This window comes from Callospermophilus lateralis, unplaced genomic scaffold (genome assembly GCF_048772815.1).
Source record: "Callospermophilus lateralis isolate mCalLat2 unplaced genomic scaffold, mCalLat2.hap1 Scaffold_44, whole genome shotgun sequence".
NCBI classification, from domain to species: Eukaryota; Metazoa; Chordata; class Mammalia; order Rodentia; family Sciuridae; genus Callospermophilus; species Callospermophilus lateralis.
Window position 1 is genome coordinate 819,713 of NW_027514389.1, and position 144,179 is coordinate 963,891.

General features: G+C 37.1%; 2 protein-coding genes and 1 pseudogene across 2 annotated transcripts; 1 reads left to right on the plus strand and 2 right to left on the minus strand.

The window, feature by feature from the left end:
• Positions 1–5,455: 5,455 nt before the first annotated feature.
• On the minus strand, positions 5,456–21,107 carry LOC143389193 (transport and Golgi organization protein 1 homolog). Its single transcript, XM_077108306.1, has 18 exons — positions 21,042–21,107; positions 20,732–20,809; positions 20,535–20,645; positions 19,244–19,315; positions 18,959–19,063; positions 17,988–18,096; positions 16,897–16,952; positions 16,718–16,808; positions 16,408–16,546; positions 11,748–11,849; positions 10,837–10,897; positions 10,687–10,722; positions 10,543–10,610; positions 10,332–10,432; positions 10,011–10,148; positions 8,987–9,063; positions 7,213–7,378; positions 5,456–6,203 (listed from the first exon to the last, which is right to left on the minus strand). Exons 1-18 carry the CDS (start codon positions 21,090–21,092, stop codon positions 5,878–5,880), a joined length of 1,887 nt encoding a protein of 628 aa, XP_076964421.1. The 5' UTR covers positions 21,093–21,107; the 3' UTR covers positions 5,456–5,877.
• A 673-nt stretch (positions 21,108–21,780) lies between these two features.
• On the minus strand, positions 21,781–56,149 carry LOC143640654 (transport and Golgi organization protein 1 homolog). The gene is made up of 6 exons (XM_077108309.1): positions 56,069–56,149; positions 39,577–39,780; positions 37,029–37,177; positions 24,260–24,391; positions 22,050–22,061; positions 21,781–21,909 (listed from the first exon to the last, which is right to left on the minus strand). Exons 2-6 carry the CDS (start codon positions 39,776–39,778, stop codon positions 21,781–21,783), a joined length of 624 nt encoding a protein of 207 aa, XP_076964424.1. The 5' UTR covers positions 39,779–39,780; positions 56,069–56,149.
• A 14,194-nt stretch (positions 56,150–70,343) lies between these two features.
• On the plus strand, positions 70,344–92,180 carry LOC143389192 (HHIP-like protein 2; annotated as a pseudogene).
• Positions 92,181–144,179: the final 51,999 nt, after the last annotated feature.

Consider the following 144,179-nt stretch of genomic DNA (forward strand, 5'->3'; position numbering starts at 1 on the left):
ACAGACTAGAAAGTATGGAAATACTCATGAAGCTATAAAGGACTGTTCAAAGTTGGTGACAGGTAGAGATTCAAAAATGTCTGCCAGGTTTTGCTACTGTGAGTAAAAGATGACAATATATTTTTCCATCTGAGTCAGAGAAGTCTGTTCAGTTTTACTGCCCACCATATTCTGTTGAGATAGGTGCAGAATCTCACACTCATTATTCATGAATATAAATCAAGGCTTCTGAGCATGGGAGGAGCTTATCCAAATTCCCACAGCTCCTCTGTAATGGAAATGATGGCACATTGCACTCTGCCATTGGGGATCTTGTAGGATTTGGTACAAAGTCCTCTCTAAAGAGTCAGATTGACAAAGCTGGGTTAGGAGCAGTCTGGGTGTGATGTCACATGCCAAGAGCCTTGGCTTTAAGTGGATTATTTCCAGTTTCTGAGAGTTGAGTGTCTCCTTTTCCCTTTCCTGTTTACCTGAGATTTACTTGTGTCTTCAGAGCAACATTCTGTGCTCTGCCTTCTCTGCTATTTGGCAATGCTGTCCTTGAATCAGGAATTTCCTCCAGGAAGAAGCCAGGTGGTTTCATGATGCAAAAGATAAACTCTGAGTTTAGGGCCAAACAGATGCAGTTGGATTCCCAGCTTCACCTTTTATTAATATGGGAGATTGCACAAGCCATGGTTTCTGAGCCTCAGTTTCCTCATCTGAACTGACTCCTTTGAGGCTCTGAGATGCTTTAAAATTTAATGAATTAACAAACCCAAATGAAAGAGCCCAGCCTGGGGTCCAAAACTGAGCCAATGCTCAAATAGAGGGGGCACCTTTGTCTTTCCCCCACCACGGAAGAAGTTTCTTGGGAATATAAGATCAGTGTGTCCCAGGGAGCAGATAGGCAAGACCTTACTAGCTCTGGCCACCAGGGACCTAAAAAAAAGCAAAGATTCAGTGAGACGAGTCCAGAGAAGGTGGTGTGGAAAAGTTCAGAAACATGTGACTAAGATTTACCTGGGAGAAGAAGGAAAAGTTGCTTATTGAAAAAAATCTATGTCAAGAAAAAAATCCAGGGAATCTTAGGAACAAACACTATTATGTGCAGAGTTGATAGGGCCTTGAAGATCATCTTATCCAGCTCCTTTGACCCATGTGGAAATTGAGGCACAAAAAGAAGAGGTTAGTATTGGGGTCACAGAAGGCATTCATGGAAAACTTCCAACTCCGTCTAGTGTTCATGACACCTCCCATGCAGCCTGGGTGGGACTGGAAGAGGGCCTACCTGTGTCATGGAAAGGGACATCAACCCTGTTCCTATCTTTTGGTGGTCAGAAGAAGAACAGGAAAGAAGGTGGGTCCATTGGCAGCATCCAAAGCTTGGACCCCAACTTTTCTGTCCATGCCTGGTGGCCTTGCAACAACTCTGATCTGCCAGTGGAAGATGGCTGGCCAGCCCTACCTGTCTAGAATTCTTCCTGGCCCATCCTGCCAAGAAAGAAGTAATTCTGCACTCAAAGTGGGTGCTGGGGCAGGCAGGATGTCCTTGGAGGTCCTCAACACCTCTGGAAGTCTTCACACAGGGTCTCTGGAAAAAATAAGAGGTCATGTGCCTGCAGAAGAACCATTAGAAACTTCTGTGTGATGGTGACACAAACCATTTCTTCTTCCATAATCATCCTTGCTATAGCCCTGGCTCAGGTCAGACAGCCTGAAATGCATGTACTCTATTTTAAAATACCTCTTGCTTTATCTATATCTATATTTATATATCAATCTCTCTATCTATCTATCCATCTATATATATATATATCATCTATCTATATCTATATATCTGTATATCTATGTATCATCTATCTATCCCTGTGAATTCCTGAACTCCCCGTCAGAAGAAAGCACTCAATTCTCTCTTTGAGTGTGCTGATGGTGATGTGATTTCTCAGACAGAACCCTGTGAGCTCTGCAGCACAAACAAGCCCCCTCCTGATGTAATTTAAAAGAATAGCCTCCCAATTTTCTCATCTCTTTGCTGGATACACCTTATCCAAGGACAGGATAAGACAATGTTTGGTTAAATAGTTCAGAAGTTAATTCTCAAGAGATTTGAGAATTTTTTCTTACATTCCTCCACTCTTAGAGAGAATCTGGTCAGCTCTTCTTGCTGGATTCACAAGGCTACCTTTGGCCCACATTTGCCCCACTCTTCAGGCCTTCCCACCTTCATTCCATCACTGAAAGATAACATAACAAAGGACAGGAACACTGACATAAATGCAGGAAAGCTAAAAGAAAACCTTAGCTATAAAAAGAGGAAGAAATCGCCCTTCCATGGATACCATCTCTTGGGACCCCTTCTTCCTCCGGGAGAAGTCTTTTCTGTTGTCCTTTACTAAACTTCTACTTTCCACTCTGCCCTTGCCTCGGCGTGCATCTCTGGTGTTATACTTCAACATTGGAGAATCAAGGACTTATCACTGGTAAACAACGATAACACTGGTGTCCGAAGAAGTGAGGATTTCTGTCTTTTTTTGTTTTCTAGGCTTCCTTTGTTTTTTTGTCTTTTCTTCTTATTTTTCTCCTTCCTGAATCCTTGACTAGACCCAGAACTAGGCCAATAAATTCTTGGTGGGGTGGCCAAAAGGTGGAACACAGGTGAGCTGAAGGGGGAAGGGCAGTGCAGAGAGCCAAAGACAAATGAACCACCTTAAAGCTTCCTGTAAAGAGGGGCAATTCTTGGGACAGATTACCTTGGTTACAGGTGGAGGTGTGAGGTTCTTGAAAAGGGTCAAAGAAGCACTCTGAGTTAAAATTCTTCTCTTATGGGACAGTCTCCAAATGGTTGGAATCAGTCAAAAGAGATTTTCTTGATCTTGCCTGACTCAAGTTATGTATCTGTACTGACTGCCTGTCTAATTCTGGCTTCATGAACACATTTGCTTTTCAATTTTCAGTATTTTTTCTATAATATTCAAAAGATTCCTTGTGCCCATTTGCAACCACTCCCACTATCTATATTTTCTCTATATAGATTTGTTTTTTCTAGACATTTCATATGATTTGAAGCATCTAATATGTGATCTTGTGCATATAGTTTCTTTCAGTTAGCATATTTTCTTGTCATAGCATGTATTATGATTTTATTCCTTTTTATTGGTGAATTTACAGTATTACATTGTATGGCTGTCTCATGTTTTATGTGCCTATTCACTCATTAGTTGGTTGACATTTGAATTTTGGTTATTATTAATAAAACTGCACTGAACAATCGAACAATCATGTGCAATATTTTATGTGGACATATTCTTCATTTCTCTTGAATAGATACCTATAAGTAGAATTGCTGAGTCATATGTTAAGTAGGTAACTTTTTACAGTAGCTGTCAAATTTTCCAAATTGGGTGTACCATTTTATATCTCTACTAGCAGTATGAAGGGGTTTTCTGTTTCTCTGCATAGCAGCATTTATTGTCTTTTTGATTGTAGCCATTATCAGTATACTTAACTATAGGTTTAATTTACATTTTTCTAATGACTAATAATGTTGAATGTCTTTTCATATGCTTATTTTTCCCTCTGTAAATCTTGTTTGTGAAATGTCTGTTCAAATCTTTTACCTATTTTTAAATTGAATCATCTCTTACCTATTGAGTTGTAGGTGTTCTTTATGTACTACAAATAAAAGTTCTTTATTTTTACAACATTTTCTCCCAATCTGTTGCCTAATTTTTGAAAACAGGATTATTTTAATTTAGTCTCCTTTATTCTGATTATTAGTATTTATTTATTTTAAAATATTTATTCTTAAGTTTTAGATAAACACAATATCTTTATTTTACACTTATGTGGTGCTGAGGATCGAACCCAGTGCCTTGTGCATGCTAGGCGAGCACTCTACCACTGAGCCACAACCCCAGCCCTGATTATTAGAAACTCAAACACAATTTGCTGGAGAGGACTTCTAAAACTTTTGAGATACAAAAGTATAATTGAATCAAGGGACAGTATTCTCTCACAACCGGTATATGGGCAACTACCTTGGGCTTTGCTACAGAAGTGGTACAATCAGATGGATGTAAGGAGAGGCAACTATGGGTGGCTTCAGAACTGCTCAGATAAACTACGTAGAACGCATTATAGCTTACTAATAGAATAAATACAAAAAAGGCTTTAGAGGGAAAACTACTGTTGATTTGAATAAAAAAATAAATCTGCCTTTCCTTGAAAATCTATCTTCCTAGCTGACATCACCTTTATTTAAATGCTATTTTAAAATTAGAAGTTATAGTAACTTCAGCATTGCCTTGTGTCCTGTAGAGGTTGAAAGATAAACTTGTGACTTAAATTTTATTTTACATGGTTAAAAATGGCATAAGCTATTATATGGTTTTCCTCTTACACACAGCTGCTGCTTCTGATATTAAATGGAGGCTATGTAGATTGAATTCTTCCTAACGGACTCAAATTCTTTTTGATTCTGAGTCATCTTCAGTAGTTTAGAGATTTTGTTTCACAGAGATTTTGTTTCACACTGAAGCTTTTGCCCCTATTTTGAGAATACTTAGGGGACATAAAAAGAACAATGATATGTTCTAGGTTTCAACAATCTTATTACTTTCTAGAACTTTAAAGAATGGAAGAATATGGTCTAGCAGTAAACATAAGTACCAGGCTTTTATAATTTTATTTAAATCTTAAAACTCTTAAAATGTACTGTTAAAATTGCTGTAATTAAAATTACAGCTCTGGAGAGCTAGTTCTTAGAAACATTGTTTTAAAGACAGTAGTTACAGATTCAGGACTTGCTTTAATTGATTTTTAAATAAAATATATTTGAGTATCTGTAAAAAAAAGAATTTAATTCAGCCCATAGTTGCTGATTAAAGACATTATAAGCCTTAGAGTTTCATTCATTCTTAGAGGATTATAGTTTTCTAATTTTTTTATCATATTTCTTGAAAATCAGTGGCAAGGTATGGGAAAGAGAAGAGTGTGTGTGTACATTTTTTAAAAGAAATTTCCTTATTTTTTATAAACACAACATATCACCCTATATTTTACCATTATAATGCAGTAATGGCAAAAGCAGTAGAACTTCAGGTCAAACAACTCTTGCTACTAATGTAAACTCATTCTCAGAAAACCATTCTCACATGGACAGTGGTTAGAAAAAAGTACATGAATGTGCTACAAAAATAGAGCCACAAGACTTCTCACAAGTAAAAGAAATTCCTCTGTATAAGTTCACAGTTGACCAAGGTCCAGCCTCCTTAACAGTGAGCAACAGGAAAGATGCTGCCAAGTCACCATCTTCAGTTCTGAGAGTGAGTTTACATGCTTCCCCAAAGGCACAAAGTCTCATGACGATCCAATGAATCAACAGACACTTGGGAAATATTAATAAACAATTTTTTATGAACTATTACAACAAAGAACTTCAGCAAGAAGGAAAATGAAGTTTATGATCTTTGAGTAAACATTTTTAGTGTAACAGTCTCTGCGACCAGATATTTAAAGAGGAAAATCAAGCTTATAAAACACCATTTCTCTGTTATCAACTGGAATACACTAAAAATAGGATAATGGAAACACATGTTCTTAAAGCATTTCCACAGGAAATGTCCAAAATTATGACATTCTAAATCATTTAGCAATTGTATATGCTACATTAACTAAAACAAAGGTATTCCTTATTGCACATTTTAAAGTTGGAAGGATACTCTAGTTTAAGTGGGGGATATTTAGGGGGAAAATATTTTGGCTCCAAATGTATACTGCACCAAGGCAGCTTCATTCTAAAAACATAAACCATTTAAAATAAACTTTTATATTTTGAAGCCAATAATCCTTCAACACAATGAATAAATAGTTCATAGTCCACTTTCTGACTAAGTGTCAGAGGTTAATTTTATGGGCCTGTTTTAAGGCCTGTGAACAGCCCTCACTACTCTGAGAATCGGGTGTAGATGGAGGTTCATCTTTAAAGCCTGAAGACATTAAGTCTTTTGCAGCAGGTGGTGGCCCATAGTCTTGGGGACCATGAGTTGGAGGTGGTAATGGGGCACCAGGAATGAAGTACTCTCTTGGGCCAAATGAGCCTAAAGGTCTAAATGGTGGAGGTCCTGGAAAAAAATCACGAGGGTCAAAAGGCAAATCCCGTTGTCCAGGTGGAATACCTGGTGGATATTCTCTGAAGCCTATTGGCGGATGCATACCAGGACCTGGAAAATAAAAAGGAAGTTATGTAAATACCCAGAAATTTCTGAACTTGGGTGATTTCAAGTATGTTAATATAGTCTTTAATTTCTCCCAAGCCTAGAACATCAACTGGTGAACATCCTGACTTGCCAGATGAGGCAAACTGAAATGGAACAAGTTTAGGTTATAGCCTGGCCAACCACCCATGAAGCAACATATTAAGGATTTAAACATGGCTCTACCTAGCTCCAGGCTTATCTTTTTCTTTCCCTACTATATAATTGCAGAATTATTTCTATCTCACAAGAGCTCCATTTATATTTGGAAGTACTATATTACCATGACAAGATGATAGATTATGAAATAAGAACTTTACTACATCAAAGAAATTTTGATAAAAGGAAATCTTACTATTTATTACTGTATCCATTAAAAATTCATAAAGTATTTCAGCATGGACTTTACACATGTCATCAGAATCAAGGTGCATGCCCTCCTGGAAAAGGCCTTCCACAGCCACCTAATTAAATCAGCAACATTTATTAGGTCACTGTTAAATCCTCCTCTTTAACACTTCCCTCTGACTTTTCTCAAGGTAAAGAGGGTTTGACTTTTCCTTTTCTATATTCTATAACCTACTGCTTATGCTTCCATTATGGGTGATTACAAACTTTATGCTATAGGATTTTCATATCTGTGACAAAATTTTAAGTTATGGCATGTGTCTCATCCACCTTTCCATCTATTGCAGTGCATATCAACATATTTTCAACAAACATCTGCAGAAGTAATATTTCTGGCTTTTCTCTATATAGCCCCTTATCCTTGTCTATGAGATAGCTATTGCCTATCTCAGTATAAGATTATGTAGTGTCCCATATGTCCCAGAAAACTGGAGGAAAAGTTAAAATGTACTCAGCTGTATCCTTTCATTGTTAAGACCTGAGATAGCAACCAACTGTTTTAGCAAGCAATAGAAATGAAAGATGAATGTGATTTATAAGTCAATCACTACTGTTCAGATCATCATACCAAATGGTGGTGGAGGAATTGGCCGAGGCCCAAAAGGCCCACCGAGCTGAAATGGAGGTCCATACCAAAAGGGAGGTGGTGGAGGCCGTCCCATCGGGGGTCCCATAGGGGGGCCCATGAAGGGTACCCCTGAGAAAGGAGGGGGCCCTTTCATAGCCATATTAACCTGCAATTTAAGATTTTAAAGCAGTTAAAAGTTTTAAAATTCCTATGTATTAAGACAAAGTACCAACACCGATAAAAGCTAAAACCCAAAACCGGCACCTGTCCAGAGAACACCATCAGTGCAACAAAACTCTACCCACCCCTCCTGTGTATTCCCACTGACAGCTTACAGAAGTTAGAAGGATTCCACAAGAGGGAGCAGTTTGTTACTGATTATATCTGCACAGGAAAGGGAAAGGGGCAAGAGGAATGACAGAGGTTATTAACAGAGGTGATTTCTGACCAGTATGTCATGCTGTATTCACTACAACCTATTTCAAAGGGATCCCCCCCTTCCCCATCACTTCCCTTTCATCACAATAGCTCATTACTTCCATATTAAGAATGAACAGAATAAAATGAAAAATCCATTCCCTACCCATGTAATAATAGCTACTATTCAGAGTATCTTCAGTAAGTCTTTCATATATTATTCAACCTCTGAGATCTTTAAGTAGACTGTCTTGTTTTAAATAAGAGGGAACAAAAGCAAATGGATTATCATAATTTGTTGAAGGCCACACTGCATATTAAAGGGTCTCAATCCCAGGTTTGCCTCCAAGCCATGCTTTTCCCACCTCTACTCCTCTCTAACAACGGGTCTTTGCTCTCTTTTAAGTCTTCTACTACAAAGGGGTTTGGGGGTCTTATCTAAGCTGCCCTTAGATTGCTCCAGAGATGTATATTCCTGGAATATGTATACACTGGAACTTGAGAAGTATTTTCCAACACAATGCTATATACACAAATTAGGAAGACAAGGCTTTAATATTTACTTTCATTTACTGTACACCATTTGAGATATTGATTTATCATTTCCTATGAGTAGTGGGTTTGAGACTAAACAATTAAAAATTTATTTTATTATAGAGCTGCAGAAGACCTACCAGATATAATAGCAACAGTTACAAGAAAATGCACTTATGTGAACAAATGAGAACATTGCTTGGGACTGGCTCAAGAGGTCATTTCAGATTATCATTGTTGCACTGAAACAGTATTTCACTTTCAGAAAATCTGATACCAATCTAATTCAAATCACCCAAAATAGGGTTTGCACAAATGGAGGAATTCTTAAATAGCATTCTTCCAAATAAAAGTAAAAATGATGAATTATATAATTTATAATGAATTTACTTTGCCTTAGAACATTCAACACAAAACACCATATAAAGTTAGAGTGATAACTTTTCACATTCTGTAGTTCATTATAGTTATACACACTTAAGCCACATTTCCAAGTTAAGGAGAAAAGTAAGCTCAATATTGCATGCCGTTTAAACCAAACAAGATCAGTGCCATGCTCTGAATAGCCTTCCCAAAAATGCACAGAATAAAACCCAATTCAGTTCTCAACCTCTAAGTACTTACTCCAACTGGATGCTCAAAGAAGTAATGGTAGAAACTGAGAGGGTCTCAGGTTCTTGGGGAACAGTTTGCTTTTGCTTTTTAAAAAACAAATGGGATAGTACAAATAGAACACAAAGAAGGATAAAGCAAAGAGCAAGTACTGTAGGAAAGCTACATGTTCTTGCACGAGCACGTGATTCACAGTAACTACAGAACTTACCTTGCCCTCATCCGTCACCTTAGCTGGAGAAGAACTTCTGGAGCTGCTGTTCATGTGAGTTGGACCACATCCTGGGTCTGTTAGAGATCAAAGAATGGATTCAGACTTATTCTAACATGAAAAGAATAAAAATCCTGCATCCACAATTACAGATTCTTTGAAATTACTTGGTCTCTTTACCAGAGGCAACGGGTTTCCCAGATGCCTCAGAAGACCATTGAGTACGAGGTAAAGGTCCATCCATTGACCCTTGGGAAAGAAAGATCAGAGCCCTTGTATGTATTTTTCAGAAGAAATAAACCACTGGTGGACAGGTCAGGGTTCAAAAATAACTAGAAAGCAACATTAAAAATGGGTTGCCCAGGGGTTGGTGTCATAGCTCAGTTGTAGAGTGTTTGCCTAGCATGCGTGAGGCACTGGGTTTGATTCTCAGCACCACACCATCTACAATTAAAAATATTTTTTTTAAAAAATGGGTTGCCCAATACGTAAATCACAATTTATGAAGAGACTTAAGTAAAATAAAGAACTGCCTTGGGTTGATAGAACAGCAAATTAATACGTACTGGTCCTAAACTTTAAGCTATAGACTTGAAGTATGTGTAGTTGGCTTTTCTTTAGTCTGTATAACCTGACTTCCAATCTTACCAAGACTACAGTCCTATTTAGAATTTGAAATAAGACTCAGTATTTCATATTGGAAATATGTATGCCACATAAAGTTTAAGGCTACTTTTATAATATTTGGGAAAGGAACACCATAGAGATTTAATTTAAAGATAAAGGTTTACACTTCACAGTGTAAAATTTAAAAGAAAAAAACAATACAGGGACCTCCAGGAAAAAAAAAAAATGTTTTCTATTCTAGAACAGATTTTACAGAAAACATTCACTAAGATAAAGTAAGAAATCATCTTCTATATATTGTACAGGCCCAAATTCTATGTTTTCATTAGAATATTCAAAAGGGAAAAAAACCAAAACCTTGAAGCAGTTTACTATAAAGCAACATGTGAATGCTCACCAAATCCATTTCTAGGCATATCTCTTGGATTAAGAGTAGCAGAAGGAGGTCTCCCAGCTGGCTCTGCTGTCAGTGGAGGGGAACATTCTCCACCACTCATGGGGGATGGACCAAAAGAGCCATTATGGCTCAGTGGACCTAAAGATAACAATGCCGTGTTACTACTTTAAGGCAGCCTTCTCCCTGACACCAACCCCGACACCTCCCGCTTTAGCAAATCATTCAGATTATTTCATAACCATTACACACAGAAATAAAAAGTAATTTACATACATTCTGCACCAAGAAATAAAATAGCTCCTTTTACAAAGTGCCCCCTACCTCTCCCAGGAGGATTTTGTAAATTTGGTCTCCCCGGCATTGGTTTTACAATCACAGGTTCATATTGCCGCATTGCCATCTTTTGGGTCATTTCCAGTAGTCTTGAATATTGAGAAAGAATGGGCTGAATTATGAAACAGCAATCATAGATAATATCTAGCATAACCTTAAAACACTATAAAACATACAGTAAGATATAAAAATTACATACTTCTGTCTCAAATTAGCAGCTTCCCTTCTCTCTTCAGCTATGGCTCTTTCTGCAGAACGAGCTTTGAGCTATTAAAGAGAAAATATTCAAATTCAGTTGCGGTAGGCTATGCAAAAAATAAAGAAAAGGGGGAAAAAATCTTACCCAATTATCATGAGCTTTCTTCTCATGCATTGCAATCTGAAAAAGACAACACATTAAAAAAATGTTTTTAGGGACTCATTATAATAGCCTATAATTGTCTGTATTAGATATCAAAGAATTCTGCAACTACAGGACAGTATTAATTACTACCTGGTTTTTAAATGAGCGCTTGGTTTTCTGTAATTCTTCTTCCATCTCTTCAATTCTCCGCCTAAGAATTACAACAATTGAATAAAATTTGGAACATTCTGACCATTCCATCAGCTATACTTTTAAAGACTTTTATCATACATAAGAAAAACATTTCATAGTTATATGAATCCAGTGTGATCAAAACTAATACTACAGGCCAGGTGCAATGCCACATGCCAGTAATCCCAATGATTGGGAAGCTGAGACAGCAGGATCACAAGTTAGAGGTCAGTCTCAGCAATTAAGTGGGAACCTATGCAACTGAGACCCTGTCTCAAAGTAAAAAAAAAAAAAGGTCTAAGGATGTAGCTTAGTAGTAAAGCACCATAAATAAATAAATAAATAAATAAATAAAATAAAAACCTAATACTAATAACTTTTTTATCATTTAATTGCTAGAGATTCTGAATTGATAAATTATAATTTCCTTAACTGTTCATCAGTGTGTTCTCAAGTAATTCTGCTAGAAATATCTTCCTCCTTAAAACTTTTTTTCTTTTTTTCAAATTATATCCATAGAAGATTTCCAAGGTCTATCAAATGCCACACTTTTGTGGGTCTTGATATAACACACAGCAAACTGATTTCTTAAAGAATTACTACAACATACAAAACCCCCAGAACTGTTTGCATTGACCAAGTTCCCTATGGTCTTGCCCATTGGGTACAAGTAAATTTTTGTTAACATTTTTCATTTGTTAAGTTGAAATTTATTTTTTCTCCTGTGTGAATTGAATGTGTTCATATTCTCTTGTTATTTATACTTCCATGCTATTTTCTTCTATCTACATAATGTAAAAAAATGATTAAAAAGAAAGCTAACACTAATTCATTAGACATTGACACCCTCCTTTAGAAACTGAACTCACTTGTAATTTTTAATTTCCTGTACAGCGGAAACCACCTTTTCATCTGCAGCTGACAGCTGCTGCTCTTTTTCTAGTCTCTCACATTCTTCTTGACTCAGTTTCCTAAAATAAAGCCAGTTATCAAATCAAAAGTTTCTCTTTGTGAATATCACTTCCCACAATTCTATAAAATGCTTAGGCACATAAAATAGGAATTCAAACCTGCAATTTCATAAATCAAACTCTGGCAAATCACTTACATTTTCTAACTTCTCCTCTTAATTCTCTACTTACCAGTAAATAAAATAAATGTGAAAACAACATGTGCCCCAAGGGCAAGTCTCCTGTGTGTAAGATAATAAAAACTCACTTTACTTCAATGTGGAAGATCAGGACTGATAAACCTAACATAATTAAACATATTAGGATAAAGCAGGGGATAATTCTTTTCTCGTTTCTGCCATGGGTAGGACACTAAGTATATCTTTGTCATGGAGGAACTCTTTTCTCAATCCAAGACTGGTACCATAATAAAGATATAGTCAAAGAAAAAATCTTCTAGAATATGTCTTTTAGCTATGCAATTAACCACAGAACATTTTTCACACTTTAGATATCTATTTCAAAAGAAATGTAAATTAAGCAAAAAGACAAATCTGAGTTTTGATAATGTCTATCAACCAGAAAAAGAAGCCAAACTGACCCACTATCAGAGTATTATCTACTGACAAGTTTTAACTCTGATCATAAAACTCAAGATGTTCATCTACTGACACAAAGGTAGCCACAATTAATGATTTAAAAAATACTATTTCCTGCTATCCTTGTACTACTTTAGCCATAGTTCCAATTCAAAAGATAATTAACTTGAAACTTAATCTTCCATAAATCAGAAGAACTGCAGTAAAAAAGGATTACTGATACCAAATAAAAAAAGGGGATTATATATTCTTATATAGCTTCTAATTTAATTCTTCAGCAAGTATTTCATGAGTGGCTATAATATACTAGTTACCTTGTAAGATGCTAAAGAATAAAAGAGCTCACTGTTTCAGGTATAAATGATGCCTAAAGGAATATAATAATTTTCCCCACTGGCTAAAGAAGGAATATGGAGAAAACTGAATCTTGAAGGACAGAGAGAATTTTGTTTCCAATTATCAAAGAGTTAGTCTGAGAGCACTAAGAACAATCAAACATCTTTATAAGAATATAAAATTGTGTTTGAAGGGATCCAAGCTAAAAAGTCAGTGAAGATATATGTATGTGGCCAAGATCCATTAGAAAAAGGAATCTCAGAATTACAAGTAAGGCTGGCACTTTAAGGTACTTTTCTCCTACTAAAGATAACACAAAGATATGAGTCTGAACCAAGCCTTCATTAAATTCCTGGGCTTAGAGGAAAAAAGAGGCTACCAATAAAGGGACCCTAAATAAAAGCCCTAGTCTTTGAGTTTAGATTAGAAAGTACTGCACACTTAAGTGATGAACAGGCAAAAAATCCAAAAGGAACAATACTGAAACATTGAAAAGACAAGTCATTTTTGAATTATCTTAATTGCTGACTAAGTTTAAAGTGACAATCTTACTCAAGTAACCTCAACACTTTTCTATAAGAAGATAACTTCGTCTTAGTCCTCAAATTTCATCTATAATTATCACAACAATGTTGGCCAATCAAAACTGACCAGGCACTCCATAAGACAAAATTCTGTGAGAAAAAATCCCACAGAAAAGGAAACCACCGAATGGGGTTATCCGCACATGTTTTAAAATCACTGTGCTTTATATAGTCAAAAAAGTAAAGTCAAGATTATGAATTTCAGGGCTGGGAATATAGTTTAGTTGGTAAAGTGCTGCCTTGCACGCACAAGGCTCTGGGTTCAAACATCAGCACCACAAAAGAGGAAAAAAAAAAGATCATGAATTTTGTCAAAGGATTAGAAACTATAAAACCAAGAAATAGTTGGGTGTGGTGACCTACCTACAGTCGAAGATACTCAGGAGGCAGAGGCAGAATTATGAGATTAAAGATAGCTTGGAAAGCACTAAGACCCTATTCCCTTATGAGAAAGAGCAAGGAGTCTGGGGAGGTAGCTCAATAGTAGAGCACATGGCTCAAGGTCCTGGGTTTGAGCTGTAGTACTGAAATAGGACTGGGGTTGTGGCTCAGTGGTGAAGCACGAGCCCCAGATGTGTGGGGCACTGGGATCAGTCCACAACACCACATAAAATAAATAAAATATTGTGTCGAGCTGGGGATGTGGCTCAAGCGGTAGCATGCTCGCCTGGCATGCGTGCGGCCAAGGTTCAATCCTCAGCACCCCATGCAAACAAAGATGTGGTGTCTGCCAAAAACTAAAAAATAAATTTAAATTCTCTTTCTCTCTCTCTTAAAAAAAATCCTATAAAAAATAAAATATTGTGTCTATCTACAACTAAAATAATATTTTAAACCCTGAATTTTTTAAAATCCTAAACTCAATGAATGATTTTAGCAGCAGATTTGGGAAGTAAAATAAATCCTAGTGCTTTTAAGACAGGTCAGAAGAAAATATCCAGAAGAAGTAAATCCAGAATGTAGGAGGCAGGGGAAATCAAATTCTAATATGCATTATTATAATCAGAAGAGAGAATGAGGTAAAATCAACATTTAGAAAAAGACTCGAAAATTCAAGAAGTGTTTAATGGTTCCAAGCAACATAACTGCAAGAGGAAAAGTGGGTGGGGTGGGGAAAACTACACCTAGGCACTTCCCAATACAACTGTTATAAAAACAGAGAAAGGACTACAGAAACTAGGGGAGGGATAAGACCAAACAACAATGATAATGGACTCCTTAAAGAAAAATTAATTGAATATTTTTAAATTGCTAAAACTAAGTAACAGTCAAAATTCAGTAGCCAAAAGAAAGATCCTTTAAAAATGGAAACTGGTTTTAACTCTAATCATGAAGTTCATGTCAACCTAATACAGATTATAAAGGTAGCAATATTTAGTGGATAAAATACTATTCTCGGTTTATCCTTGTACTACCTTTGATACACTAATCAAATCTATCATTAAAGGACAATGTTCAAATAGAATGAAAATAATTTCAAATAAGAAACCAACAGTGTAGAATGCAGAACCACAGAAACTTTAAATATGTGTATAAATTGAATGAATGTCTTGTGGAGTTCACAGTATATGAAGTACTAACATACGATGCCACAACAGTTATCTGATTCAGGAGCTACTTAAAGCCCATAAAAAGAAAATAATAAACCTATTAATCTATGTCAGGTTTTTATTAAATCCAGAATATATACCATGGCCTTTAAATTATGAGAAGATGAATAAAATTATAATTATATAATTATAATTCCATTATAATTTATGATTACAATGAGCTTATACAGGGGATGAGGAAAATAATTAAAAATATTTAAACTATTAAAAAGATACAAGGAAGAAAAAAAGAACAGGTCATCAAATAGAAAGCAAATTCTTCATAAACCTCAGGCACATATTGACATGGACAGACTTATATTTTAGAAAGTCCACTCAAGCGGGTATAGAGAAAACTACTAAGAATTTGAAAAAAGTTATATACAAATATAAAAAATGGAGAATGAAGACAGATGATCTAGGTTAGAAACAGAAAAGATGACACAGGCATGAACTGACATAGTACCTGGGGATGAGTAAAAAGAGTACAAACCACAGATGATGACTGAATGAATTTTGGAGGAGTTGAAAAAAATAGTGCTACAATTTAATTGCATTACAAAGAAAATTAATTGCCATTTAGGTCATTCAGATTACTAGTAGGGACAGAGAAAACAAGTGTTCTTTTTAAAAAAAGTGATAAAATGAGAAATGCTTCTTTGAAACAGGCCAGGAATTTAGAACTGGCCTGAACAAAAATTTGAGATTCTTAAAAGGTCGCTTGGAGATCACAGAATTTTAGAAAAGTTAATGGAAAGGTTTCAATATTTAATGCATTAATTAGGCAACAGAAGTCAAAATACCTAAAAATAGTTAGGTCTGCAAGAAGGTAAGTCTTTGCTTTACAAAAAATAACTAGCTCCACACTAAGAAGATTAATATATAAATATATACTACAAACAAGTACTTCTGTAATCATAACTCCTAAGGTCCTTGCCACAGTTCCATTTTGTGTGAACATCTGAGATATTCAAGTCCAAAACTTGTACCATCAATAAGTAAATATTATTCCTTTTTGAAGTTTTTATTCTACTAAAACATGTCATTCCAAATCACTCAGTATTTTTAAAGATCCAGAGTTAGAGATATAAGTTCAAAACATTAGAATTACATAACTGATCACAATAAAAGGTACTTAAAATAAATAGGGGGATCATAGAAAGGGTCTAGAACTTTGAGAGGTATTTCCACATCAGTGACTGTTAATACCATTTTACCACTTCCTGCCTTCATATGAATTTGACAATTGATTACGATGTCCTCACAGCCTTAGTTTATGGTTCCAACTACATCAGGACTCTTAAGACTGATGGTGGAAAGAAAAATGCAACTTATAGGAAACAAAACACAAAGGAAAAAAGACAAATCTCTACTTATTAAAACTAGAAGAAATTGTAAATAATCTTAAGAAAAGATAAAATTATCTATTAGTTCACACAGTGATAACAATAACAAACAATGAAAATCTTACTTTTGTAGTGCCATCTCATCTTTCTGGTAGAGTTCATTTAAAATCTCCACTTTCTGCCTTAGAGTTTTGCATTCCTCTTCCAGTCCAACTTTAGAAGACTGTAGTGAATTGCAGTCACCTTCTAATTTCTTTATTTGGTCTGTAAAGGATAAAACAGCTTATCTCTATATGTGTACAAGGACTTAAGAACTTGTTTGAAGGAGTAGTGCCAAGAAAAGTAAGAAGCATGAAAGCAAGAAGCCATTCTTTATCTTTCCAATAAAATTTTAAGTCTTTCCAACATGGCAATTTCTTCTCAAGAAGAACCCACCTTCTAGATTACATTTTGTGGACATCGAGGCTCTTAGCTTAGGTTGTAAAAGTTTTAGATCCTCTTCAACTACTGATATTGTAGTTTGTGTCTAAAAATTGCAGAAAAGAGAGGTATTCTTAAAAGTGAGGCACAGGAAGAATTCACAGGCACTATGGGACTCTTACAAAGAACTATACCTGAGAGACATCAATCATCTGGTTAATTTGATCTTTGATCTTCTCATTTCGATCACCTAAAAAACAAAAGACTTTAGCTTTTTCTTTCCTTACTTTTAACTCTATATTCTCCTAACTTCCCCCAACAAAATAATGATTGTGTTCAAACACCAGAAGAAAAAAAAATCAATTAAATAACTAAACTGATTAGACTAATGACTTTTAAGAGAATTGCAAGCTTAGATTTAAAAAAAAAAGAGAGAGAGGTGAATTTCAGGCTGGGGTTGTGGCTCAGTGGTAGAGTGCTCACCTAGTATGTGTGAGGCACTGAGTTTGATCCTCAGCATAAAAATAAATAAAAGTACTGTGTCTGTCTTAAAAACAAAACAAAAAAAAGGTGAATTTCTAGTTTGTACAACTAAAATGTTATCTATGCTATTCTTGTAAGATAAAAGCTTTTCTTCTCTCTCAGATCTATCTTCACATGGGCAAGTAAGTGTCTTATTTAGAAAGATTCAATCCTCTGTTTTCTCCCTGAATCTACTACCAGGTGTGGTTTGAAATACTTGCTATGTAAGCAATATCCAACTTGGGAGAAAACATCTGGAAATATTTTCCTCATCAGTAAACACTGTTACACTCCCTCTCTCTAGCTTTCTGATAGTCTCTAGCCTCTGTTCTCACAGCCTTAGTTTATGGTTCCAACTACCTCCGGAATTTTAAGACTGACTGTGGACCTTAAAACCACAGAGCCATAGAGATGATGAGTATCAAAATCAACTATCATCTGCATAAGTTAAGAAACAAATTTCTCTTACTGTACAATGTTCAATACTTAGAGGTATAGGATCTGACTATTGTAGCTGCAGTGTACTTACTAGTTTTCAATGGGATAGAAAAAGTCAGTGTTCTTCACATGCCTATTGCTACATTATACCCCAGCAACCCACCTCTGCCAATGCAACAGACATATCTATAGATCCAGTGATATGTGTCTACAACCCTGAAGCTTAAGAAGAAAATCAGCCAGCTGAAAAGTGGCATCTGTATAAATACTTAATTAAAGACAGGAAAGCAAAAAAAGGATTCAACCTCCCTGAGACTGATCTTACCTGCTACCTCTCCGTTGGTGAATTCATCTGACTCATCTTCTCTATTTTGATCCTCAGATTCAGATTCACATTGTAACCGATTCAACTGTGTGATATAATTAGTCAAAGCCTAGAAAAGAAGCAAAAGGTTGGAAGACTCTCGATTTTAATTCAGAAGATTTCAGGAGAATTCATGAGATGAAACATGTATTTGGAGTATAAATTTACATTAATAGTATCATCTTTGTGATTAAGAGCTACAAGTAAATCTTTCTGGGTCTTCTCAAATGATTTGATTTGTTCACTGAGCTCAGCGTGTGATGTACTCCAGTCTTTGACTTCCTGCTGCAACTGAAAAGTCAAAACACATGAATTCCTATGGGTTAGGGAGGGGTTTCTGCACTGGATACATCAGGACTACAAGACTTAGACAAAGAAATAGAGAACCATACTCCTTGGTGGCCTGCCTCAATCGAGGGGGTTGAGACCTTGGTTAAGGAAGAGGGCAGAGTGGCCCCAACTCTCACAGCTGGAGTAAGAACATCAGAGCTCTCAGGAAGTTGACCCTGTTTATTGCATTCCCCAGAAAATTGCTGCCAATTCAAATAATTTACCTCCAGCAGGAATGGCTGGGCACATATGACTGTCTCCTAAATTTAGACTCCTTATCATGTAATCTTCCCTTGGCCGGTGAATCAGTAACTACTCAAAAGAGGATCATAAAATACTTAATTTTCTGGTTTAAAAGTTTCTTTGAGGCTATGCAAGTTAATAACTGATTGACATTTGATAAGAAAAGCAATAATCCAAAGATCCAAAACAGATGGAGAACATATAGATGCACTCAATTTAGGGAGCATGTTTAAACTTTGCATATCTAGAAAAGGTCCTACATGAATATTCCTTACCTCAGAAACAGATCCAAGAAAGATACAAGATAATGATATTCACTTCTCTAGTTTACATTATGTATGACATCAAATTTTTTTTACCTGCTCTTTCGTCTTCTTAAGCACGGTATTTTCTTTCTGAAGCTGACAGCATTCCAACTTCACCTTCTCTTCACGAAGCTTAGCTTCATTAAAGACAATTTGAAGCTAATGCAAAACACTACAGTTAGTGAATTAATTCCAAAGAAAAAACAAAGTTATACTTTCCCAAACCAGACATCATATAGTTCTCATTTTTTGCACATTTTAGCACACTTCAAATTTTTGGTCCGCAACAAAACTAAGATGTAGTATTAATATCCCGTTAGCAAGAGTTGGCAGCTTTACCTCTGAAAGTTCAGAAGTGTTCACTGAAATGACATCTTTAAGCTTCTCTATAGATTTCTTATTTTCCATTATCTGCCAGGTGAAAACAGAACACAAAATATGCATTAGGATTTCAGTAGAAATAGTGATATGTGTGTGTGTGTGTGTGTGTGTGTGTGTGTGTGTACACACATATATATACTAAAAAAGATAAACACAACAAAATATTTGTCAAGCCATCCCATTACATTTCAGATAAATGCAGGGGATCCAGCTTTGGACTAAGCAAAAAATCAAGAACTGAAAGAGATGAGGGAAAATGAAGTCATAAATATTTCATGGCATCCACAACCTTACTGTTTATGAGATAACCAGAAAAAAAGGTCAAAGTATAGAAAATCATAATGCAATTATAAAATGCTTTAAAGCATAGAAAATTAATTAATTACTGTTTCAAATAAACCAGTTCAAATTACTAATTTTTTTCTAGTGATAGAGAAAAAAATTTCCCAAGATAATTTTTAAAATTTTCTTATCTGAAGTAAAAAATGATAAAATTTAAGGGAGAATAGACTAATCTCACATACAGAAGAATTCCCAAAAATTTATAAATATATTTGCTCCTTAAGGAAGTGGACATAACTCTGCAATCTTTGTTTGCAATGCCTGGGATTGAATCCTGACACTCATGCATGCTAGGCAAGTGCTCTACCATGAGCTGCATCCTGAGCTCGTAACTCTTCATACTTTAACTGTGGGCTGTGCATGGTAACTTCCAAAGAATATAATATGAAAAGGATTGGAAAGAATTTTTACAGTGGAGAAATCTGATAAATACTACCTCAGCTAGGTGATCAAGCTTACTTTGGGGTAGGATATTTCAGAACACACTCTCTACTATCTTTTGCAACTTTTATGTAATTACAGAAACTTATAGAAATTGAAAATGAAATATGTAAGTAAAATTTTTTTAAGTACAGAAAATTGATTAATTCATTACTCTTTCAAGTAAAAAGTAAACAAATACTGTTCAATTGGACAATAGTTTTTTAGTTGATCTGCATGTTTCCAAAGGTAGAGCAAAGCAATATGAAAATTATCCAAGGTTGAGAATAAAAATATTTCCTAGGCCCATAAAAATAATTTGTTGTATCAGTACTTAAAAGTTCCACAAAATGGGCACAGAAGTGGGTTCAACTTCCTTGACTCCTAATCTTACTTTAGTTAACAGCTGGACTAAGTTCAACTTAACCAATTTTACAAAATATTTCAAAGGCCAAATTACAGCAACACTTAGCAGCAAAACTCTTACCAAGTCGTGATTCTTAGCATTCTGTTCTCTTTCAGATTCTAACATAACATGAAGACTTTTAGCTCTCTCATCCAGAAATTCTTTAGCTTTTTCAAGAAGCTTTATTTTATCCTGGGAAAAAAGGTGTCAAGATTACTCACTCATTACATTTACTTTTGAGTTTGGAATGTAATTCCCCCCTAAGAAGGGATTTTTACCTTATATTTAGTTGCTTCATCAGAAAGAATCATATTTTGTTTCATAATTTCTTGGATCTGTTTCTTTGATTCCTTCATCTATGTAAATAAAGCATTCAGAATTAAGATACACAAATTATAGTGCTACTATACAAGTTACTTCCAGACAAGTGACCCTTTCCAGAAGAATGTATACATATGACTGCTTAGAATTTGGATGATTTGTAGGAAATAATGAAATAAAAATTGTAAAATACGATTTTTAAATTAAAACAGGTAGAAATGATTCAAGCTAGAACCAAGGGAGAAAGAAACAAAAAAATAATTATACCTTCTGTTCATACTTTGAAAATTTCTGTATCAGTTCTTGATCTTCTTTCATGAAATTGATTATCTTTTGGGCAATTTGCTGTTCAGTGACTAAAGGGGGGAAATACACAAGATTATTACAATCACTAAATGAAATTCAATTACTCAATCTACTAAAAGCAAAGACATGTTATATGGTACTATGAGGAAATACTTCTTAGCATAACTATTATGCTTTTAAAAAGCAATCTATGCTTATTAGCAATAAGAGTATAAAATTATTAAAATTTAAGAAAAATATAAGAACAATGATATTTTGCTGGGCGCGGTGGTGCACACCTGTAATCCCAGTGGCTCAGGAGGCTGAGCTAGAGGGATCCCAAGTTCAAGGCCAGGCTCAGCAACAGTAAGACAATAAGCAACTAAGTGAGACTTGGTCTCTAAATATAGGGGGTTGGGGATGTGGCTCAGTAGAGTGTCCCAGAGTTCAATCCCAGGTACCCCTCCCATCCAAAATGATATTTCAATTTAAGCTTATTTCACAGATGGGAAATACAGTAAAGTGTTGTAGCTTGATATTCCTCCCTTCTCAAAACACTTTCTTTTCAGAAAATGGAATCATTTAATTCTTTGCAAAAAAAAACAGAAATGAAAGCATACTATACACATTACCATTCTTTAAATTATCTACTCAATTACTTAATGCATGATTAAATCATTAGCATAGAAATACTCTTCAAATGTAACACATCTGCATTACATCAATATTCAAAGTTAATCTGCCCCAAATTAAAACTTATCATCTCCCTATCCACAATTTGTTCCTCCTCTTTATCTCCTATCTCAGAGTTGGAACCATCATCATCTACTCTATTATCCATGCTAGCAACCTAGGAATAGTAAAATTTTCAGGAGTTAAAAAAGTAACAGACATTAAAAGTCACTGTATCTACTTCTAACATACATAAAACACACATCAAACACCAATACAATACAAGTTTAAAAAACCTAAAAATTTACCTTGATATACTCTATCTTTTACCTGGAAGAGAGGAAAAAAGATTAAATTTGATGTCAAACATCTGCTCAATAGAAACAGCATTCCTAAAACAACAGTCAGAATCATAACCAAGTGACAATTTAATAACATTCTGGTTCAGGATAATAAATTTATAGAATTAAAAATAAGTAAAGGTTAACAAGCATTTTAAATTTAATTGGTAGTGATATTTCATAAATAGGCTCTGACATAAAAACACTAAGATATGTACCTTATTTCACAGTAAAGATGTGTGTGTGTGTGTGTGTACTCAAAATCATTTACTTGAGAATTCTAAATAACCAGGGTAAAGTCTAGAAACAATGACTATTCAAAAGGAATCTGAGGAAACAATATTAAAGGCATAATCTTTGTACTAAGATATGCCACTTTCACTCACCAGAAAACATCTTAGAACTCCAATTTAAATTTGGCTATTGGCTGAATTTAGAAACTAAGAGGCTACATCATCTTATTTCTACAAACCACTAAATATATAGCAAGAAATCTGAAATGGAAGACTGCTAGAAGAAAATGCACAAGCAACAAGAGAAATGACAATTAACATATTCTGGAAAGGACAAAAACAATCATTTCCTAAAGACAGCAATAAACTGCCTGATAATAAAACCTAAGCAGAAATTTTTAAAAAACATCACTAAATTTCTTTGTAACTTTGCATATACTTGTCCTTTCAAATGCTATAAATGGTGATGGGATACTCAGATGTGTCCAGGGATCATCCATGGGATCTTCGTAATAGGAAATTGCATTCAGAAAACTCCAACACAGAAAGAAATGGCATTTTTGTAATGTCATAGCCTTGCAAACCTTTTACTCAAAATGACAACAGAGGAAAATGGGAAGTAGCATAAAAGCAGTCATCTAAGGAAGAGACTAAAGCTTCAAAGTCAAATGCTGAAACTGAGGAGCAACAGCTAGGAACCAGATCCCACATAACCTAGTGAAAAGAGAAACAGATACCGGGGTTCTTGAAATGAAAGAAACAAGAAAGAAATATAAAGTGTTTTCATGTTTTTCCCTTCTCTTTATCCTTCTATTTCCTTTTTCCTTTTAGCTGAGAAAAAGTTCAATGAGATTAGAAAATTCCTCACAGGAATCCAGGCAAACGATTCTTCTATTTAAGAAGGGAATACTTTTTAAGAGATTTAACACTCAATTGTACGAGGAGAGGAAACTTATCTTAACAATGATATGTCTGATATAATTAAGAAATCAGAAAAAGAACACTCAGATTTGAAAAGATTTCTATCCAATGCTTTTGGCCTCTTTAACTATTAGGCTTTTCATATGCAAAGTCCATTTACCTAAAATAATTTTCTTCCTATTATGTTAAATAACTATGAAACAGAATGACCTACAGTACAAACATAAGTATGTATAAGCGTATTTATATACGCTTATACATATATATACACACATACACAGAGATAGACTAATTCTGCTCAGAAAAAAAAGACTTAATGAACAAAACATTTAATGGATTTTTGGACAACACATAATCTATACTTCCAAAAAAAAGGTATTTTCTGAACATATGATCAAATCATAAAATCTGGGAAAAATATATATGAAAGACTGGAAAAATTATCTCATCTCCTTTTTCTCATTTTACTGTATTTCTTTGTAGCATTTCCCCATTTATATGTGTTTATATTAACATACAGTTCATCAACATTTAAATCTAAGTTTCTGCTTTTTTTTCCACTTCACATTTAATTGTGAGCATTTTCTGTACCTCAAAGCTTTGAAATAGATAAATCTGCCTACTATTCCATTAAGCGAACATACAATAACCCCTAAATGAATTATGTTGTGCTAAGTCTTCAATCTAATACACTGTTCCACTGAAAAACATTGCCAAAATCTTCAAAGCATAGTTATTTCTTTAATATAGATTACTAGACATATATGCTACATAAAATGATATTTATCTAACCTATCCCATCTTTTATCCCACTTTTAAGACTTCTGATACATATGAAACTACTGGTCAGGATGGCTGTAAGAATTACCAGTTCTACCAACTGCACCCACACTAAATTATTTTATAAGGTTAGTTTGACTTAAACCAGTAATTTGTGTTTTAGCAATTGAAAAGGAAAAAAGGGGGGGGCAGTGACTATATAAAATAATCCTTGTGCTTATGTGCTAAGGTATAAGTAAGTTAATTTACTCACAACAAGAACAGTTCTCCAAAAGAAAATGACAAAGGATACCAATCCAAAGAAAACAGTGAAAACTATAGGCTCCCATGGTAGTCCATAAAAATCAGGCCCAGGTTGATACTCATCAGGCAATGTAGTAAACAGCTGAAACACAAATTAGAAGAAATGGGAAACCTTAAATTTATAACAAAACAGTCACAAAGAATCATGGCAATTCTAAACCAACCTCCTCATCAGAAATCCACCTCCTCAATATTTTCCAATAGCTTCTTCAAGAGAGAGGATACTGGCAGTCTCATATTTTTTGTTCACTTGCAGTGTTTTCAAGTATAATGAATCTAAAAACTTTTTTAAAAATTTATTTATGTATCTTTAATTTCAGGTGGACACATTATTTTGTTTTTATATGGTGCTAAGGATCGAACCCCTAACCCTAACCCTAACCCTGACCATAACTCTAAACCTAACCCTAACCCTAACCCTAACCCTAACCCTGTGCCTCATGCATGCTAGGCAAGCGCTCTACCACTGAACCACAACCCCAGCCTGAATCTAAATACTTTAAATTGAGCATACATTTCCAGTTTGTAACAGGCCCTATATCATCACATTGTCTAACACCTGGCTAGAATCCCTCTGGATCATTCTTTTCTCTTAGACAACCTGTTTTTTAAAATTTAAAAAATTCATTTAAGACAAAAACTTAAATATATAAAAGAACTAATTAATTTTATGGCAACAAATAAAAACAATGATGATATACGTATAAGATTTTAAATCTTACTTCCATTCCACTCTTCCATTCCACTCTTATATAAACAGATAAGTGACATGTAATTTCAGACAACTCTTGAGAACTGGCTTAGATAAACTTCTCTGAATTTAACATCCTTCTATAAAATTCAAAGCCTAATTTTAAACGGTTGCTCAAAGGCAGTGCATTAAACACCTGCCTACTCTTTCCTGTTTTCACCGCCCTCTACAGGTAATACGAGATAACTGTCATTTGGGCCCAATTCCCCAGCAGTCTCCTTAGGGAAAAGACCTGTAGTAACGTTAGCTGTTTCAATTGTTGGCTGCATTTCGGAACATAACATGAGGTTGTCACCTCTATTCCGTCAAAAAAAAAAAGTGCAAGTGGGGAAAGCTCAAGTACACTCTCACCGGCCTCGCTTAACAATACAGTCATGTCCTGCCTGCCTTGGGCCTGACACACTCCATTTCTCCGTCGCCACGACAGTCAGTGCACCCACACCTCCAGAACTCAGCCACCCGCCTGCCAGAGTTGGGGTCCCTCCCTGGGAATGGGACCGTCACCTCCAGTAGCTTGGCTATGAGGGCTGCGTAGAGCACTGACAGGGGTCCCAGGAGCTCCGGGTCCCCCGGGGAAGTAGTGACAGAAGGCACAGTGGCAGGTACTGAGTCCATGGTGTAGGGACAGCTGAGCGGAAGCGACGCTTCCCTGCAGAACAGCACAGGACCCTCTCTTTCAACATTTCCTACTTCGGGAGGACCCAGCTCAGGGGGCGGGTAGTGGAAGTGAACTTTGCCTTCCTCCACCGCAGGCGCTTTCTGCCCAAAGCACATAAAATGCGTCATCAGAGGAAGCCGCTGGACGGACTGCAGTGAGCAGACCCAGGATGCCAAGGGGCGGGAGGGAGCGGGAAGAACCAACTGCGGAGCCCAGCGGGGGACAAAGTGAGGAGAGCCCAGCGGAAGAGTCCAAATGAAAGGACTCCAGGAGGAAAGAGGCTCACCTGTCCCAGGAACTGGGATAGGACAATTTAGAAGGCCCTGGAGGAAGCCAGGGAACTAGAAGAAGGGGATTATACACAGAGACTAGAAAAAAGGAGAAAAACAGGCCTCCCAGCCCTTCCCAGAACAAAACCCTGTTTTCAACGTGTGGAGACACCAGGTACCTGCCCCAAAAGTGCAGACAGAAGAAGAGATGCTTCTCCTGCTCCCTTCTAAAGGACTACTGCTCGGACTGGGCTTTCCTTCCCTACTCACTCCAGTCCTATGTTACTTTATCCACTTGTGGATGACACTCTTTTTAAAAAGCGTTACCCTAAGGAATCATGTCATTAACACCCCATGCCGGTGGCTTCATTTCTGGATACCACATTTTAAGGATGCATGACTTGTGGGAAAGAACAGAATCATGAATAGCCCGAAAAGCATGTGCTAAAAATTGAAGAAACTGGGGACGTTTAACTTGGGGAGGGAATGAACATATGTGGATCTTTAAAAATCTGTCGTCAAGTTGAATATAGTCAATTCAAAAGAACAAGAATAAGCAGGAAAGCACTGAAAAAGAAGAGCAATGAAGGGTACAGGGAGGGCAGACTATATAATCAAATCATGTACCCTCGTCCAAGCCCAAGAATACATAGAGTTTGTAGGACAGAATAGAGACTCCAGAAATATAGCCAACTGCACTGGACATTTGGGGTACAATAAAAGTTAGTCTGGGGAAAATAGACTTTCTAATAAGTAGCGTTTGCAAATACCACATGGAAAATTATAAAATTGGATTTTTCTCTAATTATTCAAAAGATAAACTACAAATGGATAAGAAACCTGAATGTAAAAATAGAAAATAAACAAGTACTAGAAAATATTGGGTGAAATTTTCTATGTATTATGAGTGGTCAAAACCTGCCTCATTGAAAAAATCTTTCCTGGCTGTATATAAACCTGCTACACATACACACACACACACACACACACACACACACACACACACCCATGCAGTTTGACAATGACAACCTGAGAAAAAATATTTGCAACATATTATTGTCCAAAGAATCATGTTCCTGAAATATAAAGAACATTATAAATAAAATGGCCAGCAAACCTATACAAAAATGGGCTGAAGAAATAAACAGATCTCAGGAAAAGAAATGCAAATACCTATAACATATGGAAACATGTTCTGCTTAGCTCATAATGAACAAAATACAAATTAAACCACACCAAGATACCATTTCTCACTTGCATTGGCAAGATCCAAACGTTTGACAACATACTCAGTAGGTGAGAGAATGTGGGGGAATACAAATTCTCAGACACTGCTGATAAGTATACAAAATGATACAACCCTTATGGATGAGATTTGGCAACATCTCCCAAAACTGCTTATATATTTACCTATTAACTCAACAATCCCACTTTTTTTTTTTTTTTTTTTTTACTTTTTCAGTGCTGGGAAGGGTACCTAGGGCAAGTGCTCTACTGCGGAGCTATAGTCCCCCAGCCCTAACTTCTAAATATACTGGGAATACAAGAACAAATGTTTAAAACTTGTATTTACAAAACTATGTTATTCAAGCATTAATTATAATAACACAAGATAGTCACAAAAGGCTGAAACAACCGTCATCAATAAAAGTTGTTGAATAAACCAAAGAAGAAAGAAAATAATTTTAAATACTGCTAAGAGCTGGTTTCCAGAATACATTTTTTTAAAATGAAGTAGAGAAAAGTATTTATAGAACACTATTTGTATCTTAGAAAGTGAAAAAAGATGAATATATTTCTTATAGCTTTGAGGTAAAATTGACATGCAATAAATTGCATGTATTTAAAGTGTGTAATTTGATAAATTTGATAAACATGAAATTATGAAATCACCATTATAATCAAGATAATATACACATCCTTTACTTCCAAAAATATTATCATTCTCTAGGAAATTCTGCCCTTTGTCACCCTTCCTTCTTGCCCCCCACATTCCCACTCCTCCAGCAAAATGTCTATCTTAATAGATTGCTTTGTATTCCTCAAGTTTTATGTGTATGGGATAATATATTGTATTTTCTATGGCTTCTCTTATTCAGCATAATTTGAGATTCATCTACATCAGTTAATCTATCATCTATTTTTATTGCTGAGTAGCATTTCATTATATGTACGTACCACAATTTGTCTATCATCTATTGATAGACATTTGGATTTTTTTCCAGTTTGGGGCTTTTACAACTAAAATAGCCAAGAACACTGATATAAAATTCCTTCTATTACTATATAACTTATCTTTTCTTTGGAAAAGAATGGTTGGATATGACTGGTGTATGTTTACCTTTTTAAGAAGGTGATTCTACCTCTTTATATCCCCACCAGCTGTGTACCCATCCAGTTCCTCCATCTCTTCTCCAACCACTCAGCACAATTATCTTTAATATTAGCTACTTAATAAGTGTGTAGTGGTAACTCTTATGCTTTAAAATTGCATTTCCCTGATAATTATGTCAAGCATTTTTAATGTCTTTATTTACTATATGTTTATCTTCTTTGATTAAGTGTTATTTTACAGGACTATATTTTTTCTTTCTAATGAGTTCTAAGAGTTCTTCATATATTCGTGATGCAAGTCTTTTATCAGATAAATGCTTTCCACTAATTTCCTCCCATCTTGTGTTTTGTGTATTTCATTCACTTCAAAGTGTATTTTGAATTACAGAGGTTTTAGTTTGATGAATCCCAAATTGTGAAATCCTTTTTAATGCTTTTGTTGTCAAATTTAAGAAATCTTTGCCGAACCTAAGTTCAACAAAAATTTTTCTCTTATTTTTTTCCTAGAGGTTTTGTAGTTTTGAGTTTAATATTTAAGTCTGTGAGTTAATTCAGGTGTCTAATGCAAGGCATGGATCAATATTTTGCGTATAAATATGCAGTAATTTCAGTACCATTTGCTGAAAAAACTTTCCATTCTCTACTTGTCTTTCCATCTTTGTCAATGACTGTTGCCATATATATGTGTATCTATCTCTGAATTCTTGGCTCTGTTCCAATGTTTTGTCTGCGATCCTAATTACTGTAGCTTTAGAATAATTTTTTTTTCTTTTTCCCTCTTTGTATGGTACTAGGGATTGAACACATGAACTTGCATATGCTAGGCAAGTGCTCTACCACTGAGCTACATCCCCAGCCCTAGCTTAAGTCTTGAAGCTACGTATTCTAGGTCTGTTGCAATCAGCTTGTCATTTTCTACAAAACTCTGCTGGGATTTTGATTGGAATAATGTTGACTCTGGTGATTAAACTGGGATGAATGGAAACCTTAGTCTTCTGACTCATAAATTAGGTATCTCTTTCCATTTAGGTTCTCTTTAATTTCTATCAGCAATATTTTATAGTTTTTAATATATACATTTTAGTTTTTGCCATGTTTATGTTTAAATACTTCATATTTTTATTCTATTGTACATGGAAATCTTTAAAATTTCAATTTCTAATTATTCATTGTTAATATATAGAAAATATAATTGCTTTTAGATGTAAACTTTACAATAGCTTTTTTCTAGATCATACCAGATTTTGTCTATATATGTTCATGTTATCTGAAAATAAAGAGAATTTTATTTCTTCCTTTCCAATCTGAGTCCATTTTATTTCTTTTTCTTGCCTTAGTATACTAGCTATTTCCTTACTGCACCCCAGTACAATGCTGAATAGATGTAATGTGAGTAGACATCTCTGTTTGGTTTCTGATCTTGGGGAAAAGTATTCAATTATCAATCATTAAGTATGAGGTTAGCTGCATTTTTTTCAGAGGATGTTTTAAGCTCCCTTCTATTCCTAGTTTGTTGTTTGTTTTTTCTACATCAATAATCAATGCTGAGGGGCTGGGGTTGATACTCAGTAGTAGAGCACTTGCCTAGCATGTGTGAGGCAATGGGTTCGATTCTCAGCACCACATATAAATAAGTGAATAAAATAAAATCAATCAACATCTAAAAAAATTTTTTTAAATAATAATCAGGGCTGTTTTTTTTTTTTTTTTACATGTCGATGGGATTTATTGTCACCTACTTGTACATGCACACAAAATAACAATATAATTTGGCCAATATTACTCCCCAACATTTTCCACCTCTGCTATATTTTTTTTAAAGAGTGAGAGAGAGGGGGGGAGAGAGAGAGAGAGAGAATTTTTTAATATTTATTTTTTAGTATTTGGCAGACACAGCATCTTTGTACGTGGTGCTGAGAATCGAACCCGGGCAGCACGCATGCCAGGCGAGCGCGCTACCACTTGAGCCACATCCCCAGCCCTCTGCTATATTTTTTAAATGCTTGTTTTGTATCTCTTGAGCTGAACACAAAGATTGTGCTTTTAGGTACATCAATGTGGTAAATTTCATTGATTTTCAAATGTTAAATAAATTTTGGATTCTTGACATAAATCCCCATCATCAGTCTAGTTTTTGTCTATGATGTATTTTCCTTTTACATATTGTTGTATTTGACTTAAATTTTTGTTTAGAATTACTGTACAGGTTCATTGGAGATCCCGTGAGAGGTCTGTGGTTTTCTTTTCTTGTTATATCTTTGTCTTGGTTTAGTGTAGTGATAACACTGGCTTCATAAGAGAAATATTTCCTTGCTTTAATATTCTACAAGGGTTTAGTATTACTAATACTATTAGGAATTAGTATCATTTCTTCCTTACAGGTTTAATTGGATCACCAATAAAGCTATCTGTGTCTTATTTTTTTTTCTTTGTAGAAAGGTCTTTACCTATACCTTCAATTTCTTTAATAGTCAACAAGGTTTATGAAGATGTCTGTTTTTCTTGAGTCAACTTTTGCAACTGGTGGCTTAAATGGAATTTCTTCATTTCAACTAAATTGTCAAGTTAATTAACATAAACTGTTCATAATATCCCCATTATCAGTCTAGTATCTGTGGAATCTGTAGTTATATCCCTTCTCTGATTTTGGATATTGGTAATCTGTGTCTCCTCTTTTATTTCCCTTGCTAGATGTTGATCAATTTTATTCATCTTAAAGAACTAGCTGTGGGTTTCATGGATTTTCTCTTATTTTCCTTTTTTAAAATTTCACTGACTTATGGTCTTTATTATATCTTTTTTTTCTTGCTTACTTAGAGATTAACTTATTTTTCCTTTTCAAGTTTCTCATAGTAGGAACTAAAGTCAATGACTGGAGACTTCTTTTTTAATAAAGCTATCTGGGCCTGGTAGTGCTATAAATTTTCCAATAACGCTTTAGTGACATTGCACAAATGGATATGTTGTTTTCAGTTTTATTCAACTCAAAATATGAATTTCTTCTCTGATTTATTTGACTCAAAAAATATTTAGCAGTGGGGGCTAAGGTTGTAGCTCAGTGGTAAAGTGCTTGCCTCACATGTGTGAGGCACTGGATTCGATCCCCAGCACCACATGAAAATAAATGTACTGTGTGTTCATCTACATATATATATATATATATATATATATATATATATATATATATATATATATATATATATATATCAGCCTGGCACTTAAGTTTCCAAATATTTGGGAATTTTCCATTATTGATTTCTCATTTTATTGTGTTCAGAAAAAAAGCTTTGCCTGTCTTTGAATACTTTTATATTTACTGATAATTTTTTTTTTAAGATCCAGAATATGGTTTATCTTGGTAAATGTTACAAGTGCACTAAGAAGAATAGGTATTCAGCTCTTTGGGCGTTTTCTATAAATGTCAATTAATTTCAAATGGATGGATTGATTATGTCACTCATACTTTCTACAACCTTACTTTTATTTTTCGTTTTCTGCCAATTGCTGAGGAGAGGATATTGAAATCTCTAAATGTAATCCTATATTCATCATTTTCCTCTTAATTCTATCAATTTTTATACTTCATGTATTTTGAAGGTCTAATATTAAAAGTACAAGCACTTAGGTTTATTATATAATCTTGACTGACTCCTTTATCATTAGGAAATAACTTTCTTTAGTCCTGATGATATATTTTTTGCCCCACAACCTCATTTGGTTTAATGTAGCTACTCCAGATTTCCTTGACTAGTTTTTAACATGAGATACCTTTCTCAATCATTTTAATTTTGACTTCTCTGTGTCTTTCTATTTACAGTGTTATTCCCATAGACCTCTATTTGGGTCTTGCTTCTTTAGGCAATATGACAATCTCTGTTTTTAACTGATGTATTTAGATACTTTCCACTTAATAGGATTACTGCTGTGCATAGGTGTAAGCTTAATATAATCTTCTATTTGTTCCTTCTGTTCTTTGTTCTTTTTCTTTTCTTTCTGTCTTCTTTTGCAGAAATACCACTATTGGTATTTTTAGTGACTCCTCTATTGGCTTATTAAGCTATATCTCTGTTTTCTAATCTTAGTGCTTCAGGGTTTAGAATATACATCTTTAATTTGTCACAATCTACCTTCAGATGATACTATAGTACTTCACATATTCAATAAGAATGTTACAATAGTTACTACCCTTCTGAGATTTATACTGTTGTCATGTATTTTACTTTACATGTTTTCTAAGTCCCATACTACACTGATATTTGTCTTTAAACAGTCAATGACTTTTTAAAATGTTCAAATAAGAAAAATTATTTTGAATATTTATGCACACAGTCACCATTTTCAGTGCTCTTTACTCCTTTTTCCATTATTTCCATCTGCTGTATGGTGCAAGTGTAGGGTGAATTCTTTCAGCTTGTATGTCAGTACAAGTCTTCATTTTAGAAAGATATTTCACTGGGCATGATATTATTGGCCAACATTATTGCTCTTCAAATATATTAAAGGTATCACCCACTATATTCTCTTATGCCTAATTTCTGACAAGAAATCTGATGTCATCCTTAGTTCTTTTCTACATAAAAGTGTTCTCTAACTGCTAAGATTGCTCTTTATCACTGGTTTTGAGCAATTTATTTATGATATAATATACCCTGATATAGCTTTATTCATGCTTTTTGTACTCTAGTTCCATTTAATATCTTGGATCTGCAGATTTACAGGTTTTTTTATTTTTTTTATTGGTTATTCAAAACATTACAAAGATTGCAGAATCACATCGGTTACACATCCACATTTTTACATAATGCCATAATAGTAACTGTTGTATTCTGCTACATTTCCTATCCTCTACTATCCCCCCTCCCCTCCCCTCCCATCTTCTCTCTCTACCCCATCTACTGTAATTCATTTCTCTTCTTATTTTTTTCCCATTCCCCTCACAACCTCTTATATGTAATTTTGTATAACAATGAGGGTCTCCTTCCATTTCCATGCAATTTCCCTTTTCTCTCCCTTTCCCTCCAACCTCATGACTCTGTTTAATGTTAAACTTTTCCTCCTGTTCTTCCTCCCTGCTCTGTTCTTAGTTGCTCTCATTATATCAAAGAAGACATTTGGCATTTGTTTTTTAGGGGTTGGCTAGCTTCACTTAGCATAATCTGCTCTAATGTCATCCATTTCCCTGCAAATTCAATGATTTTTGTCATTTCTTAGTGCTGCGTAGTACTCCATTGTGTATAAATGCCACATTTATTTTTATCCATTCATCTATTGAAGGGCATCAAAGTTGGTTCCACAATCTAGCTATTTTGAATTGTGCTGCTATGAACATCGATGTGGCAGTATCCCTGTAGTACACTATTTTAAGGTCTTCAGGGAATAGTCCGAGAAGGGCAATAGCTGGGTCAAATGGTGGTTCCATTCCCAGCTTTCCCAGAAATCTCCATACTGCTTTCCATATTGGCCGCACCAATTTGCAGTCCCACCAGCAATGTACAAGAGTACCCTTTTCCCCACATCCTCGCCAGCACTTGTTGTTGTTTGACTTCATAATGGCTGCCAATCTTATTGGAGTGAGATGGTATCTTAGGGTGGTTTTGATTTGCATTTCTCTGACTGCTAGAGATGGTGAGCATTTTTCCATGTACTTGTTGATTGATTGTTATGTCCTCTTCTGAGAAGTGTCTGTTCAGGTCTTTGGCCCATTTGTTGATTGGGTTATTTGTTTTCTTATTGTTTAATTTTTTGAGTTCTTTGTATACTCTGGATATTAGGGCTCTATCTGAAGTGTGAGGAGTAAAAATTTGTTCCCATGATGTAGGCTCCCTGTTTACCTCTCTTATTGTTTCTCTTGCTGAGAAAAAACTTTTTAGTTTAAGTAAGTCCCATTTGTTGATTCTTGTTTTTAACTCTTGTGATATGGGTGTCCTATTAAGGAATTTGGAGCCCAACCCCACAATATGTAGATCGGAGCCAACTTTTTCTTCTATCAGATGCAGAGTCTCTGATTTGATATTAAGCTCCTTGATCCATTTTGAGTTAACTTTTGTGCATGGCGAGAGGAGGGGATTCAGTTTCATTTTGTTGCATATGGATTTCCAGTTTTCCCAACACCATTTGTTGAAGATGCTATCCTTCCTCCATTGCATGCTTTTACCCCTTTATCGAATATAAGATAATTGTAATTTTGTGGATTGGTTTCTGTGTCCTCTATTCTATACCATTGGTCCACCTGCCTGTTTTGGTACCAGTACCATGCTGTTTTTGTTACTATTGCTTTGTAGTACAGTTGATGCATGTATACACTATGTAACATTTAAATCAGGTTAAATATATCTACCTCCTCAAACATCATTTATGGTAAAACTTTCACAATCTTTTCTTCTAGTACTCTGAAATGTACAGTATGTTATGGTTACCTATAGTCCCCTACTATTCTCTCTGCTCTTATTTGAAAGTTTCCATGATAAAAATACTAAAAATAATTTTTAAATTAAGATATAACTTCAAATATTTAAAGGATTTCTATGTAGAAAAGAATTCAATTTTATAGAGGAAATCATGTGGAGGAAAATTTGGAGTCAATACAAGGATGAACTAGACAACAGAAGAACAAGTAGCCTTGTAAGAGAGTGATTCATGCTAGGAAATACTGGTGTACAGGCCTCATAACTATTCGTCAGGGCCACAGTAAAAAAATTACAGCAATGAGTGAGAAACTAGACTAACAGCCTTCCAAGGTTTCTTCTAACACTAAGATTCTACTAAGATTCCATTGATCAATGAATCTGATTGGTGCACATTCCCAAACACATCAGAGCCTATTACTCTCCAGTCCTATCAGATATCATACTACTTGTTTAAGATTTTACATTGACTTGTTCATAATTTTTGCATATATTTGTTAAGTCCTTTTCTTAAGGCTTTCAAAAATCACAATCATGCCTTACACCTGTTAGACTCTTTTAGTACTCGCACAATGTCCTGTACATACTGGGCCATCAAAATGCCTTTTTGAAGGCTCCTTTCAAATCAGTCTCGTAACATTGTGCCTCTTCTTTGCCACTCACGTCAATGTCTTACCTATCACCGCAAAATCACTGACCATACCTGCACCACATTTGTGTACCCCGACCTAGACCTAGAGGAGGGCTCTGTGCATACCTAAAAATATGAATAAAGAAATCCTTCCCATATCGTGAGGCTGTAAACTTTCCAAGTGATGTTGATTCATTCTGATAATCAAATTATGACTGTGGAAGACTGGGCTTTAATCAATGGAAATATCATTATTCTACCTGCCTGGCTTATACATACTCCTTACCCAGGTGGCTGCCACCACCATGAACAAACATGGAGCCAACTGAAAAATGATTCATTTCTCCCCATCACATCTTTTCCACCCTGGTGGTCTTTCCTCCCCAGGTATTCATTGTCTTTATACCACCTCTGACTGCCTACATGAGAATTAGGGGGTGCGTGGGGGTAAAACCCTACAAAATGCCAGACACCTCACCAGACACTTTACCTTGTCAAATCATTTAATTCTTATGATTGGTGTAAGCATTATCTACATTTTTCAGATGGGGAATCTGATATTCAAAAGTTTAGTTATTTGCCCAAACTTCTAAATGATAACCTTGGGATTTGAAACCAGATCTACCTGGCTTCAAAATCTATACATTTTACAAGAAAAACAACAACATCACTTTTTTTACACAAGTCTTGAAATAACACAACCTACAGGAAACAACTTCAGTTGAGAAGGATTCCTGTCACAATGGCCCTAGGACCATCTTATCTTCCAATCTCTAAAAGCTTTCTCATTCCTATAATTAAACTCTAAAAGTCCAATATCAACAAATACCATGAGGGGGAGGTAAGTCCTAAAATGCTTAGATAAGCTTCTAGACAGATTAAATGTCTTGTTTGGATCATGATTTTCTTTAGAAAGGTCAGCCTTAAGTGACTCTTTCTAAGAAACAGATCTAACCTAATTCCTTTCATTCTTAAAACTTTCTAAGGATCCCCACTATTAATGGTCTAATGCTACTTTGGCTCATGACTTCCTTTAAGATTTGCTGGCCTCTCCAACAGACCATTCCCCTCCAACTTCACACTTTATACAACACCAACTATTCACATTCTCCTGTCCTCCCCAAATATCCTTTTCTTCATGTTTCCATTTCTCTGAACACATTTCTTCTGACTGCCAGATTCCCCCACCATCCTCCACCCCAGCCTGTCTAATCAACAACAAACCACATGTCACACTCCTGTTTGCCCTTTGCCTGTGCTTCAAACACATCTCAACTACTTTCTGACCTTATTGATCACCCTTCCAACCATAATAAATGCATTTATGGACAATAATGTTCTACCATCAAATAAATACCTCTCTTTCTGCCATTATCTTACTGTGTTTCAAGTGAATGCTATTATCTCCCTGCCAGAATGAAAGGTTCTGAGGGGAAGAACCAAGTTTTTACAGGTGTACAAATGTCCAGCCTTGGTAGACAGCAAATCTTCCTCATATGCTAAACTAAGTAGCCATTAAGCCACACCCTTATGGCTTTTGTTTTAGGAGCTATCTACTCAAAGGGTCAGGAGTCATTTTCATAAAGACATTTTAAGTTCTTCACTTCATGACCAGAAACCACTTAAAAACTAATAATCAACATTCTAATTGAAGAAACTATGTCAAACTTACCATCTTAGTGAAATAAAGCAAGAATGAATATAACAAGGAAAGCATGTTGTCCAAAAGGGTGGCATCTGCTGGCTCTTCCACCATTATCTCCTCTACTTGGTTTTCTGTATCAGCATCATCAACAGGAGTACCTTCTGTTATAAGTAGCTCTAAAATTGAAAGGGGAAATGGCTATTTTATTTTATGCTATAGAATAAGAATTGCCTCTCTTCAGTTTCAATATTCATCGAGTGTTTCACTAAATATATGAGTCACAGTGCCTGGAATATGTGGCTTTCCTAAAGACAATTAACACAGAGAAGAAAACTTCAAAATCCTAATTAGAGCAGTCAGACCCTTCAATTATAAAATGAACAATCTCCAGTCTACTCTCCACTACTTCCATGGCCATACAACTGCTATCAGAACAATATTTACTAAAGGAAAATTTTTAAAACCAGAGATATATAGACATGGTCACAATCAACAAACATGAATTTAGTGCTGGTGAAACTTTGTGTTAAAAATTTTCGGAAAGCTGAAAGAGAGGGAGGGAGTCTTGGTTTGCAGATTTACAGGTGGAATGAGCCAAGGCTTAACACAGCATCTGGCACCTGGCAGAGATACTCAACAACTATTTATTGAGTGGACAGATGACAGCTATTTAAAAAGAACACAGTAATACCAAGAGAGACTAAAGGGAATTGGGTACAGACCTGCATTGAGGCTCTGTGAATGAGGTAGAATTCCAGTTAGATCTGAGAACTTGTAGGGGTGGAATTTCAGTATGAGTTACATAAGACTGGGGTACGTTTGATTAAACAGCTAGGAGTCCAACATGCAGTTATTAAGAAGTTGGACCAGTTGGGCTGGGGATGTGGCTCAAGCGGTAGTGCGCTCGTCTGGCCGTGCGGCCAGGGTTCGATCCTCAGCACCACATACCAAAAAAAAAAAAAAAAAAAAATGTTGTGTCCTCCGATAACTAAAAAATAAATATTAAAACTAACTAACTAACTAACACTCTCTCTCTCTCTCTCTCTCTCTCTCTCTCTCTCTCTCTCTCAAAAAAAAAGGAAGTTGGACCAGTTGCCTCTAAGGTCTTTCTCAACCCTGAGATTCTATTCACTACTATTTTTTTAAGCTTTTGCCTAATTTTTAATTTTTTTTTTTTTTAGTTTTTGATGGACCTTTATTTTATTTATTTGTACGCAGTGCTGAGAATCAAACCCAGTGCCTCACATGTTAGACAAGCACTCTACCACTGAGCTACAACCCCAGGCCCTCCATTCACTATTAGTCTATGAATTTGACTGCTGGTGAAGTCTGCCCATTGGCTCAGCATCTCAGCACCTGAGACACATTAAATGACATTTGGGAAGATTTTACCTATAAAGGTGATTGACATCATTTTGTGGTAGAACCTAAAAGGCCAGGGAAATAATTCATGCTTAATTTTGTAAGCCAAGTTTTCCCTAATCTTGAAAGTTTTGGAGCATGAAAATAACAAATCTTAATGGTGCGTGATTCATTTTCAGAACCTTATGGAGTTAAAGACAGTTCAGAAGTCAGTAGTGTTCATATATGGATGCAATGTCTTCTGGAAAATGGGAGAACTGATATGTTATTCCTTCTCAAATTAACTGAATCCCCCCTGCTATGAGTTCTCCTACACTCTGTGTGTGCAGATGGGGGGGGGGTCAGGATCAGTGCTGCCAAGCCCTGCACTGGTGCAGGATAATGCTATAGCTATGCTTACAGACCAGAACCTTTAAAAACACAAAATACAGTAATTATGGCTTCATAGCACCATACTGGATGGATAAAATAAAACAATTAGTTATCATCTAATTTACTGATAAAATGAGAGTGAACAACACAAAAGTAGAATGCTGTTGATGCCATTATTGGGGATTTTTTTGAAAAATTGTTTCTCATCTCCCACTGGATACTGTGCACTATGATGAAGTATTCATAAGTGTCAGTCTAAAATGGATTGCAGTTCTGTACTGTTTCCTGTAAGTATATAGTATAAAGATCTGGACCATTGACTGCATTTGAAAAAGTTTAATTACCATGTCCAGGAAGCAAGTCAAAACAGGACTTGAGCTATATTACATTCCATTTAGAAGAAAAGGGAAAAAACACAGAATTTATGAGACTATGAACAGTGATTCTCAAGCTAACTTGTACCAGGCCAGACTTTCCTGGAAGGCCTGCTAAACACAGATTGTGGGTCCCACCCCTAGAGTTTCTGGTGCTGTTGGTCTGGTTGAAAATTACAGTTTTAGAGCATAAGGCCTTTGAAGAATAATATTTTAGTTGTAAATGGTTTACACAAGCTAGTCATAGCTAAACATTTTCTTTTAGGTGAGTTACAGTCTCTGGCCTATTTTTGATTTCTAGTCATCTTTATTCTTGATTTTCTCTCACTTAAGAGATTTTTTTTTTTTGAACTCACATGTACCTATATCACTCTCTGCTCTATTTTGTAGCTTTGGCAACAAATATCCTTGAAAGCCTTCATTATGATAATGCCTCTACTTTGTAGAGAAAAATTGGCAAGCTTTACCTGGGTCTACTTTCTCAGTATTTGGGATCTGAGACACTTCTGAGACACCCATGTCCTCAGTCACATGTTGACTCAAGAGGCTGGGCTCTTCAGGATGGTTCATATTTAAATGATGACTCAGGAGGCGAGGCTCTTCATGAAGATTTCTATTAAGATGATTTGTGTTCTCTTTAGGAAAATCATCTTCATGGGGTGGCTGCATCTCTACAGGGGAAAAGAATGCACTGAACCAGCTGGATGACACTATCTAACCCCACTTAAGCCCAATGATCAGCACTCCCCCTCAGCACACAGCTCCAGATACCTCAACACTGCCTTCCATGTCCTGGCATGCGCCCATGAGAACAACTGGGCAAGGATACGGGAGGGTTAATTGTTTTCATCCCATTTAAAGGATGACTGAACTATACAGTCAAATTTATAAAGAAGCCTTTAATCCAAAGTATTTCATAAACAAATACATTTATGATAGAGGCTTCAATAACTTACCTTCCCTTGGCAAACCAACATACACCCACATGAATAAATGTGCAGAGGAGAATTCTGGTCCAGATCAAAAATGTGAAATGTCTATTCTGCTCAGAAATAACAGGAACTCTTTCATCTACAAGTGTGCTGGTCTCACCGAGCCAGTATAGAGAAGGGAATTCCGTAAGTCTAGCTTGCTAATGTGTCTTTCAAATATGTTCAAAGTAACCTAGGAGCCAAATGGTGGACCTATCTCCTTCCTGAGCTCAGGACATAGACCAATAGGATCCAGAGCAAAGATTATCTCTTCACAGCTTCATATTCTACGCTGAACATTCACTTGTACTTTGCATTCTTATCCAAAATATATCTGCTTTGATTAAATGTACAACTGTTTTCTTCCACAAATTATCAGGTAAAATTAGCATTCTTGGGAAGTAAATTTTTCCAATGGCTTTATGTCCTTCTGGAATTCTTATCATATACTCTCAGTTGAAATATTTCATTTTGAAAAACAATGGATAGAGATGATCAAATATGAAACCAGGAAACAGAAAGCTTTTATCAGGATATTGGCTCATTGTCAGTTTGACGAATATTTAATTGAAAGGCTTCTATGTGTCAAGCACTACATTATAAGGCTTGTCATCCTGGTTCCATCTTTGATTAATATGAATGCAAGGACCTTAGAACCCAGTGGAGTAAAACCAGAATAAGTGACCTCTCCCCCAAGAGACTGGAAATAGCATGGTATCCACAAAAGATAAATGCTGGGGAGGGGAATTCAGGCAAGCTATCCATTAAAAGTTATTCTAGGGCTAGGGTTGAGTGACAGAGCACTTGCCTAGTGCAGGTGAGGCACTGAGTTTGATCCTCAGCACCACATAAAAAGAGATTAAATTCTAAAAAAAAAAAAAGTTATGCTAGTCACTCCACACCCACATGATCTAGTACAGATATTTTATGATTAAGAAATTATGTTTAATAAAGCCCTTTTATAATTTTAATATAAAATCTGTACTGTTAACAGGTCTACTTTGTGCATTAGTTTCTCATTTATATCTTTCTCTTTAGCTTTTTATAAAATTTCTCTTTGAACATGCTAACCAATCCCAACTGTCCTAAAGGAAAAAAAAGAATAAGCAATGTCCTTTCATGCTCTAGCCCAAAAGAATGAATAAAGGAACATATGGGGCTCCTGAGTCAGCCTTCTTTCTCCTTTAGGCACATGGAAACTGAGCAGAACTTTACAATAATACACAAAAACACCTGGATGGAACAACTCCTTTTCTCCAGCTCAAGCCGCAGGCAGGTATTTACCTTCAGCTTTAGCCCAGATTTCCTCTAGAGAAGGCGCTGTTATCAATGGAGCAGTCTCCTCCACTGTGGAGTGCTTGTACCTCACAAAATAGATCAAGTATTGGATATCATCAAGCACTGCAGCCTCTTCAAATATGTTACTTTCCTTTATTCCTATGTCTCTAATATCATTCACAGGATTATCAAGCATTTGCTCTGCTACGCTCAAAATGTGTGACTCAGAGGCACGGAAGACCTTATCTAGAACTTTTTCCATGTTATAGGGCAGGCTCTCCTGCTGTGCCGACTTGTTTCAAAACATCCTCATTCGTATTTTTTTTTTAATAAACAAAATCAAAAGTGGGTATCCTATCTGACAAGGAACAAGTTTAACCATGAAAAAAGGTCAGGCAATACCTTCATGCTTAAAATGCAGGACTAGAATCACAATTGATCTAGAAACTGGTAGAAGCAACATTTTTCTTTTGGTTGACCAAATACACAGTTTCTGATTTAAGATGAAATGGACAATAGATGTATGTAAAAAGCACAAAGAAGAAATGGAAATAACACTTTTTCTAAAAGCCAGTTAGCAGTAAAATACACAAGAATGTGTGTTTTATAAAAATATATGTCTGAGGAACAAACACAGATTTGGAGAGGGTAACTTGTTTTTCTGAAGCTAAAATAGGACTATTTTCAAAACTGTCAGCATCCTAATTCATATATAATTAAGAGGCCAAGTTGAAGGTGAAAGACACTTTAAGGTGGGGAATTCTCATCACAAGTGGAAATGGCAATGTTTCTCTTGTTCCCCCTTAGGTCATAGAGGATTTACAAATCAGTAATATATTAGGTGACAACATAATGCATACTATGGAGCACCTAATTAGTTTTTTTTTTTTTGAGCACTTATTTGGAAGGCACACAAGGACACCTGACATACACACCTCACTACTTCCTACAACACAACACAGACCCACCTGTTGTGTTTGGTCACATCTGTTTGGACACAGGCCATTTCTCAAGTTATGTTACCCCACTGAACCTTACCAACACCATGTCTTAGTACTGAGGAAGCATCAGTGATGAGATTGTCCAGGTAGCCCACGTAGGATAGTGCTTGATAGCAAAGAATAGCAAACATTCTACCATGCTGGAAGCCTGATTTTGTTCACCCAAAACTGAAAGGAAATATCATGGCAGCTGCTTTGCTTTTCTGAGTGTTTATTTACTCCAGCCTTAGGGTTACCTCTAGGAACTGCTTAACATATATTGGAGACATCTTTTTTCTTTATTGGAGTGGAACAAACAATTCAAATTATAAAATTTGTTTTTGGTAACACCAATTTAGGCATAAAGAGCTCAAGGGTAAACTTCTTGGCCTTTTTAGCATGAATATTTTAAAATATGTACTGCTTACAATTTATGGACAACACGGGCATCAAGTTACAAGGTTACTAGAAACCAAGTGGGAGGCCATAAGAAGTATTCTGGGCCAGTAAATATATAGAGGAAAGAGGTTCCAACAACACTAGCGACTGAGTCTAAAACTGAATTGGCTTATAAAAATCTTGGAGTATTTATTATTGTTATTGCAACAAACTTCTTCATCTGAATCTGAATGGCTACATCCTCCCCACCGCCCACCTCCAATCCAGGACTGGGAAGCAATTCTGTCCGCTTTCTGCACACAGAAGAGGCTGCAGTTCCCAGGTGGCCAGTGCAGATCCTTGGCCTCTTTCAAAAGCAAAAGATTACTGGCCCACCTGCTACCCTACCTCAAATATGAAGGGAGGCTTCTATGCACAGAAATGACAGGATTGAAGCAGAGTCGGGGCCGACATCGGAACACATTGCATGCCTGGACTAGGTGCTCTTCCCAAGCCTAAACTCTAGTCCCTGTTAAAAGGGAAAACCAGCCCAATCCCCAGTGCAGCAAAAGGTCGAAGGGGCCAGTGAGCCTTTCCCAAGGAGCCCCACTATCAACCTGCCACCGGGATTAGGGCCACCGAGCCCTGGAGAACATCTGCCCTGATACCACACTGGCCCAGGTCCCTGTGGCGGGGGCAGAAAAGCACTCTGCTACAGCGTGGGGAGCCCTGGGCGCGCAGCGCACAAGCCCATCACCCACTGAGATCCTAGGCGAATCCTGGAAGGGAATAAACTGAGAGCTGTCCCTGGGGAATCATGTTTCCCAACCCCCACCTCAGTCAGTAGAGAAAAATAAAACGCTGCCAACAAAAGCTGCAAACCGAGCGGGCTGGCTGGGGCGCCAGCAGAGCTGGAGGGGACACACGCAGGGTCCCAAGGCTCTTCGTCACTCCTGCACCCCACCCGTTGTCCTGCGACACCCTAGCCCAGCCCACGGGGGCTGGGGACCAGGGGATCGGAGCCCCATGCAGCCCCGAAGAGCCACCGGAGAGCCCAGGCTGCCCGCCCACCCACCCGCCTGCACACTCACTGCTACATTTGTCGTCTGCACAGAGTTTGTGCTTCCAGAAGCGCCGGCCGGTGCTCGGGTCCGGTTGGCCCAGCACTCGCCAGGTCAGACAGAGCACGAACAGCCATAAGAGCAGCCCCAGCGCCGCAGCCATGTTGTGGTCACCTCGGGGAGCCGGTGACGCGGTGGAGTAGGCTGCGGCGGGCGTAGTTGGCAGGCGTCGTCGGGCAGTGCGGGAGGCGGGGCTCAGGGAGCGGGTGGGTAGGGAGGCGTGGAGGGCGGCACCCGGGAAGGCTTAAGCCTTTCCCGGTTGACACATCAGCAGGGATATATGGGGGTCGATGCACTGGCTCTACTGGGGAACGCAGGGAGCCAGAGCTCCCCGTCCTTCTCTAGTGGAGACCTTCTCCTCAACTGAAGACCTTCTCCTCTAGTCGCTGCCGTGGCAACTAGGACTCTCTTTCTCGTCCAATCACCTGCCTTTGCTTCTGTGCCCTCACAAGCCACCCTCCGCGTGATTCCATTAGTCACCCACCCATCCCCCGCCACTCCGCCAACCGGTCCTTTCTGGCTTTCCTCAACAGTCTCATTTCTGGTCCATCCTGAACTAGCCTACTCCACTTCACCATCACTCCCATCCCCCATTCCTGGACTGGTACCTCCTTTTCTGAACTACCAAATCCCACCCATGACTTGTGACAGCTAGTCTATGGTTTCAAGCTCCCTCCCCTTCAAACTCCTAGAGGTTCCTTGAAGCCCCACCCCAAGATCCCTCTGATTAGGAAAGGGGAAAGTGGGAAAGTGAATGGAACTGTGAGTGAGGGTGTAAACTGGAGACTATGGCCTGCTTTTTTTAAGGCGGGGACAAGTGAGGGCAGAGAGATGGACAGTAGTCTTCGGGCTAAGATCTTGAGATTCTTATCTTTATCCATAAGGGAAGAAATCATTTAATTCAACAGCATATTTTTAACTTTCATTTTGTGTTACCATTCATGCCAGACGCTGGACAAAGCCCTAGCATGGTGTGGGAGTGGTTGAAAATCAAAAGACAAGATATCTGGTCGTGGTCCGAAAAAGTCCACAACTTAGTGGGAACCAACTGTCAAAATCGACTGTCAGAGAAGAAAGCTATTAGCTAACATTTCTTGAACACTTTCTTTATGTCCAGTTGTTATTCTGAAGGTTTTATACATATCAACTCATTTAATCTTCATAACAATAGTAACTTACAGTAGTAGTAGGTCCTATTCCAATCCTTATTTTAGAGTAAATTGAGGCAGTCACACATCCAGTGAGTAATGGAGCTATGTTTCAAACCCAAGGAGCAGACTCCTTTTCATCACAATCCATCAACTATCAAGCAAATGTTGTACTTTCTGACAAGAGGAGCAAAATCTGATTTAAATCATAATATAGCTGAATTACTGATATGTACAGTTAAGGGGGGGGGGGGGAAGGCACAAGCAAGCCAGCCCAAGGAAGAGTGTCTGCAATGCTCCCATCCTTGGTGGAGCCACTCTCATTTGTCTGTGACCAAGGGCTTGTTACTATAGTCTCTGCTAAAGTTATTCATCAACCTTCAACAATGAACCCATCGGTTGTTTCCCCAAATTAACTGAATCTTTAAAACTTAGAGAAAAGAATGTAGTCCACCATGTTCATAATGTTAAATAAAGAAAACAATGTAAAAAAGGTGTGCACAAACATTTGTCTACAGGGGCCATGAGAGGTCCCCGTTGGTCCAGTGTACTTCTGCGCTTTCTGGAGAACCAGTGGATCATAGAGAGAAACTGAGTCATTCTTCATTTCTTTTCTACCATGTATTTATTATGTTATAAAATGTATCTAGTAGGCATCTCTAACAACATGTTAAAAACTGAACTCATTTCACTCTCAAAATCTGCTCCTTTCAGTCTTCCCTATCTCAGAAATAAGAATGACAATTTAATTCCCATTATCCAGGTGCTCAAAGCCCAAAACTTACAAACCATCTTTGATCTCTTTTCTCTCACATTCCAACTCCAGTCCATTAGACAATATTATGTCTTTATTTTTATAATTTTATTGAGATATAGTTGACCTACAATAAATTGCAAATGTTTAAGGTGTACAATTTCATAAGTTTTGACATGAATATACCCATGAGACTATGACCAGAATCAAAAGAGTCTTTCATCCTTCTTTGTAATCCCTCCCCTCACCTTTTCTGGCTGTCTCCAAACATCTCCTGTCATTATAGATTGTTTTGCATTTTCTAGAATTTGATATAAATTATACAGCATTTTATTTATTTATTTTTCTGACTTCCTTCTTTCCAAGTAAGCATTTGAAACAGGCCCAGAATCTGACCACTCCTCTGCATCTGCTAAGCCAATATACAGGCCAAACCCACATCATAAGTCACCTGAATGATTTCCATAGCCTTCTTCTGTCCTTGCTTCTGCCCTCATTTTCCGCAATATCTATTGTCCTGATGGCAACTAGACTGATATTTTTAAATATAAATTTGATTGTGTCTCTCTGTTCAAAATCTTCCTATAGCTTCCCATTTCCAAATAAAAAGCAATGACTTTAACCAGGCCTGGTCATACTCATCTGTAATCCCAGAAGCTCGGGAGGCTGTCAGGAGGATCCTGAGTTCAAAGCCAGCCTCAGAAATGTAGTGAGTCCCTAAGCAACTCAGTGAGACCCTATCTCTAAATAAAATATTTTAAAAAGGACTGTGGGTGTTGCTCAGTGTTTAAGTGCCCCTGGAGGTTCAATCTCTGGTATCAGGAAAAAGAAAAAAGGAAAAAAAGCCATGACTTTATTATGGACTGCCCTGCCTTATTATGGACTGCTCTTAATCAATGTGACTCCCCTCATCCTTTTCTCCCCATTTCCTAACATTCTTCTCTTGCTCTGTTAGTTCCATTTAAATACACCAAGCCCACCCCTGCTTCAGAGCATTTACACTTGCAACTTTGCCTCAACCTTAACTCCCCAAATCATCTGACTAGCTAACTACCCCCTCACTTTATCATGTCTTTGTAACAGTGGCATTTCATGTGATAAAGGCCTTCCCTGGCCACCCTACACAAAATAGAGCCTCTTGCCATGACTATCAAGCCCATCACCCTGCCTTTCTTTCTCTTCAGACTTGCCTTACCACTTTAGACTTCTCTTACTACTTGCCTTACATTTGTTTATCTACTTGACTGCTCCAACCCAACCTCAAACACAATTTCCAACATGAGCAGGAAATTAGTTGTTTTGTTCGCTACTGTTACATCAGTGACTAGGGAAATGCCTAGAATGTATGAGAGAGTTAACAAATGATTTGTTGGATAAACTCATGGTTCCAATGATATTATAAATATACTACACTATTAACCTAAACACATATATTAACTATTAAGCCCCCATATATAAATAGTACTGAGAGGAAATAAGCTATGGGAACAAGGCATTTAAGGTCCACCTCTCAGCAGCATGCATCCTCAACTCCAGGAATGTACCCCTGAATGTTTGTGTTGAATAAAAACATAGTTGTTGTGGAGAGTAGTTGTTTGATTACATGATACTGGAATATTTAAGCAGATCTTTAAAAACTAGTTTTAATTTTTTCTTATTTTTCTTATTATAGAATATGGTATGTTGTAGAATTTTTCTTATTATAGAACAGAGATTAATGATAATTCATTGGTGGAAAAATCAGAATAGCAAAATGATCTAATTGCATATTATCTTCTTGATATTTACTTTGACTCATAATCAGATATAATTTTATATGCATAGTTAGTGCTTCCAGTTACTGAAGAACTAGCTGCTTAGTTTGTACAGTTTTCAATATTTTGATTTATCAGTATTATTTTTTAAACTTACTGCCTTAAAGACATATTAACTAGTCTGGTGGATAATGAGAAGAAAATTTCTCAACTGGCCACAATAAGGTAGTGGTAGTTCTTTCTACCAGGATACATACAATTAGTGGATGAATCAGCATTCACTTTTACTCATAGCATTTAAATATGTGGCATTGATGTTTAATATAAGGTTATGTTAAAAACCTTTAGAAAAGTAACAGGATAGAATGTGGTGGTGATTGTTGGCATGGAGATAAATAATCTCAAGTGCATTATTCTTTAATACCTCAAAGGGAATTCTTACGTGGTAAGGGTTGATTAATTGTTAAAGGTAAATGTATCCAGTTTGGGTGGAGGGGACATAAAATTGTAAGTATGAAGGGTTCCTAATGTCAGAGTACAATCTAAATGAGACAAGAAAAACATATCTCAAACAAATAATTGGCCGCATAATAACATATACCATTGGAAACTTGTGAAGGCACTTGCCTAGGAGCATTCAGAAGGCCTAACACTGCCATTACCAGGAAGAACCTCATCTATTGTAGATGATGTGCCAGAGAATAGTGTTAAACATTATGGAGGACTAAATCTCTCCAAGAGAGGCAACAGATTTACCCTCGCATATGAAACATTGGAAAAAAGTGGACAAAATACAAACAACAACAGTTCTCAGATATTAGATAATAAGCAGCATAAGAGTGACCTCTAAGATAAAGTTAAGCATGAGAGATGAGTGCTAGGGTTATCCAAATTTACTCCCTGGAAAGAATTTTTCAGGCCACATTCAGAGAAGGGAAACTCAAATAGAAAATCTCCTGAGTTGAAGAGATGGACTTTAAAGTCTGAAGAGACCGATGCAGGTAGAAGTCAGAGATCAGAGTAAAGGAGAGAGTAGAGAACTGCAGAGGGAGAGAGAGTGTGTACATGTACTAGTTCTCTAGACATCTATGGAGGGTTCCCCTGAAGTCTGTGGTTAAGTAACAATGGGCACACATGTAAGGCCAGAGAAAGAATTTTCAGAAAGGAACAGGATGGAAGGTGGTGGTGATTGTTGGCATGGAGATCAATTTTTGTAATCACCAGCTGGAATGGAAAATCTATAATAAAAGGGCATCAAGTAACACTGTCAGTAAAAGGCAAAAATTAGCCCAAAATTGAAGGTAACTCCTGTCTAGCAGAATCTTAAAAAGATAAAAGAATACAAAATATGTTTCCAAGATAGTTCAGCAAAAAGCTGTACACAGCTCAAGAATATTTAAAAGAATACAAAATATCCAATACTCAACAAGTTAAATTCACAATGTTTGGAATCCAATAAAAATGTATGAGGCATGCAAAGAGGTAGGAAAATATAACCCATGTTGAAAAGAAAATTAATAGAAATGATCATTAATTACACTGTGATAGAGTTATTATACAAGGACATTAATACAGTTGTATACCATATGTTCAAGATGCTATGGAAAAGCATAAGCATGTAAAGGAGAAAAAAGAAGATATAAAAGTGATCTAATTCAAACTCAGATAAAACAATGGCTAAGGTGAAAATTACACTGAATGAGATTAACAGCAAATTCTACATTGAAGAAGTCAATATCAGCAAACTGAATATGCAGTGATAAAAACTCTCCAAAATGAAACACGGAGAAAGAGACTGAACTGAACAGAGCATCAGTATGCACAGCTTCAATCAGTCCAATATATGTGTTATGGTAGTTCCTAAAAGAGGTGAGAAAAACACATTTGAAGAAATAATAAATAAAAATGTTCCATATCTGATGAACACTCAGATTCAAAAAGCTCAATGAACAAGAAAAATGATAAAGATGACAAAAATATACACTAAATGCTTAAAACCAGTGCTAAGAAAAAAATTGAAAAGCATCTACAGAAAACAGATACCATTATGTACAAAGGAGTGAGAGTAAAATGTCAAAATTCATTCAAGAACCATGCAAACCAGAAAACAGTACATCAATATTTTCAAGTTCTGAAAGAAAAAAACACTGACATCCTAGAATTGCATTCCAAATGAAAATAGATTTCAAAATGATGTACTCTTTAATGCAAAAGAATTAAGTTAAACCCTACCCCACATAAAAATTACCTCAAAATGGACCACAGACATAAATGTAAGAACTCAAAATGGACAACACATATATATGTAAGAACCAAAACCAAATGTAAGAAAGCATAAGTAAATCTTGGAGTAGACAATGACTTCGTAGTTAAGACACCAAAGGCCCAAGCACCAAAAGAAAAAATAATAAAGTAATAAACTTCATCAAATTTAAAACTTTTAAAGGCTACCATCGAAGAAAGTGAAAATACAATCATAGAAGAAAATATTTACAATTCATGTAGTTAGAATATAACTACCCAGAATATATAAGCAATTCTTATTGTTCAATATGAAAAGACAAATGGCAAGAAATTAGAATAGACATTTCTCCAAAGAAAATAAGCAAAAGCCAATAAGCAAATGAAAGGACACTCAGCACCATTAGGGAAATGTACAACCTCAGTGAGATACTACTTCACATCTATTAAGATGGTTATAATCAAAAAGGTAATAATAAGTTGGCAAGGATGTGGATCAATGGGAGCCCTCACACACTACTGGTAGGGATAGACTACAGACCTAAATGTAGCAGCTAAACCTATACAACTTCTGGAAGAAAATATAAAAAGCTGCTTGGCAGAGACTCTCTCTGCCTCATGCTCTCTTTTTTCTCTCTCTCCTCTCAGAAATTGATCAGACTTAAAAACTTTGTCTCATGCTGGGCATGGTGGTACATACCTGTAATACCAGTGGCTCAAGAGGCTGAGGCAGGGGGATTGCAAATTCAAAGCCAGCCTCAGCAAAAGTGAGGCACTAAGCAACTCAGTGAGACCCTGTCTCTAAATAAAATACAAAATAGGACTGGGTATGTGGCTCAGTGGTGGTATGCCCCTGAGTTCAATCCCCAGTGCTAAAAACAACAACAACAACAAACTTTGTCTATTCTATATTCATTGTTATGGAAATGGAAAGGTAAGCTGACAGACTAGGACAAAGTATTGGCAAAACATATATCTCTCAAGAGAATGATATCTAGGATATACAAATGATTCTTGCAACTTATTAATAAGAAAAATGACCCAATTTGAAAGGATGGGCAGAAGATTTTTTTCTTCACCAACGTAGATACAAATATGGTGAATGTGCACATGAAAGGATATCCAACATAATTATGGTTGCAAATGTAAAATAAGCTCGGGTGTCTACGTCTATCCCGACGGTGAATATATGATGGGCTCACATGATAAATCCAAAAAAACCAATGGATATTATAGCCCACACTATTCCTATATAACCGAATGGTTCCTTTTTACCTGAATAATATGTTACGATGTGGAAAATTATGCCAAATCCTGGGAGAATAAGAATGTAAACTTCGGGATGTCCAAAAAATCAGAATAAACGTTGATAAAGGATAGGATCTCCACCTCCAGCGGGGTCAAAAAATGTGGTATTAAGGTTACAATCTGTAAGAAGTATAGTAATTCCTGCTGCAAGAACTGGAAGAGACAAGAGTAGTAGTACCGCTGTAATTAGTACAGATCATACGAATAAAGGGATTTGATATTGAGATATAGCGGGTGGTTTTATATTGATAATTGTTGTAATAAAATTAATTGCACCTAAGATTGATGATACCCCTGCTAAGTGAAGGGAGAAGATGGTCAGGTCTACTGAGGCTCCTGCATGAGCGAGATTTCCAGCTAGTGGGGGGTATATGGTTCAACCTGTTCCTGCACCTGCTTCAACTATAGAGGAAGCAAGTAAGAGGAGAAATGAGGGGGGAAGAAGTCAGAAGCTTATATTGTTTATACGTGGAAATGCCATATCAGGAGCTCCAATTATTAGGGGTACTAATCAGTTTCCGAATCCGCCAATTATAATTGGTATTACTCTAAAAAAAATTATAACAAATGCATGAGCAGTAACGATAACATTGTAGATTTGATCATCACCTAATAGAGCTCCAGGTTGACCTAGTTCAGCTCGGATTAGTAGACTAAGTGCAGTTCCTACTATACCAGCTCAAGCGCCAAATAGAAGGTAAAGTGTACCAATATCTTTATGATTAGTTGAGAAGAATCAACGGTTGATGAACATAGGTAGGTGGTAAAATGGCTGAGTAAGCATTAGACTGTAAATCTAAAGACAGAGGTTGAATCCTTTTTTTACCAAGTCCTGAGGTGAATGAGTCATATTGAATTGCAAATTCAAAGGAGCAGCTTCAACTCTGCCAGGGCTTCTCCCGCCTTTTTTCTTATGGCAGGAGAAGTAGATTGAAGCCAGTTGAGTAAGGCGTTTAGCTGTTTGAAATGTAAATCAAAACTGCAGTGTTATTATACATACAGTAGGATGGACAACAATTAAGACTGATCATAACAAATGTTGACAAAGATGAAGACTATGGTATCTCTCTTAGAACTGCAGACTATAACATGTAGTACAAACAATGGCACAAACTGTTAGCAAACTGTTTGGCAGTTGCTTTAAAAATTAAATCACATCTGTCGAGATATTTACTCCAGAGAAATAAAAGCATACATCCACACCGAGACTTGTGCTCAACTATTCATGGTGGTTTTATTTGTAATAGTCAAAAAATCCCCAATGTTGGACTGTGGGAACATGTCATGCCTCAGAACCCTTATACTCATATTAACCATATAGTATGCATTTGATTACTAACTATTCCATGAATGTAGAGATTGATTTTTTTACTGTTAATAGAACTTCTCTTTTATTAAATATAACAGACAAAAGAAAATCATGTATAGCACAATGAATTATCACAAAGTAAACATATCCACTAAACCCTAACCCAGGTCAAGAAATTGGACATCAAATGCACCTTCATGAGCCCTCTCTCATTGCTCCCCTAATTATTCCCTCCGCTCCCCCAGAGTTAGGCACTATTTTAACTTCTAATAACAAGGATTAGTTTTGCCTGTTTTGTTACTTTATTCAGTGTAATCATACACATGTGTTCTTTCGTGTGTGGCTTTTTTAGCTCCATATGTATTTTTATAAGATTTATCCAAGTTGTTGAATGTGAATGTACTTCTTATTTTCATTGCTTAATAATTTTCCACTGTATAAATATAACCTGGTTTCCTTAAAAAAAATACCCAATGTATATCAATAGGAAAATAGATAATAAATTTTGGAAACATACTTAGCAAGAATAAAGAACTATTGATAATAGCAAAAACAGGGAGATTCTAAATGAAATAAACTAGACAAAAAGTAATATGCATTGAAAAATTCTTTTTTGTACTCCCTAGTACAACTATCCAAGGGTGCTCTACTGCTGAGCTACATCCCCAGCCCTTTTTATTTTATTTATTCATTTATTATTGTTGTTGTTATTATTATTATTATTATTATTATTATTATTATTATTATTATTATTATTTGCTATCAGAGATGGAACTCTTGGGAACTCAACCACTGAGCCACATCCCCAGCCCTCTTTTGTATTTTATTTAGACATAGGTCCCACTGAGTTACTCAGGGCATCATTAAGTTGCTAAGGTTGGCTTTGAACTCCCAATTCTCCTGTTTCACCATTCTGAGCCACTGGGATTACAGGTGTGTGCCACCATGCCCAGTTTAGTTTTTATTTTGAAACAGAGTCTGGCTCAGTTCCCCAAGTTTACCTCAAACTTGCGATCCTCCAGCCTCAGCCTCCTAAATATCTGGGATTACAGACTCTGCCACCACCTCCCGGCAGATTCAGTTATATTTAAAGGTAGAAAGTTATAAACCAGGTGAATCATAGTAAAGGTCTTAGTAAAAAATTAATAAAAATAAGAGCACTATGCTTGGTCACAATATGGTAAGTCAGAAAATGACAACAAATATCCATTTTCTCTCAGGTTGACCAGAACAATATCATTTCTCAATGGATTTGAAAGGGTCTCCTTCCTTCTTTCCCTGCCCTCCCTCCCTCCCTCCCTCCCTCCCTCCCTTCCTTCCTTCCTTCCTTCCTTTCTGAGTTTTGGTGTGTGTGTGTGTGTGTGTGTGTGTGTGTACATCATCTTCTGTGCCAGTGTAAGAGGTTTAGGCAATGGATCAACCTTTACACCTGTGCCTAAGGACCCCAATCTTGGATCTATCTACAAGGGTGGAGGTGACTCTAGATCCTCATTATAATCTCGAGACTGGGAACTCCTAAAAAATAAACAGGTCTTTCTTGGTAACACCAGTTTCCTCTTTGGTAAGAGTTAGTGTAGTGGGAGGGTGGCAAGGGCCCTACCCTGCCACAAAATAAATGCTGAAATGTATTTTGGTACAAATTGTAAACACTAAAGAGTTAAAAGTAAGAGATGAGTCTTGGGATTTGAGTTAGACCTGGATAAGTACATAGGATTCAGATTCTAAAAAGAGAATAAAAGGCAAGTGAATTAAACAGCATAAGAAAGACTCAGCAGAAAGAAATATGTTTAAAGGACAGTAAGGACACCTCATTTTGCTAAGAGAAAAGGATTCTATAAAGGATGACATATTTGTGTGCTTAGGTCAGATTATGAAATTCCTTGAAAATCAAGCATAAGGATTTAGACTTAATAGAATAAAAATGCAGAAAATATTAGACTTTAAGTAAAGGGATCATATAACTTAAGTGGAATTTAAACAAGTATCTTGTCCTTAAATCCAGGGAAGATGGAGGTTTAGGCTGGGCATGACCAGTAGGGCTGAGGCATTCCCCACAATTAAAAAGTCACGTCGAAGTGTACTGTACTAATGGGAGTGAGTCATATACAAGGCAAGGTCTTCTGCCAGCATCTACTGTTTGTCTAGCCCTGACAAATATTATTCCACTTTCAACTGTACAAAGAAAGAAACTCAAACATCTGAAATTGCCACTAATATATGGCATGTATATGAGTTCCTGTTTCTGGTTCTGCCTAATTTACCTTGGCATTCTTTTCATGGAGGTCAAATATTTGGTGTGTTGAAATAAATGCAGAACAGATATTGGGGACATATGGCCTATACATCTCAATTTCCACAGTGCACTGTTTGGCTTTTTTTTAATATTTATTTTTTAGTTTTCAGCAGACACAACATCATGGTTTGTATGTGATGCTGAGGATCGAACCTGGGCCGCACACATGCCAGGCGAGCACGCTACCACTTGAGCCACATCCCCAGCCCCGCACTGTTTGGCTTGATCCATTTAGTTTTCAGAAATATAAATTACTTCCTTACCAGAACAACAGCAGAAATAAGGAATATAGCCAAAAGGATTGTAGTAAGAGTCAGAAGTCTAATTGTGTGACTATAGGCAAATCATTAACTTTTCTGAGTCTCAGATATTTTATCTATACAAATATGGGTCAAAGTTAAAATTGTATAGTTCATTTTTTAAGAAGAAAATGAGATAATATATGAAAGATTGCCCATTTATGTGGTTTAAATAATTAAACAGCAAAATCCTGGCTGTTACAGCCAATATAGACAATTGACAAAGCAACAAAAGTCTTGGCAATAAATGCTTTCATCACTAAGGAGCCATTTTTAGATAGTGCCTACTCTGGAAACTGTTCTCTTCTCACTGAAACAAAGTAAGGCTGATAACATACTACCAAAGTGTGCTTGGAAGATCACAAGCACCTCTTGGAGGAGACAGAGAGAGTGGAGGAGAAAATATGTTCTTTGGGATAACATATAGTCTACCAGAGCATACATTGAAGCAAAGCAAGCCCTCCTGAATCTTCAGCATTTTAACTGATGCATGCAGTATAAAATTAGAAACAGGATCATAAACACTATTATGAAGACTATACTCAGTGGGGGACACTGATCAAACATATATGGGAATGTAAGTTCTCTGTGATTAGTATGAAAGCTCAGTCTTACCCAAATTCACATGAAATTTGAAATGATTTGGAATACATAAGAGGATCAGTGAATGACATCAAACCCAAATGATGAAATAGAGAATCTGAACATGATCTTTCTCTTATTTCTCACTGATCCCTTAGAACCACCAATAGAAATATAATATTAACTCTACATGTAAATTAAATTTTCTAGAAGTCATATTTTAAAAAGTAAGACAGATGAGCTTCATTTAATAATACATTTTACATAATTCAATATATTCAAAATGTCATCCTTTTAACTTGTAATCAAAATAAAAATATAACTGTTATTTTACACTCTTCATAATAAGTCTTTGATATCTGACTTATGGCACATCTCAGTTCAAACTGGGCACATTTAAAGACAGTCGCAGCATAAGAAAGTAGGGATTGTAAATTAACACTAGGCCATATCATATATTTGCACTTATTTTAAAGAAAAGCCAAGTTTAAAAGTATGTTTTAGGTTTTAAAATATTTTTGGCCAACCTCTCTTGGTACTTACGCAGAAGTGAGAAAAGATGATTGAAGGTATCTCAACATCCCTCTTTTTTTTTTTTTTTTCACTCAGAGGTTAAGATTTCTGTTGCAATAGCTAGGGATTGCACTGTCATTTCAGATGAATCTCAAGTCTGTAATCAAAAAGTGTAAGTCATCATTAGGTTCCTACACTTGTCATTCTTTTATTATTTTTCATTTTTATCTTAAATATATTTATTTCTTGACAAACATAAAGAACTAAAGAATTATATTTAAATGGATAAGAAAACAATTTGACTGCATAAAATTCCTTTTTGTTTTAGGTAGACCTACTGGTACAAACAAGTAACCTGGGTGGTCTATTTTTCTTTGGTAACAGGGATTGAACTCAAGGGCTCTAGACCACTGAGCCACATCTCCAGCCCTATTTTGTATTTTATTTAGAGATAGGGTCTCACTGAATTGTTTAGGGCCTTACTTTTGCTGAGGCTGACTTTGAACTCAGGATCCTCCTTCCTCAGCCTCCAGAGCCACTGGGATTACAGGCATGCAGCACTGCACCCGGCACCTGCTCTGTTCTCTTACTTAACTGCAACTGTGTTTTCCTTGCAGTTAAGTAAGAGACCTTGGTAGATTACTTCTTTGCACCAGGGTTTCTTGATAGAACTCTATTGGTACTTTGGTTTGGACTCTTCCTTCTAGCTGAAGGTTATATACTATCTATGGGCCTGGCCAAAAAATCTTAGTAGTTTCCTCAGTCATGGTGAAACAACAACAAAATGCCCCCAGGCATTTCTAAACTTCTCTTGATAAGATAGTATCACTCTTCCAGTTTGAGAGTCACTGCTTGAAACTTAAGTTAAACTCTGATCATTTAACAAAGCACCTTTAGTTGTAAGTATCCTATATTTTGTAGTTTGCAAGTATTCTGTATTTTGTAATTTCTCTTATCAGCTAAAAAGAAAGGATTATAAAATCAACATTTAAGGCCGGGCTTCATGATGCACACTGTAATCCCAGTGGCTCTGGAGGCTGAGGCAGGAGGATCTTGAGTTCAAAGTCACCCTCAGCAATTTAGCAAGGCCTTTAGTAATTATGGATTCCCTATCTCAAAATAAAAAATGTAAAAAAGGGCTGGTGATGTGGATCAGTGGTTAAGCACCTAGATTCAATCCCCTCAATCCTCCACAAATCAACATTTTAAAAACCAGAAGCACTAAAATATCAAAGAAACCCAAAGGCCCTTGTAAACACAACTGACTTTGCTTCAAAGTTTTTTTTGCTTTTTGTTTTCCACTTCAAGTTAACACTACCTTTAAAAAAAATTCACATTTTTGAATTTATTTTTTCTGACATCTAAGAGGGATCTTACATTTTTCTACTTCCCTTTCCAAGACTATTCCCTCCTTTGCACTGTGTAATCTTAAATTTAAATCTGAATTAGTTGCATTGATTTTCCTTTGTGTTAATAGTCAAATTATGATACAATTTGAATTATTGAAATGCATATGGAGGGGTTTATTTTCTTATTTATAATGAAAACTCATGTTTTTAAAATTAGCACCTAGGGGACTATAGGTAGAGACTTAATATGTAGAGTCCTCAGCATGATAATTGTAATTAAATAAACACAAATCAGTTCATGATAGCTGATTTCATTTACCATTATAATCAACTTTCTCCTCTATAAAACAGCACAATTAGTCCTAAATTGACATTCACTAATTGTATATTAGAGTTTCAAAGAAAACACTGAAGAGTTAGTGACTATCATAATGATTGAGATGTGTTTTGACATCAGTAATTATTATTATTTTTAAGATGGGGGTCTTGCTATGTTGCCTAACCTGATCTCCAACTCCTGGAGTCAAGCAATCCTCCTGGCTTGGCCTTCTGAGTAGTTAGGACTACAAGTCACCAAACCAGCCCAGTAATTATTGTTTAGTAGATCTCTTTTTGGACACTAAAATCACTACTAATATGATTGTATATGTTTGAAATTGGTCTTATGAGCAACATACAGATTTGATGCAATTCCCATCAAAATACCCACAAATTGGTGTGAACATACTTTGTATACAACCAGAGATATGAAAAACTGTGCTCTATATATTTAATATGAATTGTAATGCATTCTGTTGTCATATATATATTTAAAATAATAATAATGATAATAATAATAATAAGTGTCATTTTTCCAGAACTAGAAAAAACATTCCTGAAATCCATTTGGAAGAGCTCCATCCCCCACTGTTTTCATCTCCCATAGCACCACACTGAGGCCCAAGCCAGTAATCATAGTGTGTCTTTGGGCAACAAAAACCATGGCAATATATAATATGCTAAACTCTTTCCAAAGTAGTACCAATTTATATTCCACTGGTAATCTGATTAGGGTTTTCTTTTGTCAGTATGTTCCTTAACATTTGTTAATTTCAGAATTTTTTTTTATATCTGCTAGTTTATTGGGTATAGTGGTCTCATATATTTTTTAAGAAAATAATAGCTTTATTGAAAATTGAGAAAATAGTTTATATGCCACATATATATACCCACTTAAAGCATATAGTTTTTAATATATTCATAAAGTTGCCCAGTAATCATCACCACCATTAAATTTGGAACATTTTCATCACCCCAGAAAGAAACCCTGAACTCTCCATTTCTTCATAAGCTTCTAGGCAACCACTAATCTACTCTCTGTCTTTAGAGATTTATGTATTCTGGGAATCTCATGCAAGTGGAACCATCTATACAATATATGCTCACTTAGCATAATGATTTTAAGGTTGCAAGTAACTGTATTTCATTCCTTTTTGTTGTTGAATAACATGCCATTGTATAGAGATACCACATTTAACCATTCCATGTTTATCAATTGATCGACATTTGGGTGGTTTCTACTTTTTGAATAATATTGCTGTGAATATTTATGTTCAGATTTATTTTTCTTGAATATGTTCCTAAGAGTGAGATTTCTGGATTATATAACTATGTTTAACCTTTGGAAGGAGCACTAGATTGTTTTCCAAAATAGCTGCACTATTTTATTTATTTATTTATTTTTGCATTTTATTAAAATTTAAAATTAGATTTATTTTAATGTAAACCTCCTTAACTTACAAATGCAAATTATTATTTAAAAATATTACACATTTACATGTGTAGTGTTTGCCAGTCTTGAGAGATCTAAGTCAAATCATGTACAGAATGACATGTAAACTGAATGAAAAGCTGAGACACCAGCGCTCACCGAACTTTAATAATGCACATTACAAGTCACACTTTGGAAAGCAAGCCCGAGAGCTCAGGCAACATCTTTCCATAGAAATGGCAGTTCAAAGGCACAGCACGTCTGAGCAGAGCGTGGAGCATTAGATCCAGAGCCAATCTGATCTGCAACCCTCCCTTCTCGGAGTCCTTGTTTCCTAGCTCTACCTCCAAATGGAAATGTCAGGGACGGAAAAAGGCCTATTTGGTCATTACTGTGTCCATTCTGGGCAGCTCAGAGGTCATCCCTACAGTCAGGTTCCAGGGCTTTGCAGAATCCAGTTCTAATCGTCTCAAAGGACGGCTTCCTTCACTCGGAGAGACTATTCCACAGTTAGCCTTTCAGTCCGGGCCCCACAAGTAGTGTTGCCCGAGCGGCAGGGACATCCCAGCACCCCGGGGAGAGGGAGGGAAGTGAGCGGGGATCAAACACCCTACAGCACGTATGTCGCCCTTTCCAACCACACACTCTGCCGCCAGCCGGCCCTCCGCCGGCTCAGGCGGTGACACTGGAAGAGAACCCGCGGCGGCCCAGCCCCAGGGACGCCGCTGAGGCAGGGTGTCGGCCGCGCGGGGCCTCGCCCACTGCCTGGGAGGGCTCAAGGCGCCCGGGTCCTGCCGGACGGGGCGGCTGCAGGCTAACTCCCGGGGTCCGAGGGCGGCTTCGCAGAGAACAAAAGCGCGCTCCCGGTGGCCGCCACACGGCGCCGAGTGCCGCCAACCCCACCGCTCCACCCCGCGTCGTGGCCGGCGGCCGCCCGGGGCGCACAGCGCAGCGCGGCAGAGACGATCCCTTCAGCGATGGGCGTGAAGCCGGCTGCAGCCGGAGCCCTGGGGCTGGCGATGCGATCCGGCCCCCCATGCCAGGCGGACCCGCGGCGGGGGAGGGGAGGGCGGCAGGGGCGGCGGGTGGGGGGTGCGACCGACCTGTCGATCAGGAACTTGTGGTCCCCCATCCAGGGATGAGGTGCTGTCCCTGCTCCTGGGCCAGGGCCCGCTTGTCGTCCGGAACGGCTTGCAGGCATAGCCGAACACCAGCAGCTCCGCTCGACTGTCCCCGCCCCGGGCGCCACCGGCCAGGCCTCCTCCTTCGCGCTGCCATTCCTCTCGGGCTTGGCGCGCCTCCGCCCGCGCGGTACATGACAGCGTCCCCGGCTTCCCCGCGGGTGCTGCTCCGCGCGATGTCCCCGATGGCTTGCCTGGCTTACCCCCTCAGTCAAAGGCGCTGCATCCTGGCAGCAACCTTAACATGGCCGCCATGGCGGGCCACAAAATGGAGGAAGCTCGACTTCCGGCAGGGGGGGCCGCACTTCCAGCTAGGGTAGTGGCAGATTCGCCAGGACCAGGAGCCGCTGGAAAATAAGTAGGCCTTCCTTTTCGCTTTCCGACGGAGCTGCCGTGCTCAGGGGACCCACATTGTTTTCATGTTCTCCGGAGGTGCTCGGCAACATGACGAAAGCGCTGCCGGACGCCGAGCGCCCGCTTCAGCTGTGGCTGGTGGGGCCGCGATGGCGTCTGGGCGGGGGCCCTCCCAAGATGCCGTGCATGACCGCGGTGCCGCCGGGTCGCTTAGGGGTCTGGCACCCGCCTTGGAAGGTGCCCGAGGCTCCTGAGTGCTGGGCAGCGCGCGTCTCTGTCTGGCCCGTGGCCTCCCCACGTGGGGCTCTGACCCAGCGCTTTTGGTTCAGAAGGTCAGGAGCTGGAGGGCCACGGGTCCTGCGGGTAGACAGCCCGTTTACACCGGGACAGGAGGCGAACATTCCCCTTTGTGTGCCTGGAGCCCCCCGCGGGGGGGGGGGGGGGGGGGGCCGGGGACGTCTTCCTGCCAGGAACGTGACAGCGAGGCCTGGCCCTCTCCGGGGTGGGCGGGTCCTGCAGTTTCCCGTGTCGCCCCTCGGCTCACATCCGTGGTGCTTGGAGGTAGCACCCTGGGTAGTGCAAGAGTACCATTGCCTACACGCTCAGGGGCTGCTCGGCCTGCCGGCCCCTCCCTGGTGCGAGGCCTCGCCAGGTGCGGCCCTGGGGCTGGAGGAGCGCCACCCACGCTCCGCACAGCCTCAGATGCTGGGCACCAACCGAAAACATGCCGACCTGCAGTACCCGTTTCTTGAAAATTGGCTGCACTATGTTAAATTACCACCATTATCAATGGAAGGGTACTAAAGTCCATAGTATCTGTGGTTTTGATTTGCATTTCTATAGGGACTAATTATGTTGAGCTCTTTTCATGTGCCTGTGAGCCATTTGTATGCCTTTGGAGAAATTTATATTTATATCTTTTGCATATACTTTGATTAAACCATTAATTTTTAGTTATTGGGTCATGAGTTCTTTATATATTCTAGACAGAAGTCTCTTAATAGATAGACTTAATAGAAATCTCTTAATAGGAGATATTTTCTCCTATTCTGTAGGTTGCCTTTTTACTTTCTTGCTGATGTCCTTTGAAACACAATTTTTTTTTTGAAGTCCAGTTATGTGTTTTTGCTTTTGTTGCTTGTGGTTTTGTTGGCATATCCAAGAAACCATTGCCCACTTCAAGGACACAGAGATTTTCACTTACAAGAGTTTTATAATTTTAACTCTAGCATTTAGGTCTTTAATCTATTTTGAGTTAATTCTTGTGTGTGACATGAGTTAGGAAACAATCTAACTAAATTATTATGCATGTGAATGTCCAGTTGTGCCAACATAGTTGTTGAAAACAAGTATTTTCTTACTGAATTGTCTCGGTACCCTTCTTGAAAATCAGATACCATAAACATGAAGGTGTTGTTCCTGTACACTCAGTTTTCTGTCATTGATCTATGTATTTTCGTCCTTACACCTATATCATACTGTCTTGCTTACTGTAGCTTTGTAATGAATTTGTAAAGTCATGGTATGAATCTTCCAACTTTGTTCTTTTTAAAAAATTTTTATTCTATTCTCAGTCCCTGGGATTTTCATATAAATTATAGTTAGCTTGTCCATTTATACAAAAAGATTACCTGCACTTTTGATAGAAATTATAGGACTCCGTAGACTAGTTTAACAATAGTAGTCTTCCAACCTATGTATCTGAGGTGTCTTTATATTTATTTGGGTCTTTTGAAATTTGTTTCAACAATATTACTTTTCAGATGGAACTTTTCATCTCTTTTTTAAAACGTACACCTTTTATTTTTAGTTTTTGATGCCTTTACAAATGGCATTGTTTTCCTAATTTTATTGTTTGCTTCTTCATTGTAAATTCATTTATTGTATTTATCTTGTACCTGGCAACATTGATGAATTCATTTATTAATTCTAATAAATTTTTAATGGAATTTTAGAATTTTCTAGACAGAAAATATAGTTTTCCTTTTCAGTCTAGATGTCTTTTCTATAATTTGCTGTAAGCCCTAGCTAAAACCTCCAGTATAATGAATAGACATAGTGATGGGGGACATTCTTATCTTGTTCTTGATTTTAGGGAAAAAAGCATCCAATCTTTCACTATTAAATTTCATGTTTGCTGTAGGTTTTTCATAGATACTGTTTAATCAGATTGTGGAAAGTTCCTAGATTGTTGATGGTCACAATATGATCATGTGGTTTTTGTTCTTTGGTCTACTGATTTGGTTTAGATCAGTAGATCTTTATTTACATTAATAGATTTTCAGTTGTTAATCCAACCTTGCATTCCTAGAATAGATCCCACTTGAGCATGATGTATTATTCTTTTAACAATAGCTCAGTTTACTATTGTCTTAACAGAAGTTCTCAATACTAAACGACTTTTCTCTCTCTCTTTTTTTTTTTTGTGATGCTGGGGATTGAACTCTGGGCCTTCACCAAATGACTTTAAAAAATTTTTTATCTTCAGGCAGATGAAAATGATTATGCATACAGTTCAGCAACCCAAAGTATGCTCAGTGACAGCTGGAAGACATCTGTAAATATTTGTGGATTGATTAAAACTCCTGGAGTTTGGGACCCTTTTGTGAAGAGTTATGTAGAGGTAAGTAGACTTTTCATAAAATTGTATTGGTTTTATTTTTGTCTTAAGCCTATGCAGAGATTGCATGCCTAATTATCTTAATTGATCAGGAGGAAATTTAATGGAAAAAAATGTAAATCTAACTAAATAAATAGAAAAAGAGTATGGCATATTTCTTTCTTGGTCTAAATAATTCGGGTTTTTTGTGGGGAGGAGGTGGTGGCAGGTACCAGGGATTGAACTCAGGGACACTCAACCACTGAGCCACATCCCCAGTTCTTTTTTGTATTTAGAGACAGGGTCTCACTGAATTGCTAACACCTCGCTTTTGCTGAGGCTGGCTTTGAACTCTGTCCTGCCTCAGCCTCCCAAGCTGCTGGGATTGCTGGTGTGCATCACTGCACCTGGCATTTTGTTTATTAATAAGCTGTTGATGTTACTTTTTTTTCATTAATGGATAAACTGTCTGGGCCTCACCAAATGACTGATCACCAAATGGTGATCAAGATGAAGCCTGAAAGATAGCCAAATATCTACAAAGTAAATAACAATATAATTATAAGTGTCTGTTCTGTATTATTCTTGTTGAGCTTAAAAGCTGAAAGATCTTTTATGATTTGGTGGGATATAAAAAGAAGTGAACAAAAAAATCTGAATCTAGGTCACAATATATGAGATGAATAATAATGGCTTTTAGAAAGTTTATGAAGATTCTCTATCATCTCAAAGTCATTGTAAAAAGGCCATTTGTGGGCAGTGGTTATAGCTCCATGGTAGAGTGCTTGCTCAGCATGTGTGAGGTACTGGGTTCGATCCTTAGCACCACATTTAAAAAATAGTAAATATATAAAATAATGGTATTGTGTAAAATATTTTTTAAAAAATTTATTTTTTAAAAAAGTCATTTGTCAGAGGGCTTTGATACTGAACAATAGGAATAAATTTTCAAAATAAATCATTCTTTGAAAATTTGAGTACTTAAAGTGCTGAACATGAAAAGATGGAAACAAAATGGAAGAAGCTATAATTGTTATGCACTCTTTTGTGACTGAAGTTATAAATGGGGCACTGAGGTTAGTAAGCATCATATTTTAGTCATTAATATTTTTGCTATGAAGCTGGGTGAGGTGGGATTACACTCCTGTAATTCCAGCAGCTGGGGAGGCTGAGGCAGGAGGATCACAAGTTCAAAGAAGCCTCAGCAAAAGCGAGGTGTGAAGCAGAGACAGGTGAGACCCTGTCTCTAAATAAAATACAAAATAGGGATGGGGATGTGTCTCAGTGGTCGAGTTCCCCTGAGTTCGATCCCTGTCCTCCCACCCCCAAATTATATATATTCTTGCTTTGAGGACATGAATTTCTTATAGGAATAGTTCTTATGTTGAAATTACTACTTTTTTTTCAGTAACAAAATAGCACAAGGAAAAATGAACTTTATAGTCCTCTATTTTAAGGTGATTTTTTTTCATAGATGATGTAACATATATGCTAGTGGAAGCATGTTCCTTCTGTGGTACTATTTGTCAATTTTGTACTCAGCAATGAAGTTGTGTATTATCTTTTGTATCTTATAAAATTCAGCTAAGATATTATAACTTATTTTATATAGATGTTGGAATTCTATGGTGATCAAGATGAAGCCCGAAAGATACTTACTAATTATGCTTATGATGAAAAGTTCCCATCAAATCCGAATGCCCATGTATACTTATACAATTTTCTAAAGAAGGAAAAGGCACCAAGAGTGAAACTGTTAAGTGTGCTTAAGGTATAGATTTTTTATTTCACTATTTGAATAGTTTTGGAGGTTTATGTTCAGACATTTCGGGGTTATTGTTTTCTAACTTTTTATATTATAGCACTCATAGAAAATGACATTGTATGAATAGTATGCTGAGGTATACAGAGAAAGTTGCTCCCTCTGCAGGCTCTAGGAAGACACTCTACTTCTACTAAGGAGAGAGGATCTGTGTTTTAGAAACCCTTTGCCACTCTGGTTGGAGAATTCTGCATTTTTTTTTTAAATCAACAATTGAAATTTAACTTATATATAGTAAGTGTACTTATTGCAAGCATATGCTTGGATATGTCTTAACAAATATCCATGTTACTTTCATAATAATATAATATAAAGCATTGCTGTCACTCCCAAAAGTTCTTTATTTCACAATCCATTACCCACATATTCCTGCCTTCAGGCAGTCACTGGTCTGCTTTTTGAAATCATGGATTAATTTTATCTTTTCTGGATTTTCATATGAATGTAATCTTAGTTTTATACTTTTTTTTTTGTTTGTGGGGGGTGTCTGGCTTCTCTTACTCAGCATGTTGTTGAGTTTTTGCCATGATGTTGTTTTAGCAATTTATTAATGCTGAGTAATACTTCATTTTTATACATTAAATTTTTGATGAACATTTGGATTTTTGACTGTTATGAATAATGTTGCTAAGAACATTCATGTATTTCTGTGAGTGCACACATATTTTTGTTTTTCTTGGGTAGCTGTGTAATTGCTGAGTAAGGAAAATAGATATTTAACTTCTTAAGAAACCATCAGCTGTTTTTTGAAGTGATTGATTGTACCATTAACATTCTCACCATCTATGTTTCAGAGTTCAGCTTCTCTACATCCTGTCCAACATTCGATATTGTTTGATATTCTATATTTTGGGGGGGTTGTAGTCATTTTAGTTATGTCTGTTTTACATTTCTACCAACAATGCATGAGGTTTTCGGTTTTTCTACATTGTTGCCAACTCTTAACTTTTTTTTCATTTTGATAGTAGCTATTCTAGTAGTATTGTATTCCAGTAGTGTGGTGTCTCATAATAATGGCTTGTGATGCTAGGACATCTTTTTATGGCCATTTATCATCTTTGTAGAGATGTCTATTCCAAGTATTCAAGTCCTTTGCCCTTTTTTGAATTGGATTGTTTGGTTTTGGTGTATTGAATTGTAGAAATTTGTGTGTCAGGATTAAGCACAGGGCCTCAGATATACTACGGGTGCTGTAAACTGCACCCCCATCTCCTATAGTAGTCCTTTATATATTTAGTGGTCAGTTTTTAATCTGCTGTTTTAGAGAAGAAAGAAGAAAGGTTCTTTTCAGCCTATACAGATGACTAACAGAAATTCTTATCTGTTAGTCTTCCTTTAAAAGTCGATTAGGAAATCAATAGGGTGAACATTTATTCTTAAGACAAGATAGACTTAGGGAGAAATGCTGTTTTCCTTTTGAGAAGTACAGTATTGGGATCTAAGAGCTCAAATTGTTGGGTTTAATAGCAGATTGGGTATGACAAAAGAGAGGGTTAGTGTAATGTGTAGAAAAAGCAGCCTAAAGGACAGAGCAAAAAAGGGTGGAGAGTGCAAAAAAGATTGTACTGGGGGCTGGGTTTGTGGCTCTGTGGTAGAGCACTTGCCTAGCATATACGAGGCACTGGGTTCAATCCTCAGCACCACATAAATATAAAATAAAGACATTGTGCCAACCTAAAACTAAAAATACTAAAAAAAATAAAAATTAAAAAAAAAAGATTGTATTGGGGACTTGGTGAAAACGTCTGTTACCTTTAATTGAAGTTTTGGAGGAGGCAGAAAATGGGACAAAAACAAATAATAATAAAAATATATATGTATTTGAACAGTAAATGGCTAAGAATTTTCTAAAGTTGATGGAGAAATTTTTAAAAAATATATATTTATTTATTTTGTTATATATGACAGAAGAATGAATTTTAATTCATATTACACATAAAAAGCAGGATTTTCATGTCTCTGGTTGTACACAAAGTAGAGTCACACCATTTGTGTCTTCATACATATACTTAGGGTAATGATGTCCATCTTATTCCTCTGTGTTTCTTACCCCCATACTCCCTCCCTTCCCTTCCCCTCCCCTTGCCCTATCTAAAGTCCCTCCATTCCTCCCATGCTCCCACCACCTCTCCCTATTGTGGATCAACATCCTCATATCAAAGAAAACATTTGGCATTTGTTTTTTTGAGATTGGCTTACTTCACTTAGCATGATGTTCTCCAACTCCATCCATTTACCTGAAAATGCCATGATTTTATTCTCTCTTAATGCTGAGTGATATTCCATTTTGTGTGTGTGTGTGTGTGTATACCACATTTTCTTTATCCATTCATCTACTGAAGGGCATTTAGCTTGGTTCCACAATGTAGCTAATTGTGAATTGTGCTACTATAAACATTGATGTGACTGTGTCTCTATAGTATACTGTAATCGGAGTCTTGGAAAAGGCAGGGTATAAACCAGAGTGGGATATAGCTGGGTCAAATGGTGGTTCCATTCCCAGTTTTCCTAGGAATCTTTCTGATGGAGAAATTTTATAATTCTGATGGTCTTTTATTTGATCTGGGTACTGGTCACCTGGGTGTGTTAAATTTTGTGATGATTTATTCAGTGTCATAGGACTTATACCTTTCTAGTACATACATTTCAATTAAAAAGTTAAAACTAAGTGACTTGAGCCATATACAATGTAATTTTGGTAGGAACCAAGTTTTAATAATATTCTCTGATACGGGTATGTTGATCTTTATTATTGAAACTGGTTGATTGAATTTTTACAAATTATTAAGAGAAGTTAACAAACTATTTTTTGTTTTGTTGGGAATTATTTCATTTTAAGTTCAAAGTACTTTGGAAAGTAGACAGTGAATTTGTTTAGTATTATGTGTATTGAAATGAGAAATAATTTAAAATTTTGGGGTTTTGTATATTCATAAAAATAGTCCTTGTTTTCAGAGAGGAAAACCTGTAAATTTGTTCCTGTTGTGTAGAAGAATTGTTAAATTGTGGGCTGGGGTTGTGGCTCAAGTGATAGAGTGCTTGCCTAGCATGTGTGAGGCACTGGGTTCAATCCTCAGCAACACATAAAAAAAGATATTGTATCCACCTAAAACAAAAAATAAATACTTTTAAAAAATTGTTAAATTGTTTACCCAAATAACTTTAGGGTACTGTGTTCCTAAATCCAGTCTCCAAAATTGTTGCCCCTTTTTGAATTTTTGTTTTATGTATTATATAAAAGCATTTCACAATATCTTATATGTAATGTGTATATAAAACTTTGTAATCTGTGATCTCTTCTGATTGGTATTTTCTGTGTGATTTCTCCCCCCCTCCACCCCCAGTCCTTGCTTCTGAAAATAAATTATTTTAAGTGTGGTAAATATTGTAGCTATGTATAAGATGCAAATTAAGAATTCTCCCCATCTGTTTCTTCTGATAATCTTGTCTATCATGTTAGCAGGATTTTTATTTTAAAAAATTCTTTACAGAGAATACTTTTTATACCCAAGTTAAAATTGGATCAAAGCAAAATATCTTTTAAATCCTTGAATAACTTACTGAGAGTATATTAACCAATGAGAGCTTTATTTGAACATAAGCTGAAATTTGAGAAATGTCTTTGTATAAATTACAAGATTATTTTTTTTCCCGAATTTGTATCAGATTGTACCCTCCCATAGACTGATGTTAGAATTCCATATGTTACTTAGAAAATCAGGTAAACAAGTTTTTGTTTTATGCCTCTTTGTACAGATAAGCTATAGTCAAGGAATTAACCAACTATGTCCCAGTGGCCAAATTGACCTCATGCCTGTATTTATAAATCAAGTTCCATTAGAACTTATTTATTTATGTATTTTCTATAGCTGCTTTTGCACTATAATGGCAGAACTAGTGGTTGTAATAGAGACTAGTATAGCTAGAATATTTATTATCTGACCCTTTACAGAAGTTTGACTACTCCTGTTATAGAACATCAGTTCCCAATTGGAAAAAGAAAATTGCCTTCAAGTTATGTAATTTCACTTTGGTTTAATGCCTCCTGGACTTCAGTATAGGAAAATAACATGCTTCTTAAATGAAAATCAGTCCACTAATCCAAATAAATCAGTGCAAAGATTGCATCGTTTTTTTACCTAAGGGAAGAGAATGTTCCAAAGATGGGAAAATAGGGCAGGGACTTTAACTCATGTTCTCCATAGTATCTGAGTTAGTGCATATAATCAATATAGGGATCAAACTGAACACTTGGACCTCATTAGCATGTTTGATATTATTGAGCGTTCTTCTGATTTATTTCAGGAATATGAGCATAATGAATTGTTTTAAATCATTAACCAAACTAGAAGGCTTACATAATTCGTTTTCATCAGCTGTACATACCTTTTTAGCTTTATGCACTTCTTCAATCAATACCTTATTTAAACCTGAACTGTTATGAATGTTGCAGAAAAAGAAGAACTCCATAAATTGGGGTTGAAAGTATTGTTTGGAGTCCTGGATTTTGCTGGATGCACTAAGAACAAAACTGCATGGAAATATTTGGCTAGATATCTGAGACAGCTCTTAATGGAGTGAGTAATAAACACAGCATTTATTTGCTTGTACTTTTGGATTTCTTCAGCTCTTTTCTTCTGAGTGTCAGAAGCTAGAAAATGCAAAGTCACAAACTTAACATACAACAATTCTCTCCAGATACTGTGTACTATCAAATACTACATCTTGTAAGTCCATTGTGAGCTGGATATGTAAAACTTTACCTATTTTTTGGCAGAATAAAGGATATCACAAAATTGTTTATATATTAATTTTAGTTGTATAAGGTACCCAGGTTAAGTGGAAACTTGTTTCAGACTTAAACTGATCTCGGGAGAAAAAATGTATATCTTAGTCTATTTGGGTTTCTGTAACAAAATATCATAATTTGGGTGGCTTTTATATAACAAATTTATTTTCACAAGTTCTGGAGGCTAGGAAGTCCAAAGTGAAGGTACCAGCAGATTCATTGTCTGATAAAGAACAAGATTCTCAGTTCATAGAGGGTTCCTTCTATGGTGGAAGGGAGCAAGGCAATTGCCTGGGGCTTCTCTTAAAAGATCACTAATTTAGGTCACGATTCATCTCCTCATGTCCTAATTATTTTCAGTGGTGATTAGGTTTTTTTATATTTATTATTTTTTTAGTTATAGGTGTACACAATATCTTTATTTTTATGTGGTGCTAAGGATCGAACCCAGTGCCCCACGCATGCTAGGCAAACACTCTACCTCTGAGCCCAACCCCAGCCCGTGATTAGGTTTTAACATGAATTTTTGTGGAGGATAGGCAAGCATTCAGATGGTACACTCAACGTAAAATCCTTTCAAATATAAAGGACTGTTTAAACCCCTGGTAACCATATGGCCTTTTTTTTTGCAGGGGAGGGGTTTGCCAGGGATTGAACTCAGGGGGCACTTGACCACTGAACCATATCCTCAGTCCTATTCTGTATATTATTTAGAGACAAAATCTCTCATCCAGTTGCTTATTGCTATCCTCCTGCCTCAGCCTCTGAGCCTCTGGGATTATAGGGGTGTGTCACCACACCCAGCTACTATGGGGCTTTTGAAAGCCAAGAAACATAATGTTTGCTTTTTAAATTTCCAGAAGGTTTGCCACAGGAGACATACAGGTGCTAAATAAGTTTATCCTCAAATTATTGATGAATATTTAGCATTGCTCTTCAGTTGTGAGATCCATGTATTTATGTATTTTATAATAATTTCATTTTAATTAAATTTTGGTAGCATATAATTTAAGGTTTTAAAGTAACTTTTAAATAATTATGATAGCATTTATTGAACATTTGCTGTGTACCAGATAGTGTAAAAGGAGCTTTATGTGAAACCTGCTTCTGGACTAGTTTAGTCCTAATAACAATGCCATGAAATATGTATCATTTTTATTCTCAAGGAAATTGAGAATCAGAGAGGTTAAGCAACCTGCTCAAGATCAAAAGTAAATGGAATATCTGAAATTTAAAGAATTTTTACTTCAGAATCACTGCATCGCTTTACTGTAATGAACTGGCTATTTAGTTAAGAGGACATTAGAATGTGGAGATCAAAGAGAATTAAAAAGTATTTGATTTTATGTTATTGCTGATGTTAGTCTGGAAATAGCTTCCTATAGCTAAAATCAAATTCTAATGTACAGATTTGTCCCCATCACTGACCTTCCTTTTTGACATTTTTGTTTTTAGGAATCGTCTTGCATGGGTTCAAGAAGAATGGAATTCCAGGAAAAACTGGTGGCCAACCTTTCACTTCAGCTACTTTTGGGCAAAAACTGATTGGAAGGAAGATACAGATTTGACCTGTGAGAAAGCTTTTGTAGCTGGAATACTGTTAGGAAAAGGTACATTTTTTATTTCTTTTAATTTTATCTTTTGAATATGACCATTCTTTGATTGTAGAACTTATCTAATGTGGTCCATAAGGATTCTGGATGCTCAAGAAATAATTGTTGAGCTGGGCGTGCATGCCTGTAGTCCCAGTGGCTTTGGAGGCTGAGACAGGAGGATTGCAAGTTCAAAGCCCTCCTCGGCAAAAGCGAGACACTAAGCAACTCAGTGAGGCCTTGTCTCTAAATAAAATACAAAAATAGGGATGAGTGGTGAGTATGTGGCTCAGTGGTTGAGTATTCCTGCATTCAATCAACAGTACCCCCCTAAACAACAACAACAAAAATAAAGAGTGGATCATGAGTTGGGAACTGGTAATGTGCTTATAAGGAATCCTCTAGGGTTAGAAACAGTGCTTTCATGTTGTTGATTGTGATTATTTCTCATGCTCTGACTTGGGTGTTGTTGGGGGCATTAAGATGCACTATGCAAGACTGTTTCACAATCACTGACTGTTTGGCCTTGTTGCATAGGTTTACTGAAACTGTCAACTAATCAAGAATGTTCTTTCATACCTCATTGTTCTTTAATAGATCTGTATTATATACACTTAAATGTTCCTGTAAGGAGAAAAATTCTCCTTAAGAATGCCTCCCATTAATTTGCTAAATAGTCCTCTTAAAATGAATGAGAAATTGATTGTTTTTTTATGGAATATTTTGGCCAATAAAACTCGTACCGGCTTTGTACCACTGAAATATTAAAGTTAGCCAGTACTGAAATGAAACTGCTACAAAATGTACAGAAATGATGTGTATGATGACAACTAGTAAGATATATTTTGCTTGCGAGTTTAAGGTGTCCTAAAGAGATTCTTCAGTTCACTTGTTATCTTCTTCTACTTTATGAATTTGGAGTCCAAAGACCTGGACTAACTTTCTCATTGTCTACTCGTCATGTGACTTGGGTCAAGCAATTAACCTTTGGGATTGTCCAAAGGGATTTGGACACTGGGATTGTCCTTTGTGAAATATCAAGCGAACATCACATCAAAGGGCTTTATGAATTCTGAAGTTGTCCAGGAATATCAGGTGTTGTTATGCCTGAAAATGGGCACATCTCTCCTGTCTGGGTGTTAGTGTGGAGAGAGTGAATCTATTCGAAAGCTGAGCTTTTTTCCCCCTCTTGTTCTGGTTATCAACATTATACCACAGTACTCAAATTCTGGTTGTGGTCTGCTTTTGCTTTGTGCTTAGAATGGGGTATGTTAGCTTTCTCCCCATTCTGTATGAGAAACAAGATGGGCCCCTTGCTCTGTGGAGGGACCTTTTCTGGTTGAAATTCAGCTATTTGGTTGCTTTGCTAGTTAAGATCTCTAGTGGATTTACAAAGGAGGTGTATTTTGTAGTTTGTTTACCTTTTTCTGACTGTGATAATGCCTCTTTTGCTGACTTAGAAGCTAAAGTTGAGAGGGAAGTAGTACTAATTTGATCTTGGAGAATATTCCTTTAATGTACAAATATACATAATGATGTGTATATCACTATAGGGTTTGGGGAAAGAGAAGGAAAAAAGCTAAAATATATGCCTTAATTATAATGGATCAAAAACATCTTTGTGAAGTAATACATTTTATTGGTGGCAGCTCTTAGAATATGTGTGGGCCATACTGGTATATATAGAGTTGAAGCAAAAATTTCAAACTATACACATGTACTTTAAAAATTTGGATGATAAGAATTAAAATTTTTTGCTCATTTTATTTTTTAGGTTGTAGATATTTTTGGTATATTTTAAAACAAGATCATCATGTGTTAAAGAAGAAAATTAAGCGGATGAAGAAATCAGTGAAAAAATACAGTATTGTAAATTCAGGAGTCTGATATTAAATTTTATTTATTTCACAGTTGTAGCCACACTGTAGTAGCAGTAGATTGTTACTAAATGTATTTATTTGATAGTTTAAGAAAGTATGACTATAGAAAGTATTTATGACTATAGAAAGTATTTTTGTATTTTCTTTTACTGTAAGTTATAACTAGAAAAATAATGCCGCTGCCTTTGTTCCATGTAAATATATATACACACACATATTTTTTTGTAATGTAAAATAATAATGTAAAATAAAATAATAATAATGTTTTTTATGGAATGATTCTCCAAGTGAAAAAATAAATGTTTAATTAGAGAATATAGCTCTGTAGCAGTTATTTTTTGCAGATAACTTGCCTCTTGCTGTTATGTAATAAAATACAACTAGTGGTGCAAAATGAATTTTTGTTTTTTTAGACTCTAAATTTACCCATGTTAGATTTACCACGATGAAGAAAAATATTAGTGATGAATTCTGTTGAATTTTGGAAAGAGAGATGGATTTTAGGAAGTGACTCTTTTTTTTTTTTGTATTAAGACATGGAAATTTAGGATTGAGAATTTTTCTGCCAGATAGAAAAAGAACCTTCTACCATGAAGGAGTAATTTGGATCAAAGAGGTAGTGGGAATTGGCTGTTTCAACTGCCACTTGCATAATTTAAAAAGGCTGTTAGGTTTTGTTATTGCCTAGCACATCAGTCTTAGATGTTTTAGAACACAGGTGTCCTCTCTCCTTTCTTGGAAACTAGAATGTAGCAGTAAGCATTTGCCTGGTGGAAGACTCCTTACCAGTGAAATAGTAACCCAGCATCACACAGTTAAGCCCAGGGGCAATTTTTTGAGAACACAAGCTGGGCCTGATAGCATTTTGTTATAGTTGTTCAGGTGTTCAAGGAAGTGCTTCATAAATGTCTGCCTTTTATGCATTTTGTGTTCAGATAACCAGTAACTGAGTTCCATGAAAGCTCACTAACTTTACAATAAGCCTAATATTTAGATGACAAGCCACACATTTTTCCCATTGTACTTTTTTACGAAGGTTACTTAATTCTCAAGTTAAAAACATTTTCTGTTCTTTTCTATCTGTACTGTATCTCACTCAAAGCATCTGCAAGAAAATTGGGGGATAAATTATGCTTTGTCAATTTATAGTTCAGTATTATTTTGTACTTGATAAAAACACTTCTATCAATAAATATCCAGCCTTACAAGGTACACTCAAAACAAGTAGGTATTCCAAAAGAGCCAGAACAAATCAAGCTAAAGCCAGCACATAATTAGGTCTAACTTTACTGCTGGGAGTGGGTGATTGGGTTGTGAAGGAGTTCTGTATATGAAAGACTACCACTAGAGGAATGAAATTCCCAGATAATGTGTTCAAAATCTCAAAACAAAGGCCAAGATAGCCAGAGCATCTATCTACTCCCTGAAACCTTTATCAAAAGCTGTAAAATGGCTACAGAATGGAGGTTCAGAATGTGAGGTGAGTAGATATAGTTCTTGGTTTTCACACAAAGCTTTCCTAGAATTTTTTTAGCATGTTCATATCTGATTTTTTGATAAAAGCAGTATGAGTCAACACTTGTGGAAATTATTTAGGTCCACTGAAGGTAAAGCCAGTTCCGTGAATAATAACAATGGCCAGAATTTATGAAGCACTATGGACTTTACATTTCTTCATAACACCACTACATTTCTATGAGTTATTCTTATTTTACCAAGGAGGTGAATGGAGCCCTTGGAGATGCCAGTAACTTTGCCAAGGTCACAGCTAGTAGGTGTTAGCGCAAGGTTGCTAACCTAATTAGTATGATTCTGAAGATCACACTGGTGCTATCTGTATCACCTCCCAGGGAAGTCACTTTTTACTACCTGAACAGCTGGGTAGCCAGAAAAAGAATAGAAAGGGATTCATAACCCAGAGGCCATTGGCTCAAGCAAAAACTATTCTTACTCTCCCAAGCGATTGGTAGGCTTCCCATTTTGTGTCCCCACATGCTCCTATATCAGATCACCACTCCCCCTGCAACCTTAGCCTGTATCTTAGAATATGACCTTATTTGGAGACAGTCTTTACAGGAATAATGGAAGTTAAAATGCAGATATTATGGTGGGCCCTAATCCAGGATGACTGGTATCCTTATCAAAAGTTAAAGATTGGGACTTGGGTTTTAGCTCAGAGTTGGCCTAGGATGTGTGAGGCACTGAATTCCATCCTCAGCACTACATAAATATAAATAAAATAAAGGTATTGTGTCCAACTACAACTAAAGGGGGGGAAAGAAAGGGAAGGGGATTGACACACACACTGGGAGAATACCATCCCAACATGAAGCCACAGATTGGGTATCTCCAAGTCATGAAATGCAACATAAACCATCAGAAGCTTGGAGAAAGGTCTGGAACCGACCTTGCTGACACCTTCATCTCAGACATTGAGTCTCTATAACTGAGAGGTAATTTCTATTGTTTAGGCCACCCAATTTGTGGTTCTTCGTTAGGGCAGCCCTAGCATTTAAAAATGATGATTTTTTTAAAGTATGCTTCAGAGTGAGATCTGAGGTGATTCAGTCTGGTTCTAGTTTTTAGTTCCAGACTTAGAGTAAGTTCACCTAACACTCAAGTTAAAAACGTTTTCTGTTTTTTCCTACCTGTACTTCACCTTCAGGTAGAAGATTTTCTTGTTCCCTTCCAGCCTGTTGTCATCTCTTTCCTTGGATTCTGAATAGCAATTTGTTCCTTACTGTTATCTTAGTATAATCTGTTTTTTTTTGGGGGGGGTAGGGTCACTTTTAGCCTTCTCAGCATAAAAGTTGCTTATCAATTTTCCATTAAACATTCCTCTTCTAGTATAATAACTTTGCACACAAGAATATATATTTGTTAAATTGACACAATATCTACTGCAAAATTAGTTATTGTGTAATTATGTTACAATCATATGCATTATGTAATTCTATCTGAAATGTAGCTCCATATGAAATAAGATGTTTTAGAAGCTCATACTGTCATTACATCCCATGAGCTCCTGCCAGCTGACCTTCACTTGCTAGTCTTGCAGGGAGTTTTTGCCCCAATCAATGTGATATCCATATTTTCATGGCAAAAGGAAAACTGAGACAAATGTCAAAGATACTCTCAGTTCTTTATGGAAGGAAAGAATGCATTCATTCATTCTTACATAATTCTGGGTCAGGTGTTGCCTCCTTTCTCAGAAGGTCACAGTGGCTGTGAACTCACTTGACTTAGTCCAGCTTACTCTTCGTGCTAAGGTTTACAAAGCAATGAATTATCTGACCTTTGGGCAAACAACCCAGTGGAAACTGCACCGTCACTAGTGAATCATGGATGCCTTATTATATTTTAAAAAGCAGGGACTTGGGATGTAGCTTAGTTAAAGCACATGCCTAGTGTGCATGAGGCCTGAGTGCCATCCTTAGAACCACAAATAAGAAGGAACACTCAACTAGGTCTGATATTGAACAGTACAGGGATGTATTGACAATCATTCTGAGTACTCCCTCCTTTTTCCTTGGTTATAAAGATTTGGATTTTAAATGCTGCTTGAGCTGTCATAATTGAGAGCACTGTAATGTAGACTTGGCTAGGTTGAGGCTCATGCTTCCCTCTTGAAATCCTGGCAAAGGCTGCGTGTGAGTGGAAGCCAGGTGGGGTACCCTCTGTAGCAACACATTGAAACCAAGACAAACAACAAGAAGTGCTGGCGAGGATGCGCGGGGAAAGGTATACTCATACACTGCTGGTGGGACTGCAAATTAGGGCAGCCAATTTGGAAAGCAGTATGGAGATTCCTTGGAAACCTGGGAATGGAACCACCATTTGACCCAGCTATTCCTTTTCTTGCACTATACCCAAAGGACCTAAAAACAGCATCCTACAGGGACACAGTCACATCAATGTTTATAGCAGCACAATTCACAATAGCTAAACTGTGGTGCCAACCTAAATGTCCTTCAGTTGATGAGTGGATAAAAAAAAATGTGGCATTTATACACAATGGAATATTACTCAGCACTAAAAATAAGAATAAGATCATGGCATTTGCAGGGAAATGGATTGCATTAGAGCAGATTATGCTAAGTGAAGTTAGCCAATCCCCCAAAAAAACAAATGCCGAATGTCTTCTCTGATATAAGAAGGGTGACTCAAAATGAGGTTGGAAGGGAGAGCAAGGGAGGAAGATTATCTCTAGATAGGGAATAGGGGTGGGAGGGAAGGGGAGGGAGAAGGGGAATAGCATGGATGGTGGAAGGAGAGGGTCATCATTATACAAAATACATGTATGAAGATGTGAGTTTGGTGTCAACATACCTTATATACATACAGAGATATGATAAATTGTGGTATAAAGGTGTATTAAGAATTGTAATGCAAAAAAATAAGAGTTCATGTATAATGGCATAATTTGGCGTGAACATACTTTATATACAGAGTTACGAAAAATTGTGCTTTGAATGGATAATTATGATTGTAATGCATTCCACTATTGTCATGTATCTAAGAAATAAAAAATTTTAAAAACTTGCATTTCAAAGGTAAGCTTTTGCAAGAAAGGAAATAGCAAAGTGAACTGGAAACATGGAAAATAAAGAGTAAGCTCAGGGAACCTGATGTCCCCATGGACCTGTGTCCCTATTTGTGCCTCTGTTTGGTTTTGTGGCTATTTGTCTACTCATTCAAGAAGAATTTCCAAAGGCCTGTTATGTGTAAGGGACATGTACAGAGCAAAACACATTCTTAAGTGGTGTTGGAACTTACACTAAGTGAGGAGGAGAACCCCTAAAGCTGGTATAGACTTGGCAAAAATAACCCAAACATCCTGTGCTTCCTGGTAAAATTATCCCGAACAGTCCTTGTTGGGTCACACTCCTGTGTCTTAATGTGTCTCTCAAAATTAATATACTGAAACTAATTTCCCAGTGCGTTAATATTCAGAGGCAGGGCCTTGGGCTGGTGTGTTATTCAGTTTTCCGTTACTGTCACAATCACCTGAGGTAATCAGTTTAATAAAGAGGAAAGGTTTATTTTGGTTCACAGTTGTAAGGGTTTCAATCCATGGTTGGTTGGGGAGCCTGGGTCCACTATCCCTTTCAAGGACACGTTCTCAGTGACCTAACTTCCTCCACCTCCAAGAGGTTCTACTATCTTCCAGTGGCACAATGAGTCAAGAACCAAGACTTTAACACATTGACCTTAAGAGGACATTCAGGGTCTAAACTATAAGATGGGTTTGGTAATGCACACCTATAACTTCCAGCAACTTGGGAGGCTGAAGCAGGAGAATGGAAATTTTGAAGTAAGATTTGGCAACATAGTGAGACTGTCTCAAAAGATGGGGAGGGCAGGGTGCTGGGCATGTAGCTCAGAGCATCCCTGGGTTCTATCCCTGGTACCTGGAAGGAAAAACAAACAAACAAACAAACTCTAGCAGCCAAGGGTGTAGCTCTGTTAGAGTGAGTGCCTAGCATGCTAAGGCCTTGGGCTCAATCTCCAGCACACACACACACACAAAGGTGATGCCTTTAGGATTCAATTAGGGCTTCTGTAAGGGGGCTTGAGAGTTGGTTTGTTTCACTCTGACCCTTCTGCCATGTGATGTCATAAAGATGCAACAAACAGTGCCATCAGCAAGGAATAAGGCCCTCATAAAACACCAAAACTTGTCCTCCATCTTAAACTTCCTAGTCTCCTGAACCATGAGATTAAAAATGTCATTTGTAAATTACCCTGTGATATTTGGTACAGCAGCTTGATTTGACTAAGACACCCTCCTCTTCCTTTACTGTCTTCTCTTTCCTCACTCCTTGCTGCAGATGCAAGACTCACGACATGTCCTTCATTCTTACCATCCACATACACACCTTATCAGACCCCAGGGGCCATAGGGCACCCTGGCTTCCACAAAGCTCCCCTCCGTCTTCCCCCACCCACACTTGAGTCCCCACAGTGCCCTTCAGCACCACAGGAGCCCTGGAAGTCTGCCTTCAGAGTCTGCTGTCTGGGACTCAGTAATGTGGTGTTCTCACAGTGACTCTGGGCCACTCGGCCTGTGAAGAAATAGTAAACAAGTGTGGATTTTCCAGCCTGCTCTACAGAATTCTGTGCAGTTTTAAGGAATCAGGCCCCTCTGCTGTTGACACTGTTGCACCTTTTGGCTAAGAAATCGTGTGCCCCAACAACTCAGCGCTGGCATTGAGAGTAGCACAAGCTTCATGTTTAGGTGGGACGGAGGAGGTAGGGACAACTTCCTTTTCCTTCCACAAGGGACGCTTGCCCACCAGCCCACAGGATGGACACTGCTCAGAAACCACTTCTTGGAACTAGGGGCGGGGATGGGGGTAGAAGGAAGAAAGAGAAAGGGGGTTGAGGAGCAGGGAGGAAAAGAGGGAGGGAACATGGGCAGAGCAGGGAAGCCAACCTGAGCAAACCGCAGCCGGAGTGTTCCCAAGGCCAAAATGCTGAGAAAGCCCAAGCCCGATTTGCATCATGGTCGGTGTTCCTGGGTCCCCAGGCTCTCTCCCGGCACTGTCTGTCTCTGTCTCACATTTGTGGGCCAGATGGGCTTGCTGCAGGGACACCCCCAGTGCCTGGATTATAGGCCTCCCTTTCGGCCTCCCCTGCATCTTGAGTTTTGCTCAAGATGAGTCCTTTGGCTGCTGTGACCAGCGCAAGGACAACTGCATCGCTGCTCGGTACTGGGACATCATGAACTATTTCGATCTGAAGGGCCATGAGCTGTGCAGAGGTTTAAAGACATCCTTTGCCAGGTAGGCCTGAGTGTAAACCTGAGGGGAAACGATGGAGCCAGCTTGGCAATGTGCCTTCCAACGCCAGCGGTAAAGGGTGCTGGGCTGCTGGTGAGTCCTATTGGAAGGGTTCTTTGGACACTCAGCCTTTTAGAGCTTACCTGCCTGCTAGGAGCCTTGCCAGATAGCAATGTGCTCTGTACACTGAGGCACAGGTGTGCTGAGTTTGGCTTGCACAGGTTCCTCAGAGCTCTCCCTCTGGGGCTCTTCCCCAGGAGCCAAAAGAATAAGAGAGGTATTTTTCATGGAGCTCTCAGAACCGCTGCTGTCCATGTCCTCTCTGCAATGATCAGAGAGCTGGGCACAGCACACCTGTGACACTTCCAGAGTATGTAAGAGAGGGAAGCATTGGCATCTGCTGGGGTCCAGCCTTGCTTAGCTGGGTACTTTGTGCCAAAGTGGTCTCTGGTGTGATGGTAACGGTGGCAGAGATTATGGGGCTCTCTGTGGGGTATTGGCTTCCCAACACTCCAGAACTGGACTGAGAGAGCTTCAAGCTGCTGAGAAGCAATGACTCAGAGTTTTTGCTTCTCCAGGCTCATCAGTAGCCAAAATCCACATTTCTGGGAGGCATCGCCAGAGTTGAGTTCAGTCTGGAAACCTGATGTGTACAGGCTGCAAACAGACTTTATGGGAAGAGGGTGTTTAGGAGTGCAGGGAGAGAGCTGAAAGAAGTGGCCATGAGGAAGGTGTACTCTAACAATGTGACAAAAGTCCAGACCGGCCTTTTATCTGAGACCCTGCTGGGCATTCATGTCCCTTGATGCTGCCACTATTCAGAAGTGCACTGGCCACCCCAACTCCCTGCATGCTGCAAAGAGAGATTATCTGAGCCCCTCAGAGTCCAGGCAGGAATTACCACTGAGCCTGGCGCAGAAGTCAGCCACTTGGGTGGCACTACCCCAGGGCTGTACTCTTTCACCTAAAGCACCACCTCTTGTTGTTTCCTCTAGAATTAAATCTGGGATAGCCATGTGGTGTCAGAAGTTGGGGTTTTCTTTTTTGGACCAAGGATTGAACCCAGGGGCTCTTAACCATTAAGCCACATCCCCAGCCCTTTTTATTTTTTTATTTTGAGACACAGGCTTGCTAAATTCAGGGCCTCAATAAATAGCTGAAGCTGTCTTTGAACTTGCAATCCTCTTGCCTCAGGCTCCCCAGATGCTGGGATTGCAGGCGTGTGCATTGGTACCCTGCAGAATCCTGGATTTTTTGAGCAGTACTCAGGTTGTTTATTTCTGAGAGCTCCCCTGGTGAAAATGTCTCTTCCTTCCAACTTCTCTCTTTGGTGATGTTTTAAAAAGTCACATGCAACATCTCTTTTGTTTCAGAGATTTGAGGAATAAGAGTAATTTCAGCCAAACAACTCGACTCATGTCTGTTAAAATTTCTGTCTTCCCCCAGACATGTAGTGTGTTCTTGGCAATGATTTTGTAGGTATTATGAATTCCACCTTTACCAGAATCATTTGTCCAAGGTTAAACAGTCCTGGGGCACGAATCTGGATGTTCAGACACCAGATCTTGTGACCCTGTGATCACATCACATTAAAGTATAGTAGCAACAGCACTGGTCAATTAATTGCTTTTCTGAACTCCTGGAAGTGTGAGCTTCATTAGAGAATTTGTGCACTCGCTGCTGGTGCCCGGTGCCGAAAGCAGGGCGTGGCATGCAGGAGAGACTCAATAGTTAAGGCGTGCAGTAGACATGCTGCCTGGGCATGGGTTTTCTTACCCATGAACTGGAAAAATGTTTGTTTAGATATAAGCAACTCTGAAAACTCTATAAACAGCTGCGTAATAGTGTGCCATGCTGGTGGTGAAATTTCCATCGTCCTTTCTGCCCTTTAGTATTTTGTTCTTATTTTTGTGTCCCTTCTCCCTTTATTCCACCTCCCAGAGTTGGATGGAGTCAGTGAGGTGACACTCAGGAGCAGGTCATTTTGGTTGTTGTTACTCTGATAATTATTCTCAGCTGACCCAGACAGTCCCAGGAGAGACACTGTGTGTGAAACTCTGGGTTCTTTTTCTTTGCCAAATAAGCAAGAATTTGTTCTGCAATCTACAGTCCAGAGGAAAAAAGAGAAGACAGGGACACAACCATGCTTAAAAAGTGCTGCTGCTCCCTTTGTGAAGTGTTGAGAGAGTGCAGGCAACTGAGTCAGCCCACAGGTGGGCTTGGGAGAGAGATTAGTAATCAGTGGGGTTTGGCTAATGGACTCTCCTTTACTCTGCCTCTCCAAACTCCACAGGTAATCTGTCTTTCTTACTTTCCAACTGTCTTTCTTACTATCAACTGACTCTCTTTCATCACCATTGGGAGCTGATTGTCCACAAAATTGTATTTTCACCTTAAAATTTCTGTAAATCTAGGGAAGACCAAGTAGCAGATACTTTTTTGGACACACTATTCATATGTATTTGTGTAAAGAGTAGTCATATTGCCCAATCATCACAATTCAAATATGTATAGTTCCCAGCGCAGTGCTTTGAACACATCAGACACAAATAATTTTACAAATACCTGAAGAAATTACTAGACACCCAGTCTCTGGGAGTGGTACACCTAATGTCCATTTTGATCATTTACCTTTTAACTATAAAATATTTCAAACATGGAGAACCAGAGAATGAAATAATGTCTCATGTCTCCAACACCCAGATTTAATTAATGTGAAACTTTTGCCAAATTGCTTAAAAACTGATAAAGAAAGAAAATCTTGCAGATACAGCATTTATACGAAAGGAAAATTGAGAACTTTGATACCATTTTCTCTTTAAAATGTTCATCTAGTAATATCAAGTGTCAAGAACTAAGATGAAATGCTAAAAATAGTGAGTACAGCGTGTGTCCCCCTCCCCTATCTTTTTTTTTTTTTTTGGTACCAGGAATCAAAAACAGGGGTGCTGCATCACTGAGCCACATCCCCAGCCCGTTTTTATATTTTATTTGGAAATGGGGTCTCACTGAGTTGCTGAGGGACTTGGTAAGTTGCTGAGGCTGGTTTTGAACTTGTGATTCTCCTGCCTCAGCCTCCTGAGCCACTAGGGATTACAGACAGGCACCAACACACCTGGCTCCCCTTTTCTTTCTGCCTTCTAGGAGCATTAATGGATAAAAAATGTTGGTCCAAGAAGTGATTTATTAGTAGTTGGTAATAAAAACTCCAGAATCTGGAATCCAGCCAGGATAGTGGTGCACACCTGTAATTCCAGTAAGAAGCTGAGGCAGGAGGATCTCAAGTTTGAGGAAGCCTGGGCAACTTAGTGAGACTTCCTCTCAAATAAAAAAAGAAAGAAAGAAAGAAAGGCTTATAGCTGAGTGTAGTGCACCCCTGGATTCAATCCCCAGTACCACAAAACAAAACAAAATAAATCCCCTTCAGAGTCCTTTTTTTTTTTTTTTTTGGTACCAGGCATTAAACCCAGGGGCACTTAACCACTGAGCCACATCTCCAGCCCTTTTATTTTTTATTTTGAGACAGTGTCTCATTAAGTTGCTTAGGGTCTCACTAAATTGCTGAGGCTGGTTTTGAACTGGCGATCATCCTGCCTCAGCCTCCTGAGTCACTGAGATGACAGGCGTGCACCACTACTGCTGACAGAATCCTATTTTTTTCTTCCCCTTGGCCATTTCTCTGCTTGCTCAAATTGAGACTGACCTTCAGCTGTCTTCCAGGAGTGCTCGCCCTATGTAGCCCACCTCTACGATGCCGAGAACCCTCACACACCCCTCCGGAACCTTCCTGGGCTCTGCTTTGACTACTGCTCGGCATTCCATTCTGTCACTCTGCCATCTCCCTCCTAACCAATGACCGAGGTCTCCGAGAGTCCCACAAAAAGGACGGTGCCCACTTCTGCCACCTCCTCAATTTTCCGGACAAGGATTACTGCTTCCCCAACGTCCTGAGGAATGACCATCTCAATCGCAACCTGGGGGTGGTGGCCGAGGACCATCAGGGCTGCCTGCAGCTCTGCCTGGTCGAGGTGGCCAATGGGCTCAGGAACCCGGTCTCCATGGTGCACACCGGGGGACGGCACCCATCGCTTCTTTGTGGCCGAGCAGGTGGGAGTGGTGTGGGTGTACCTGCCTGACGGGAGTCTCCTGGAGTAACCTTTCCTGGATCTCAAGAGCATCGTACTGACCACTCCATGGATCGGGGATGAGAGGGGCTTCTTGGGATTGGCTTTTCACCCCAAATTCCGTTGCAACAGAAAGTTCTATATTTATTATTCATGCCTGGGCAAGAAGAAGGTAGAAAAGTTCTGGATTAGTGAGATGAAGGTCTCTCAGGCTGATCCCAATAAAGCTGACGCCAAATCGGAGAGGTGAGATGGACTCATGCAAATGCACCTCTACTGTGTTCTGAAATAATGCGGATCAGCCCTTTGAAATGACAGAGGTGGAACCTTGCTGGTTTTAGAACACTAGCTAAAAATGTTAAAGGAATCGTCAATTAATGAGGACAGCCCAAGTTAGACTCTTTAAAGCAAGGGTTTTTATGGGATGTGACAATCAGAATTAGAGCCTGACTTGGTTGTCTTTACAGAGGATAAGCAAGAACTAGCAGCCAGAGGGATTGAGAAGTGATTATAAAAAATACAGTGAGCCGGGCACAGCAGCACACGCCTGTAATCCCAGCAGCTCGGGAGGCTGAGACAGGAGGATCGTGAGTTCAAAGCCAGCCTCAGCAATGGCGAGGTGCTAAGTAACTCAGTGAGACCCTGTCTATAAATAAAATACAAAATAGGGCTGGGGATGTAGCTTAGTGGTCCAGTGCCCCTGAGTTCAATCACTGCTTCAATAATTACAGCTTATAATTATTGTGTGGCCCATAGATTCCAGGCCCTTTAGCTTGAATGTGGGATCTTGCAAGAAGCTATGGCATAAGGCCATAACACTAGTGATACAAGATCAGATGATCCCAGTTCTAGCTGACTCCAGTTCATGTTCTTTTCACTCTACCACCCTGCTCATTTCTACTCTTCTTTCTACCTTGCCTCCTTTTCCATCACAGACAGATTGAAAGATTGGAGAAAGCATGAGGAATGGATAGATCCATCCCTGCTAACTTGCTCAAACAAGGACATTGAAAGTTCATATAGAGCCAGAGACTAATAGGCAAGAGCTACAATGGGAGGGTTATTCTCCTGTGTCTCAGCTTATGAAGTCATGGTCTTGAATAAAAATGACCCATGAAGGAGTTAGAGAAGGAAAGAGGGATCATCTCAGAACCCAAAGCTACTTGCTTTGTGATTCCTGAAGCAGGTCTTGGCTGACTTTGCAGATTTTGGTGACTTAGACCAGTCTATTTGGGGTGTCTCTAGAGGATGTAGCTTTAGCTTTGTCAAAGTATGAAGTTCCCTTTTCTTTTCCAGGGTCATCTTGGAGATAGAAGAACCAGCCTCAAATCATAATGGTGGACAACTTCTTTTTGGCCTGGATGGCTACATGTACATATTCACTGGGGATGGAGGGCAGGCTGGGGATCCCTTTGGCAAATTTGGAAATGCTCAGAACAAGTAAGATGGATGGTAGCAAGGTCCCTGCCCCCTTAGAGTGAACCCTTGGTATAGTGTTTTTGTTGAGATGGAGTCAAACAAAGAATGCTTTCTGCAATATATAGTCCCATTTAGGCAAATGAGAGGAACATTTGGTTTTCTGTCCTATAAATAATATACATCATATACTTTGGTAGTTAATATTATGGATGCCTAGTGTAAGTTTCAAATACTATGTAAAGAAAAATCAGTACTTTAAATATATGTTAATAGGACACTATCCATGAAATCAATCATTCAATTAACTTTAATCCAATTATGTTACCAAGCTCAGTGTTTCAGGAGTGGTAGGCCCTGGGGACACTAAAAAGTTAATGTGCCTGGTGAACTAATGTGGCCATGAGTGGTGGCACATTCCTGTAATCCTACAGGCTTAGGAGGCTGAGGCAGGAGGACTGAGAGTTCAAAGCCAGCCTTAGCAACTTAGTGAGATCTTAAGCAACTTAGTGTGAACCTGTCTCCAAATAAAGTATAAAAAGGGGGCTGGGGATGTGGCTCAGAGATTTAAGTGCCCCAGGGTTCAATCCCTGGTAAGCCCCCCACACAAAGAAACAGTGAGTTAAAGAGAACTAGTGCAAATAGGGTGCTAACTGTGTGTCAGAGATGTTCCAAATACGTAATGTGTATTTGAGAATTATAATTTTAATAACCTTTGAGGTTAAGAAATTTTATCTATTTTGTTAATTGGTCTATCTTCAGCACACCCATAACTCTGTAAATATTGTGGAATGAGTGAATCTTATAATGTGTAGGTATTATGAGAGCCATTTTACAGACAAGAAAATAGAGGCACAGAAGTCACACAGCAAGTAAGTGGAAGAACTAGAATTATAGCTTGAATGATCTAGTGCCAGAATTCACTGATGCTCTGCTGCCTATAAAGGTCAGTTGTTCTTCTCTCCTTTGCACCCAGTCAGCACTTGGCTCCCCATTATTCCTAGTATTATAAATATTAAAATTAATAATAATAAAAGCTAACATTTATTGAATGCTATGATTCAGGAATTGCATTAAGTACTATATGCACAATAACTCATTGAACCCAATCACACTGTTAAGTAATGTCACTCTCCTCTGCTTTACAATTGAGGACACCAAAGCCCAGAGATCAAAGTCATTGACAAAGCCTCTTAAAAGTCTGTTCTAAGGCTGGGTGCAGCGGCTAATGTCTGTAATTAAAAGACTAAGGCAGGAAGATTGCAAGTTCAAAGCCAGCCTCAGCAATAGTGAGGTACTAAGCAACTCAGTGAGACCCTGTCTCTAAATAAGATACAAAATAGGGCTGGGGATGTGGCTCAGTGGTCGAGTGCCCCTGAGTTCAATCCCTGGTATCCCCCACTCCAAAAAAGTCTCTGTTCCATTTACTGACCCCTTTACTATCTGAAAAGTAATAAAACCAGCTTTAGGGCTGGGCCTGTAGCTCAGTGGCAGAGCACTTGACTCACACGGATTCGATCCTCAGCACCACATAAAAATAAACAAATAAAATAAAGGCATTCTGTTCATCTACAACTAAAAATAATAAAAAAAAACAGCTTTAAGAACAATTCGTAGTATTAGAACAAATTATAGAGAAAAGTTCTCATCATTAAAATAAACAATTAAAGCTGCAACTTTTTCAGGATTATGTGAACCCTTTTGCTTAATAGTTCTCCTTGAGTCAAAAATAGGGAAGTCTTAACATCCTGTGTGTGTGTGTATGTGTGTGTGTGTGTGTGTGTGTATTTTTTAAAGGTACTTATCCTTATGTGATTCCCAGCCATTTCCTGTCATCACTGTCAATCAGCCCTCCTCAGTGGTCACCTCTGGTCTTGTGTCCATGCTTACCTGAGCCTGATTCTTGGCCTTCTGTCTTTCAGAAGTTCCCTGCTTGGGAAAGTGTTAAGGATTGATGTGAATGGGGCAGGCTCTGACGGCAAGCGCTACCGAGTGCCCTTGGACAATCCCTTTGTTTCTGAGCCAGGGTCCCACGCCGCCATCTACACCTATGGGATCAGAAACATGTGGCGCTGTGCTGTGGACCGAGGGGACCCCATTACATGTCAGGGCCAAGGCCGGATGTTCTGTGGGGATGTGGGTCAGAACAGGTTTGAAGAAGTTGACCTCATTGTTAAAGGCGGGAACTATGGATGGAGGGCAAAGGAAGGGTTTGAGTGTTATAACAAAAATCTTTGTCACAATGCCTCTTTGGGTAAGTAAGAAGCTGTCTGGGTGCTTTCTTGAATGAGTTGAGTGGGTAGGAGGAGGAGTGGAGGAATAATCCTAATGTCCTGCAGGTCCTTAAAATCCTTACTTGTGTCCTTTGGGACTCTGCTTCCCTGAGTGGTTCTCCTGCTACTAGCCCTAGACACCTTAGTGGTGCTTGTTAAGAAGTGGATTTTTGCTGTGAACTCATGAGTTATTTTCCTATTATTCTGTCTCCCTGTCCCAGTCCTAGAAAAGAAGTAACTTTGAAAGACCAGCTTTTGTTTATCTGATTTCTTGAAGCTATTCTCTTTCTGTAAAACCAAACTCTTGCTCAGACCATAGGAACATTTGTTCTATTATGAAATGGAATGTTGCCCAATTCTAGGATAAAATAATAAAGCCAGTTAAGACTCTACTTTTTTAACTAGATTTTGATGCTCTAGGTCAGACCTGATGGGTTTGCATCTTGGGTGGGTGGGAGAGTGGGATGGAGTAAGAATCTGTATTTTAAATAAGTTACCCATTTGATGTTTGGGCAAATTATTTTCAGATCCACAAGCAGAGCAGAATTGGTGGCTGCGTGTTTCTCTTTATTTCCCAAATGGTAACAGCCCAATGAAATGATATTCCACCTATACTCAAGGGAGAATATAATCCCTGAGCATCAATCATCAAGAAGTGTTTTAAAAACCACATCTGGATCAAAATTCCAGTGTGCTGAATCTATAACTGTTTCTTGGTCTTTTTGACTCTTTAAGTTACAAAGCAGTCTTAGAGACCCTCACAATACTTTCCATATTCTTAAACTTGACTACTATGTCAACCTTGGGGAGAAATGTATGTGTCTGAATCTTCCACGACACAGCTTTATAGATGCGGGGAGGGTTGGGCTTAGATAACAGTCAATTGGGAAGCTCACAAATATTGTGGCTGGCCCTTTGAAAAAAAATAAACACAATCCATTTGTCTACCTGTCCTACTTATGACTTGCACTGAATCAGGTAACTGAATTATAAAGCCTCTTTTTGGGGCTGGTGTTGTGGCTCAGTGGTAGAGCGCTTGTGTGAGGCACTGGGTTTGATTCTCAGCACCATATATAAATAAATGAATAAAATAAAGTTCCATCAACATCTAAGAAAAAAAGCCCCCTCTTTCCTTTTAATTTTTGGTAATGAAACTTACTGTCTTTCCTTGTTCCTGGATAGATGGCATTCTGCCAATCTATGCTTATGGCCACGCAGTGGGGAAGTCAATCACTTGGGGCTATGTCTATCTCTAAATCTCAATGGCCTCTATATCTTTGGAGACTTCATGAGCGGGTAAGAAGTGTTGTTGTTGTCTTTGCCTTTTTTATTTGAACAATTTTATTGGGTGTAACTTACATGACTGCTACCATATCCAGCTACTGTAATGTTTTTGTCTGCTAATATTAATGCCTGTGTCAGTTGTGTGTCAATTTTAATTGATCTTTCTTTATTATGGGTTATATTTTCCTCCTCCTTAACTTTCATGGTAATTTTTTATTTAATATCAGAAAGTATTAATATAAGTTTGTAGGTGCTGCATATTTTTGTGTTCCTATAAATATTTTTGAGTATTGTTCTGGGTCACAGTCAAGTTCCTCAACAATAGTTTGATCCTTTCTTGCTGTTAATATTTGACCAAAGTGGTGCTTTTTCTAGAGGTCTCAATTCCTTACTATTAAGGCAAACCTTCCTGAGGCTTTGCCAATGTCCTGTGAATGATGCACGCACCATTCCTGACCCGAACTAGTATCAGGCACTTTCCCTTCCAATTCTGTCCCTTGCTCCAGGTAGTCCCCTCTCATGCCTGCTGTTGAGCCCACTGATGAGTATTTGAAGATCTCTGAAGGTCATTCTTTATGTAATTTTCTTCTCTCCATTTTCTGACCTGCAAACTTTTACTGCTTTGATCTTCCTGAACTCTTAGATCTATCTTTTCAACTCAGGGAGTCTACTGGGCTCTGCCTATGTATTCCCTCTTTGTGCTGGGAATTTTCTCAAGGAAGAATCTATAACAATCTCAAGGCTCATCTCATCTGTTTTCAATCTCTCAGGGAAGACACACCTATGCTGCCTGATAGTCAATGTCTTTTTTTTTAGCATTTTTTTTAGTTGTAGATGGACACAATTCCTTTATTTTATTTTAATGTGGTGCTGAGGATCGAACCCAGTACATCACCTGTGCTAGGCAAGTGCTCTACTACTGAGCCCCAACCCCAGCCCCAGCCCCAGCCCTTGTCAATGTCTTTTAAACCACTCTTATTCTATTTTGTACAGGTTTTGACTCATTAAGGTGTGATGGTAAATCTAGTCCCCATTACTTCATCTTATTTAGGAAAGATGTAGTTATTTTGATGCTTCAATTCTTAGTTGTAGAGATGGTATAGTTACTAATTGGTTAGGTTCTTCATCATTACTTATTAGATCATTGGAACTTCATTTATCTTTATAGACCTTCCAAACACATTACCCTTTCACAAATCACTTTTTTATATGCAGTGATTTTTTTTTTTTTGATAATGAGTATTGAACCAAGTGAGCTTAACCACTGAACCACATCCCTAGCCTTTTTTATATGTTATTTAGAAAAAAGAGTCTCACTGAGTTGCTTAAGGCTAGCTTTGAACTCTCAATTCTCCTGCTTCCGATTCCTGATCTGCTAGGGGATTACAGGGATGTGCCACCACACCTGGATGATATGCAGTGATTCTTTTTTAAAAATATATTTTTAGTTGTTGATAGACACTTATTTTATTTATTCATATGTGGTGCTGAGAATCTAACCCAATGCCTCACACATGCCAGGCAAGTGTGTTACCGCTGAGCCCCAGCCCCAGCCCTGCAGTGATTCTTAATTAAGTATATGCCTCAGAATCACCTGGTGTTTGGCATCTTGGACTTTATAAAACTGTTCAGGAAATTCACTGAGCACCCTGGGCTTACCCAGCTTCCTTTTCTTCTTCAGACAGATGCTAGAGATATATGGAGCATCTACTTGCTACTGTATAGAAATAATAATAATAATAATAATAATAATAATAATAATAATAATAATAATAATATAATAAAACAGCTAGTTGAGTTTTTCTTTTTTTATTCGTGCATTATGATTATGAATAATAGTAAATTCATTGTGACATATTCATGCATGCAGATAACTTAATAATAACAGCTGGCAGTTTTTGAATCCTTTTTATGTGTCACAACAATGTTGAGATCTTTACATAGCTTATTTTACTTAATATTTTCAGTTTTCTACATGGTAAACTATATTATAATTATCCCCCTTTATATATATTTTTGGGTATTGGGGAATGAACTTAGGGGCACTTTACTGCTGATCTACATCCCCAGCCCTTTTTGAAAAGTTTTTTTTAGTTGTTGATAGATCTTTGTTTTATTCATTTATTTATATGTGGTGCTGACAATCAAATCTAGTGCTTCACACCCCCAGCCCCAGCCCTTTTTATTTTTATTTTTTTATTTTGAGACAAGTTCTCAACTAAATTGCCTAGAGCTTCACTAAGTTGCAGAGTCTGGTCTAAAACTTGCAATCCATCTGCCTCCGCCTCCCCATTCACTGGGATTACAGATGTGCACTACTGTGCCTGGTTCACTTTATGATTTTTTTTCATTATATAGTTTAGGAAACTGAGGTTTAGAGATGTTGGACAACTAGCCAAAGGTCATAGAACCAATAAAAAATGAGGTTTTTTTACATGGACACAATATTTTTATTTTGTTTATTTATTTTTATGTGGTGCTGAACATCGAACCCAGTGCCCCACATGTGCAAAGCAAGTGCTCTGCCACTGAGCCACAACCCCAGCCCAAGATGAGTCTTTTGTAGTGATGCAGTCTTCTCAGGGCATTAAACTTTTAATAGAAAATGTGCTTCCCCATGGAGGATCAGTGGGTCTGAAGTATCACTGAAGCAGCTTTTTGGTTCTTCTTTGAGGGAGGCTTGTTATTGATCTCTTTGTGGGAGACTTAGCCTTGGCACTCAATGATTGCTGATTCTAGGTGGAAAAACATTCTGCAGAGTGGAAATATAAATTCCAAAAATACAAGGTTTTATTTTTCATCTAGTTGACTTATGGCTTTGCAGGAAGATAGAAAAACCCAGAAATGGAAGAAGAGAGACATTTGCCTGGGGAGCACCTCATCCTGTGCTTTCCCAGGGTAGATCAGCACCTATAGCAAGTTCATTATCTCCTTTGCTGAAGATTAAGCAGATAATCCATGTGCAGAGTGGTTTGATGTCTGCTTACTTTACTTAGATGATCACAAGCATCAACTGAACATTTATTATTGTTGTCATTATTTATACAGTAAATACTTATTCTACTATTATTATCATTTAATCATCTCTTTTAACATACTGGATACTCTTCAAAACACTTTATGTTTTTCACCTCAACTAGTAACCACAACACCTCTGTGACATAATTATTAGGTTCATTTCACCAACAAAAAAATAGGCTCAGTGGTAAAGTGCTTGCCTATCATGTGCAAGGTTGTGGGTTCAATTCCCAGTACTGCAAACAAACAAACCAACAAATAAATAGGCTGCTATGCCAGCCTACTTAACTTGTTTGACCTGCACATCTCATTGTGAGGGGTATATCAAGTTTGAATTTGGGTCTTTTTGATCCTTTCACTATGAAGAGATTCACAAATGGTTCCCTCTTTTTTTTTTTGCAGTGCTGGGGATTGAACCCAGGGCCTTGTGCATGTGAGGCAAGCACCCTACCAACTGAGCTATATCTCCAGCCCCTCCATCTTTATTCTTAATCACAGTTACAGGGCCATGTGCAGGCCAGGGGGCCAGACAAAAGGGATTGTAAACGCTTACCCTCCTGGGATGGCCTAGCAGAAGGGACCTCTTATGATTGTCTCACCAGTTGGCCTGACCCTGCCAAGAATTTGTGAGAAAGGGAGAATTTATTTCCTGAGAAATCTGAAGAAAGAGTAGACAACTAGATAGACAGGAAGTGGCTAGGTACATGTTAATGGCATCATTGAAGCTAGGCATGGGCTCACGTAAGGGAGGGGAGAAGAGACTCAGCTCTAAAAATTTTCCAAGACTTTTATCATTAGAGAACTGACTTAATTTTAGCTTCATATTATGTTTAATTTTGAGAGATTACACTTCCAAATTTTAAATAAATTCTGTTTTGTTTTATACAGGTGTGTATAGTGATCGTTTTAGTATTTGGCACTGGATCTAGACATGCTTAGAGGCAAAGAAGATGATAAAGTTCTCTTTTAGAGTCTCTTCCAGACCTGGGATTCTCTGTAGGTGGATATCTGAGCCTTGAAGAGTTCCTGGGTGTTTGGTTTCTTTCCACTCTGAGCCACGGGGTGGCTGTACAGGATCTTTTCTTGAGTAGAATATAAAGAGATCTGTTAGCTTCTGGATTCTTTCTTCTCAACTAGCAGATAGTGAGATAGATAGTTTGAGGTGAAGGTTTTATAGAAGAAGAAGGCATTTTTGGAAAGTTCAAGCCTTTTTAACAGAAAAACACCAGTGTGAGTTCCAAATTAGAAGTCCAAACATATAAGAAAGGAGAGGATCGATAGGCAGGCAGGAGGATGGAAAGTGGATGATTGTGGATGAGCCCCCTAGAGGGTGGAGCTCCAGAGGCAGGGCCGCCCAGGAACAATGGGCAGCAATCTTCTGTGACTATCTTACAGGAGGCCACAGACCCATCCGTTTGGTGGTTTGGTAGTTTGGTTTCTTGAGCCTGCAGGCGACTCAGGAGAAAGCAGGTAGTTTTGGAAAACTAGTCAGTACATCTGGCAAACAAAACTAAGTGTCCTTGGATGAATTCTAGGAAGTGGACTTGCCAGGTGTTTGCCCAAGGGCAGCCCTGAAGCCAGTGAGAATCTTCCCCAGGCAAATAAATTTCTCCCAGAGCTGGTGGGTTTTTTTGTTGTTGCATAAATGAATTTGTATTTTTTGCTATTAGCATATTCTTTCCACTTGGAGACTTTTTAAAAATCTTTTTTTTTAAATTTTCATTATTTTATGTTATCACTCACCAGCATTAGGTGAATTATTTTTTAGAGGAACCAGAACTCTCCCTCAACTAATGCCACAGTTTACTTACTGAGCTCAGAGTTGATAGCTGATATAAATAAATAATTGCTGAGTGAATGGTTGGTGTGGGACCACCCCTTGCCGTTTTGATAGATTGGATTTCTGAATGTCAGTAACCTAAGCTCATTTCCAAGAGGGCTGGCTAAAATATGATGTTTGCAGTAAATTCATATTGCATGTATTTTGTTTCAAGTGATATATGGTAGTTTTTTTCTTTTTAAAATAGATACTAAATTGCTAGAGATGTTGAACAATTTTTCGTATATTTGTTGGTCGATTATTTTCTTCTGTGAAGTGTCTATTCTGTTCCTTAGCCCATTTATTGATTGGGTTATATGTGGGTTTTTTTTTTTTTTTGCTGTTAAGTTTATTGAGTTCTTTATATATCCTAAAGATAAATGCTTTATTGGAGGTGCATATGGTAAAGGTTTTCTTCCACTCTGTATGTTCTCTCTTCACATTATGGATTGTTTCTTTTGCTGAGAAGAAGCTTTTTAGTTTGAATCCATCCCATTTATTGATTCTTGATTTCACTTCTTGTGCTATAGGGGTCTTGTTAAGGAAGTGAGATCCTGGCCAGCATGGTGAAGATTTGGGTCTACTCTTTCTTTTAGTAGGTACAGAGTCTCTATTCTATTGCCTAAGTCCTTAATCTACTTTGGGTTGAGTTTTGTGCAGGTCAAGAGATAGAGGTTAAATTTCATTTTGTTACATGTGGCTCTCTATTTTTCCTAGCACCATTTATTGAATAGTCTGTCTTTTTCTCCAGTAAATGTTTTTGGCACCGTTGTCTAGTATGAGACAGCTGTATTTGTGTGGGTTTGCCTTTGTGTCTTCTATTTTGTTTTGCTGGGTTGCTCTCGACTAAAACACTCAGGGGTCACTCCAGGGGAACTGGGCTGTGTGAAATAACCACACAAGAGACAGAAATACCTTTCTCTTTGGGGGTGCTGTGATGGCTCTTCTGACCTTAAGGGTCTGCAGAAAGAGAGAGACAGAGCCCACATGTGTTGACCCCTTTTATTGAGGAGAAGCTATTCAAATAAGGCAAGGGATCAGGTTTCAAGGGGCTGAGTCTAGCTTCATGATGTCTGCTGTCAGCAGGTTGATTGACATCTAGGAAGGCCAAACCCAAGGGCACAGTAAGAGAAGGGGACACACAAATGGTGTTTCCATGGAATATTCTATCCCAAACAGGGCAAGGGGTAATATCACAAAGGAACAGGTGAGCATAGCTCCACCCATAGGGATGTAGGAAGGCACACCCTAAAGATTGGGGCTATCTTCTTGGTTACCTAGGCAAACAGATCCTAGAGTGACCAACGTAACGACGATGCCACACCAATCAGAAGGGGAGGCAGACTCAGTCACGTGCTAGTCGGCCTCCCACACTGTTTCACTGGTCTATGTGTCTGTTTTGGTGTCAAAACCATGCTGTTTTGTTACTATAGCTCTGTAGTATAGTTTAAGGTCTGGTCTTGTGATGCTTCCTGCTTTACTTTTCTTGCCAAGGATTGTTTTGGCTATTCTGGGTCTCTTATTTTTCCAAATGAATTTCATTTCGTATTTCTATGAAGAATTCATTGAGATTATAATAGGAATTGTGTTGAATCTGTATAATGCTTTTGATAGTATGGCCGTTTTGACAATATTAATTCTGCCTATCCAGGAGCATGGGCAGACTTTCCATCTTCTATGATCTTCTTCAATTTCTTTCTTTAGTTTTCTGTAGTTTTCATTACAGAAGTCTTTTACCTCTTATTAGATTGGTTCCCAAGTATTTTATTTCATTTTTTTGAGGCTATTTTGAATGGGGTAGTTTTCCTAATTTCTCTTTCAGTGGATTCAACACTGATGTATAAGAACACGTTTGATTTATGGGTGTTGATTTTTTATATCCTGCTACTTTGCTGAATTTATTTATTTATTTATTTTAGAAGTTTCCTGGTGGAATTTTTTGAATCTTCTAAATATAGAATCATGTCATCAGTAAATAATGATAGTTTGAGTTTTTTCTTTACCTATTTGTAGCCATTTAATTTCTATCTTCTGTCTAATTGCTCTGGCTAGAGTTTTGAGGACAATATTGAATAAAAGTGGTGAAAGAGGGCATCCTTGTCTTGTTCCAGAAGAATACAATCAATCAACAAATTGCTAGAGAGCAATTAGAGAAATGCAAATCAAAACTACTCTATCATTTTATCTCACTCCAGTCAGAATGGCAATCATCAAACAACAACAAATGTTGGCGAGGATGTGGGGGGGAAAAGGAACACTCACACATTGCTGTTGAGATTGAAAATTGGTGCAAACACTATGGAAATCAGTATGGAAATTTCTTAGAAAACTTGGAATGGATCCATCATTTGACCCAGGTATCCTTCTTCAGTTTGTATCTAGGGCTTAAAATCAGCATACTACAGTGATGCAGCCAAATCAATGTTTATAGCAGCTCAATTCACAGTAGCTAAACTATAGAACCAACTTAAGTGCCCTTCAATAGATGAATGGATAAAGAAAATATGGTATGTATATGTTTGTGTGTGTGTGTGTGTGTGTGTGTGTGTGTGTGTGTTATAGAATGTTACTCAGCTTTAAAGAAGAATGAAATTATGGCATTTGCTGGTAAATGAATAGAGTTGGAGAATATCTTGCTAAGTGAAATAAGCCAATCCCCCCAAATCAAATGCTGAATTATTTCTCTGATATGTGGATGCTAATTCATAATGGGGGGAGTCTGTGGAAAATTGAGTTACTTTTGATTAGGTAGAGGTGATTGAAGGGAGGGGAGAGGATATGGTGACAATAAGCATAGTAGAATGAAACATTAGTTCCTTATGTACATGTATAATTGCATGACTGATGTGATTCTTCTGCAGCATGTACAATAGAAAAATGAGAAATTATATTTATGTATGTTATACCAAAATGCATAAATGCATTCTGCTGTCATGTGTAACTAGTTAAAACAAATAAAATTTAGAAAAATAGATACTAAAAATATCAATTGGAAACTACAGTTAAAATTCACCTCTGTTGGGCTGGGATTTGCTTTTAGAGTGCAAGGCCCTGGGTTTGATTCCTAGAAAAAGAAGAAAAAACATAAGATATAAAACATATACATTTTCCTTCAGTCTGTTTGACCAGAATTTAAAAAAAAATATTTTTTAATAAAAATTAAAGTAAACTTTGACTATATGAGTCTATCTTTTTCAGATCACTACAGCTATGGAGATAATCCCCAACCAAGTCTGACCAAAGCAGAATGTGTTAAAATTTTCCACCCTATTATTGGGTAGAATGCAGCATAATAAACATTGAACTATCTCAGGTCTTGTATCTTATGCATACTGTGTGATTCCTGAGTTTGCAAGCTCCTGCCTTATCCCCAAAGCTGTATCCTTTCCCCAAATCCCTCTTTTTAGGTCAGTAAATACACCTGGCCTTCTATCTTATTTTCTGTTTATCATTCCAGTGTCTAGAGTTAACTCAGCTCCTGGAAGTTATTTGCTGAGAATTGCTTCATAGCTGACACTGCAAGTCAGTGTTGTACTAGAGCTCTGGAGAATGCAATATGGAGGAAATTCTTTCAGAATACTGAATACAGAGTACAAGGATTCAGCAGGCCTGGTTCAGCAAGCTATGCAGATATTGAAAGTGGACCCCTAAAAGAGATGGCAAAGATAGAATGCTCATTGCTTTCAAAAATAATTTGTGGAAATTTTGAGTCTATTTGTGGAAAGAGTCCAACACTTGTAAACTAATTTAGGGTATAAGAGAGAGAAATTAATCCCAGATCTTTCCTGGATAAATGGAGCTTAAAATTTACTAGTCTGCTAATTTTCACATAAAGCTAATATAAGGGCAGCATAATCTGGAAATTTTTGTCTATATATTTGAAGTATTGAAAATAGAAAAGGACAGTCTGTGCCAAGTGTGATTCTTGGTAGCCATGTTCCAATTTACTACATACACCCAAACACTTTTAACACAATCAAATACACATTACATTCTCATACCCTCTGTCTCTCTCACACATAGTCACACACATTTTCTATATAACAATTCAGATCAATGGCAAGGTCCTTAGATACTGTCCCTGGTCTCCCTTTCAACAGTCAATCCCATAGAGAAATCAATTTTTTCACTGTAAATTATATCAGAATAAACATTTTTGCCAAGTTACTAGAATTGTGGTTAAAAAAATAATATGTAGTAGACATAGTACATTGCTCTTAAGCAAGGCAGTCAGCAAAAATTCTCCTGTAGAACAAAGAAGAGAAAAAGTCATAAAACTTCTGTGAAAGAAAAAAGCAGATGAATTAACAACTCGTTTAATATCATACTTAGACAGTCATAGCTACAGAGCATATCAGGTAGATTAGGAATCTGACAGAAACTAGTTGGTGCATTATTTCATTTTTGCTGCAATTGCAAAAAAACTGAGGTGGGTTAATTTATAAAAACAGAAATTTATTCTTTTTAGTTCTGGAATCTGGAATGTTCAGGTTCAAGGCATCAAAGGAATTGGTTTCCAGTGAGGGCCTTCTTGCTTCCCCACCACCTAACAAATGGGTGAAAGGGGAAAAAAAACACTAGGGTACTCTCTTAGATCACTTTTATAAGAGACACTTAATCTGGTTCATAAAAGCAGAAACTTAAACCACATCCAAAAGGCTCCATCTTGATACTATCTCCTTGATGATTAGGTTTCCACATATGAATTTGGGAGGAACATATACATTCAAACCATAAAATATAAGCTATGATATTTATTAGCATCATACGTGACATATTAGCTTTTCATCCCTGTGACCAACATACCCAACAAGTCCAACTTAGAGGGAGGAAAAGTTTACTCTGGGCACATAGTTTCAGTGGACCAGTCCATGGTCAACCAATTCCACTATCCTGGGCCTGAGGTGAGACAGAACATCATGGTAGTAGGGTATGGCAGAGGAAAACTGCTTTAAAGAAATAATGCAAATTAAATAGTTACAGATAAAGGTAGCCAGGAAGTGGAGAGAAAGAGGGGTGGGGGAGGAAGCCAGAGACACAATTTAATATTCAAAATGATGCCCCCAGTGACCTACTTCTTCCACCACTCTCATCTACCTAGGATTGGCACCTTTTCCATTCAATTATTTCCATTCAAATTATTAGTCCATGAAATATATCAATCAACTGATGAATTTATAGCTTTCATAATCTGATCTTTTCACTTCTGAACATACCTGCATTGCCTAACACATGAGCTTTTCAAGATACACCTCGTAATCAAACCATAAAAGTTTGATAATTTACTTAACTTCTCTAAGCCTTTATTTCCTCAGCTTTATAATAGGCAGGATAATACTAAGATCCTTCACATGGTGTTGCTGAAGAGTAAGTGAAAAGTTGAAAGTTGATTAAAGGTTCTCAACATAGTTTTTTTAAAAGAGAATCTCTTCCCTCAAATAAAGTATGTCATCATGAGAAGATGTATATTCCCCCTAACTGCATAGTTCAGAGGTCGTTTTCATGGGCATATAGAGTCAAATATCAGATGGGTGATTGGAAGAGGGACCTTTAAGATTCCTCTTGCAAGACTATGTGCAAATTATCAGGTAGGGAGCATTAGAAGGATCTTTTAATAGATGCTAAATATCACATCAGTGGGATGAAGCGTTGTATAGCAGACCATATAGAAATCTTCCACTTAAATAACAAAAATTGTCACTCAAAATGGCATCATTAATAGGAAGACATAATATTTTTTCAAACATAATAGTAAAAAAATGATTATGTTAGGATTCATTGGTTTTATTGCTTGAGAGACATTACCCAGAAATTTTTTTATTGCTTTATATATATGCAGGGTCAACTTCATCTCAAAGTGCATTTTCTATAATTCCCTAAAAGGCTGTCAGCAACAACTTCAAAGATATACTTACTGTTCTTTCCCCTAATTGTCCTATCCTTCAGGCTTCCAGGAGGTTAGCAATCACCAGGGGATTTCTAAGCACAGACTTGGCTTGCATCAGTGAATAGGAGCAACACTGGTAGAAGCACATGATGATGATAAGTGTGTGTCAAGACCAAAACCAAATGTGTGTTTTCAGAAAAAAAGAATTAAAAATCAATGAATGCTAGAAAACAGAGCTCAGTGTCAGAAACAATTTAAAAGTAAAAGATAGGGCAAAGATAATGCATATCCCAAGATCTGGTTATCTGTAGAATAATTAGAACAAAGAAAGGAGAGAATTTCTTCAAATTCGGGATTCAACACTTGGACATCATCCAAATGTTTAATTTTTTAAAATTCCAGTGTTATTTGTATAAGAGTGAAAATATTAAGAAAAGCTATAAAGAAATAATGCAAACTAAATAGTTACAGGCACTTATTAAGTTCTTACTATTTTCAGTGCATATTGTTTAGTTTTATAAGAGAAACACTTTTCTGCATGCATTATTTCATCGATTGATATTTTTGATTGAATGAATAAATAAATGATTAATTAGATAATACCTGTACAAAGGAAATGCCACAAATCATAGCACATTTAAGTTTTTTCAATAGGACTGGCCTAAAGAAGTTATTAAAGATAAACTGAAACATGAACTTGGCTTTGGTACAGCCAAACCAAAGTTGTGGGAAGTATGACTCATTCTGACAGAACCATAATTTTGTAACGCAAATGGAATTAGTGGTAATTTGGAGTATAGAACCTAGTATCCTAAAATATTTCATAACACCCTCCACAAAAGAAAAAACTTTGACATCAGTTTCCTCTGGTTAAAAGAACAAGATAATTCAATTGAAAGAAAAATTTTATTTAAATATATGAATGTTTTCCTCCTTGGAAAAGTCAATCAGACTTTGAAGGAGAACCTCAACAGTTATCAAGGGCTGGGTTCCTGTTTTCTTGATTGGGACTAGAATCTACCATAAAATTATGTTAATTAATTTATTTATGATATTAATTATTGTTATGCCAAGTTGGGTAAAAGGGAATATTGGATGAAGCCTATATGCCCGTTACAAAGAGCCAAAACAAATGGTTTTGAAATGTATATTTTCCACTGCCATTCTGCCGGCTCTGGGTTCTCTTGCCATTTCTTGCCAAATTATATTTGCTCTCTGTCAATGTCCACTGGCAGTTTGACAAAGTGCTGAATCTGCAGAAACCATGGCATGCTGTGCAACAGCTCCCGTAGCAGATTTCTGACAGATTTTCTTCCCCTGCAGTAATAATGTTCTTGCTACATTTTGTGCAGAGAGCATAAATTAGCTAGTATTTCTAAAGCATTTTGAAGATGAAAAGTGCCATGTACATACTAAGTTTTATTATTAATTTCTGTTGCTGTAAGTTTCAAAATAAACACAAGAACACATTAAGCCCCACTCAGAGAAGCATTAACAAACATGTTGCTAAGATTGTCAGGTTTCCCGACAAAGACAAAACATTGCATTCGCCTTCATATTTGACAACATTTGATAAAACTGACAAATCAATGTTCTGGAAAAAAAAACACAGGCATTTATTACAGTCATAATTCATTTGAATCACAGATAAAATGCTAGCGGAGATTGTGCATATGTTGACAACATTATGGATAGTCAGCTGAGAATTACACACCACAATTCCAAGTCTCAATTCTCAGTTCTTTCACTAGAAAGGGCACCTGTCTATCTCTGTATCTCTGACTGTTTCACAGAGGAGACTTAACCAAAGTTTCCAACAGACAAGAACTTTAGACCCAATTCAAAAGAAATTTCTTGATTTCATTGGGTTAAAATGACCAATTCCTCTTGGCCGTATCTCAAAATACCAATCAAAACATTCAGGAGTGAACCAAGAACATTGTTTTTATTACCAGAAACTCAACTGTTTCTGCTATTGACTTCAGCTTTGCATACCATTAACCAATTCCTACACTTCCAAGAGTTTCTTCTTTCTGAACCCATATGTCTTGGACTCTTAAAAAAGAAGTTAAGTTGTGATTAACTTGTTCCCTAAGGTTTTGATTAAATTGGTTCAAATGATGTGAAATCTAAATTTTTTTGAAACTTATTTTTCTTCTTCTCACCTCTGATTTTCTAGCTTTTGTATAAAATCTCTCTTTTCTTTGTGTCTTTGGCCATTTCTTTATTTGTATACTTGCATGCAACAAAAGTTTGGTGATAGCAATTAGGAAATTTCCATGTACAGTTTTTAACACAAGCATACCCTATGTGATTACTACAAAAGTTCTCTGTCTTACTCCTATAGTCCACTAATTTCTTGTTTTAAATGATTTTAAATTCAGATGAAAGATTTAACTTTGGCCTTTGAGGATATTCTGTCTGTTAATTGAATTTTGTGTTTGTACTTTGTCTACTTTTACTGTTTCATCTCGTTTTCCTTTAAAGTATTACCCATCAATTTATCTTTTATTTATTTTCATCTATCTTTTTATTCTTTCCTTTTCAAACGTGAAACAAGAGGGACAGGCATAAGATGTATAGTCAGCATGTGCCAGTTCAGTACAAGCAGCCTCAGTCCCAGTCTAGATTCCTGTTGGGACAAGTGTCACCTCATTTCCAGAATGACTCAGAGGTATCATGGTAGAGGTAAAAGATCCAGGATGAGAAAGTCAATATTTAATCCTTGTTTAGTCTTATTAACTGTGACCTCAACAAGAAATTGGCTGTCAATGTTGTCAAATGAAGGTAATGATATCAGCTCTACCCACTTTAGGAGATGATGTTAGAATCGGATAACATGATGGATCTACAGTGTCTTGAAGACTGCAAGTAACTGTTAACTCATGAGAAAATGAGTGCATTAAAAAGCCATGATTGCAACATAAATAATCATGAAAATTGACTGGTTCTTCCATCTTTTTCTGGATAATGAAGGGACCAGGTGCAACAGAGTAAAGGAGGGCAATACCTCAGCTCAGAAGAAGCGTAACTGTGAGGATTGAGCTGCAGCTAACACATAACCAAGAGGAAAGATGGAGCCACTAAATTGGGCTGTGACTGATTAACACTAGTCATTCCAGTTAAGTAAGCAAATAGCATTCTTTGTTTAAATGCTTGTTTTTATTGTATAATTTATCAAAACACTAGAAATAATTCTAGTAAAATGCCTCTATTACTTGTGTGAACTAAGGCACCATGCTGGGACCTAGAATTCAAAAAGATGGATCCAAATAATTTGACTTGAGAAGATTGTCTTTGCTGAAAGCATATTCAAAAATTTCAGATATGTCCACATACTTCAACTTAGAAAAGAAGAACAAGGACCTCCCTGGGGAGGATTATACTTTAGAATACAGCAGAACTGGGTCCCTCAACAAAATATCCTTTATGAGATAAATGCGGGTCTCAGTCCATTGTTGACCATTGCTAAACATCTACCCTATTTTTCAGTTGTCTTTTGTGGAAGATTTTCACCATACTGAGAAAATATTTGAGAACAATGCAAGCCTTTGTCAGTAGTATTGATCTACATTTAGCCTTTGATTCTATAGACAGGAATCACTATAGGCTGAGCTATGTGATCTCAGCACAGATCTGATGCTATGAAGTTTCCTTCAAAGTCTGAAGCATAATACCACTGTGAGAATCAGAGCAGGTAGCAATGGACCCTCAACACTAAATTCCAATCAAGATCCAAAAAAGAGACTTGTGTCCTAGCTCTTCCTCTTTTTAATTTATTTCAAAATAATTTAATACAGCTTTAAAATGATCTGAATGAATACCCTCCTGCCACAGGAAATAAGGAGACAAGCACCTACTTCTGTACTGATAACATAGATTTCTCATTAGGTTCCAGAAGCTGCCTTAATAAGCTACTAAGCCTGCTGGCTAAACACTGTCAGTTTAATATCTACTGTGCCAAAACCAAAATTATTTCAGACAGATATTCTGAAATTCAGATAGATAATATGTGTAAAGTCTATCCAACAGGATTATTAATTTAGCTATCTAGGTTAGTGGTAGAGTGATACAACTTGCTGTTAGCAACCCAAGCAAACCACAGATATCCATTTGTTGTATACATTTTTTACTTCATAAATAAATTTCAAGTGCCACTGTCTATATTGGTCTGCTTACTGATTAAGATTCATTCCTGTAAGAAGCTTATATTTTAAGGTAGAATGCCAGGATTATGTAAATTCTGAAAGAGTCATACTTTGATATAAGAAGAAAGTCAAATTGTTGAACGCTTGCTTTGATCAAACAATACATTATGTGCTGAGTTTATGGGAATACAAAAGTTTAATGAGTATCCTTAACTAGCATGGATTTTACCCTTTATTTTAGCAATCTTTATGTATTTCTCATTTAAAGGAACTTCCAGTCTTTTTGATGTTGTTTTAATTATTTTGAAGAATGGAGAACATTTTAACTTCTGCTTAACAGTTTAAATTGCATGAGATCTCCCCTTGCATGACTTGTATTATATTCAGTAAAAACTAAGTAAAGAAAACTTGTTATATACAATAGAAAAGGGGGTAAATGCAGTTCATCCCATGAATAGGGAGGACTGAGCATCAAGCTTAGCTCTAAGTCATTGTGAAGGTGACACTTGACAGACTGTCATGATATTCCTTTGGAAGGTAGAGAAATGTGACCACAGTACTCGAGGAAGCTCATCCATCGCTGAACAGAGTGGACTCCTGGCTCATATTCAATATGGCAACCAGACTCTAGTGATGTACTTTGAAAGGTGTCCTTTGTATTCTTCTGCACAAGAATCAGATGAAGTCATAGAATTTGTACCTAGCATATTCTGGGAATTCAATCTGAGAATTTGGCTAAATTTCTGGACATACAAAATATGGTATTTAAAGTTTTCATTTAAATTTCATATACCTCTGATTTGCTCAACCATTACATATAAAGTTCAACCTGAAGGAGTCTTTAATTGATTGCAGTTTGGGTAAAAAGCTAAGCATTTTATGAAAACAAGAAAACACTATGAGCAAGAGGTTAGCTCTGTTATTTCAAAAATTGTAACAAGGCTGTAGGATGACCCATCTACAGCTTTAACTCAAGAGTTAAGCCCAACAATATGCTGGGGTGGTGTTGGGTCGCCAAAACTATACCCATGAAAATGTTGAGGGAATGTATAATATCTGGCCTGGAGATAGAGAAGGGTGCTTGACTGGAATCTACAAATATTTGAAAGCCTATTGTGGGTGGGGGGAATTGGATTTATTGTAAAACTTTTCAGAGGACAAAACTAGGATTGGTGACTAACAGCTAGAGAGGAGCAGATTACACTTCTTTTCAAGGAGAACATTTTAAATGATATGGAATGGATTTCAATGAAGTCAGAATTGGGGAAACCATAAAATATTAAATAGCCATCCATCAGGGATGTTTTAGAAAATTCTTTAATTGTGAAAGGAATTTAATGGCATGATCCATAAGTTCTCTCTTATCTTTAAGAGTCAATGGCTCAGTGTTTTGTCTTGTTCTTAATATTATAATGAACCTCATACAAAGATTTGCTACCAGTTTTGTTATCTTAAATGAAAATGAGCATGTGGCTCTTTTTTGAGGTACACACACTCAGATATTACATTCTTGTTCTGCTACTTCTTGGTATTTGAATCTATTCCCCAGGAAGAGTCTGGATGTACTAGAAATACAAGACACAGAAGCATCTTAGCAGCTGATATACTCTGTGTAACCAAAGGCTAAACAGAAAGCAACAACAACAAAAACAGAGAACACCAAGTGGAGTTAGATGTTTTACATAATTTGAATAATAGTTTCCTGGAGATTGAATATCTTTTTCCTGAATTGATAAAAAAGTTTAGGGTACATTAGTTTTTATAATCAATAATCAATAATCCTTTTGGTATTTGCCCTACCCAAAATCCATATTGAAAACTCCAGAATTCAACAAATTTACCTGAAACAACCTAGGTCCTTGCATTTTTTTTTTTGTGGGTTTGTCTACCTAAAGAAATTTTTTTTGTTTCCCTATCTTTTGTTAGTTTTTATTGCTTTCAAACTCTGTGTTCCACATTTTACCATGCTCTCTTCCTACTTTGTGCTCCATTTGACAGGCCCTTACTCCTCTTTCAAAACCTTCCTCCATTTCCCTATCTCTCATGGAGTTTTACCAGCTTCCCTAGATAGAAATGTTCATTCCAGCCTTTCACCTATAGCTTCCTTATTTACATGTTACTATCCCCATCTAGAATAACAACACGTTCTTGAGTAAATGTGTTCATTACAAAATTTCATTTTGTTCATCAATGTGCTCTCTTTAGAACCAAACACTAATGCACCCGAAACACTATAGGCATTAAACAAAAATAGTCAGGAGAGATGACTGAGGAAATACATAGAATGAATGAGCAGATGTGCATATTAAATATGAAAAACTGCTTATAATAATTTTGAACTCAATAGCAAAAATGCCATTACACCAAATAAAATCATACCTAAAGGAAATATGATGCTATAGGTTTGGGTCTGGAAGCTTCCCCAAAGCCCCACATGTTCATGGTTTGATCTTCAGCTTGGTGCTACTGGGAAGTGGTGGAACCTTTAGTAGATAAGGCCATTTGAAGGAAGTTAGGTCCCTGGGGGTGTTCTTGAAGGAATCCCAGCCTCTTTCTTTCTCTCTGCAAAGAAATGTTTAGTTCAGTGCTCTAGTATTATCTGTTGTCACTCATAGTAATAGATAATTAACAGTATAAATTATTTAACCATTCTGATTCTAGGAAGAATATTCAGGTATGAGGATTGTACCAATAGAATTTTACTTGTTTCATGTGTCAATTCTCCATTCTTTCCTGAAAAGGAAATTATAAACAAAATTGAATTTTTAAATACTTCAGCACAATATATACTTAGAAAGTGCATTTGTTAATTATTTGATGTTTCATGATAGGTTTGCCTTCTTCTTTATTTTTACTTGTATTTTGTTTGATGAATAATAGTATTGCTTACTTTTTAGTTATTGTTACGTCTCTTGTGTTTCATATTTTTCAAATTTTGACTTCCAAATTACTAAGGCATGAATGTTGCCAAATATCTACTGCTTTCAAGTACAAAAATGAGAAAGTATTGTATTTTGTAATTCTTTGAACAGAATCTTTTGGTTTTTCATAAATACAGTATACCTAGAAAGTTTAAATCTTTATATCTAGATTTTGAAAAAATATTTTCTTTACTCTGAATAAATATTAATATTTCCGAGAACTTACAACTTCAATGGAAAAACAAATGGTATCCATACCAACCAATAAAATCTTTGTGACATGATTGATTAAAATTTCACTGCTAGTATGGGCAATATTATATGATGGGTATACTATCTATGGGGCTATGCTATGGATATGTATTTTGCTGTTGTTCTCAATAAGATCACTATCTATTATATCACTTAGTAATATAATGCTGTTATTTGAAATGTAAATAGTAAGTGCTGTATAAAAAGACTTGTTGAATTGAACACCATCAGATTCAAGAGCATTTTAATCAGTAAAATTTATGCAGTAGCAGCATAACACCCTTATGATCTCGATGGATTCTGTGTCATTCAGGCAGTGGTAGTGTTGTATGCTTGCTGATTACTAAAGTGGGAGGTATGCCACTCATTATATGTTACTTTCTCAGTAGCTGAAGAACACTCTAAATGTTACACCAGAGATGAAATTCTATGTCTCTCAAGCAAACCACATGACTGTTACTTCCCTAACACTTACATCACATGTCACAAATGGATTTCAACTACATCTCACACATGAGATACGCTTTATAATTTGTTTATACATTCAAGCCATAAGGTGATATAAAACAAGTTAAAGGAACTGTTCTTACTAAGATTACAGAGACAGAGTTATTAGGTAAAAGAAAATCTATATGAGACAACCAAAGACCCATTCTGGATCTAAGCTTGGTATCTAAGAATGAAGGCTTATTTGAGTTCATCCATATTTTAATATTTTGATATATGATTTTTATTCCTGTGTGTACTGTACTATGTTTAAGGATCCAAGTACTCAGAGATGAGATCCTGTATGTCAGAAAATCTTTTACAATTTCTTGGACAGTAGTGTTCAAGGTAGCAAAATTGATAACATGATCAACAATAAGAGGTATATTTGTTGCAGACAGAAACAATACCTTTATTTTATTTATTTATTTATTTTTAGTTGGTTCTGAGGATCAATCCCAGTGCTTCACACATGCTAGGCAAGCATTTTACGACTGAGCCACTACCCTAATACAAGAGGTATATTCTTAACTGAGTAAATTTAGATGGGTACAGCCTATTCCTTTCTCAGCTCCACAATCCTCACAAAAATTTGTAGATTGTGCAAGGATTGGACCAGGACTGCTCTCTTTTCTGTCAGAAGGCTATGATCTCTGCTCAGTGCTATGCTGAGAATGATTTGACAAATATGTATGAAAGAGCATTCCACTCTAGTGACACTTAATATCAGTTTAAAGAATAATATATAAATATCCCCAATTATTACATGTAACTTTAAACATATAACGATTGTTTGTTCTGCCTTACTGACAGATATATATGTGAAGGGGAACACAGTCAAAGTTAATTCTGGGCCTATCACCATCTTGAAACAATACTTGGTCTAGCTTTAAGGTCTTTTGAACGCTTTAACAATGATCAAATGACACTCCACAAGTAAATTGGCAGGTACTTTTTGTGGATCATCTTGTTAGTGTGCTCTCAAAGGGCATCGTGACCTATGTTGCTTCAAGTGTCCAAAAAGCATCAATTTTCTACCTTGATTTTCTCTGATTATTGACAATTTTCTCTGCTAGGGACCATTTAGATGATGAGACAAGACTCAATGTGATTGGCCAGGGTAGCCAAGTGAGACCATCGAGTCTATCAGCATGCACCTCATTAGTATTGCTTTCTCTCACAATTCATGAAAAGGTATCTTGAAATATACAAAAGAATTTTTATTATAAGATAGGAAACATTTTCTTATTTATTCTCACCCACACTGTCTTGCAGCATATGATTTCATGATAAAAATCTGTAAGTTTCTTCTGAAAGATCTCTTTCTCTGTCTCACTGCTAAGTTCCTCTCTAATATTTTGTCATATCCTTTCCTACTTGGAGGTGGTGGGGTTTTTTTTTCACCAACCATTGTAGAATAGTTATTCAATATTTAAATCTTTTTTGGTTATGTATTACTTATCTACTGCAAAACGAGCAGCCATAAAAAACTTGGAAAGAAAATTCCAAAGGCATAGACTTTGAAATTATTTTAGGATATAATTACTTATTAATCAATAAACTAAAAAGCTATATTTATAATTTGAGATAACAACCAGGAAATACTGTCATTTTGATAACAGAGAGGAGTATTCATTTCATTATAAATTTTTTGGCTTTGGCAGGAAGCTTTGGTCTTAATACAGTATTGAGATTTGGAAAATGGCCAAGGATGTATCTTAAAACCATAGAAAAAATAACATCTAAAAACAGATAATAAAGCTTAAATGTAGACTGATGCTTTATTATATGTCCAAACGAGTAAACTGCATCTGAAATAAAATAACATATTCATGAAATGGCTGCATTAGAAGTAGGTTCAGAGTAGAGATAGATAGATGGTACTATATAAATTCTTTAAAACCCTGAATTTTCTATTGATAATTAATGCCAAAATTATTCTGTCTACAAAAGAAAAGCATTGAAAAATTGGGTGTCACCAGTATCAACTATTTTTCTTGAGAAAATACAATTGCAAATCAGTTGTCAATACTCACCATAAATATCTACATTGCCTAGTTACACCTACTTAGATGATACCAAAAACAATCCCAGGAATTCTAAATATTTGTAAAGGAGTGAAATATTGTCAATAGAGGTCTTCAGAAGAACAATTAACAAGAAATTTTTGTTCAAATAATGTTCTGATTCCCTGATTTTTTTCTAAAACTATGTTCATAGGAAAGTTTTGGTGCTCTACTATAAAGTCAGTCCATTACATTGAATACTGAAACAAGAATTAGACTATCTGTATTTTTATCATAATGTTTATCTACAATATTTTTATTAGGTGACTTCAATTTTCATTGCATTACACACAACATGGTGTTAATAATATTTGTGAAAATTGTTTTAATATCCTAATCTTTGAGATCAGGATACAAATATAAGTAGATAAAGTTTATATTTTTGTTTGACTACCAATTTTAGAAGCAATATTTCAAAGGCGGTAAATTTAATTTTAGGATATCTCAAGCAATAATACTTGAAAAAAACATTAGCAGCTTTCTGGCATTAAAAAATGAGTAAATAGCAGTTTGAAAGTTATTAGAAAATAGTGACAAATAACAGTGACATTCGAATTGATTGGAGGGGTCTTGTATATGTCACTGGGACTGATGTTAGGTCCGGTTAGGCTCTTTAACAGCTTCATCAATGATTAGGAGGAAAGAAGAAATAGCATGTTAATTAAATCCCTAGAGCCATTAGGTCCAAGTATCAATCCATAAAAAGTGTCAGCCCAGAGCACTTAGTTCAAATATGGTTCAGAAATAAACTTTAATACAAAAGACTGATAGGGAATTTGAAATTGAATTCTAAAATATCATGGAATAATGTTTTGAAAGGTGTAATTAAAACACACTATTTTCTAAAGTATCAAGAAAAATGGATAAAGTTGACTTTTTACTTAAATTTCCTCAACATTTTTATGGATTTTAATTTGCCATGAAGATGAAAAGCACAAATTTTATAAGGCAAACAAAACAGTAACAAACAAATAATCAAAGATAGCCTTAGATCACAAAACTCATTTGTCCCTGACCATGTGCCTTTCTTTACACTTAAGAATATTGAACCCTTATTATAGAGTAAGCTTTGCTTCAGTCTTCATCGAACAATCTGACGGACTCAAAAATACTCTGTCCAAGTCTCTAGCACAAGATCCATAGTCCAGATCCACCTCTGCTGCTCTGAGGTTAGCCTTGCATTTCACTTGTGTAACTTGAGCTTCTGCTGTCTTCCTTAGTCTAGTTGAAAGCCCTATCTACTTCCTGAAGTATGATCCTACTTAGTTGTTCCATTTTTCTGTGTTCTAGTTCCTTTCTTATTGTAACAACCTATTGTTTAATCATTCTAATAGCAAAAGTTTGCTGTCACAAATGATGAGTAATATATCCATAGCTGTAATTAATTAACGAAATCACAAAGAAATAAAATGCTTCCCTAATTTTAATACAAACATAGCAATGTAAAGTTTATTTCACAATTATCATTAATAGTACATATGAATTTAAAATAGAATATTCCACATTAAAGAAAAGCAATTCTAAATGAATGGAGCATATTTATTTGCTATTAGACCAATCTCATTTACTAATTTCATTAAGGAAATAAATTTGTTGCTTTTTGCTGTTTAATCAGAACTGATCCTCACATATTCTATTTTTTTTTCTATTTGAGACAATTTTCCATTACATTCAGGTTGTTTTTTTTTTGTTGCTGTTGTTGTTTTATTGAGTAGTAATTGGAATTTTCTACAAATTAGAATGATGTGTATCAGTGCTATTTTAAAGTGATGATCTCATAGTAATACTGTTGCAAAGTAAGGCAGAGGAAATACCACATTGCTAGCTAGTTTGTGCTCCACTTAATAACACCTGGGTAGCTGGCAGTTATTCTCATACTTCAGTCATGTACATCTATCTGAAGGTACCATCTCTGGTGTTCTGCTTGACATATCTAAGAAATCTTCAGTTCTCTATTAAGCTCTCCTCTTGGCATCCTTTGCCTATTGCTCAAATGCTTTATGAGGCCATTTCTTTTCCTTTCAAGACATATATCTTAATTCTTGAACTTTTGTTCTCATATCTCACTGTCTAAGGAAACCCTGCTCTCTGACTTTCAGAATCCTGAATTTTGCATGCAGTGATGTGCTTGCAAATATTTAACAAGCAGCTCTCTTAGGAGAGCAAAAGCCATGACTTGTGCCATTTACCAATTTTAATGACAGAAATGTTCACCATAGATAAATTCATGCTACCAAAGTGACTTCACTAATGTGGAGTCAAGACATGCATGTTATTTATTGCTGCATAACAAATTAGTCCAGAACTTAACTGCTTGAAAAAAGGCATGCTTATTACATAACAGTTTCTGTTGATCAGGAATCTGAGCTGGGGTCTTTCAAAAGAAGGGACAAATGGTGTCAACTGGGGCTTTGGTCTCAAATGAAGTCTCAATGGAACAACCTTTGAATTCACTCATATGGTTGTTGGAAGAATTCTGCCTTCTTAAAGTCACTATTTTTTTTCTTTAATTTTTATTGCTGGTTGTTCAAAACATTACATAGTTCTTGACATATCATATTTCACACTTTGATTCCAGTGGGTTATGAACTCCCATTTTTACCCCATATACAGATTGCAGCATCACATGGGTTACACATTCACTGTTTTACATATTGCTATACTAGTGTCTGTTGTATTCTGCTGCCTTTCCTATCCTCTACTATCCCCCATCCCCTCCCCTCCCATCTTCTCTCTCTACCCCATCTACTGTAATTCATTTCTCCCCCTTGTTTTTTTCCCCTTTCCCCTCACTTCCTCTTATATATAATTTTGTAAAACCCTGAGGGTTTCCTTCCATTTCCATGCAATTTCCTTTCTCTTTCCTTTTCCCTCCCACCTCTCACCCCTGTTTAATGTTAATCTTCTTCTCATGCTCTTCCTCCCAACTCTGTTCTTAGTTACTCTCCTTATATCAAAGAAGACATTTGGCATTTTTTTTAGGGATTGGCTAGCTTCACTTAGAATAATCTGTTCTAATGCCATGCATTTCCCTGCAAATTCTATGATTTTGTCATTTTTTAATGCAGAGTAATACTCCATTGTGTATAAATGCCACATTTTCTTTTATCCATTTGTCTATTGAAGGACATCTAGGTTGGTTCCACAGTCTTGCTATTGTGAATTGTGCTGCTATGAACATTGATGTAGCAGTGTCCCTGTAGCATGCTCTTTTTAGGTCTTTAGGGAATAGACCGAGAAGGGGAATAGCTGGGTCAAATGGTGGTTCCATTCCCAGTTTTCCAAGAAATCTCCATACTGCTTTCCAAATTGGCTGCACCAATTATCTAATCATTCCTGACATATTGAGTCCCTTTCTCTGGAACTCTGTGGAGTTAGATTTATCAGGACTGGCTCATCCAACTGTCTCAACACTAAGATTTAAATCTGAGTAAGATGATGAGACCAAACAACAGTACAGAATCCCAACTCAAAAAACAAAAATTTTCTTCAGAAGGCAAACATAATATGTTTATGTTTGCAGAATAGGCAAACATAAAGATATCTTGGATCTCACATGTTAAATTATTTTAAGTTCATTTCTTTAATATTGACAGTGCAACCCAAATCAGTTCACCATTATTAACTTTAACATGTCTCTTGTTTTGCTTCAGGAGCATTCATTGTGTCTCTTCTTTTTAAACATTGTTTGACCTCTTTTAACTCTGCTCTCTGGGTTTCTGTGATTGAACACTTACAGAGCATCCAACATCTTTCTGTCATTTTTTCTCAGTTTCCTTCAGGACTTTATATCCCCCAGTTGCCTTTGAGAGGCAGATTTTCTAAGGATTTTTTTTGGCCCTTGATTAATCTCACTCTGCATGTACTACATAGGTTCCGGCACTACCCACAAGCTTGAGGATCTTGCAGTATCAATCAGCTCAGATTTCTTCTCTGAGATCAGACCTATTCATGAATGTTGACAGCATCTGTAGTCATAATCACCAAAAGATGAGAACAGCACAAATACTCATCAAACTGGTCTCAAAAGCATTATGATATGTGAAAGCAACAAGACACAAAAAGCCTGACAGTCTGGTTCTATTTACATGAGCTTCTGGAAAGACAAAAGGTTAGGGACAACAAAACAGTTTTCCAGATGCTGCAGGTAGCAAAGGGGATTGATGAGAAAATGACATCAAGAAACATGGGAGGTGACTGATGTAGTCTACATTTTGATTCAATGGAGGTTTTATGACTACAGTTATTTGTTAAGGCTCATCGAACTGAATTTTTGGAAAGAATTTATTTTATTCAATGTAAATTGTACCTTAATAAGCCTGATGGTAAAAAAAAAAATCTACATATTGAATACTGAGTTTATTATCTGCCTTTCTTCAATCTTTTCCCACATCTATATTCTAAATGTCAATTCATAACAATTACTCAGTCACATAAGGGGATATATAAAATCATTTTTGATTCTTCCTCCTTCCTAACATTCTACACTGAATCCATCACCAACTTCTGCCAATTTAAACCTCTGACTTATGTCTTTGAATTTCTTCCTTACTTACATCAATTGACCAAGTAGAGTCCTTCATCTTTTCTTGCTTAACTAAGACAAAGATTTATTGATGATAACTCTGGAAAACCGAGACTTTCCAGTAATCCTTTTTATCACTAAGATTCATCCTTGTACTACTTCAACTTGAAACAATTCATCAACTTCCCTTTTCCTGACCAAAAACTTTCAAGTTTTTAAAACCAATATTTGTTAATATTATTCTAAGGATTAATAATTAATTAATTAACAACAAACAATAATGTATGTACTTCTTTGTGTTCCTATTCTTACATCTGGAGAAAAGTGCTGAAAGTTCTGTGTCATCCCACGGCCCAGCATTATCTCCATAATTTCATCTCATTTCCTCTTAAAATATAAATATGTGACTCCTGAAAGGTAAACCTCTTTGAATGACCTTTCACTATTCACTCTAAATAATTCTACTTCCAAGCTTGCCTTAATAGTCCATGACCAAAGTTTTGGCAAAATTTACTCAGCCCTACCTCCATTTAGGTATATAAAAATCTTCATGGTTTAGATATGAGGTATCCCCCAAAAACTCATGTGTGAAACAATGCAAAGATATTCAGAAGTGAAAAGATTGAGAGGTTTAAACTTAGTGGCTTAATCCACTGATGGCAGATTAGTTGGGTGGGCAAATTAATTAATTGGATGGAAAAAAGTCGGGTGTGGCCAGAGGAAGTAGGTCACTGGTGGTACTACTTCAGGGTTTATCTTTTGTACCCTGATGAGCAGAGTTCTCTCTGCTTCCTGGCTGTCATATCCTAAGCTTTTTTTCCTCCACTATGAGTTTCTGCCATGACTGTTATGCCTTTACCTCAGGCTCAAAGCAATGGAGCTGGGTGATAGAGGTCAATAGACTCAACCTCTGAAAATGTGAGCCAAAATAAACTTTTCCTCTTCTATGTTATTTTTGTTGGGTCTTGTTTTAAATTTGTTCTAATTAGTTATACATGACAGTAGGATGCATTTTGACACATCCTACATAAATAACTTCTCATTCTTCTGGTTGTTCATGATGTAGAGTTACACAGGTTGTGTAATCTTATATGTACATAGCGTAATAATATCTGATTCATTCCATTGGCCTTCCTACCTCCAAAATCACTCCCCTTCCTTCACAGGGAAAAATAAAGGTACTTTGTTGGGTCTTTTGATCACAGCAGTTAAAAAGCTAGCTAAAACAGATATATCTTCTCTAGAGCTCCATAACTTTTTCTTTTCCTCTGGAACACTCCTGAGGGATTAGCAAATTCCTCTGAATCCACACACTCTTTTCTAAATAGTTCCTACACCTCCTTGTCTTAACTTACTCTAATCTGGATATTCTTGGAGGTCACTCATTTCTCAGTTCCAGATATAAAAATACTTAGACATGCCATTGGTTCTGACCTGGTGAATGGAGGCTGCATCACAGTTATCTAGAATGCTATCTTGAAGTGTGTGTTCCCAGCCCATCTCAGCCTACCTCTTAGCTACATTACCTTATTCCCTAGGTATGTAGATGGAGGGTGGATGAGCATTTTGAAAAACTCTCTCAGTATTTCTGCATTGCTCTTGACCAATACAGACTCAATCACAATGGATGTTCATATGTAGAAATAAGGTAGAAACTAAAAAAATCATTTTACACCCAGAGCTGAAAGTGTTAATTTCTTTTATCAGGACAGCTCAATTTTTCTTCCAAAATTCATTTACCTTAAGTGACGGCCCCTCTGCTTTGCATCATCTACCAAGATTCATTTATTAATTATATAAATATGTATAAGAGTGTGTGCAATATGAAGGTCATTATGTTACGTGCTGGTGATAGAAATGATGAGCAAAAAGTCCACAGTCTGTATCTTCAGCAAATTAAAAGCCTAGTCAGGGAGTCATATATTAATCAAATAATCACACTGATGATATATAATTATCAATTGAGATAGGTGTACTGAGGGAAATAATCATGTTTCTGTGAGGGAAAATATCACCTTATCTGATTTATAATGGAATCAAGGAAAGCTTCCTGAAAAGCATTTGGGCTGTGACAGGAAGGAGGAATGAATGAATACAGAGAGGGAGGAAGAAGAACATGCTCATGACAGAGAGAAGCAGTGAGCATCACATCCACATGGGGGAAATAAGCAGGCAGATTCAGATTCTCAAAGTCAATGTAAAGAAAAGCAGAGGCCAAGGGGGAAGCCAGAGACTTCATGCGTAGAAAGCATCTAGACAAACTGGACATTGCTGGCCATTTTGTGTGTTTTTGCCTTTATTTTTTTAAAGGTCAATAATATCTCACTGAGAAGGCAGACCATAGAAAATCTGTTAACGAGCAATTGTGTGTTCTAGGCAAAAGATTAGGGTAATTTGGATTATTATGGTGGCAATGAGATAAAGGGATGTGGATCAATTCATGAAATATTTAGAAAAGAGAAAAGATACCTGATAAATTTGATATGCTTTATTTAGTCGCATAGTATGTTAACAGTTGAGTACTTGGGACTTAAGCACAGAGAAGAGGAGTGAGCTGGAGATAGGTATTTAGGAATCATCACGTTGCATGTGGTAACTAAGGTCACAGAGTGGATTAAGTTACCTAAGAAAAGAATACCAAGTAAGAATAGGAGAAATCCTAGAAAAGCCTTTAAGAAATTTCAATATTTAATTTAGGTAGGTAGAGCAGCATACACCTGATAAGGAAGAAAGAGGAGAAAGCACAGAAGCAGGAGGAAATCCAAAAGCCCACAATGTTGAAAAGGCCAAGGAAGAAGAGAGCTTTAATAAAGGTCTGGTCTACATTGTTAGTGGTGCTGGAAGGTCAAATGAGAAGATAAATGAAAAGTCCACCGAGCATAGAAACATGGAGGTCTTTAGTGATGTAGTTGTGAAGAGCTCTTTTGTGGATTAAAAAAGTAAAATTTAACAAGAAGTAACTTACGAGTAGAAAGTAAAGAAATTCAGACAACAAGCCTAAATGATTCTAGTATATAGGATTAAGAACTAGCCTGACGTTGTAGACAAGAATTTATGGTGATACATACCCGTCTTCAGGAAAACCTTCCCTTCAGGATCCAGAAACTTAGGTCAACATGAAAAAGATGATGGAGTTTGTCCTGCTAGTGATTACTAGAGTTGGGAAGTCTTAGGAGAAGGAAGAATAGAGGGAGGCTGGATAACAGTGACCAAAACACAATTAGAATAATTTCTAGCGTTCCACAGCACAGTGGGGCAAGAGTGTTGCTCAAGAGAAATGAGAAGAGAGGAGCTCATAAGGTACACACAAGAGTAATGATAAGGAGGTGGAAATACTAATTAGTCAGATTTGATCAGAATATTTTTATACCTTTATTTTTTATTTATTTTTATGTGTTGCTCAGGATTGAACCCAGAGCCTCACACATGCTAGGCGAGCACTCTACCACTGAGCCACAACCCCAGCCCCAGAATATTTTTATATGTGTACTAAAATATTACACTGTACCCCATAAGAGTGAACCATTATTATGTCCCCCCAAAAAACAATATAATGTTTAAGGAGATAGAAATGGCAGTTATGTTTATGTGATCATTACATATTACATACATGTGTCAATTACCATGCTGCATCCCATATACATGTAGCCTTAAAATAATGATAAAAGAAGAATTTTAAAAAGAAGAGGTAATGGTAAGCATGGAGATTCAGTCAATGATTTTAGGAGTCATTTTAAATAATGACAGGTCCAGGGTATGACTGGGAACATGTACCTGAGGTAATTAAATGTTCATGGCCTTGGAGACAGGGAGGTAAGGAAAAAAGCAGTGTGGTATTGGATAGATCCTTTAAGTGAATGATAAAATTATTTAGAGCAGTGGTAGAACTTGGCATGAGGGAACGACGGTGGGAATAAAAAGCTCATCAAAGAGTCTCCTTAAAAGAGAGTAGCTGAGAGTTTTGAATGACAGTGCCAATGCAAGGGAGAAGTCTAAGTAGTATGAACATACAAAGGGCAGTGCTTTCTAGAAAATGGTAGAGAAGTAAATGTGTCAAAACAACCATAAGGAAAGAAACTAACCTTAAGACTAACTTTTAGCTTTATATTTTGAAAATATAAATAACCACCACTTAAACAGCTCCAGAGGAGAAAGTGTCATAGGAGAGCTCTGTTTTTTTTTTTTTTTTTTTTTTTTTTTTTTTTTTTAAGAGAAGGAGGTAGATAAATTCCTTGAAAGAAGATATGGGAATGGGAAAAAAAACAATCACAGAACAGCATTTCCAGGAGTCAGACTGGAAAAATCTAAAAGAAACTTATAGAAGACTTGGCCAGGGACTGAAAATATCTGAAGCATTGGGAGATGTTGGTGAGAAGAGTAGCTTACAACTTTGGAGATTTCAAAATGAAAATTCTCACAAAACCAATGATGAGTTCAGTTAAAAAAAATAAATATATATGTATATATGTACATATATATATGTATATATCTATCTATATGTAGATAAATAGATAGATAGATGATAGATAGATAGATAGATAGATAGATAGATAGATAGAAATCAATCTTGTATCTGAAGGCCAGAGTGACTAAATCTTTAACTACCATGTGATTTCACTAGCAGTGGTTGCTGATGGTATAGCCAGAGATAACAGCACAAATTTTATAAGATGAGCAAAGCAATACCAATCAAATAACTAAATGTAGTCTTAGACCATGAAATTTATTTGTCCTGGACCCTGTGCTTTTGTATTCAGCTAAACACATTGAAATCTCACTAAGCTTTGCTTCACTCTTCACAGAACAATTGTGACTGTCAGCTTTGGAAATTAAGGCAAATCCTTATGGCTACAAATGAGGCTCACTCTGTGTAACTAGAGATTGTAGAGGAGAGTTGTCTTGGGTTGGCCAGGGAAAAGATATGGTTTAAAATAATGAAAGCTTAGAAATAAAATGAAGAGAATTGTTCTTCTTTAAGAAAAAAAAGAGGAAGCAGTTAAGATGCAATAAATACCATCTTAAGTATTACACTTTTAAGATAAATATAGCAAAACAAATGAAAGATTTATATATCTTCAATTTTCAAAGAAACCTAACTTTACATTTTTCCCTTTTGAAAATTTGTATATGACTTAAAGAGCATACCTTTTCCCCTACAATTTTGTGATTGCTTTCTCCTATTACTTATTGATATAGGGAGGAAAATAAAACCTGATTCACATCTTTGGAAGAATTTTTTTTTTTACTTTCAAGAAATTTCTATTGCTTTCAATGCTTTGAAGCTATTTAAAAGCTACCAAGCTATGTGAATACATGGAACAACTCTCTAAATAACTAAATTGCATACACAAGCTTAGCAAAAGACTGAAGAAGATAACTACTATCTCTATTGGAAGCCATAAAATCATTGCAAAGAATTTTAAGTGCATTAACATTATTTTCTGACAGTCATAAATACATCATTTTATGTACTTATCATTATGAATGAGACAATTTCTAATAGAAATAGAAAATGAGGAAAAAATACTAGTAATCCTGTTTTTATAAACATTTTATCCACTATTTCCAGATATCAGTAGATAAAATTATATACAATTGTTATTGGTTGTTTAGAAACAAACTCCAGGTTCAAATGTAAGGTTTTGGGGAAACATTTTAACAACATGCATTTGCTTAAGAAACTAAAAAGAAATACTGAAATATAAATGAGAAAAATTCTTTGGAGTTAAGAGTAAATTATGGTAAAAGCATGGCCTTTATTTTGAATAATAATTAGTGATAATTACTACATTTTTGTGTACTAAAGGATTTGTTGATCCTATCATCAGTGTATGTATATACAGACATATATATTTCTTAACATATGGATAATATAGAATTTAAATGTTATTTATTATTTATTATAATACATAATTTAAATATATATAATTTAAAAAATATTAATTATGCCAAATCTTCACTCAAAATGTTATTCTCTAACATGGAAATAATAACTAATGAAGTTGCATTTTTTTCCTTCCTAGATAAACTACAAAGCAGGAGATATTTCTTTAAAAGAAAAATAAAATTCTAAAACCTAATAATGACATTAAACTCAACCAATTCTTCCTAAATATATACTACAATTCAAGCAAAATAGCATTCAAGGAATTTAAAATATTTATTTCTCTTGTTTTAATTTAACACTGATTATGTTGTGTCCAAATGTTGCAATGCAACCAATTCTATATGTGTATAATTAGGAATTATCTTTAGGTATAACTATGATTCATAAGCACTTTGAGCTCTAGTTCTCTGAGCTATTCTCCCCATGCTGTTCTCTATTATTTAGAAAATACCATGAAGTATATAACTTTCTTCAGGTAAAAGTAGGGATTTAATTCATTCATATACAGTAATCTCTGCTTATTTTAGGTTCACATGTTTTAAAACTCCCAGTCGATGACCCCATGGATATATAGTATATTTTTATATTTACTATATACTATTTTATATATATATATATATATATATATATATATATATATATATATAGTATATTTTTCTATACTCTATATACCTATCTATACTATACATTTTTCTATACTACATATTTTTATAAATAGTATATTTTTCTATGCATATATACCTATGAAAGTTTATATTTATAAGTCAAGCATAGTAGGAGATTAATAACAATTACTTAAGTAGATCTTTTCAACCTCAGAACACATTTTTTTTCCTTTTCTTATTAAGTCAAAAACTTCTACCTTTTAACCTAGAAGAATTTCATAGCTTCTTTAGTATATTGAAACTGCCAGTACCAATAATTTTGTATTATTGGGACATTATTTAGTAAAATAATGGTCACTTGAACTCAAGCACCGCAGTACCATAACAGCTACCAAGTTTCCAATGGGTGGGTAGCATAGTGTTAAGGTCTGTAAACAAGTCAGGATGGCACCTGGTATTTTGACAGAGAAATGTTAAAGTCTGTAAACAAGTCTGCATGGTGCCTGGCAAAATGCCAGAGGGAGTGGTTTGTGAAGTAACAAAAGCAAGCCATTAAGTGTGGAGATTCCTTATTGGTTGACTGCTGTATCTATTTTATGCTAATTAGATAAGCTGTGTAAAATGTATAAATATCGCTCAGATCCTACAATAAATGGCTCCCATTCCTGCTGCATCAACGTACACAAGTTATTCGTCACCCCCGGTTATTTTGCTGCAGCCGGACTGCGGCAGCATAGCATATACAGTGTTTACCCTCTGGACAAAGGCATGATTCATATCCTGGTCAGTACAGAGCATTGTAGCATGAGCTTTCATCATGCTTCTCAGAAATGCATGCAATTTAAAATACGTGAACTTATTTCTGAAATTTTCCATTTTATATTTTCAGACTGCTGTTGACCCTTGATAAATCAAACCTTAGAGTACAAAACTATGAGTAAAAGGTGACTACCGTATATTGTCCACTATTCCAAAACTAGTTCACTAAAATACTACAAGCTGATGACCTAGGGTCAATCCCCCCAATGATTAAGCACTTCTATAATCCTCTCTTGCTGAATGTGGGTGGAACATATGATTTGCTTCTAACGAATAGAATCTGACAAAGATGATGAAATGCTGCTATCTTGATTATGTCATATTATAAAGTTTCATCCTATCAGAATGGAAAGAGAGATTGTTTGTTCACCTTGAAGATATCAGCTGTTATGATGTGAATTGCATATGGTAAAAGCTACATAGCAGGTAACTGGAGGCAGACTCCAGGAGCTGAGTCTCAGTTCTAGAACCATAGGAAACTTAATTCTCTCTATATCCACCAGACTCCAGCTCCAGAGGAGATTGCAGCCCTGCCTTACAGCTTGATTGCAGTCAAGTGAGGCAGGGCTCAGCCATAGCTAGTCTTCTGACCCACAGAAATCTCAAAATAGTGAGTGAATATTATTTAATCACTAAATTTGTTGTGTAATGGTAGAAAGAGATTTATTTTTTATTCTAATTTGTTATATATGACAGCAGAATGCATTACAATTCACATTACACATATAGAACACAATTTTTCATATCTATGGTTGTATACAAGGTATATTTACACCATTCGTGTCTTCACACATGTACTTAGGATGATGATATCCATCTCATTCCACCACAAAAATAAAAAAGAATAAAAGAGATTTTATTTAAAAAAAACAATTTTATGTGTCACTTGGGACAATATGAATAAAACCAGAAGATATTATGCTAAGTAAAACATCACATGATTTCACTTATGTTTGGAATCTAAAAGTTGATGTGGAAGGTAGAATGGTGTTTTTCAGGACTTGGGGTGGGGCAAAGTGGGACTGGGGAGTCATTTTGTTAAAGGATACAAGGTTTCAGTTTATTTGGAAGAGTCAGTTTAAGAAATCACTGATACAACATGGTGACTACAGTTAGTAACAATGTACTATTCATGAATGGCTAAAAGAGTAAGATTTTGTTTGGAAGTAACTTCCATGTTAATTAGCTCAACAGAGTAATTCCATGAGTCATAATTATTCGAAACAACTTCTTGAACACCATAAATATGTAAGGTTTTATTTGTTAAAATATGAATGAAATAGATGATTCTCTAGGAAAATAAATATAATTCAAAAAGGATGTTTTAAAAGTCTAACTGGACCAAGCATGGTGGTGCATGTCTACAAACCTAGTGGCACTGGAGGCTTAGGCAGAAGGATCACAAGTTCAAAGCTAGCTTCAGCAACTTATGGAGACCCTAAGCAACATAGCAATATCCTATCTCAAAATAAAAAATAAAAAGGGGTGGGAATGTGATTCAGTGGTTAAGCATCTCTGGGTTCAATCCTGGTATAAATTAGTTAATTAATTAAAATAAGAAAATTGGAAAATTGCAAGAGAACTACCCCTCAAAATATCTCACTGAAATAAAGTTACATTGAAATTGACTTAAAAAAATAATAACTTTTATGTCACTTAAAATATCCTGGAGCACATAAAAATAAAAGGTCCTTTTTTTTGGTACAAAGCCAGCTTAGGCTGAGTACTGATTTTTTTTGGGGGGCGGGGGGAAGAGGAAGGAAAGGAGAAGAAAAAGCCAGTGGCCAATAAATCAGTTAAAAATATAAATAGACTATTATTAAATATTGCTAAGGAATCTACACTTTGATTAATACATAGATGGAAATAATAGATGCCCCAGAGTATCATAAATACATATGAGAATCAAATATATGTACACTAACATTTTATATCTTTGACATCAATGGATAAATAAGTTGAACTTCCATATCGTACTCAACATAAAAAATTCCAGATGTATTAAACATATAAGAATATTAAAATTATTGCAAAAATACCAAAAAATAAACTTAATTTGGGACATATTCATTTGTTAAGTGGCAGACTACTCTAAAAAGAGAACAAAACCATAATAGAAGAAAGGACTCTTAGATATTACCACAATAAAACAAAAATAAAATTACTGCATGACAGCAAATGCCATAAAGTTGAACTGCAATTAATGATCTGAGAATAAATACCAAAATCCTTAGCATAATGCCTAGCACCAAGCACTCATTAAATATTTGCTAAATGAGTGCCTACATTTGACAAATAGTTATTATTACTATTCTACAAAGTACATTTGTAAATCTGTAGGTTATATATGAATACTCTAATAGAGATATAAGCAAAGATTATGAACTAGAAATTTACAGAAAGAAAAGATAAACAGCCAGTGTGAATAATATTCTTTCAGAAAAATGCAAATTAAGACAATAGCAATATAATATTTCTATCCATCATTTTGTCCAAGATTAGAGATAGGGGCGGGCATTGGGGGGACCCTAATGGTTCTAAGGCTGAGGTAGCTGGTGCTTGCGGACAATGTTGTTTGGAATACAGGTGAACAAAGGTTCCTGTAGAGATATTTAAATATGCTTCTCCTCTTCAAACCCTACTAATTTGTCTTTAGGATGTAGGAGAATCATTGTGCAAAGATTAGCCAGGCTAGATAGGTGATGATAGAAGATTGTACACGGGTGAACTAGATGCATACATATATATGCAAACACATAGGTTTTGATGTGGATATGACAATTTTTAAATGAAATTAAGATACTTATTATCATTTATTGAACTGAAAGTGTTTCTGTAAAACAAAATCTCAGGACCACTGCAATATCATCCTTAAATAGTAAAGGCATGAGTGAGTTTGGACATCAGAAGGCCATAGCTGCATGGAAGCCCAGCCCCTCTCTAGTCCAGGCAGTCTGCAGCTCTCTGCAGCATCATAGAACCTGAGTTGAATGTGCTCAGTGTCCAGGAAGTGGAATTCTTAAGTCAGGCTATGCACACTCAGTGATTCTGCCTACTTCTGAGCAACTTCCCTGTGAGCCGGCTGTAGGATCTATATCTCAAGATCTGCAAAAATATACAGAAGTTCCCTGGGTTTCCTTGGGATTCACCTATAACTTACTCCATGTGTCTCTGCAATGATTTTTCAATAGCCTCCCTATAAAAGGAGAGATTTATTCAGGCTTCTAAAAGCCTTTGTATCTTTCTAGAAGGTATGTTCTTGGTATACCTTAGTGTAATCATAGACTCTGCACCATTTGTGCAAGTAATCACAATACCACAGGATTAGAGACTTTTCTGTAGGTCTTCATGACATCAGAATACCCATAATAAGACCCTGATGATACTGGCCACTTTCATAAAGTGGGGAGAACCTCTTACTAGCTTCTCCAACTTTTATCCTTCTTAAATACTGCAATTCTATTTGACAGTTCAAATTTGGAATCTAAGTGTGTACCCCTCTTATACAACACTATATTGATGTTTTTGTATTTTAATTTCCTAATTAGGTGATAACACCTAAAGATATTTTTTCTTGTTTATTTAAGTCCAATAGATGCTTAGCTTAAGACAATACCATGTACAGATTGGATACTTAATAAAATATTTGCTTGAGTAGAGTAAATTTTCATTTATAGGTAATACAGAAAACATGAAAGGTTTCTTAGGTTTTAGATCTCAAACAGCAATCCCTAGATTTTATCCCTTGACATAGAAAAATCTTAAATTTTATTGATGATTCCAGAATGCCAAATACCTGAACCCACAAACAAGGTGTTTCTTGTCTGCTATTGGCACATTTGAACTAGTTATTCCATGGAGTTGCCTAACTGAAAGTTCTTTTTCAAGTCTTTCTGTGAATTGTCTCTAAGGCAGTAGCATTTTCCTATCAGATATACACTTACTAACCTACTGAAAATAAGAGCACATCACACTGCAAGTTCAATGTCATTTTGAACATGTAACAGATTAAAACTTTCAGATATAAGGCCTTTTAAATTTTAGCATTGAAATTCAGGAATATCATACTCTATCCAGAAGGGTTGCTACACTGGTAAACAGAAGAATGTCCTTGATTATAAACCAAGCAGTTAATGGATCTTGTTCTTAAAAAGACTCACTTTAGAGACAGTGAAGTGAGCTGCTATTTTGAATTTCAAAATGAGGCCCTGATTTCCTGTTGTGGCGGGTCTTGCTGACATGTTCCAAGGTTCCACAGCTATGCCTCGCTGCTTGAGTTTTGCTTCACTGTGTCCTTCTGCCCACACACTTGAAGCCTGTGTCCTCCATTTGCCTTCAAGCAGCTGCTTAAGAATCCAACTGTCATCCATCTTTCACACATTCCCCCCCCACACACACACCCAAAGGAGTCCCTCCTGCAACACACCAGCAGTGTTTCTATGCTGGGGAAGTGTCTGCATTCAAAACCCAACAGAAATACACAAGTTCAAGGAGAGACATTAAGAATCTGTGACTAGCTTGACATATCGGGATAACTCCAAATGGAAAAAAGTGAACTGAAGAAGTAAGACCAGCTGAGTTGAAGAATGATTACTTGCATACACGAAATAGATCAATACCTGAAGAAGAGGTACAACAAAATAGGGTGGTCGCATAACACCAAAAGGTTTTGGAGAAATGAATAAAAGGAAAACAAGGTTAATTAATAAAGAAAGAGAGCAGTTCAATTATATATATATATATATATATATATATATATATATATATATATATATATATATAGACACAGCCCCATTGCTATGGAATAAAGCAAAGAAATAAAAATATGAAATAGTAAACTGGGTTTTACAGATGTTCCTGATTCAATCATTACTTTTCATAATGTAGATAGGTGAAGAAACATGGATTAGAGTTTATGCCTCTGTGTAAAAAATATGCAAGTCTTTAACTCAAAGAAAATTCGCTGATGAATAACCTGGGAACTGTCCTCTGGACCTCTCTCAAGCCTTAGTATCCAGTGCTATCCACAACACCTCAGGAAGGGGGCGAGAAGCTCATTTGATACAGTGTTTATCCCCTTGATATTTAAAGGAACTGGCAGAAATGTATTTCTACAAAGAAGGGCAAAGAGAATAAAATAAAAAAGCAAGGCTATTAGTCAAAAAGAATGAAAAAGAAAAGGAAAAAGAAAGCTAAGTTCTTCAAGGAAAAGTGATTAAAAGCATGACAGTGAAAGGTCCAAAGGGAATAAATGATTTAAACCAAGCTGGAGTGTTAAAATATAAATCTAGAAAGAAGTGACACCTAAATTTCGAAAGGGCCTGAATGATTTTCAGCAGACCTCAGGCTAAAAATTTGTAATGAGAACTTCTCAGAAGCAAATACCAAGGGGAAAGAGTCAGCTGTTAATAAGAAGGAATTTGTATTTGATTTTCATTACTTCGCATTTGTTTTAATTTTCCTAAAAGAAAAGTAGGGCTTTAAACAAAAACAACAAGGAAAATAATCCCTTGTATATAGTAAATAAAATATTTCCTATAATTTTGCAAACGTTGGTGTTTAGAATTTCTTTACAGCCCAGTTACATTTAACAAATATCACAGGAAAATGACAACCAAGCTGTAAGGAGAAAGCAAGACTGTCTGCCAACAGAATAATAGGAGACAGGCACTGAATAGGCAGGATTTGAAAGGTACAGAGACAGCAGGAATTAGAGAAATCCTTACAGGTAGACAGCCCACCTGGGGTGAAATCAGAGGATAGGCACAAGCACCTTCCCCAAACTGTCCACCACCAGTTACAATGTCTGAAATTCAGCCAGCATTCTTTCTTTTTTTTCTCATTTAAAGTCATTTTGGCTTTATTAATCATTTATTCCCCCCAAAAAAAAAAAATCCTGGAGACAACAGTTAACAACAAGAGGTCCTGTAAGGACCTTGACCTATAGAGTTTGTCCATTTGAGCATCTTAGAAAGACGGGGGCATCAGAAAGCACAAAAAAAGATAGAAGTAGAAGGTGACAAGGGGCCAAAGACAAGCTTTGAATACTTCTCAATCTTGCAAGGTTGGCACCATCCTGGAGTGTATGACATCTGTTGAAGCATTGAGGACAAAAGCTAACTAGATGCCTATTGAATGGAGAGAGCTGAGCTCATGCCATCATTTTCCCAAATGCTTTATTAAAGACATACTTAGAATTATAGTATTTATAATCTAGTAAGGGTCTTTTGAGATCTTTAAAAATTCTCAGCATTTTATAAATGGGGAATAGATAAATCATGACTTACTAAGTTCATAAGCCAGTTATGTTGTAGACTTAAAACAAGCAGATTATTTTCCTGAGCTAGTGTATTCACTGCATATATTATTATCTTTTTCTTTCTAAATTTTCTATATTCGATGTACCTATTGATTTAAGTGGTGTCACAAGTGTCATAATTAGAACATACCATCATATTGAATCCACACTATTAACCTGGTATATAATGATGCACTATGAATCAATGTATCTGAGTGGAAAGTGAGTTGCCCATTTCATGAAAATATTCTCTTAAAATGATGATACTTTCCATCTTATTTCTAAAAATAATAGATATCATCGTATATATTTTCAGTGGGTTTTTACTTTCAAATTTGTGCTCATTTTATTTTTTAAAGAATTGTGCATACTTTCTAAAGGAAAGTTCTAGTGGTAGAATATCAGAATACTAGTACATAAAGGGAATCTCTATTTGAATTTCAGGTTGTTGTAATGCCCATCACACATTCACCATCCAATTTCAGTTGTGACTGGAATATTTCTTTTTCTGTCTACTGTTTGTTTTTCCCTTGTTCAAGTTGATATCAGAAATAACAAGACAGATGATATGGTTGAACAAAAATGTTTCATGTCTGGCATATTTCTCCTGGGGGTTGCCAGAATTCTGTTGCCATGTGCTTCAGTGTTATAATGGGAATACAAGGGACAACCATAGAAAATGCTTTTATTTTAGTTATCAGCGGACACAACATCTTTGTTTGTATGTGGTGCTGAGGATTGAACCCGGGCCACACGCATGCCAGGAGAGCACGCCACCGCTTGAGCCACATCCCAGCCCAAAAATGTTCTTTTTAAGAAAGGGTTAGGTGTCTTGAAAATTATAAGAAATGTAGTCACTATTTAGTGACTGACCACAGAGTTACGTTCTGAAACATTAAAGGTTTTGCCTTATACCAAAGCCTAAACCATATCCAATGTGATTGAAATTTATTCATTTATAACACATTCATGCATTCAACTTATTATAAAGTTTCAGAGTCAAATACTATCATGATATCCCCACCTCATCCCACCTTTACCACATTTAAATGATTAACTTTTCAAAACAAAACCATATTAAGAGACTTTGTATAAAATGAGTAACAGATTATATCCTCCTCCTCAGACTTCTAAGGAGGAGAATGCATATCAACAGTTAAAATTGTTGGGCACCCTTGGCCTCCAAATTCATTTACTACATTGACAACAAATTTTAATTTTTTTCTTTTTTTTCTTTCTTTTTTTTTTTTTTTTGCTATCTAGAAAAAATGGAGGCCTTGGATGTGTTCAGTTTTCCAGAATTTTCTAGGATTCCACTTCAAAATAAGTGTCCAGTAATTCCCTTCAAATCCCATGTCAAAACTCATCTCTTCTCTAGGTTCCTTGTAGCCATTCAGGTTGCTGCCTTTTGGAGGCTATATAACAAGATGAGTTTGTGTTTTGGGAAAACCTGGTATATGAGACCCAGTCATCAAAGGCAGATGATTCCAAGAGACTGAAAAAGAGGCAGATGAATCAAGGTTGCCCAAAGTGCAATTTATTAGGGACCTGTTGACGGAGGTTGTCTTAGGTTTCAGCAAGACACCAGGATACCCCACCCCAAGGCAGGAGGAAAGGATTTATATGTTAAACTAAGGAAAGAAGAGCCTTAGAGGAATGTATCTGAGCTTGCTCAAAAACTATGAACATGTCAAGCTTCAGTTAAGAGTGAGCCTAGATTCAGTGCCCTGCATGAGACACTCAGATGACCATCTTAACAACTATGTTTGTCCTGTAGGGTTTGGAATGCATGCCAGGCTCAGCTGGCATGTAAGATGGTAGTTACAACGAAGATGGCTTTAATAATGTCAAACTGGTTTCTTAAATTTGTTTGTTTTACTCTATTTCTCTTTTAGGGACACACATTACAAAATAATCTCTGTAAAGATGACTGGAAATGGAAATCTGTATCTGGTTTCTACTTCTCTAACATTTATGCTATCCTTACCAGAGTCCTAATAGTCTCCTCTTCCTCTTCTCTGATATACATCTATATGTCTTATCAAACTTTTATTTCACATTCATTTATTTATTAAGAAAATATTCAGGGCTGGGGATGTGGCTCAAGAGGTAGTGTGCTTGCCTGGCATGCGTGGGACGCTGGGTTCGATCCTTAGCACCACATACAAATAAAGATGTTGTGTCCACTGAAAACTAAGTAACTAAATAAATAAATATTTAAAAATTCTCTCTCTCTCTCTCTCTCTCTCTCTCTCTCTCTCTCTCTCTCTAAAAAAAAAAGAAAATATTCAAAACACTACCATGTGCCATATACAACTGTAGATGCCTCAAAAACAGATAAGGAGAGAATTAAGTCCCTTTCCAAGGAATTTACAAACATCAAGAATCTACATTTTTGAGAGTGATATTAAAACCAGGAGACTGAAAATACTCCTTGACAGAAATTTCTATGTGTTTATCTGTAAGGTCATTCACTGTTCTTGGAAAATAGCATCATTTGCTATGGTGTTGACTGAGTGTCTGGTAAGGAAAAGAGACTGGTAGATATAAAATTAGAGCATCCCACTTCAAATTTCATTCCTTCCCTCTTCTGGCTATGTGACCTCAACATGTCTCAGGTCTATGTTCACTCCCTAAATATGAGTTTTCTTATCTTTGAAACTGTCATAATAATGTAATATTTACAGGGTCAGATGACATCCACTTGAAATACCATATAGGAAAACCAGCATAGTTTCTGGCATATACATCTGTTATATACATCTTTTGATAAACTCAACACAGCATCAGCAAGTGTATAATAAATGTTATCTTAATTAAATAAACTCTTATCAAAAGAGATTATTAGGTGTCAATCATGTGATAACTCTTTATTTGGAAAAAAATTTAATTCCTAAAACTTGCAAAATTAGTTCAAATCATCTTAAAGCTGTCACTCTGATTCATCAAATTATATTATATATAGAATTCTAATATAAAGAATTTTATAATAAAATTTTTATGAAATGCTTGAAAGTTACAGATAAAGTCCCTTCACTGCTACATATTTTGGCATGCATTACTGTAGAACAGAAACATTCTCTTCTATAAACAGTACAGAATTATCAAAATCAGAAATAAACAGTAGTACAATATGGTAACATAATCTGTAAGCCTGACTCAAATTTCATCAATTGTTCCATTAACGTCCTTTTCCTTCATAGAAAAAGGGAAAAAAATATTTTCTGCTCTAAAATCTAACCAGGATCAAACATTTCATTTACAAGACACATTTCTTTATTCTCCTTTAATCTGGAAAACTGTCTCTACATTTCTTTGACATTTGAAGAACGCAGGCCAGTGATTTAGTAGATTGTTCCTCTACTCTGGTTTGTCCAATGTTTCCTCATGATTAGATTCAGTTTATGTTCTTTCGGCAAAAATAACACAAGAGTGATGTTTTGTCCTTCTCTGTGTATCAGAGCTGGAGTCACATGAAATTATTAATGGTGATGTTAACTGATCACTAGATTAAAGGTGGATGCCAAGCAGCTACTCTGGAGAGTGACTCATTTTCTTTTTGTATGTAAGTATCTTGTGAGGAGATCTTTTAAAACTAAGAAATGTCCTATTGCTCATTATAATTTCATCCACTCATTTTATTCTGTAATGATGATTTTTACCTAAAATAATTATTCCCCACCACCACTACCACCATGGTCCTAGTGACTACTGTTTTACTTTATATCTCTATATATTAGGGAAGATGTAGATTAAAGGATACAAAGTAGCAAGTATAGAGGATGAACAAGTCAAAAGATCTAAGGTACAATGTGAAGTCCATGGTTAATAATAGTGTATTATATTCAGGAGTTTTGCAGAATGAGTAGATTATAGCTGTTCTTACCACAGGGGTAAAAGGATAATTTAGTGAGATGTTGAATATTGAATTTGTTCCACTCTAGTAAACCATTTCACTATATTAGTATCTTATAACATAATGATTTATAACTTAAATATATGCTATAAAATTTATTTTTATAAAGAACAATTATTATTATGGTAATAGCCACAGTAATCTGATGATTTTATTATCCCTTCAACATTTTATTACATGTAATCATAGAACAACACTTATTATGAAAAATAAATTACTAATATTTAATTGATTTATCTAACAACTAATGTTAAGATAAACTATCATGTAATCATCAGAGGAAAATATCTGTATCTATTATACACGTCTTTTGATAAACTCAACAGAGCATCTGCTTAAAACATATTTTTAGAACTTCATTAAAACCTCAGCACAAAGAACCCTAAATCCTGTCAGAATTAACTTTCTGTAAAAAGAAACAGAATACTGGGACCCACCAAGACCAACCTTGTTTGGGTACACCTGAGAAGTAAGAGAAGGGAGCCTGAGTATCCATATTCACTAACATGTTTTCCTCCTCCTCCTCCTCTTCCTCCTCCTCTTCTTCCTTTTCTTCCTTCTCCTCTTCTTCCTCTTCTTCCTCTTCTTCCTCTTCTTCCTCTTCTTCCTCTTCTTCCTCTTCTTCCTCTTCTTCCTCTTCTTCCTCTTCTTCCTCTTCTTCCTCTTCTTCTTCTTCTTCTTCTTCTTCTTCTTCTTCTTCTTCTTCTTCTTCTTCTTCAGAGGAATTGAACCCCAAGAACACTTAACCACTAAACCACATCCCCAGCCCTTTTGATATTTCATTTAGAGACAGGGTTTCACTAATTTGCTTAAGACCTCACTAAGTTACTGAGGCTGGCTTTGAACTTGTGATCCTACAACCTCAGCCTCCCTAGTCTCTGGGACTACAGGTGTGTGCCACCATGCCCAGCTGTTTTGCTATCTTTTTAAGCCACCCTAGGGCTGAATAAATCAATGGACCTATCTACATGGTGAAACTCAAAAGTAAACAAAAGAAACTACTTTACATATATACAAGGAGATTTATTATTGGCACAATACAGTAGAGAATTCAGAAATGAAAACTCCTCATTGGAAAATATGTGGAGATATTTATTCAAAGGGCTTCTTATAAACTTGGAAGTTCAGATTCTTTTCCAAAAATTGTAATTTACATTTTTGTTCCTCAAGCCACCTATATTTTGGTTTTTATGATTCCACTTTACTTTTAATTCTCACAAATTTTCCGGACAGCATAATGGAGAGGCCAATAAATAATAATAAAATTTGAAAATTTTACTATTTTATAATACTGGGAAGTTTATTTACTTCTTTACTGGACACAGAATTTTACCCTGATAGACCAAATGAGAAATTAGAGAAAAGTCTTAATTACCTATTAATTGTTGATAAATTAATTTTTTTGCTTTCAAATATCTATAGAAAAACAAACTAATTGGTCCTGCTAGATGCATTTTGCTGTTTATTTAGATTAGAGATGATTTGGATAAGTAGATTAAGTAAAGTAGGAGTAATCCAATAGTCAAGAGACCCAGTGTCCAGATTCAGCTCAATACTAATTAGTTTTGTGATCTTGGGTGAGTTACATAACCATATCTCACCCTAATTATTTATCTGTAAAGGAGAAGGCAGGATAACATGATATATTAAGGTTTCCTTAAGACCTAAAATTACAGTGTTTTAAAGAAAAACTCCTCTAGCCCTATTTTGAAAATTATGATTATAGCTGTAGTTAGCACATTTTTCCAACTAACGTGTAACTTTCACTCAATTCCTTCTCAAAGTACTAATTCTTCATTAGTCGTGATAAAAAAAATATCACCAATTTAAGCTATCAACATCCAAACCAGGAGATTTTGTCACACAGTCTGCATGTATTTCCTTCAATTATCAAACATTAGCATTATTCAGCTAAATTTTTCTCTTTTTTTCCCTACTGATTATAATTTGGCTTTCATGAAATTTGTTTTCATACAGTTTCAACATTGTTAGGCACTGTCTTTGCCTGACATTCTTCATAACACTTAGATGCTTTCTAGTGAATATTTTATTCTTATGTGAATTTGATTGATATGATATAACCCTTCCTGTTATGGTCATCTCTGAAAAACTGACAAAAATTAAGTTTCTTTAATACTGAATCAGCAAAATTATCATTCCTGGGTTCTGGTAAGTTCATCAAGACATTGGGTTCTGATAATTAAGTCAGCAGACCTTGCTCCAGCAAAAATCTCACCATAAGCTTCACTTGGACTATATCATTCTTATTTCCATATAAGGTGTTTCTGCAAGCCATTCAGGTAGAAAGGGCTCTAATAACTTTGGGCCTAATTCTAAGAGGTATACTTGATAGAAAAACAGTGTTAGATATCTCTGCCATTTAAATGGTAGGAAAATGTGAGAAAGATGCAATTATAAAGGCAAATATAAAAAGTGATGAGTCTAAGGCCTGGGATGTTAAAATGATTAATAGAATGACTCCAACAAAAATCTTTAAATTCTATGCAATACATAGGTTTATCTAATAATTTTTATTTATAACACCAGAATCAGGCTTTTTATTCTGAACCTATATCCTGAATAAACCTCAAATGCTGAATATTTTTCCATTTAGAGAAACCATACATCTAATTTTCAGTGAGCTCTCTCAAAGTAAGTAGGCATCCTTATCCTTGACCAAACTTTATTCTATGCTACTTTCAGCAACAGTTTATAAGTTCACTCTATATTCTGTACAGCTGTATCCAGAAATATCAGTTATTATTCTGATGGCAGGATCCTGTTTTGCATTACTGGGGAATCTAGGAATGTGTTGATGGTCAGATCATTAAGCAGCTCTCATCCAGGTGCAGCCATATTTGTTCCTTCTGGTTTAAAAAAAAAAACAGTCAAAAAACCATTTACCTCTCAGGATGCCTTCAGTCTTCCTCATGAAACCTCTGAGGATGACTTCAATCTCTTTATGACAGTTCTGCTTCTATTTTAAGCATAGCACACACTCATGGACAGATGCCAAGTATATGCCCAAGCACCATAACACATGATTCATAGAAGATCCTCCTATTTACATTGTCTCTATGTTTCTCCTTTACTCCTAAGCCCTTTTGCCTTCCCAAATAAAATGAAGAACTAACTCTAGCAAAACCTAAATCCTAAAGATTCTTGCCTGTGACCTTAACAATGAGATGTTCTGAAAAGTATAAATCATATAACTTTTTTATCCTTCTGGAAGTTAACCTGGTTAAACCTTGGACTTCAAAATTTTTCTAACTCCTTTTTCTGTTTCTCTGATTTCTGTACTCCACTTCCTATTGTCACAAATAACAGGACCTAGGGCAGACATTTAATGTCAAATGCAATATACTCTCATCTCACATATTACTAAAAAGTATTCTAGGTAGAGAATATTATCCATATTTAATATACAGAGATGTTACTGGTGAAAGAAGAATGGTAGACATCCAATGCATCATAGCTAATCAGTGGTAGATTTTGATCTGTGTGACTCAAATGTCTATACCTTTTATACTATAACAATTCTCTCATAATAATACTTCTTGCATGTTTTAAGTCTATGTATGGTATCTAGTATAAGAGAGACCAGAGAGGCTCACAGGATCCCAAGGTATCACTTTGTCAGTTTTGGATTTAATTATTTCCAATGCTGTGTGGATTACAGTCAAATAATAATTCTGTGTGTGTGTATTTGTGTGCATGCATCTGTGTGTATGTATGAAAACCAAGCCCTGAATTTTTAGGATGTCAATTTAAGTTATTATTGATTTAACTTTTGTAAGCTTGTCGTAGAAGAGGTTTGACTGAGTGTAGCTGAATTTATTATGTGCCAATCGAATTAACACAGTACACAAGGAACTTTGTGCTTCAAGATGGCTCTGGGAATCTCCTTTTGATTTGGGGATTGCCATTTGCCCATGCCTGGAAGGAAAGAATGATGGCTGAGGTGGTTGTGGGTAGACAATGACCTCATTAATCATTGTGATGTAGATATGGATTGTTTCTATGAATCCAGAATCAGGCATGGCTTAGCTGGACCCTCCAATACAGGATCTCCCAGGAAACAGCAACCAAAGTATTGATCAAGGCTGGAGTGCATCTGAAGGCTCAACTGAGAAAGGATCTACTTCAATGCTGCAGTCTCTGGCTGGGCACAAATCACGAGTCTCCACACAGCTTGTAGATTCAAACAGCAATTCTTTATTCCCGAACTCACACCGGCCGTCTACAAACACGCTCTGGGGGAATCCACGTTCTCTGCCCAAATCCACACCGCATGGGCTTCTCTCTCCCAAAATATACTGTCTGACCCTAAGCACTCAAGAGGAACTCAGCAGCAGGATACGCCCTATTCTAAAGGGGGAACACCCTAATCTCCTATTATGCTAAACCGCCCTGGTCCGTGAGCAAGGTCACCTTTCAGAAGTCCTTCCACTAGACAGCATGGAAGTAAGCTGGCAAGGAGATTGTCATACCTACTTGGCTATGACTCTCAGCATCTCCCTCCTTCTGTTTAATTAAACAACAAGCAATGTGGCTTAAGGACCGTGCCTGGTAGGTTGTCCAGTTCAACATATGGTTCTTACCTGTCATTGGAAAACTGACCTTTAGGCGTCAGCCTCCTGTCTTAGGTTGATACCACTGCAACTGGATCATACCCGTCACTGACTACCGGTCCAGCATACAGCCATACTTGTGGATAGGTCTATGCACCAGTGGGGGGGGGGGTGAGGTTCTTTGCCTCACCTCTGTTGGCCCCCAAATTTGGCCTTGGTGCCAGTGGGGGAGTGAGGTTAATGTGGCTTAAGGACCGTGCCTGGTAGGTTGTCCAATTCAACATATGGTTCTTACCCGTCATCGGAAAACTGACCTTTAGGCAACTGACCTTTAGGCGTCAGCCTCCTGTCTTAGGTTGATACCACTGCAATTGGATCATACCTGTCACTGACTACCGGTCCAGCATATAGCCATTGGCCCCCAAATTTTAGACCATCACTAGCAGAAGGGAGGAGGATACAGAAATGCCATGACAACAAGCCAATTGACAGTTCCTTTGGAAAAATTGCATCATTGGTGACACCATCAGTAAAGATCACTGGTGACACCATCAGCAAAGATATGCCAGCATTACCACAATTTGCTGCACTAAACGTAGTTACATAGTCCAGGCAAGTTCTGTAAGCAGTTCAAAGGGGAGGAATCTATCAATCTGTCCATCTCCTCCCAAAGTCCGTTTCCTCCCAAAGTAAGTTGACTTCTTGATTGAGCATACTTGTTGAGTTATATTCATTGGGATGAAGATAGGAATTCTGGCAATGATGCTAAAAAGACATTATCCTGAAAAGAATTATTAAATATAATGAAAAGGAAAGGTGAAAGTAAACAAACAGATCTGTTAACCTCCTTAAAAAGCAATCCTTAACAGCTGTTTACCTGATTTAAATTAGTAAACAAGCAGATCTGTTAACCACCTTTAAAAACAATCTTTAACAGCTGTTTACCTAATTTAAATTAAGCCATTTAAGTCACATGAATAAAAAAAAAATTCGGATCCATTTTCTCATGAGCGCTCCTCATATATGAAATACACACACACAAACATACAACACAAAACACAAATGTGCAAACAAACGTACAACACATAAGATAATAATAAAGGCCTTGTAGCTTTACCTAGGTGAAATCTCCATTGCAATGTTTAAAAACTCCACAGTCAAAAAATAAAACTGATCAAAAAAACATTAACCTAGGTTTGTATGAGCTCAAAAAATAAAAATAGAACCTTATGATGTGGAAAAATGCAATAATAAAATAGATATTGAAAAAAACATCCTGGTTAATCACAGTCGCAGATGTAAGAATGGCCAAGCTGGAGTTCTGGATATCAGCTGTTATGGATTTGAGTCAAATTATCTTCTTTTTGGTCTGTAGAAATTGCTTTAGTTAGTCTTTCTGGAATCCAAATCGGTTGCTGTTCTCCCTGTGGAAACACAAACAGAACCCCGACTCCAGAAAATCCCTGGGTCAGGATCTTTCCATTGTCCTGTTAGAATATCTTTCCAAAGTACTTTAGTCTTATGTACATTTTTTGGATACATATGTCTTTCTGTAACACTAAGTCCTGATGAATCCAAATTTAAAAAGTTTAGAGTAAAAAGGGTTATTTTAAGGTTATCTTTGGGGGATATATACCCCTTTCCAATTTTTAAGATTAACTAGGCTTCGAAATACACAATCTTTCCTCCGTCATGAAAGCATCTTAACCACCTTCAAATTAACATTTTAAAGCCTTCCAATTATCATCTATACTGTACTTTTTCACCACCTACATTTTCACTCTTTTAAACGAGGCTTAGACTCTGTTTAAATCACTTAATATTAGTTTACATGGCTGCCCTTCAACCAAAGGCCTTTTTTTACTCCATTAAGAAGCTTTGTCTCAATCTGCCATGTACAAATATCTTTTTTTTTCAAGCTTTTAAAGTAAGTCTAGGGGGGATCCAACATGGCGGCCGGCGAGGAAGCTGCACTTTCAATATCTCCACATTAACGGGATCAGAAACACCAATTAAAACAGCTACATTCTACCTACTGAGGATCTTCTAGCAAAATTCCGTTGAAAGGCGACCTGCCGAGAATTAGTAAGTTTATTAGACGTGACAGTTTGCCCCAGACAAGTGAAACTTGACCGGCAGCGCGGGCTCAGAGTCCAATCCCACGGCCACCCGCCGCTTCTGCAAGCGGCAGGCGGCCCAGAGCAGCGCGGCAGAAGGGTCCCCGCCAAGCCAGCAGACAGCTCCCGCCATCCCGGCTACCCTGGCGGCCCTGCTTTCGCTCGGCGAATAGCCACCCCACCCGGCTGGTTCTTAGCCACGCGGCTGCAGTCACCCGGCTTTACAAGCAGCCCCCGGCGGCCCTGCTCGGCGAGAAGGGTCCCCGCCCGGCCGGCAGACAGCTCCCACCATTCCGCTCTTGTTCTGCAAACAGCCACCCCGCCCGCCTGGTTCTTAGCCACGAGGCTGCAGCCGCCCGGCTTTACATGCGCCCCCGGCGACCCTGCTCAGTGAGAAGGGTCCCTGCCGGCCGACAGACAGCTTCCGCCATCCCGGCTACCCTGGCGGTCCCGCTCTTGCCCTGCAAACAGCCACCCCGCCCGCCTGGGTCTTAGCCACGCGGCTGCAGCCACCCGGCTTTACAAGCGCCCCCGGCGGCCCTGCTCATCGAGAAGGGTCCCTGCCCGGCCGGCAGACAGCTCCCACCATCCCGGCACTCCTGGCGGCCCGCCCGCTCTGCGAAGGGTCACCCCGCCCGGCTCTTAGCCACGCGGGCGCCATCTGCCTGGCTCTGTGGGCGCTCCCGGCGGCCCAGCGCAGCCAGAAGGGTCCCCGCCTGGCCCGACAGAAGGCACGTGCCCTTCCGGCTCTGCTAACGGCCCTGCCCACCCGGGAAAGGGCTCCCCCCCTTGAGAGGATGGGAAGGAAATCTAACCAAGCCTCTATGAATTAGTGAACTGGGATCTAAAACCAGAGATTGTGTCAGACCAGAGACAAGCCAGTTCCACCTCTCCCTTCGGTCACTCCTGCAAGGAGCCAGGGGACCGCCATAGCAGAGAGGGGAAGTCACCAAAGATCGGCCAAAGAGATTCCTTCCCAGCGGATTCTAAATTAGCAGGAGCGGCGAGGGAGCCGGCCGGAGCTGGCGGGAACCGCGGCAGCGGCACGGGAACCGGCGGGAGCTGAGGCGGCGCTGACGCAGGAGCCGGCGGGAGCCGAGCGGCGCGGGTCTCCCAGCTACAGCTCCCACCAGTGCTGACAACTGAGGTCTCTTGCACCAGATACGGGGGCGTGGCTACCAGAAGGTAAGCAAATTTGCTGGGGGTTCTCAGCCCCAAGCTCTACAAACTTAGGGCCTGAGGGAGGCAATCAAGGAGAGTGTGCCCAGGCACTAATGAAACAGCTGCTCCACGCGTGTGCAAGGTAGGCGGAACCGTGACCACCGACAAAACAGGCCCAGTGGCCCGCCAGATACATCGCCCCGGTCGGGGGAGGGGCAGAGCCGCCACCAGCGCCTTTTAGGTAGACAGATCTGCAACCGACAGACAGAACAGGCCTAGTGGCCAGCGGAGGGGCAAAGCCGCTGCTCACGCCTGCAAGGTAGGCGGACCTGTGACCACCGAAAGAACAGGCCCATCGAAAGTACAGGTACAGCGGCCTCCTGGCGTGGAAGGCACATTGCCTCAATTGGAGGAGGGGCAGAGCCACCGCCAAAGCCTGCGAGGGAGACTTTGCAGCTATACAAGAGCAATATAAATATATAGGGGGAAAAATCAATAACACAACAGTTTCACCAAGCAGAAAGAAACGCGATCAGTATGAAAAGACAAGGAAAGAAAGGACCACAAGCAATGCAGGTCAACTCAACTTTAGAAGAGGTAATATCTGCAGCAGATGGAATGTCAGATAAAGAATTCAGGATATACATGCTTCAGATGATCTGGAGTCTCAAGGAAGACATTAGACAGCAAAATCAGACAATGAAAGACCACTTCGACCACTTCGACAATAAATTACATAAACAAATCCAAGAAGCAAAAGATCAATTATACAGGGAGATAGAGGTTATAAAAAACAAACAAACAGAAATCCTGGAAATGCAGGAAACAATAAACCAACTTAAAAACTCAATTGAGAATACTACCAGCAGAGTAGAACACTTAGAAGATAGAACATCAGACAATGAAGACAAAGTATTTCAACTGGAGAAGAACATAGACAGCTCAGCAAATCTGTTAAGAAACCATGAGCAGAACATTCAAGAAATATGGGATAACATAAAGAGACCCAACTTAAGGGTCATGGGGATACAGGAAGGTATTGAGGTCCAAACCAAAGGAATGAGCAATCTATTCAACGAAATAATACGAGAAAACTTCCCAGACTTGAAGAATGAGACAGAATCCCAAATCCTAGAAGCCTACAGGACGCCGAATGTGCAAAATCATAAGAGATCCACACCTAGACACATTATAATGAAGATGCCCAACATACAGAATAAGGAGAGAATTTTAAAAGCTACAAGAGAAAGGAAGCAGATTACATTTAGGGGTAAACCAATCAGGATAACAGCTGATCTTTCAACACAGACTCTGAAAGCTAGAAGATCCTGGAATAACATATTTCAAACACTGAAAGAAAAGGGGTTCCAACCAAGAATTGTGTATCCCGCGAAATTAAGCTTCAGGATGGAAGATGAAATTAAAACCTTCCATGATAAACAAAAGTTAAAAGAATTTGCAGCTAGAAAACCAGCTCTTCAAAACATCCTCGCAAAATATTACAGGAAGAGGAAATGGAAAATATCAATGAAAACCAACAGCGGGAGGTAGTACAGTAAAGGTGGGGGGGAATAATCAAAGAGGAAAACAAACCATGTTTAGTAACATAAATAAACAAATATGGCTGGAAGAACAACCCATATCTCAATAATAACTCTAAATGTTAATGGCTTAAACTCACCAATTAAGAGACACAGGCTAGCAGAATGGATCACTAAACAAGACCCAACAATATGCTGCCTTCAGGAGACGCATTTGATAGGAAAAGACATACATAGACTGAAGGTGAAAGGTTGGGAAAAATCATATCACTCATATGGACTTCGGAAACAAGCAGGAGTGTCCATACTCATTTCAAATAAAATAGATTTCAAGCCAAAGTTAATCAAAAGGGATGAAGAGGGACACTACATACTTCTCAAGGGAACCATACACCAACAAGACATAACAATCATAAATATATATGCCCCAAACAATGGTGCAGCTATGTTCATCAAACAAACTCTTCTCAAGTTCAAGAGTCTAATAGACCACCATACAATAATCATGGGAGACTTCAACACACCTCTCTCACCACTGGACAGATCTTCCAAACAAAAGTTGAATAAGGAAACTATAGAGCTCAATAACACAATTAATAACCTAGACTTAATTGACATATATAGAATATACCACCCAACATCTAGCAGTTACACTTTTTTCTCAGCAGCACATGGATCCTTCTCAAAAATAGATCATATATTATGTCACAGGGCAACTATTAGACAATATAAAGGAGTAGAGATAATACCATGCATATTATCTGATCATAATGGAATGAAATTGAAAATCAACGATAAAAGAAGTAAGGAAAAATCATGCATCACTTGGAGAATGAACAATAGGTTACTGAATGATCAATGGGTTATAGAAGACATCAAGGAGGAAATTAAAAAATTCTTAGAGATAAATGAAAACACAGACACAACATATCGGAATCTATGGGACACATTGAAAGCAGTTCTAAGAGGAAAATTTATTGTTTGGAGTTCATTCCTTAAAAAAAGAAAAAACCAACAAATAAATGATCTAATACTTCAACTCAAAATCCTAGAAAAAGAAGAGCAAAACAACAGCAAAAGAAGTAGAAGACAAGAAATAATTAAAATCAGAGCTGAAATTAATGAAATCGAAACGAAAGAAACAATTGAAAAAATTGACAAAACTAAAAGTTGGTTCTTTGAAAAAATAAATAAAATCGACAGACCCTTAGCCACGCTAACAAAGAGAAGAAGAGAGAGAACTCAAATTACCAGCATACGGGATGAAAAAGGCAATATCACAACAGACACTCCAGAAATACAGAAGATTATCAGAAATTATTTTGAATCCTTATACTCCAATAAAATAGAAGATAGTGAAGGCATCGATAAATTTCTTAAGTCATATGATTTGCCCAGATTGAGTCAGGAGGATATTGACAACCTAAACAGACCAATATCAATTGAGGAAATAGAAGATACCATCAAAAGACTACCAACTAAGAAAAGCCCAGGACCGGATGGGTATACAGCAGAGTTTTTCAAAACCTTTAAAGAGGAATTAACACCAATACTTTTCAAGCTATTTCAGGAAATAGAAAAAGAGGGAGAACTTCCAAATTCATTCTATGAGGCCAACATCACCCTGATTCCTAAACCAGACAAAGACACTTCAAAGAAAGAAAACTACAGACCAATATCTCTAATGAACCTAGATGCAAAAATCCTCAATAAACTTCTGGCGAACCGGATACAAAAACATATCAAAAAAATTGTGCACCATGATCAGGTAGGATTTATCCCTGGGATGCAAGGTTGGTTCAATATCTGGAAATCAATAAATGTTATTCACCACATCAACAGGCTTAAAAATAAGAACCATATGGTCATCTCGATAGATGCGGAAAAAGCATTCGACAAAGTACAGCATCCCTTTATGTTCAAAACTCTAGAAAAACTAGGGATAACAGGAACATACCTCAACATTGTAAAAGCAATCTATGCTAAGCCTCAGGCTAGCATCATTCTGAATGGAGAAAAACTGAAGGCATTCCCTCTAAAATCTGGAACAAGACAGGGATGCCCTCTCTCACCACTTCTGTTCAACATAGTTCTCGAATCACTGGCCAGAGCAATTAGACAGATGAAAGAAATTAAAGGCATAAAAATAGGAAAAGAAGAACTCAAATTATCACTATTTGCAGATGACATGATTCTATACCTAGCAGACCCAAAAGGGTCTACAAAGAAACTATTAGAGCTAATAAATGAATTCAGCAAAGTGGCAGGCTATAAAATCAACACGCATAAATCAAAGGCATTCCTGTATATCAGCAACAAATCCTCTGAAATGGAAATGAGGACAACCACCCCATTCACAATATCCTCAAAGAAAATAAAATACTTGGGAATCAACCTAACAAAAGAGGTGAAAGACTTATACAATGAAAACTACAGAACCCTAAAGAGAGAAATAGAAGAAGATCTTAGAAGATGGAAAAATATACCCTGTTCATGGATAGGTAGAAGTAACATCATCAAAATGGCGATATTACCAAAAGTTCTCTATAGGTTTAATGCAATGCCAATCAAAATCCCAACGGCATTTCTTGTAGAAATAGAGAAAGCAATCATGAAATTCATATGGAAAAATAAAAGACCCAGAATAGCAAAAACAATTCTAAGCAGGAAATGTGAATCAGGCGGTATAGCTATACCAGACTTCAAACTATACTACAGAGCAATAGTAACAAAAACAGCATGGTACTGGTACCAAAACAGGCAGGTGGACCAATGGTACAGAATAGAGGACACAGAAACCAATCCACAAAACTACAACTATCTTATATTTGATAAAGGGGCTAAAAGCATGAAATGGAAGAAGGATAGCATCTTCAACAAATGGTGTTGGGAAAACTGGAAATCCATAT

Coding starts and splice junctions, on each gene's coding strand:
- LOC143640654 (XM_077108309.1), bottom strand. CDS start 39,778: ATGCAGCCACCCCATGAAGATGATTTTCCTAAAGAGAACACAAATCAT. Junction 37,178..39,576: donor TACTGAGAAAGTAGACCCAG/GTAAAGCTTGCC, acceptor TTTCAATTTTAG/AGCTACTTATAACAGAAGGT. Junction 24,392..37,028: donor TGCTTTATTTCACTAAGATG/GTAAGTTTGACA, acceptor TTTGTGTTTCAG/CTGTTTACTACATTGCCTGA.
- LOC143389193 (XM_077108306.1), bottom strand. CDS start 21,092: ATGAAAGAAGATCAAGAACTGATACAGAAATTTTCAAAGTATGAACAG. Junction 16,547..16,717: donor CACAAAATGTAATCTAGAAG/GTGGGTTCTTCT, acceptor TATCCTTTACAG/ACCAAATAAAGAAATTAGAA. Junction 9,064..10,010: donor TATGCCTAGAAATGGATTTG/GTGAGCATTCAC, acceptor GATCTCTAACAG/ACCCAGGATGTGGTCCAACT.